General features: G+C 37.4%; 1 protein-coding gene and 1 long non-coding RNA gene across 2 annotated transcripts; one reads left to right on the top strand and one right to left on the bottom strand.

The window, feature by feature from the left end:
* Nucleotides 1-18,241: 18,241 nt before the first annotated feature.
* On the top strand, nt 18,242-77,866 carry LOC149792993 (cytochrome P450 3A8-like). Its single transcript, XM_089966856.1, has 14 exons — nt 18,242-18,373; nt 37,400-38,172; nt 50,131-50,227; nt 63,070-63,122; nt 64,457-64,553; nt 66,008-66,127; nt 67,259-67,350; nt 67,751-67,902; nt 68,891-69,003; nt 69,654-69,908; nt 70,503-70,591; nt 72,641-72,778; nt 73,147-73,309; nt 73,775-77,866. Exons 2-14 carry the CDS (start codon nt 38,102-38,104, stop codon nt 73,850-73,852), a joined length of 1,518 nt encoding a protein of 505 aa, XP_089822982.1. The 5' UTR covers nt 18,242-18,373; nt 37,400-38,101; the 3' UTR covers nt 73,853-77,866.
* On the bottom strand, nt 38,179-53,906 carry LOC149792994 (uncharacterized). Its single transcript, XR_016422689.1, has 3 exons — nt 53,792-53,906; nt 40,396-40,559; nt 38,179-39,209 (listed from the first exon to the last, which is right to left on the bottom strand). It is a non-coding gene; the product is annotated as an uncharacterized LOC149792994 (long non-coding RNA).
* Nucleotides 77,867-144,179: the final 66,313 nt, after the last annotated feature.

A 144,179-nucleotide genomic window follows, 5' to 3' on the forward strand; every position in this document is an offset into this window, starting at 1 on the left:
ATCCATTAATGTATAATATATGACATTAATGTGCAATCTACGCCATTAATGTATAATTTATGCCATTAATTTATAATTTATGCCATTAATGTGTAATCTATCCTGTTATGTATAACATATGCCATTAATGTGTAATCTATCCATTCATGTATAATATATGTCATTAATTTATAATTTATGCCATTAATTTGTAATCTATCCCTTAATGTATAATATGTCATTAATGTGCAATCTACACCATTAATGTATAATCTATGCCATTAATTTATAATTTATGCTATTAATGTGTAATCTATTCATTAATGTATAATATATGCCATTAATATGTAATCTATCCATTAACGCATAATTTATGCCATTAATGTGTAATCTATCCATTAATGTATAATATATGCCATTAATGTGTAATCTATGTCGTTACACTAGTCTAGGAAATAATGTCATTGTATGTCATTAGTGTTGTAATCAATGTCATTCATACATGTCCAGGAAATAATCTTTGTCACTGCTGTACAATCTGTTATTTTACGTTTGTCATGGAAATAATGACAATCATATCAATACTGTGTAATTTGTGCAATTTACATCTGTCATGGAAATAATGCCAATCATGTCAGTACTGTGTAATTTGTGTAATTTACATCTGTCATGGAAATAATGCCAATCAATGTCACTAATGTGTAATCTGTTATCTACGTTTGTCATAGAATTAACGTCAATCCGTCACTACCGTGTAATCTATGTCATTTATATTTGTCATAGAAATAATACCAGTCTTTGTCACTCTTGTGTACTCTGTGTCATTTACATTTGTCGTGGAATTAATGCAAATCTGTCACTATTGTGTAACCTGTGCCATTTACATTTGTCATATAAATAAAGCCAGTCTATGACACTGTTGTGTATTCTGTGTCATTTACATTTGTCATGGAAATAATACCAATCTATCACTACTGTGCAATTTGTATCATTTACATTTGTCATGAAAAAATGCCAACTTGTCACTGATGTATAATGAGTCATTTACATTTGTCATAAGAATAATGATGATCTGTCACTACTGTGTAATCTTTGTCATCCACATTTGTCATGGAAATAATGTCAATGTGTCATTGCTGTGTAATCTGTGTCTTTTACGTAAGTTATGTGAATAATGCAAATCTGTCACTACTGTGTAATTTGTGTCATTTTCATTTGTCGTGGAAATAATGCCAATCAGTTTTTACTGTATAATCTGTGTCATTTCCAAAAGATTTAGTTCTTATTTTAAGAGATCCTATGTATCATAAATAAATATTCAATTCCGCATAGAACATTGATTATTTTGACTCGAATACCGTTTTCCTTTTTTTACACAAGACCGTTGATTTAACGACAACGAACACAACGAAAATGACAATATAACTAAATTGGCCGAATATATTGTTTATACAAGAAAGAAAGAAATGAAATGCAAAAATATATACATATTATGAAACGTTAAATCGTAAAATACATATACATAATGTGTGACGAAAACTAACGGTCTCAGAAAAAATTAAAATGTTTCAGATGAATACATTGTTAGACGTTGAGGAATAAATACATGTATCCACTTTTATCTTCAGTAATTCAAAAATGTCTTCTTTCTACACATATCAAAATATACTATTTGGAATCTAAAATAAAATCTAAATGCATGCTTATCAATAAAATTATTCTCTCTACACCTATATAAATAGAATAATTTGGATCTAAAATAACATATTCAATTTTAGCTTTGCACAGTTACCTATTACTGCAGAAAAAATGCCTGAAATACTTTACTTTGTAAGCAAATTAATGTTAATCATAAGATGTATTTAGTTTGCAAAGAGTAGTAGTAGTGGTAGTAATAGTTGTAGTAACGGTGGTAGTAGTAGTGTTGTTAGTAGTAGTGGTAGTAGTAGTAGTAGCATTAGTAGGAGGACAAGGAATGGAAGTGCAAAAAACAGTAACAGCAGAAGTGGATACAGAGTACACACAGAGAAGGCAACAGTAGTAAACATTAGTCCTGCTGGTGGCATGGTTTAGTAAGTGTACAGTAGCAAACACTAGTCCAGGTGGTGGCAAGGTGTGGTAAGTGTACAGTAGTAAAGATTAGTCATGGTGGTGGCAAGGTGTGGTAAGTGTACAGTAGTAAACATTATTCCTAGTATTGGCAAGGTGTAGTAAGTGTACAGTAGTGAACATTAGTCCACGTGGTGGCAAGCTGTGGTAAGTGTGCAGTAGTAAATATTTGTCCTGATGGTGGCAAGATGTGGTAAGTGTACAGACGTAAACATTAGTCCAGGTGTTGGCAAGGTGTGGAAAGTGTACAGTAGTAAACATTAGTCATGGTGGTGGCAAGGTGTGGTAAGTGTACAGTAGTAAACATTAGTCCTGCTGGTGGCATGGTATAGTAAGTGTACAGTAGCAAACACTAGTCCAGGTGGTGGCAAGGTGTGGTAAGTGTACAGTAGTAAAGATTAGTCATGGTGGTGACAAGGTGTGGTAAGTGTACAGTAGTAAACATTATTCCTAGTATTGGCAAGGTGTAGTAAGTGTACAGTAGTGAACATTAGTCCACGTGGTGGCAAGCTGTGGTAAGTGTGCAGTAGTAAATATTTGTCCTGATGGTGGCAAGATGTGGTAAGTGTACAGACGTAAACATTAGTCCAGGTGTTGGCAAGGTGTGGAAAGTGTACAGTAGTAAACATTAGTCATGGTGGTGGCAAGGTGTGGTAAGTGTACAGTAGTAAACATTACTCCTGGTGGTGTCAATGTGTGGTAAGTGTGCAGTAGTAAACATTAGTCCAGGTGGTGGCAAAGTGTGGCAAGTGTGCAGTGGTAAACATTAGTCATGGTGGTGGCAAAGTGTCGCAAGTGTACAGTAGTAAACATTACTTCTGGTGGTGGCAAGGTGTGGTAAGTGTGCAGTAGTAAACATTAGTCCAAGTGGTGGCAAGGTGTGGTAAGTGTACAGTAGTAAACATTAGTCATGGTGGTGGCATGTGTTGTAACTGCAGTAGTAAACATTAGTCCAAGTGGTGGCAAGGTGTCGTAAGTGTACAGTAGTAAACATTAGTCCAAGTGGTGGCAAGGTGTGGTAAGTGTGCAGTAGTAAACATTAGTCCAGGTGGTGGCAAGGTGTGGTAAGTGTACAGTAGTAAACATTAGTCCAGGTGGTGGCAAGGTGTGGTAAGTGTACAGTAGTAAACATTATTCCAGGTGGTGGCAAGGTGTAGTAAGTGTACAATAGTAAACATTAGTCATGGTGGTGGCAATACGCTGTAACTGCAGTAGTAAACATTAGTCCAGGTGGTGGTAAGGTGTGGTAAGTGTACAGTAGTAAACTCTAGTCCTGATGGTGGCAAGGTGTAGTAAGTGTGCAGTAGTAAACATTAGCCCTGGTGCTGGCAAGATGTTGTAAGTGTACAGAAGTAACCATTAGTCACGGTGGTGGCAATGTGTTGTAACTGCAGTAGTAAACATTAGTCCTGGTGGTGGGAAGGTGTGGTAAGTTCACAGTAGTAAATATTATTCCTGGTGGTGGCAAGGTGTAGTAAGTGTACAGTAGTAAACATTATTCCTAGCAAGGTGTAGTAATCGTACAGTAGTAAACATTAGTCCTGATGGTGGCAAGGTATAGTCAGTGTGCAGTAGTAAACATTATTCCTAGCGGTGGCAAGGTGTAGTAAGTGTGCAGTAGTAAACATTAGTCCTGGAGGTGGCAAGGTGTAGTAAGTGTGCAGTAGTAAACATTAGTCCTGGTGGTGGCAAGGTGTCGTAAGTGTACAGTAGTAAACATTAGTCCTCGTGGTGGCAAGGTGTCGTAAGTGTACAGCAGTAAACATTAGTCCCCGTGGTGGCAAGAAGGTGTCGTAAGCGTACAGAAGTAAACATTAGTCCAGGTGGTGGCAAGGTGTCGTAACTGTACAGTTGTAAACGTTAGTCTTGGTGGTGACAAGGTGTAGTAAGTGTGCAGTAGTAAACATTAGACCTGGTGATGGCAACGTGTCGTAAGTGTACAGTAGTAAATATTAGTCCTGATCGTGGCAAGGTGTCGTAGGTGTACAGTAGTAAACATTAGTCCTGGTGGTGGCAAGGTGTCGTAAGTGTACAGTAGTAAACATTAGTCCTGGTGGTGGTAAGGTTTAGTAAGTGTACAGTAGTAAACATTAGTCCTGGCGGTGGCAAGATGTAGAAAGTGAACAGAAGTAAACATTAGTCACGGTGGTGGCAAGGTGTTGTAACTGCAGTAGTAAACATTAGTCCTGGTGGTGGCAAGGTGTGGTAAGTGTACAGTAGTAAATATTAGTCCTGGTGGTGGCAAGGTGTAGTAAGTGTACAGTAGTAAACATTAGTCCAAGTGGTGGCAATGTTTGGTAAGTGTACAGTAGTAGCCTTTACTCCTGGTGGTGGCAAGGTGTGGTAAGTGTGCAGTAGTAAACATTAGTCCAGGTGGTGGCAAGGTGTGGTAAGTGTACAGTAGTAAACTTTTCTCCAGGTGGTGGCAAGGTGTAGTAAGTGTGCAGTAGTAAATATTAGTCCAGGTGGTGGCAAGGTGTCGTAAGTGTACAGTAGTAAACATTACTCCTGGTGGTGGCAAGGTGTGGTAAGTGTGCAGTAGTAAACATCAGTCATGGTTATGGCAATGTGTTGTAACTGCAGTTGTAAACATTAGTCCAGGTGGTGGCAAGATGTGGTAAGTGTACAGTAGTAAACATTAGTCCTGGTGGTGGCAATCTGCTGTAACTGCAGTAGTAAACATTCGTCCAGGTGGTGGCAAGGTGTGGTAAGTGTACAGTAGTAAACACTAGTCCTGATGGTGGCAAGGTGTAGTAAGTGTGCAGTAGTGAACATTAGTCCTGGTGGTGGCAAGGTATAGTAAGTGTACAGTAGTAAACATTATTCCTAGCAAGGTGTAGTAATTGTACAGTAGTAAACATTAGTCATGATGGTGGCAAGGTGTAGTAAGTGTACAGTAGTAAACATTATTCCCAGCGGTGGCAAGGTGTAGTATGTGTGCAGTAGTAAACATTAGTCCTCTTGGTGGCAAGGTGTCGTAAGTGTACAGTAGTAAACATTAGCCCTGGTGGTGTCAAGGTGTAGTAAGTGTGCAGTAGTAAACATTAGTCCTGGTGGTGGCAAGGTGTAGTAAGTGTACAGTAGTAAACATTATTCCTCGTGGTGGCAAAGTGTCGTAAGTGTACAGTAGTAAACATTAGTCCTGGTGGTGGCAAGAAGGTGTCGTAAGTGTACAGTAGTAAACATTAGTCCAGGTGGTGGCAAGGTGTAGTAAGTGTGCAGTAGTAAACATTAGTCCTGGTGGTGGCAAGGTGTAGTAAGTGTGCAGTAGTAAACATTAGTCCTGGTGGTGGCCGGGTGTATTAAGTGTACAGTGGTAAACATTAGACCTGTAGGTGACCGGATACGTATCTATGCACGCACGCACGCACACATACACTTATACATGTTAATTAAATTTACTACATAAGACTTCAAAATGTGATGTAGAGTGTTAATTAAATTTACTACATAAGACTTCAAAATGTAACAAATATATAATGTTAATTAAATTTACTACATAAGACTTCAAAATGCAATAAATATATAGCGTTAATTAAATTTACTACGTAAGACTTCAAAATGCAATAAATATATAGCGTTAATTAAATTTACTTTATAAGATTTCAAACTGCAAAAAATATATAGTGTTAATTAAATTTACTACATAAGACTTCAAAATGTAATAAATGTATAGTGTTAATTAAATTTACTATATAAGACTTCAAAATGTAATAAATGTATAGTGAATGTAGGCGTCTCCTTTTAAGTACCTAAACTGGTACTTTGTAAAAATAAAAATAAAAGTATTAAAAAATATCATCTAAAACTTGTTCTAGGATTTCGAGACATGCGTATGATTAACCTGACTTATATATGTTGTCTTGAAAATTACCAAGACATATATGTGTTTATATCAGTATGTTTCGGTCAGCCTGTTTTGTCACTAAAATCAAAGTGTGCTTGTGGTTTCCTTTGTAGTTAATTGAGATATATTATATCCATTTTGGGGTGTCCATTGTTATCTAATCACCTGTTTTCATTCGAACCATTTCGCTCTTTTGTAATTCTACACATCTAGAGGAGTATCTTTAGAAAGGAACATTGCGATTCTCTCTCTCTATCTCTCTCTCACACACACACACATACACACACACACACACGCGCACACACACACACAAAGTGATGTATCATCAAACGTTTTCAACTTTTAAACAAATCTCAAAACCAGTTTGCTTCAACCTTGCTTGGCAAAAAACTTCTCATCGATATACCAAAGCTATATTCGGAGGAGCTCCCTTAGCAATGACGTGGCTTCCATACCAACCAGGTGGAAAACAGTATTTGTGGTTTTTTCTTTAGAATACCCGAAGAAATATTTTTACCGCACTTGGCAGAAATGTTTCTTATTACATACTCTGTTAAAACTGAGTTCACAGCAACTCCTTTAACAGTGATTTGTCTTTCGTAGGAAGCAGCTTGAGAATCTGGGGGTATTATTATCATGCTATGCTGATTATACATGCTGCACATGCGCATAATTATCCTCTACTCATAGCTGAACCCAAGCCCACCAGTTCTAACATCCATTGCTTTAAAACCACGACACAAAAAAAAAACGGATAATCTCTGGACTAAAAAACGCACACATACATGCACTTTGGGAACAGGGACAGAACTTGATCGTGAACATGGCCTCTTGTACATAAAAGACACGTTCACTTGCTCACCCCGTAATTAAACGTCTATATACATAGTCACTCCGAATTCTCCGAATTTGATACCTTATTATTACATATTAGAAATACACCCAAAACCAGGTATGGCCATAGGGCAAGACAACCGAGGCAACCGCCTTGGACCTCGCGCTTCAACTCCGCAACGCAATGTTATTTTGCTTGGGGCCCTGCTAATCGCTTGGGACCCGCATATCCAAGGGCCGGGCCTGCCCAAAATAGAGCTGAAAGTTCCATCCCTGCATCGAATAGGAGGATGCATGACAGTACGAAGTTAAACAACACAGAGAAGAATGTTATCACACTGATAAGACTTGTATAATGATTTGTCCACTACTGAGAATTAAACCCGGGTCTTCGAGTTACTGCACATATTGCCTTGCAAGCAGGCAATAATCTCCAGTCACTCTCTACTAAGTGCACTTCGTCGTGATAAGTGAAATCTTTACTACCGAAAATTCATCATACCGGATCACCTCAATATACCGGAATTATTTTGGAATCCCTAATTTTTCCTATTTTCTTATCATCACTCTTCTCCAACCTCAGATTCCGAATTAAGTTTCGATCCCAAATTTCAAATTGTATGCTTAAAGAAAAGCAACTCACAAAACCGAAACTCACTTCAAACTAGGTAATGTATTTCAGCTGTTAAATTCCTGAAACACGCTGAAACAGATTAAGTACGGTCAGCAAGTACTGTAATATAAAATACAGTTACAGCCTGACGTACGCACGTATGTTCAAAGTGCCCCGGGTGGTCGAGTTGTTTAAAGCGCTCGCCTTTACATATCACTGATATCTCACCTCACGCGAGTTTGATTGTTGGGTTCGGTAAACGTGGGTATATCAGAGATTTTGCCAGTAGTTTCTTGTGGGTCGGCGGTTCTTCCTGGGTTCTTCAACTACCAAAAATACTAGCTGCCATGTGTATATATATATATATATATATATATATATATATATATATATATATATATATATATATATATATATATATATATATATATATATATATATATATATATATATATATATATATAACGTTAAGCCCATCACACCAAAAAGAATAAAAGAATAAAAGGTATGTACAAGGTTAACCATGGATGTATCAGTTTGATGAATGGTGTATGTCTATGATCATATATGTGGTTTTTACTATTCCTTTGATAAAATATACATGCGCTAAGCTCATCTCCAGTCACGTACGCCACCAATTCATTGACGTAAGTACATGCTGACCTATGTTGGTTACAGATAATCTTCAGCGTGTCCGTATCTTTGAACTCTGTATTCAGTATATCCCTGGATCAAAATTTGTTGACTATATTTTTTAAGACTTTGTTGTTTTCTTTTTAATTACATTAGCAATATATCCTATGGTATAAGACTAAAATGAGTTGCAAATATTTTTAATAAAACAAATATTTCGTAGTTCACGCATTTAAAACGGTGTAGAAAGTATGTCTGATTTAGAAGAAAAAAAAATGCACCAAATCCGTTTTTTAATCCCTGATTACATTCTTAGTGGCAGACAGCTTACGAGTAACAAAATGTTGAATATAAGTTGTACATTACAGGTCAAGGGCCATTTCAATGTTCAAATTTTGAAGGTCAGTTTTTGCAAACATCTTAAAATTGTCCTTTGACGTCAATACGCATGACTGGCTATCCATTCGATCCAGGATCAAACACAAAATTTGTTCTCTGTGCTACATTTTACTGACGGACTCTAGTCCAACATACCTATCCGACCTCACCCATGTGTACACACCAGCAAGATACTTACGCTCCTCTTCTGATAATCGTATACTCATTATTCCCACCATGAAAACAAAGTCATATGGACAGCGTTCTTTTGCATAACAGGGGCCAGCAGCGTGGAATGAATTGCCCACTCAACTATGACACAAAGACACATTGATCACATTCAAGAGTGCCCTCAAAACTCACTTATTTCGACTGCAAGAACAATCTTAAAGACCTAATAATGTTTCCTACCTTAAATATTCTCAGCATGTTTTTTTATGTTTTCTAATTTCATGGTGTTTGTGTTTGTAATCATATCATTATATATGTTTTTTTATCTTATAGGTGTTGTCTAATGTTGTAAAGCGCTTAGAGCTTCTAAAGATTAGGCGCTATAAAAAGTCCTCATTATTATTATCATTATTATTTGCCTATAAAACGTATACAATTTGTAAGGACTTCATTCCATTGTTCTAATGATTCACATTTTAAAGAATGTCAGTTACTATAGAAGTCTATAAGTGGGAACTCGTTTATGGTCATATACTTCAAATTTCCCTGCAGCAGTTAGATATATTGATTAGAATTTAATCTCAGACTAAACATATCCAGTCTCGAGCCTGGAAGTCACGCCCAAGGTAGACCCGCTAGCGTTACTGCTGCTTACTATTCATCGATAACGGCCGTGTACGTCATAGTCATGGTGCCATCCGAAAAGGGGAGCACGGTACAAGGCGACTGACATCATCTGTGTAATTTATGGTATGTTATTTAATCTTTGTTTTTTACTTTAATAATTTATTTAATCAAGAAACTGCAAAGGAGCCAGGAAGATATGTTTTATCGTGATAAGACTTTCTAGGGCGGAAACACTAAATTTGAAGATACCAGTCTGCCGCTAAAAGTACAAACGACCTTGACTTAATACAAACATTCTTTTTATATATATATATATATATATATATATATATATATATATATATATATATATATATATATATATATATATATATATATATATATAAATCTAAATTTACCTGTCTTACACCAGAATGTGTACACAGTAACATGTTCTGAGTAGCACATATTTCCGATTATGCAAATCGTATCCTATAGGCAAACCACGCGCTTTATATATCAAAACTTATTTCAAAAACATAATGTTGCCTTTTTCAAAAGAAGAAAAAGGAAGTATTATAAAATGATATTTATACGAAACCACCAATCTTGAAGTGACTGAGGAGAGCAAATACCGGTGCGAACACACGCGTCAACCAAACACGTGCGGCATATAAATTCCAGAACTAAACTATGGTCGATGATCGAACTAAGCCAGGATCCGTTCTTGAGTTTCGTACTTTGCATAAGGTTTGATACTTAAATAAATGAATTACTGAGATTTTCCTCTTCGGTTATCCTTGTTTAGCTTAGGTTTTGTTAAAATAAACTTTTAATTCCAATTTATTATGCGGTAAGATTCGTGGGTTAGAGAATATGCACCTTGACCTTTAAAGACTACTATCTCCTCTTGGTTGTTTGCTTCCTGGTCTCCTGAGGTGCAATGAGAGAATAAAATAGCCGACATTTTAATACATTTTCTCATTCATGTATTATCGTTTCAGAACACTGTTCTTGCTGTAATGCCGTCATATGTATAACAACAATTCATGAAATAATAAATTCGGTAGGTTGAAAGAGATTATACATTACAGTGCACGAGCACCTCAACGTTTTAAAAAGGGGCTGATGGAAACAGACTAGAATGATCACAACTGATTCGGAGAAATACTACAGGGAAGAACATCTATCCTATGACTATATGAAAAGAATTGTGTCACATTCTATTTCTTTGTATTTTGGGTTCTATTTGAAATTTATAATATAAATATTTCTATACATGTTTTCTTGTTTAGTGATAAAATTCGTTCTAAATGATACATATGGCGAATGAATCGCTGCTGCTGAAAGCCCAGCTCATACGGTCTGGCCACGTCATGCCAATGGAGGACACCAGAATACCGAGACAGCTCTTCTATGGTGAACTAAAGCAGGGAAAGCGGAAACGAGGTTGCCCAAGGAAAAGGTACAAAGACAACTTTAAGTGCAACCTGAAATGGTACGGAATCCAACCCAGTGATCTGGAAACCTCAGCCATGGACCGGTTTACCTGGAGCACGCTCATCGCAAAGGCTATCGATGTAGCGGAGGATGACCGCCACCAACGCCTCACAACCTCGAGAGAAAAACGACATATCGCAGCATCCCAGATCATCTCGTCGGCAGATTTCCCATCCCCAACCTGTAACATTCTGTGTACTTCAGCGTTGGGCTCTGGAGCTATATGCGTCGGCACCGTGAGCTGCACAACTAGCGTCATCATCGGATACGATGGACAACCGAAGAAGAAGAAGAAGAAGAAGAAGAAGAATGTTACGAGTCTATTCTCTTAAAATAAGTAACAGAAAAGAGTGAAAAGCTACAAGATTTGTAAAATTCACAAATAATTTATTTCCCAAGAATACAAAGTGAAAATTAAAAAAAAAACAACTTGCGGTATTGCGAATTAAATCACAAAATAATCCAATAATTACAGAAGCAATCCTGAATAAAATTCAGAACAAGTCCAGAATAAATCCAAAAGCTGACGGTGATGAAGTGCCTGTGGGAGCTTGTAGAATGTTGAAGTGCCCACAGTCTTTTGTTGAATCATAGTAATATAATTCCAGGTTTGAATTCACTATAAATTCCAGTTAATGTCTCTACCCAAGAATTGTATCAAAGAACCTTTGTATTTCCAGAGAAAATATTCAATTGATTTCAATAATTTGAAGAAATAAAATTTTCCAGCCCAAAAGTGAAAAACTGGACACAACATACACTACAACTTAAAAGTGCTAGGTCTTAAAGCACGACTGAAAAATCCTCTCAGTTACAAGATTATATAGGTCTCTACTTCACCTCATGTCACAATTAGCATTTTCTAAAAAAAAAACAAAAAAAAAAAAAAAAAAACAAAACATGACCTAATGGAAAACACCTTCTAGCATGATCCTAATGTTTACAAAATAAAAACCATAACGTGGATTATGTACAATACACTAAGGAAATTATAAAACCTAGACCTAGACCCAAATAAACATATTTACATCTATTAATACTAATACTATTTTAATCCCATACACATAGAGAATAATTTAGTTATGTATTAGTTGTTCACACACAGTAAAATGTATTTTAAAAAAATGCCAATTATGGTCAAGAAGACATTAATTCAATTTTGGACAAAGTCAAGTCCAACATACAATATTACAGTAATGAAATTTTTAAAACAAATATTTAATAAAACTAACTAACAAACAATGTAAATTAAACATAAAGAAGAAGAAGATATGACGACAGAATACATTATGGTGATGTATTTTAAATAGCGAAATAGAACGGAGCACAACTTTATTAACAACTCGGTTATAACAATAAATATTCTAGTTTACATCGTCGCATACCACAGGCGATATCTTTTATCATTTGAGACTACTTATGCAGAGTGTTTATCGTTTCGTATGAATATAAATTAACCTGCCAAAACGAATCAGAGCCAGCACAAGTAAATGTTATCTCCATAGTAATCCCAAAACGCTGTTTTAATGAGCCAGTCCAAGTTTCGCTTCCAAGCTCAATCACTTATCGATCGATAAAAGAAGTAGTCTCATTAATGCGTATAATATCCCTTTGTGTTGTTAATAACCATAGTTTGTTTCTGCGTACTCATAAATAAGAGAAAATCCCAGCAAAGGCAGTCAAGAGTAATAAAGGAGCGTTGCGTTGCATGACCAGTGACTTGCGACGATGACGACTGAATGGAGCGTAGCGATTTATGGTCAGTGACTTACTACGATGACCACCTAATGGAGCGTAGCGATTTATCATCCGGGAGTGCGACTATGATGCCTTTGGTAGAAATGCAAAGTATAAGTATTATTGTTGGTGGTGTAATGGATAGAGAGGTAGAAAGGGAATTCTTCTGATCACCATTTTCGAGATACACGTCATAAAGGAAAAAAAAAACATCGTAGGCATAACTATTGTATGTACAGGAATCAGAATGATTTATATATCAATTATATAACTTTATTTAATCAATTCAGAATGTTAACAGTTGTGTTATTTTCATTTCACAAAATTTATATGGATTTTCATTTAAGATATTCTTACAAAGGTATTGTTTTCTTCCTCCAACATGCTAAATATGTTCAGTTCAGCCCATGTTTATTTTGAATCCTGCAAATCTGCAGATACTACGATAATTACTCAACATAAAATAAATCGGAAAATAGAGTCAACTATACCTAAACTAGACAATAATTGCAGTGATACGAAATATTGTGTCTAGTATGCACGGTGTAGTATCTTACATTTAGGACTGATCCCAAGTGTTAGTCTAATATGCACGGTGTAGTGTCTTACATTTAGGACCGATCCCAAGTGTTGGTCTAATATGCACGATGTAGTGTCTTACATTTAGGACCGATCCCAAGTGTTGGTCTAATATGCACGATGTAGTGTCTTACATTTAGGACCGATCCCAAGTGTTGGTCTAATATGCACGATGTAGTGTCTTACATTTAGGACCGATCCCAAGTGTTGGTCTAATATGCACGATGTAGTGTCTTACATTTAGGACTGATCCCATGTGTTGGTCTAATATGCACGGTGTAGTGTCTTACATTTAGGACTGATCCCAAGTGTTGGTCTAATATGCACGGTGTAGTGTCTTACATTTAGGACCGATCCCAAGTGTTGGTCTAATATGCACGATGTAGTGTCTTACATTTAGGACCGATCCCAAGTGTTGGTCTAATATGCACGATGTAGTGTCTTACATTTAGGACTGATCCCATGTGTTGGTCTAATATGCACGGTGTAGTGTCTTACATTTAGGACCGATCCCAAGTGAATCGCAAATCCAATACAATATCGCTCAAAATGAACCTATTCTCTTTTCATTACACCACTTGGAAACTGCGGTAATAAATGAAGAAATCCCCAAGAAACTCACATTATCCGATGTCTCCATGAGTTTCTAATATAAAACGTGGTATTATTTACTCTTTAAAAGAATCGCAGGTGCCAAATTTACACATAAAACTAACAACTTCATAAAATCATACCGTTGTTATTAAACTGCAGTATAAACATATTTCGCATAAGACTTAAATTGACTAGTTTTTATAACAGTGCCGATTTTGTGACACATTTTTTATCGCCACAATTAAATGCCGTATTTGGTGGTATATGTCACACCAACATGTGGACGATGTAGACTCGGATTTGCTGCACGATACTTTGAAAGATCAGGTTCTATGGTGTTCCTACTATTTATGAATTTAGGTCAAACTTTGAACCTGATCTATAGTATAACTTCGTGCATTTTCGTAATTGTATGTGCGATATACCATTAGGTCAGTTCAGACCATGGTGTGCCCATGGGCAAGGATTTTAGTTCCTGGGCTCGACATAGCTTTCATGTGCTGATGTGCCGTTAAATACCAAACCAAATGTCCGAGTCAATACAGCCTATATTTATAAATATCTGTATTAATAAGGCAAGAATTAGTGCTGTCGTTAAGTAGTTAAGGAGCCAGAAGCATTGAGACTGTAGCCATAATCACCACCACCACTACCATCATTTTTTACTGTGTTTGCCCGTCAGTAAAATGAATCAAACTGCAAAGAGCTTCAGTCATCAGGGGCCTATTTCGCTGGCAGATCATGTTTAATGTTCCTCATATAATTTGTAATTGCAAGCTAGCATAATATGAGCTAGTGTTCTGCGCATTATGCGAAAGGAGATATAGGTCATCGCTTTTGGTAGTTAAGTGCATGTCATAAACGGTTACATACCGTAAATAAGTCAAACTCATTGCCAATTATTTGGGCACCGTTATGTATCCCATTAGAGTTTACAAACACAACACACACACATACACATACACACACACACACACACAATTTAGATTTAAAAAATGTTTGATCTGCTTCATGCATATTTGCCTTTCAAAGCATGTCAGCACTTTGAAGATTGTACCTCGCCATTGCAAGTAAAGATCCTTGCCCAATGAAGATTGTACCTCGTCATGGCAAGCAAAGATCCTTGCCCAAGGAAGATTGTACATCGCCAATGCAAGTAAAGATCCTTGTCCAAGGAAGATTGTACCTCGCCATGGTAAGTAAAGATCCTTGCCCAAGGAAGACAGTACCTCGCCATGGCAAGTAAAAATCCTTGCCCAAGGAAGATTGCACCTCGCCAAGGCAAGTAAAGATCCTTGCCCAAGGAAGATTGTACCTCGCCATGGCAAGTAAAGAACCTTGCCCAAGGAAGATTGTACCTCGCCAAGGCAAGTAAAGTTCCTTGCCCAAGGAAGAATGTACCTCGCCATGGCAAGTAAAGTTCTTTGCCCAATGAAGATTGTACCTTGCCATGGCAAGTAAAGTGCTTTGCTCAACGAAGATTGTACCTCGCCATGGCAAGTAAAGTGCTTTGCTCAACGAAAACTGTACGTGGCCATGGCAAGTAAAGTGCCTTGCCCAAGGATGATTGTAAATCACCAAGGCAAGTAAAGTGCCTTGCCCAAGGATGATTGTAAATCACCAAGGCAAGTAAAGTGCTTTGCCCAAGGAGGATTGTAAATCACCAAGGCAAGTAAAGTGCTTTGCCCAAAGAGGATTGTAAATCACCAAGGCAAGTAAATTGCTTTACCCAAGGAGAATTGTAAATCACCAAGGCAAGTAACGTGCTTTGCCCAAGAAAGATTGTACCTCGACAAGGCAAGTAAAGTGCTTTGCCCAAGGACAGACGGCAGTAGCCAGTGCATGCAAACGAAACCCCAAATTTATAAACAAATGCTATTTTTACACCATGAAACACGTCGTTTAAACAAATGAAGGTTTAAACTGCAGTAAAAGCAAGCCATGTTTAGGCGTGATGTTAGTTCATCCCCACCATAAACTGCATGACAGCTATCCTTGTTTGACATATGCATGTGATAAAAATGTGTATTTCCCAAAACAAACGCCGCGTATTACCAAAGAATAAATTTCGTGTTCGGTTGATTTAATGAATTAAAACCTCTTCTTGTACATTTTGTTTCTGCCAAATGCGGCTGTCCTGTCTAGCGCTACCAGTCCAATTACCCTATATGCAATGGCTGAATCAATGGTTGTATTTATTCACGCCATGTTAGTATAGTCCTGCGCAAATAAGACATAGCCAATGCTAATATGACACTCGTACAGGTTAACATGACACAGACCTATAGGTTAGCATGACTTATACGATACGTGATTACGACAACGTCATACGTTAATATGACATAGTCCTATGACATGTCAAAGTCAGGCGTTAAAATGACACATTCATACGCTAATTTGAAGTAGTCCTACACTAGTTTAACATATACTTAATCGCTAATAGGATAGTATTAATGCACAATAGTAATACAACGTGTCATTGTCAAACTGTATATTTCTTGCAAAGCTCAAGTTTTATACCGACCGTTTGGCCGTTAAACCATGTAATTTGGCCATATGACTTCAAACGACCAGCCAGAAAAGAAACTATACATTGTTTTTAACTCTTTCTGCTAGCATTACTTAACTTATAATAAGGTATTTGCGCATATATATATATATATATATATATATATATATATATATATATATATATATATATATATATATATATATATATATATATATACTGTGCTCATTGGAAACCATGTGGCCAAAATACGTAATGCAAGGAGTAGATGAGTAACGATCTAGCCCTCTGCGAAATTAGTTTCCGAATCAAAACATGAAGTGCCTTATTCACAAATCTTATTTCAGTTATCAACCACTATATATAAGCATTATTACTTATATTAATATATAACATACCTGCCAAAATGGCCGCCAATCCCATCTTAAAATAAATGATGTCACCTTTTCACCGCCTTTATACAGAATCATACTGGGCCTTTTATCTATCATGTCTGGTTATGGTTAGAATGTGTACTAACTGCATACACCTACGTACGTATTAGTATTAAAAAAAATCTAATTATTCCATCCATTGATCCACACATGCATACATACATACATACATACATACATACATACATACATACATACATACATACATACATACATGGTCATCCGGTACATGTAATTGTTATGATTATGGTAATACATATCAAATGCGTTCATAATCTCTCTCTCTCTCTCTCTCTCTCTCTCTCTCTCTCTCTCTCTCTCTCTCTCAGCCTGTAAAGATAAGAAACTGCAGAATCATTTACCGTCAAAACAAGGCCGCTGCTGACTATTACGGTGGGGAATGTTTCACTGTGGACCACTCCGGTGGCCTAGTGGTTAGAGCGTCCGCCTCGGATGCGGGAGGTCGTGGGTTCGAACCCCGGCAGAGTCAAACAAAAGACATAAAAATGGTACTAACAGTTGCCTCGCTAGGCGCTCCGCATTAAGAAAATAGTGTTATGACTGGTCGGCCTGGTGTCCGGATAATGTGACTGGGTGAAACATAATGCTAGACATCACTATAAACTGCCACAGTGCAGACATCGGAACGATATGACTGAAAATTGTCAAAGTTACGTTAAACACACACACACACACACACTGCGAACGCAGGTGCCAAGGCAGGTTTATTACCTTATAACCTTAATCTGGCCTAAATTATCCTTTGGCCACTCATGAACTTAATTCGGCCCTAAATTAGTCTTAGGCCACTTATAACCTTAATCAGGTCTTATATTCGACTAAGTAAATGAATGTTGTTGTGGGTTTAAATCTTTTTTTTCCCCCAGCATATGAGAGGCTATACATGACAGCTAGTAGAAATGGTGGAGGTAGAACCCGGGAAGAACCACCTTCCCACAGGAACCTACTGGCAAGTATTCTGGCATACCCACACTGTACGAGCGTTTTAGACCACCCCGCCATCTGGTGCCCACAATGAATGAATGAATGAAGGAAGGAAGGAAGGAAGGAAGGAAGGAAGGAAGGAAGGAATGAATGAATGAAACAGGACAAAGTTAATAAATGAAACAGGGCAGTGAATGAATGAAACAGGACTGTGAATGAATAGAGCGACCAACATTTAGTAACTGGACTAAAGAGATTAATTAAAGAATAATTAAGTCAGTGAATAATTTAGTGAACGTAGAAACGAATGCGCACATGAGTAAATAATTTAAAGGGCGTACGAAAGACTGAACTTATAAAATAAAGGAAGGAAGTAGCAAGAAAAGAAGAAGTCGCTGAAGGAATTTATTATTTTCACTCTTTCTTTTTAAAAAATACTGAATAGAAGTCAAAGTTCATATGAAAATACATGATACATTTAAGAACAAAACTTTAAACTACTTCGATGTTATCAAAAGACATTTATCTTTTTTTTTAAATTAGGGCAGAAAAACAAAAATATATAATGCATTCGCCATGCTGATATATGGAGCCCGATTTCTTTGCTTGAGCACGTGCCAGCGGTCTTGGAAAGAATACCGATCAATAAATTGCTCCTTGTAAATTTGTTTATTTATTTCCATGGTAACTTCTAAAATGAGAAGGGGTGTAACCGCTGAATAATTTTCTGACGCTTTGTTCTGTTTCGCTTAGTGTTTTATTATTAATTTTCAGACACGACAGCTAGCAAATTCCTCGAAAGCAATCACTGGGCGAGAAATTACCCTCTCATTGTGTACGTACAATCCTACCTGGCCATGACTGGATAATTCTCAAAGTACGCGCGACCTTTGATTCCCATACAGGTATTGATATATTAAGGTGTTAAAGCATACCTCATTCTTAGAAGAATGGCTGCACTTTAACAATGAGTATAAAGAATGTGGTACATACAATCAATCATATTTGCTCTGTCAGTGTATCGCTTATTTCCACCGTTCACTGTCTTGTTCTTACCGATAGATCTACACAAAAACGCAACTGCAAAATGTGCAGGTATAGTCTGCATATTTTAGTATGATTCTGTATATATTCTGATACAGTCAATAGTTGTGATGCAAGAATGCAGAATGCAGAATCTCATTAGTCATCTGCGAGAAAATCATTTTGCAATACCCTCTCTGTATGAGATATTACTAACGCTGCTGGATGTTATTTCATAGTATTGTTTGTATATGTTTTTCAGTCCCTTTTGTTTCTTTTGGATGTTTGTTTGCTACTATTAGCATGTTGTTTTATACTCTTTTCTGCACTCCTGTGTATCAAGTAATTAAGTTTAATAAAAAATGAAGTCTTCCTTTCTAGTTAATACTCCCACCTTCTGATGCCACATATGAGTGAATTAAGGACGTAAATATGCATCTGTACATGCGTCATATTTTCATTAACGATACAATTGTGCATCTATTAAGAATAATTGCATCGAATTTATTGTTATTGTTTTCATCGCAATATACTGCATTTTCATCCGCCTTAGAATGGCGAAATTGTTGTATTGTCTTGTGAAAGAAAGTTATTGGCTTCACAACCAATTATAAAAGTGACGGACAGTGTGGTCCATTCATGATAGTTTTCTAATTTAAACGACCTATCTGGCTGAACAAGAATTTTAGTTTGTAAAATCTGTGTATGTGTGGGCACGCGCGTGCCCGCGCGCGCGCACGTGTGTGTGTGTGTGTGTGTGTGTGTGTGTGTGTGTGTGTGTGAGAGAGAGAGAGAGAGAGAGAGAGAGAGAGAGAGATTTTGGCAAATATTTACATTTTAGGGTTTGCTGGATTTCTAATAGAATTATCTCGTCTGAATAAAGTGAACTCCCAAAACTCCAGAGCTAAATTTGACACTTGATCTTTTCGAAAACATAGTGAATTTAACCCATTCCTCGTATATACAAAACGACTCTTGGACGCTGCTTGGGATCAAGTACAAAATATTCGACGATTTCGAAATGTGTCTTCAAACCATGGTTTGGTGATACTTGCAAAAGCGCAGTCAGGGAAAGAAAATAAGGACCTTAAAATATTTAGCATCAGTCCAACAGCCGAAAATCGGAATAATTACCGTATATACCAAGCAAAAGCTCATCGTACCATTGGAGAGAGCATGACGAAAACACGGAGATCCTATATCTTAATGTGAATTATATCTCCTTTATTTAAATCAGTATATACGATAGAACGAAAAATCATGGATAATCCCAATATATCTGTGTGAAGATGAATCTTTCTTCAAATTTTCCATTCAAGAAATAATTTTGAAAACATACCGCGTAACAAACACCTCAGATAAAAGGTTCGCTTGAATCTCAACTCTGCTAATACTAAGAATAATAATAAGAATGATGATAAACCTTTCGAACTATAAGATTCTCTTGAATGTGTGTGCGTGTGTGTGTGTGTGTATGTGTGTGTGTGTGTGTCTTTAACGTAGCTTTAAAAAAATTCAGACATGTCGCTACGATGTCTGCATTGTGGCAGTTTATAGTGATGTCTAGCACTGGGGCATCATGCCACAGACATGTAGCATGATGTCCCACCCAGTCACTGACACCAGGCCGACCAGACCTAACACTAACCTCTTAATGCTGAGCGCCATGCGAGGCAGCCGTTAGTGCCATTTTTTGTAAGTCTTTGCTATGATTCGGCCGGGGATCGAACCCACGACCTCTCGCCTTTTGAATGGACCCACGATTTTCATCGGGATTCTCTTGAACACATCATTATGGATTCATGCACAGATGACCATCTTGTCAGGCTTGAAGAATTTATTAGAAAAGATTTCATACAGAAGTAACTTATAACATCCCTCCTTCTACCACTCGGCGTTGAAAGAGGTATAAAATGAATGACTTACTCAACTTAAAATTTCAATCTTAATGTTACATCTATTTAAAGATAGAAATCTGAAGTTAAGAGGGTACCGCCCTTTCTGAAAGATACCCTCAACATGCTGGTGTACCTCTGGGCAGCATCTTATCAGGCCCTCTTTTCAACATGAAAAGTAAAATCAAGAAATATGAGTATTATTGAGTATAGGCACTGCTGAATATGAGTACTATTGAGTACAGGCACTACTGAGCATGAGTAATATTGAGTATATGCACTGCTGAGGTTGAGTACTATTGAGTGTAGATATTGCTGAGTATGAGTATTATTGAGTATAGGCACTGCTGAGTATGAGTAGTATTGAGTATAGGCACTGCCGAGTATGAGTAATATTGAGCATAGGCACTGCTGAGATTTGAGTACTATTGAGTATAGGCAATGTTGAATATGAGTACTATTGAGTATAGGCACTGCTGAGTATGAATATTATTGAGCATATGCACTGCTGAGCATGAGTATTATTGAGTGTCACCTTCAAAATACCTTCATTGGGGTCCAGAAATTGACAGAAAAACGGTTTTATTTTTTTTTTTGATATCTAAACTTGTTCCTATGCAGTTCCGCCGATTGCATAGATTTCATAATGACCTCCATTCCTTGTCTTGACAGGTCTCTTATGACACATGGGGAGGAGACCAATTTCTATGGATCTATTTTTTTTACTGTAAATAACCTTTCTTATATATATATATATATATATATATATATATATATATATATATATATATATATATATATATATATATATATATATATATATATATATATATATATATATATATATATATATATATAAATGACCACTCCGATTATGGTTAGGGCGTCCGCTTCGGATGCGGGGGGTCGCGGGTTCGATTCCCGGCCGAGTCATACCAAAGACTTATAAAAATGGTACTAACAGCTGCCATGATGCCCCAGTGCTAGACAGCTAGACAGCACTATAAATTGTCACACTGCAGACATCGTAGTGATATGACCGAAAACTCGTTAAAGCTACGTTAAAAATCCAAATCATACACACACACACACACACACACACACACACATGTCGCCCGGGATGTGTGAGATAACATCCAACGGGCGCTGATTGGCTAGACTTGAGGTAGGGCTGAAAGTAAAATGTCCAAGAATAGTATGGAAGTTGAGGGGACTGTTCAGTCTAGTGTTTGTAATGGACATGTTACTGGTGCCATTGCTTTCAATATTTTCTCCAATCTTGCCAGAGGTGTCTGGACTTGTTGAATTGTTCCCAACTGAGTTATTCACATTACTGATTTTGTGTAATAGATTGTTCGTTTTCCTAACTGCGTATCTGTTGGTATTCATTTTGACTTGGGATCTAGTAACTCTAGACATTTTGAGGGAGTAATTTTGAGTTATATGGGGGTCAGAATTATCTATGTGTATACTACTATTTCTGCTTAACAAAATAAATGTAAATATTGTAATTAATTTGAATTTTTAGGTAGAATGAGAAATGAGAAAATAGGAAAAATAGAGAGATTAGAGAGTTTTAAACAGCACAAATTGCTATATACCCGAAAATTTAATGCCAATAATTAATTACCTTAGGATCCCTGACTTAATTTTGTTGATAAAAGATGGTGTGAACGTATTATTTGGTTCTGTTAGAGGGGCAGCAAGATGTCATCTACTGGTCGAAACGGCGGGGCGGGCAGTTGGGCCTCTTCTGCAGGTAGAAACAGCTTGGCGGGCAGCTACGCCTCGTCTGCATGTCGAAATTGCTGCGTGGTCTGCAAATCCTCTAGATATTGTTGCTGTTGTTGTAGTAGAAGGTTGCGGTAATGTTTGGTGGTTGTGGTCATGCAGCATCAAAGCAAAAAATAAAATTGTATTTTTAGGATCTGCCACTTTTTAAGAGCGGCAAAATCCAGGTGTGTACTGTTTGGTGTCCAGCTGTCGAATGGGTAGCCAGACTGACGAGTGTTCCCTTTATATATGTCAAGCACGGACGTGAAGGAAAACATCCCCTGTCACCAAAACTTTCATTGCCCATATCATTACCCAAAGAAACATGGAACGTGCGGACTTAAAAGAAACACTCACTCACTTTTTTTACTTAAAAAACGCTAACTATTAACAAAATCTCACTATTTGACAAGCTACGGAAACGAAGTGCTTATAGACACATTTCTAACAAAGTCAATAAAACGAAGTGCTTATAGACACACTTCTATTTTTTTAACTTACTAACATACCATTGAATTAGTATCTCTTTTCTAGATTATTGGGGTAGGCCTGAAAAGGGCTGTTTTTTGGGATAGGGAGTTATAGCAATCTTTTATTGTCTAAGATTGCGTCCCTGTCTGGTGACAGGCTTTCCCACAGGATACGGTCTGCTTCTTCGAAAAGAGAAGGAGAACTCTTTCATGTCTACACGACAGTCGACAAAACCTCTGTCTGGTTCCTGCTGCTGCTGTTCTCTCTGCTCTCTCAGCTTCTGAAGTCTGTACATCTCCTTCCATTCTTGCTTTTCTTTCTTGATTTCCTATCTGAAGAGTTCTTCTATCAGGTCTTCGGTCACTTTCAACATTCTAACATTCTCTATCTCTGCAGGCTTCGGTATCAGACTTTGCCTGACACGATGTAAATTCAAGTAAGCTTCCTTCAGCTTGTCTAGTCTTAAGCACATCTTCATAGGAGGACGAGTCAACAATAGATGGTCAGACTGATTGGTCGTTCGGTCGGTTCAATTAAAGTAGTTTTCGCCCATACGGGCATGTACGACTGGTTAAGGCCCAATTTGGGGCTCGTTAATTTTTTCGACGGGAAAGGAATGGTGCCACTTCCCCCAACGCATTAATGCACTCATATAGTGCTGTTTGATAAGACGACAGATCGTGGGACATTATGTCCCTTTCGACCTGTATGAGTGGCTGTCTCGAGTTGGATTGGATCCAACACACACTCAAGGTAAATAAATGTATGTGTGTCTGTATTACAGCAGGATAATCTCGCATGATTGGGCACTGATCTTATGACGTCACCCCCTTTCCGTGCCTACACGCTCATCGGGGCACCTGATTTATAGACGAGTTCTGAATCGGCCCACACACTCGTATTTTAATGTCCGGGCAGGCAGGGAGATGAACCCGGAAGGAGGGACCAAACGTCGCCGGAACGTACCTGAAACGACATGGCCTACTTTATGTCAAATTCTTCTCAGTTTTATAATTATTGGGATTCCCTATAACCAATTCTGTGTTAGCCAAAATTGTAAGTAGAATACAAGTTTCCTATCGCCTAACTAATCGACTTAACTAGTACACATTGTACATAATATAGTACCTTACTCTTACATATATAATTTGTCTAAGCGACAAAGAAAACGTTTCGTCCATATTAGGTATTGTTTTCAATTTTGAACAGTGAATAAAGGATCAGACCAGTATTTTGGTTTAATCGAACTGGGATTCCAAGCCAAAATTCCTGAAATAATGACGCATTTTGATACCCTTTAAAAGGGATGATTTTGTGTAGGCAGTTTGAACATTCCTCGGCGGTCTTTCGCTTTTCTGCATTCTGCCCCGCTTCGTGTTTCTTCGCTGGTCTGTGCAGGGAACGCCTCGTATCCGTGTAATTCTGACAAATAGTCATCACCTTCCACCAGACTGAAAAGGGGATGTTGTTGCCACGCCTGATGATAGAACTGAGTGAGAATTCTGACTCCAAACGGCCATTGCTGAGTCTTGGCTTCCTGGGTTTGAGAGTTCTCCAGGCCAAATATCTGACAGCATTGATGAAATTACCTGCCTTCTTTGTGCACTGCAGCGTTTCTCCTAGTCCCATGACTAAGGGCCGTTGTCTCATTGGGTCAAATTCCTCTTCCTCTTCTATCATCTCCGGATCTTTTTGTTCCTCCTTTTCGCCTTCTATCTCCTCATTCGTTTGTTCTTCGATATCTTCTTCATTAGAAGAAGACGAGATTTCCAAGTCTGATTAAACCATTGATTCAGCTGTTATCGCGGCTCTTCGGTGGTGTTCTCTAATGGTATCCATATTAATGTCCGTTAGAACCTCACGGTTGATATTCTGCCTTTTTGGTGGTGTTTTGCTTTTTGAAGGTTGGGATACTGTACTCGCAAATGTCTCTAATGGTTGATGTTGTTGTAGTTGTGGTGGTGGTAGTAATGATGGTGGTGGTTTGTCAGGAATGTGGTCCGACTTTTCCTGGGCAGTCAAGACCTTTAGCCTGGCAACTAAATTATATTCTACTTCTTTAATTGGGGAGTTTGTTCAATGTGACTCGGTCGGCTGCTGAGGTCTATTTTCTTGTTGAGTCGTTAATGGCAGGCTGCTCACTGACTGGGTCTGCATATGTTGTTCCCACAGTCGTTGCTGCTTTTTCCACCTCTTCGACTTCTGGGCCTATTCCTTACTTCAACTTGTTTATCCCATATTAAGAGGAATGTTGTCTGCTTTCCTGTCCTCTTAAGCTCCAACCGGAGGCTACTAAGATACCAAGGCCTCTTAGTGCGCTCAACGCTTGGGCGGGAATTATCTCCGTCGCTAGCTCCATTGCTGTTTGCATTACTTGCTTGCTGCTCTGTTCTCCGCTGACTAAGGTCAGACTGATGATGATGATAAAAATTTAGGTCACCTATGCAACTAGTGCTTTCGCGACCGGTTAAGTCTTGAAGGTCAGGATTCTTAATTGGTCGGGGATGTGGGTATGGTGCCAACACAGACCCGTTTTTATGTGCAAATGTCGCACTCCTTAAGTTTGGACATTTCTAGGCGAGGCAAAGAGGAAAGGCACCCTGGGGACGCAAAAAGTCCTAACTGCCCGGTGGCTTCGAACAGGGATAAGTACGACCTCACGTAATTCATCTTGACACTAAAGTCAGGTTCGAAGGGTCTGGTACACAAGGTCTTGCCATAGCGACTGACTTCCATCTTGGACATGACGTAGTGCTGAAACTCAAAAGGATTTTGATTGTGGGATCCGTTGAAGGCTGCACTGCTAACGACACCAACAATTAATCGCTTGGGTAACTGTGACTGGAGCAAATGATCTTCGATCTTGGATCGGAGTCCAGTGGCAATGGTGAAGGTTTTCGATTCCATGCGTCGTATTGGATACTTGGTGGTCGTTCTGCTCAAAATGTGACTGATTTCGTTTTCCACTTTAGGTAATAATTCCACGCGTCGCAGGTAGAGTCTGGCTTCCTCGATGTAGGTTTTGCAATTGGCAGTACCAGCCATCATATGAAAAGTGGTACTGCTGAGATTCAGTCTCATGCGAACATCCACACCGTTCAGCAAATACTTCTCTTGTAACGACATGTCCAAATGTAAGCGGTCCATCAGTTCTAAGCTTCGGCTTTCAGCACTTTTCTTTTGACATGCTTCAAATCCTTTATTGGTGCAATCGTTATCTTCTACCTCACTGTACTTGCCCGCTGTGTCAGATTTCCATACCACGAGTGCATCCAGATGAGTAGCCTTGGCTTCTTTTCGTACGTCAAGACATTTTCCAGATACGCTCGAAAAGGGTAAGTATCTATGCTGCTGCTGACCAGTTTGTTATTCAAGTACAAATGCACTTCGCTGAACAAGGAATGCATGAAATTGTTGACGGGGGAAACTTCCTCATCGGCATCTAGTTCGCTACCATCCTAATCGTTCACTTTGATTTTCAAATACAAGTAACTACTGCTCATATCGATGTAAACTTTGGGCTGTCCTCTGATTTCAAACTCGATGGGAGCTGATACCATCAAAGAAGAGATGGGATGAAATTCAACCCATTGGGATTCTTGCACCGTCATTATGGTGGGTGGCATGGCAAACAGATCCGTTCCGACTTGGAACAGGCGCAAGACTCTCTGTGCAGCATTTTCTTTCTGTTTATATGATTTTTTTAATAATCAAAAACGTCTAAGTCTCTAGCAGTTCTTCTTTAGTCTTTCTCGCTTTATGAGTGTGAAGTCCTCTGGAAGTCCTCTGCAAGGGTGTCTTCGTCGTCTCTTTCTGCCTTGTCCTTGCTGTGGCGTAAAGGAAGCAGAAATACCTGACTCATCAGCGTCCAGGGCATTTATAGGAGTTTCTCGCCGATCAAAAATGTTTTTGCCCGTTTGAAGCAAGACATGTTTGCCTTCTCTCATGATAGCTTCGTTAGGGTTTTGTTTGTCGATAATGACATTTTGGAGAAATTCTTTACCGTGCGTCAATGCGGCATCTTTTAAGGCGTGCAATCCTCTTGTCACCATCAGTTTCAATACCGGGGCCACCGAACGAAAGACCGAGTTCGACATATCTCCAAAACCATGTTCTGTCGAGCGACTCCTCTACACTGGATACATGACTCGTTAGAGAATCGTTTCCGAAAATGGAGTTTCACCGTGACTTTTCCTATGGAGAATAGAATATTTTGTCCCAGAAATCCTTTTATAGTAATGTTGACAGTGTCGAAATACGACTTACTGACGGGTAAATAGTGAGGATGTACAATTTCGCGGTGAACGTGATATGTCAGTCTATTTTATTTTATGTCAAATCATCTCCTAGAGCGAACTTAATGGACGTAGTGAGTATTTTCTGACCACTGCTATTCAGGGTAACATTCATAAATCTCAATAAAATCTTCTAATGTAAACGGTTTAAAGCGGAATAATCGGATGAACGCAGATTTGATCCAGAGAAATCTGACGCGTTTGTTGACTTTTTCACTTTCCTCTTGTGAAATTCTCGACACAAAAGTTCTACAGTCACCAATTGAGATTTTGCGCTCTCAAGTCCCTGCCAAACTTCCTTGTAGTTCTTCTCTTGCAATTTGTTTGATAATCCTTGAATATTATTCTTTAAATGGGGTTTAAATATTTGTCTAGGTGTTGTCCAACGTTTGGCTCCTAGCCAAGCTGGTTTCTTAAACGACATGGTATGCCACTTCAATGACTCTGTCCCACTAAAGTTAGCTAGTGACAATCCGGAGACCATCGAGCATGTTCCAGATAAGCCGAATCTTTCTGCTCCACTGGTGAAGTGACACACCGCAACTGAAGTACTTGATTTTATCCCCTTCGCCCAAGTAGAAACATCCGGCCCTAGCTAATTCTTCGGGGGTAGGTTCTCCCAGATATTTAGGCTATTTTCCATGCAAGGTTTGGAATCGACTTTCAAAGTTGGAGCAATCAGGCAAACGCACAAGTAACGAACATTCGTCTTTCACAGGTTCATTTCGATGAGGGCAGTGTGAAATCCGCAGGAGTTTACTTGATCGACATCCGTAGGGTGGTAGCTGCATGGTGCCACGTGTAGAATGACATGCACCATGAAAACCAGTAAAAAGGCCACGATAACGAATGGCATCGCTTTCGCATCCGTCAGGTTTGACACGCACATCATCACTTTCCATGGTAAGTATTGTAGTAGAAGTTATAGCAAAGTTCCCATGATGTGGTGCTGAATCGCTGAGATCACAGCGTACGGCATCGCTCTCATCGCAAGGCATAGCATCGCACTCCACTTGAGAATCACTGAACGTGAATGATGTTTGTTTAAAATGATTCATCTTTCTGGCTTGGTCTTGGTAGTTACAATGGACTATCAGTCTTGGACGTTGTCCCTTTTTATATGCTGACCAATATCGACGTGACCGTACGGTAAAGTGATGTGGTTAGGAAGCCGAACTCTCTTCTGGTACACGATTTGATAGACTTTTTTCAGAGGCCGACTGACGATTTGGTGAGTGGGTAAACGTACAATCTTGTGCGGTTCGTAGGTGGTCATTTTAAAATGTCAATCCACTCCAGACTGCAAGGTTTCTTCCAATACCCCAAAGTTCGCCACTCGACTGGTGCGATAATTGAGAGTCAATCCTTTCACTTCACATTCAGTGTGCACTTTTCCTTGTTTGTCCCGGTCTTCGTAGTCGTAATTTTAGGACCTCCACTAGCAAAACACAGAATCTTGTCTTCGAGGTGTTCGTCTGTCCAGGCTCCTAAATGGTCTCCTTCGATGTCAGTGTTACGTTGACCCAGGCGATCGACGTAGATGCAACTGTCCGTGTCAAAGTACAGGACGCAATCTCCTAACAGTTCTAAAGCTTCGTACAATTGGTAGCGAGCATGGGCTTCACGTAAGCCGCAATGGTGACATTTCCAAATTCGCTAGCTTCTACAAAGTCCAGTTCTTCTTCGTAATTGACCAGGATCAAATCCTCACGAACGATATCCATGTGTTTCGTGTATTTGGTTTTGTCGTGAATCATCTGAAAGTATTGGGAAGGTTCTGTCAAATACTCTGTCTTGGGTAAACACGGTCGTTGTACCATTTTGCCCCACAAACAATTTAACATCACTTTGGCAAACGATCGCCTTCCTTCGTTTTTCTCTGCGTGGTCTAAAGTGATGCCTTCCTGATTCCAGTATTTCTTTTTAAATTTGATTCAGTCTTCGGGAGTCTGACACCAGGAAGGATAGCCACTGACTTCTTGTTTCATTTTCAAAAATTCATCCATGTAGTCCACGAAAATACCTTTCTGAGTCTCGTCGCCCTTGTGATACTGTTCTGTCTTGAGAAAGTGGTAAATTTCGTACACTTCTGACAAGGTTGGTCATGGTTGCATGTGTCGGCACAAGTACGGCACAAGGGAAACATCGGTTTTCCTTGGCAATGGTGAGGTAAAACGGGATGGTTCAAGTCAGTGGGAGGCAAGACTTTGCACTTGATCAATCCTTCGTATTGTCGAATGTTGTTCAAGTAGATGTGTTCCGTCAGCAATTGATAGTGCCCTGCGAGAAAAGGACAATATCTGCACACATATGGATACAGCGAACACACGTCAGGTATTTGATTTCTTCTCCTCTCTCCTCGTCGACTTGGTACAGCAAACAGGTGGCATTTGTCCGTCCTCCGTACAAGAGGGTCCACCAACTTATAACTTTCCACGATGCGTTTAAACTCGGGATCGGTTTTCAAACGGTGATCGTACTCGTGTTCCCACATTTCCACCACTTGGTATCTTTGCTGTTTTAATTTCAAGCGTCACTGACAAGTGGCCTGGTACAAGGCTTCCATGGTTCGTTGTAGAAACTGATTTTTATTGTCACGTTGAGGGTAGCAGAGGGGACATCCGTGAAATAAGCAACCGTTAAACTCGTACACGATCTTGGGGTTTTCTAAGTCCCAACCATCCATCGAATACCCTCCAACGGACTTTTCGCCTCTCCGATACGGACATGTTGGATTCATTTGTCTTCCTTGTCGCACAAGAAATGTAGCCAGCGTAGGGCTTTCACCAAGTATTGACGTTTGACACAGTTCGTCGTTTGAGGGATGATGACAGCAAGTGTGTTTTCGGGCATGAATTGTTGGCGGTATACGAAGGAATTCGCTTTGGCAATGGTGCAGGCTTCTTTCAAAAGATCTATCCCTCCGTGTTCCATGAACAGTTCTCGAAATTTGCCACAGCAACGCCGTAAAATATCCACGTCGGAACGATAATACTTGAACATTTCCTCCTGAAAGTCGAATGAGTCCGAGGCGTGAGCCTGGTAGTAAGCGTAGAAAGCTTCTCGTTGTTCGGTACGCATGTTGTCGGGGTCGTAATCGTGAGACTCGGGCAAATGTTGAGTGGCTTCGGTATTGAAAAAGTGTGGCAAGTAGCCTTTGGTCATTTCTGTCATTCCAAACGTTTTACGCATTCGACTCAAAGGCATAGCCAAGGAGCTCATCGAATCTTTACCCTGTACTTGTCCCACTTGCATGAAAATGATTTTGGCTCCGTTCAAAGTCACATGAGGATGTTTGGAACTTTGCTCTGTATAGTATCTCAAAAGAAACTGTCCATCGTATCCCGAGAAATTGCGTAACAATCTCCGTAACATTCGATGTCCTCTTGGCTCCATGTCTTGCCGATGGGGTCTAAGATCCATTGGGCGAAATCGGTTAGTGTGTTAGGTCCCCGAAAGATTTGTTCAAGTCCTCCAGAAATCTTGCTGCAGTAAGGCAATGAGGGCAATGACTAAAGATAAGCTCATGGATACACTTCTCGCACGCTCGATGAGCCACGCAGAAATTAGGAATGTGAATGCCGGTCTCTTGCATGCATTCAAAATCGAAAAAGATGAAATTGCCTTTCTTATGGTCATCTTCCTCTTGGTGTTTGGTATTTCTGAATGAACCATCCGCGTTCCAAGTCCCCGATTTGACGACAAATGTGACATAGTTTCTTTCCTCGACATACATGTAACTTGGCACTATTGGTACCTATGCCTTGTCCAAAAGTAGGACCCAATCTCTGGAGCTGACAAGCACTTTCCGCCTGTGGACCTTGCGTCTTCAGATGTTGTTGGTAACAGGTAAGGCTGACAAAAGTGCGCTGACAAGCAGGGCAATGCACTAGTTCTTGTCCTTTGTCCAGACAGGATTGAGAAGTCAAACATCCCTCACATTTCGATCCACAATGTTTGTGCTGCTCTTGAATGTTATAGGCATAGTCACATTTCTCTCAGTAATAACCGCATCCCAGGAATGAAGCGATACTGGTAATGGCATCGAAATGTTCATCGTGATCATAGACGTGAATGTATTCTCCATCCTTAAAATCTTTGCCTCGAAACAACAGAGGTCCTCGCACATCTGGATGATGCACTTTTAAGGTATAGCGTGGAGCCTAGACGTCTTGCAATTTTTGCATTTCAAAATGCCACATGGTGTGTCTTTGCATAGCCCCGCTTGCTGTAATATTAGTTCTGCATCATTTCGTTGTTTGGCTTGGTTTGATTTTCGAATATTCGTCCAAGTATTTATCCATTCTGCCGTTTCGTTCTTGTCGGCATACGTTCGTCCCACCACGATGGTGTGGGCTAAACGCATCTGGTCTTGAGAGTTGTTAATTTGAACGAGGATCTTTTTGGTGCTGAGAAGGTCGTCCACCAGTAACACTTATCTGCGTTGTCCGGTCCGTTTGGGAAGAGACACGTGGGTCATGAACAGTGTCGCTTTTCCATCGGTGATGTGAAACTTGTCGTTGGATTGTTGCACGTGTTGTTGATGACTTTGGAAGGTGTCAATTCTGCTGGGCTGCTACTCGATCCAAACGGGGGACTTCAAACTGTTGTGATGAATGGAAAGCCTCAAGCGATCGTCTTCTTTGGCTTCACACTGTCGTTTCAGTGTGGTTAACAAAGAATCCCACACCTCTGTGATGAACCCCTCTGCTTTCTCCAATGGTATGTGGACTTGAAATCTATTAAACTTCACCGTGTACGTGTAAACAGTAGTTCTAAATTTTCTAGAGAAGCACTTTTTCGTGTCTCGAATGTGGTAGTAGTTTTGAGGGGTTAATGGTGGTGGACTTTGGCTGGGTGTAGAGTCTCTGGGTATGGATTCTGGCTCACTCATGTCGTCTTCAAAATCGCTGGCATGAATCTGAGCGAAGACTTCAGCTACTGTGCGACACGTTAATTCACGTTTCTGCCTCTTACCTTCTTCTCCATTCTCCACGAAATGATGCGATCGCTTCATCTTTACTGCAAAAAGTCAAATGACTACATTTCAATCGCTATGGATCCCTTTATACTCACATCAGACCAGTGTATATATAAAGGGTCAGTGTCTTCCCTTCCAGTATTCATTTCACTCTCAAACCGATCAGAAACATGGAAGAGCCCGCACAGATCGAATGTCTGATCAGAGGTTTGAGAGGTGTCATACGGAAATTTTCTTCAGATAAGCTGACGGACTATTCCCCCTCCTTTCGAGATAAATATCAAGGAGTCTATGAACTTTTTAAAGTGTTATGTTGTGTATTGGATTGTAAAATTTGTACCAGAATAGACAAGATAGAAAACGTAAGTGTCTCTTGGTTTTGATTTTTTAGAATAAGGACCTACACTCATGTACTCATTCAAACAGTCACACACGTACATCATGGAGCAAACAAGGGGTGTTGAGTTGTAATTGATTTTGGCAAAATGAATGATATCTCTTTTCGAGAGAAGTGGATGACCTTGAAAAGGACCGTTGGTTGTTTGATTGTTTAAAGAAACAAACTCAGGAACGGGACGTAATCAGCTTTAACTGCCTTAAGCCTTTGCCAAGGCCAAGACCTACTTCTGGAATGGTGCCTGTCAATGATTTGGTAGAAATCACTAGGGGTGGTATCTCAGGTGTAGCAACAGGGTTGGGTTTTTTAGCTCGGGAAGGTCTTTTTCTCTTAGGTCGTAATAAAGAAGTCTGATACATTTGTTTCGGACTCCTTAACTCTGCCAAAATATCTAAAAGTACCGTCACCGTTTGACTTTCACTGTTCTCCTTCTCGCCCAGACCTTGTTTCTTCTCTGTTTCTTCTTCCTATCATTTCCTTCTTGCTTCTTCTTCTTCTCACTGTTACTGTTGTAGAAGAAAGGTTTGTTCTGCTTCTTTCTGCTCTTGTAAAAATTTCTCCAGTTCTTCTTTATGTCTCTGTTTAAAATCCTCGACGTGTGGTAGAAAAGGAGAAGGTGGCGAAGGTGCTGCTACCGGAACAAATTCTTGCGAAGTAGTGAGAAAATCGACTAAATCCCAATTAAAATCGATCTCTTCTGGAAGTAGCAGTGTGTTGACTTTGGTAGACGGTGCTATGCCATCGCTTCTCGTCTCCACGGCCGGTGCACCCCAATTCATCGACTTCTTGGGTTCCGTCGTGTTTGAAAACTCGCATGGATTCACTGCGCAGAGACGCTAACACATATAGAGAATATCAGCTATATTCGGATTGGAAGACATACTTCACACTGTGACTGAATTTTGTAACACGTGTTTTGATTGGTGAAGAAACTCAATCCGTTTCGATCCGCTCTTCCACTGTAAATAACCGCAGTTCACTGCATTCCCTTTACCTATTCTCGTCACAAGATGTGGACTAACGATGAATCATCTACCCTCGTATCGTCGATGCTGTTCCGTACGAACTTACCCATGTATGTCAAATCATCATGGCCAATCATCAAGATCACCGATACGAGCGTTTGGAAAAGAAGGATCTACGTGGAGAGACAAGGCTGTTTGAAGAGAGTTCTCATCTACGGTCAAGAAGTCAGAAGAAGTTTGAGGAAGAGAAGAAGACCTATGCGATGCCATCTATGTTAACGGAATGAAGTTAATACAAAAGCAAATGCCCTTTTCAGGGCCACTCATATTCCTCGAAATGATTTGCTTTCTTGCCTAAAAATATTCTAGTTAGTTGTATAGTTGTTTGTGTTTGAATGTTGTATGGGTTATATTGATCTATGTCCCGCCAAGCGTTCTAGGTTTTCCCCCCCCCGCTCTTTGGTCCGATTGAGGTCAGCTCCTTGCAACAATGTTACCAATCTTCAGTACCGTGACGTCACCTCACCTGTTCCATTCCTATTGTCCCTATATTAATGATAAGACCCATCGTCCCCAAAAGGTCCCACGACCTTTTTGACTGGATTTTCCATTATCCCTATAAATCTTGCCCCCAAAAGGTCCCACGACCTTTTTGACTGGATTTTCCATTGTCCCCAAATCGTCCCTTATTACTAATTAAGTTAATCTGAAAAATAAAGCCAACGAATAATGCATATCTTTGTAAATTCGAAATCATTAACCCAATTAATGAAATCCTTTCTTAAAAATAATGATAATTCCCATACGAATTGTGTTATTCGTCACATGTTAGTGGAATCTGAGGTACTATTTTGTATATTTTTGAAGGGTCTATATTTAGTTACTTACCAGTATGAAAACTCAACAGTAGTTTTCCATTACTCCGCGTTTTGTAGTATTTATCACAGTAGACGAAAGTCACCCGAGTTGAGTTCTGTAAGTGAAATAGTTTGCTTTTTCTTAATTGAATTGTTGCCGGTACAGCACCCAGTTTGGGCACACCCAGATGCGTCATGCTAGACATGTTGTTACGCCATGTTAAGTTGAAACAGACGTATTGTGTCCTCCGTGTGCTGAACAACACCCGAAAATTTATTACAATAAGTGGAATAAACAGTTCTATCATCCCACGTCATACATTTAGATATGGCGTCACACGCAGAGTATATAAAAGAGCTAGTAATGTTGTATATATCTCTTTCATCCTTGAAAAAAGAAAGGTAGGCAGAAAATGTAGTTTTCTGTTGGTTGTTTGGTTAGTTCTATGTAAATTGATTGATTGGTTAATTAATTAGTTAATTAGATATATAGTCCGCTACAAAATATATACATATCAACGGTGAGCTCAACAATAATTATCATATTACTGAATGGGGAGAAAGGAAAATACGTTTCTCTCCATCCAGAGTTTACTGTGTAAGAGAAACACTCAATAAATTAAAACTAGTATGCGCTAAATGTCATCAATGTGTATGCGGTGCACACATTTTGTATAAGTTTTTTACCAGTCGGTATCATCAACAATTTATTGCCATTGTTTGGTAGAGATTAATAGAATACTTCACCCGCAACATGACATGTTCCACTCAGTGGCGGGGCGATAGGGTTCGAGGCGACTGGGAGAAATGTTCTTGAGTGGCTTCAGAAAACAGCTTTTCTCAGTTGCCACTCTCCCACATCTATCCCATGCATGTTTTGTGAAGAATTGTCCTGTTAGACTATGACGAAGGTGAAATGCGACAAAAATTTCATCTGCACAAAAAAGTTCATAACAGCGACGTCTTTACCTGACGCGGGGGTGGGGATTGACCCCATTCAAATCCCTACCCCTTAGCTCTGCCGCTGGTTCCACTAGGGCTACGCCCTTGTATAACATGACATGATTCTGGTGAACACATCCGCTCATCTCCCGCTAACAAGAACAATAAATATAAAATATCGCCCGTTTGAGACATAACGTTAAGGACATGTTTATTGAAGGCAAAATGCATAAAACGTCATCGAAAACATGTTAGAGTCAAAAACTTGTCAATTATTTAAAAAGAAATTTAGAAACTGCTCGATCAGAATGGACAAGCGGGACCATTTCTTTTCCCCAATTGTTTTCATACACGTGTTCGTATTTAAATAACAGTTATATGGATTTCATGTGACTCCATCAACTGTCCTTTACATACCGGTGACCTTTAAATGTTGTGTTTGTTTACGCATGTTCTACGGTATGCGAATGTTTTCATTGTATATGGGCTGTCTCGGGTCAGAAGAGGAAGTAAAGATATAGGAGTCTATATGAACTGTCCCCATGTGACCGAGGTAAGTAAGTCACTCTCTCCAGATAAAGTGTGCTGAAGTGGGTAATAAACTTAACATTATATTTTTCCAGGTAATCCCACGTTTTGAACAAGCTATCTTGGTGATTTTCAGTGTGAAGAATTGAAAAGAATGAAAGATGATAATGATGCACCTTCTTTTCTGTTATTAAAGTAAATTAGATATGTAAATTGTGGTTATCTCTTATCTGTGTCTCTATAATAGTGCAAATCTTGACCTCTCCTGTTTGTTACTCGAACTAGATTTAATAATAGAGCATCTAGTATTATCCTAATTTATTTCTTGACGGTAGAGCGTTTACTTTGGTTCGAGAAAGGTACCTGCACTATAGTACGGTATAATATTTCTTTGCAAATATTTAACCTACTTAACGGAGACGACGAGTGGTAGCACAACTTCTAAAGTGCATCCGCCTCCCCTAGAGCCTTTCTTGCGTCAGAGACCTTCTTTCACTACTGAGACAACCCATTTAATCATGAATACGAACTAAAATTGATTTTTCATCGAGTCTATGGTACTGCCCCTTAGAATTTGTACGTCCTGTATGTTGATTGGCACATATATCACAGAAGCGAGACGGCAATTAAAATATCTACCATACATACATCTTGGGCGTGTGCAAGTCGTATTTATGTCTTCAAATCAATCTGTCCGCTGTTCATAAACATTACACTACAACATATAGACGAAACTCTATGAGTTAAGTAAAGGACCCTCTACCGCTTTTTGCAGTAGAAGATTTACGACGAATCCTTATCTTCTACGAGACGAAGTGGAGGATTTGAGAGACAAATTTACATCTACTAAGAATCAGGCGAGAAATTTATTCATAGTCATCATAAGACTGAGAACTAGCACTAAATCAATCAGACTGCGTCAAAGCTCTGACGATACGAATCATACATATCTCATATCAGAAAACAATGAAAAAAGCATATTGCATATCGAGATGAAATAAAGTTTAACTGGAAGATACCGATGGAAAAAAGCTAAAATATTTGAGAGGATTTTTGTCTACCGCATGAAGCAGACGACGGTTTAATATTGCCTAACTGAGAAACTCATGTTCGGAGACAGAAGGTATTGAAAATATATCATCATCAGTGAGATGAAGTACAGAAATTTTTATAAATATATCATGAAAAAGGCATTCAATCGTTTAGCTTGACTCGCTAACAGACGACGAAAAAAAATTAATTGCGTAAGATTCAGTTGCACATTTTGCACAGTTAGAGATTAAAACTAAACAGAACGACGACAATTAGAGATTAAAACTTCACAGAACGACGACAAAATGAATGTGTGATGAAGAGGAACAGATTTTTTCGTAATATATTCACCTAAATTACAACTAATTTCAATTCTAACCTTTTTTTATCTAAAGCTGATGCTGAGCGTTCTTGTTTCATCTGAAGAAGAAAAAACACCTCTTAAATAGAATTTTTAAAGTAGACGAATCGCGTGGTCAGGCGATTATACAGAAACGAACAATGAAATAATTGCTTAAGAACAGACTTGTTAACTAACGTGTTTTCATCGATGCATTCAACCGTCTTATGTTATTGTAACAAGATCATTTGGTGGAGTGCTAAAACTGGCACACGCACTGGCATATAAGTTGTCCTATCTTTTACGCATAGAAAGTCATAACTTTACAGCACATAGCAGAGTGACAGCGTAGTATAGGTGATAACTGCATGACGGTGGACACTAATTTTAAAGCCTTATAACTATAACAGTAGTGCGAATTTCTAATTGCAGCCAATTGTGTAGCCGAGATGTATTAACTGGCAGACAAAAATACGTGGACGCCCACCCAAGAAGCAGCTTATAAATTTATGGAGGCAGATACTTTATGCAAATCACGATATTTCGATAGGGCTGGACTTTCAGACCGGTTAACTTGCTTAGCTAATCAGAAGAGAGCTACGTCACCGAACAGACCATTGACATTGATTTAAAAGAAAAGGCGCTTGGAAAATTTTACACAGAAGAGAATTATCTACGGAATTCAACTGTTTCATGAATCTTCAAAAATATATATTTCACAAACTCTGACATTATTTCACGTTTTCTAAATAGTCTGATAATTATTTGTGTCATATTCGCAGTTTTCGGCAGCTTAGGTCTGATACATCTGAAGGAACATTCAATATTCGAGCCGTCTACTGTAGTCACACAACGAATTTGTTTGCCGAATGGACTTGTCCCCGTCTTGCAGTACGTGTAGGATAAAGTTTGTACGCACTTAACTTTTACAGTATCGATCAGTTGTCTTGTGTGGAGAAGAAGAAAAAAAAAACTTATTTGTTATAGATTGCCTAAGAGAACTCTGGCCAACAAATAGTTACTCGTTATCTCTTACGCGATTCATGTTCACCTAGAGAAGTCGTACTCGATTTACTCTGCTCAACTGAATATCAACAAATCCACGTGGAGAACTTGACTCATCTGTGGAACGCGATGGAGACAGTTCTGGTGGTAACGACCACGCTGATCGTGGTAGCCCTTACGCTTTTCATCTCCATGTACAGGTAAGTTGATTTTAGTCATTTTTCTGCTATACTTTTACACCTCTCTGCACTTTGCTGTACGTGTGAACGACCCACATATACATATATTGACATCACCTGTCGAATTAAATATGAAAAAGTAATTTTGACCAATGAGGCAGAGTTGATCTAAAAGCCTTGCATTTTCAAGCCGTGTTAAATGAGATGCTATTAGATGGTGAAAAGAAGTCTGTTTTCATCCTTTTTGATGCGCTTTGCACGGCTGTTCGTTTAAATTAATGTATGGTGCATGGACTCCAATTTGAACTACGGATATTCATTTGCATATTTTTTTTCTTCATATTAGTTTAAAAGGCAAAACTTTTTTTCATTCGCATCGAGTACAATATTAAATAACAGGTACTTAAGTCTTGGAACTGTAAATCGCCTTGATGAGACTATTTTTCCAAATATTTCTTTAAGCATTTCTCAACATTAGAGCTATATGAAGTAGAGATAAATACATTATTATACCCGCTGTGAAGTCCTTTGGGTTTTCTTTTTATACCGTTTTATTGCATAAGGTACTCCACAATTTTTGCGTTAAGAATACGGTAGAAACGCCATTCTCCGTACTATGGAACTTAATTTTGGCGGCTGCAACTAAATGTTTGTTATTCAACCGCATCCTTCGAAAAGATGTATGTGATGGCGTCGACTTCCCGTCCGAATTTGCTTTTGCTTCAAGATAAAATCTACAAATGCCATGAAAAGAAAAATATTTAGATAGTATTTGCCCAAAGTGTATGACCCAGGCTTCTCATTGTCTTCAGCGAAAATTTTTAGTTAAGGTGAAGATGGAAGTGATTAATGCTACACAGTGGTTAAAGTGCTGGATTCGCAACATGAAGTGTACGGGTTCGAAACCGGCCATCGAATTAGACTGTCGGATTAGCAGTAGTCAGCAACTGTTTTATCCCTGGCAAGGCACATTCTTTCGATTGCCACAGCACAAAATAACCTTCGTGCTTTTCTGTTCCGAAGAATCAAACCAAACTTCTAGTCAAAACACGTTTAGCCTAGAACAAAAGAAAGGTGTCGGTTGCATCATTTCCAGTGAAAAACTATGAACTCACTTTCAACATTTACGCTCCTGTTAAATTTCTATATTGTTAATAATCACTCTTTGGGAGAGAAAAAAAAATTGGCGGGGGAGGGGTATACAATTCGGGTAATTTCTGAAACCTGACGAAACACATCTGAGAAACGAATCGCCCGACATTTTTATTCGTGCATATAATTGAAGTACGTGTACTGACTTCTAACTTATAAATAGTTTCTCATAGTAATTATTAACGTACACAATCAATGCACACCCTTTTTCTAAAACAGCCTCTCTCTCATTCATATATATATATATATATATATATATATATATATATATATATATATATATATATATATATATACGGGCGTAAGACAGAAAGAAGATAAAACAAATTAGATATGTATAATATATGTTGATAGTTACATGTTTTCTTCCCATCTCTCATTTTTTTTCCGTTTTCTCGCTGTCATTTTTAACATTTAAAACATTATATTGTTTTGTGTTTCTTTATGAAACTCGTGAGGAGAAAAAATTATTATTGTCAATTTGTTTCTCCCAGACAATGTTTCATCTCAGCTTGTTAAATGCATTAATTGCAGCGGCAAAACGTCCATTAATATGTAACTTATTTGTTTGTTTGTTTTTTGCTTTTGTTGTTGTTGTTGTTTTTTAGGTGGGGACTGCGCTACCAAATGCCAAATCATTGAGTTTGAATCATCTGTCTTTTTCGTGTTGTTTATTTTCTTAAATTTCGCTAGACGACAATATCCATGAAATTATATTGCTGCGTAACATATTTTTAGATACACGGGCAAATGAATGGCAGATCTGCAAAAATTAACCGCATTCCCTTTCACATTGAGAAACTGCAGAATGTATTTGCCGGGTTAAAAAAAATCGGTCGACAGCACAAATGCACGCATGCTACGTGACAGTTTTGTACTTTTGTTGTCATTACAGTTGCCCTGTTTGAACCCATCCCAGTTGTTTTTTGTATTAAGAAAATGTGGCAGTCTCGGCAGACCCACAGTTTGACTTTTATCAGAAATGGGATAGACCTGGCCTTAAATAGTGATTAAAAATACTCTTGCTAAGAACTACTTTATCGCGACCATTCGTGAAAGTAATATACTTGAACGACACCCACATGTACGTACCGAATAATTTGAGAATATTTTGTCATCCGTCGGATCTATTTGTTCTTGATCGGTTCTGCTTGTGACCTGAATATTGTCTACTCCTATTAATAGTGGACAGTCACGTTTAGCTCATGCTTCAGGAACACGAGGAGATGATAACAAATGTGTCGGATCCCGCATACCTGGAAAAGGAATTGGAACGGATCAAGGTTGCAGTTACATAAGCAGTATGAATCGATTATTCTTTTTTTTTTTAATTAACACCGACCCTGTAAGGAAAAAGGAAGAGGTTTAACCAACATAAAAAGGTATTAGCATATTATTTTAATAATGTACAAGTTAAGCTAATGTGTGACACTCTCTGGAGAGGCCCCAGCTGGCCGAGTGATCTAAAACGCTCGCCTTTACTGATCACTGACATCTCATCTCTGTCCGCATGGTTTGCGTTTCGGGCTGTGGGTGTGTGAGAAAGCTATTAGTAGCTTCCCGTACGTCAGTGTTCTTCCCGGGGTTTCCTGCCTTCGTCCTCCACCAGTTAAACTGGTCGCTATGTATAACCTATCCTGCGCTGAGAAATGGCGTTACAATCCAAACAACAACGACTCTCTACCATCAGGTCTCTGGCTAATTGTATGATATAATGTTTATAGAAGCATTCGTATGGAGGACGATAAAGATCAGTAAACAATCCTTGCGATACCCAACCAAAAACAATGTCGAACCTGCTATTTGTCCAGGGTCGAATGTACGAAATTTGTATTTGTCGCTCGGAAGTCTCTTCCATCCATCACAGTTTACTCGTGAAGGTTGACTTGAGAGCATCAAAAGGGGCTTCATAATCGATAATCGATTTTGATGTAGACTGAACATTGATTTTTGAAATAAATTTGATATATATTCTAGCACGTCTAATCTTGTTTTTTTTGTGACACACATCGATTATGCTAAGAATATCGATAGACACACAAGCACATAAAGCGAGTCAAAGAGGGACAAAGAACAAGTACAAGCTCTCCGTCAAAACATGTAGGGAACGGTGATTTCTTTCCATTTCTCATATATCTCAAAAACATAGCATTGGGAAAATAGTTTCACATGTACATAATGATTTCACAATCATAATTACAAAATTTATCAAGTGATTATTGATGAAAAGAAAGTCATCGCATTCAGCTGTGCTTGTATTAAACTGACGTATCCCATTTAGCAGTAAACTGAACTTAGCTAGCACATTCAGGTGTATTTGTATTTAACTCGCTCATCGTATTCAGCTGTACTTGTGCTTAACTCGGTCATCGTATTCAGCTGTACTTGTACTGAACTCGCTCATCCTATTCAGCTGTACTTATACTTAACTCGGTCACCGTATTCAGCTGTATTTGTACTGAATTAGCTCATCCTGTTCAGCTCTACTTGTACTTATCTCGGTCATCGTATTCAGCTGTACATGTACATAACTCCCTGATCGTAATCAGCTGTATTGTATTGATCTTATCCAAAGTAAATAATAAATTGTTTTTCGTAAGATTTAATTTTCCAATTTCTCGACCTTTCTTAAGTTATACCAGAGCACCAGCACATGCATTATTTGCAGAGTTAAACAGTTGTCGGTTCAATTTCAAGATCAAAATATATTTTAATTCAAAGTTTATTATGCTAAAATAATGTTTTTAACTTTTCTTTGACCGAAAAGACCTATACATTCTGCTTTTTTTTCTTTCTCATTTGTATCTCCTATATTTTGGGATATCAGTTCATAACTTTGACGTGTATAATATTTTAAGACCACTCAAACTGATTTCATCCTATTATATCAAAACGAGCAACAAATTCCAGAAATTATGGATAGTTACGTTTTAACAATTGTGAACACGCATCTTTTACTGTCGCACAAATTTTAGTTTGAACGAAAATTATCTAGTCATATGTTACATATTATGAATTATTTTGCACTCCTCTATAATTTCCCATAGGTTTATTATCGCCAATGTTGCAAAGGGGATTGGATGGTGGCTTTTGTTAGAACGAGACTCTACGGTCAAGCAATTATGTACTTGATCCTGTACTGCGTTATGATCTGCTATGTGACGGCACTGCGTGTGGGTAGGATTGTTTGTATTCCATATGCAACCATTGGCTCATTCCTCATTCACGTTGGCATTGGTGGTGATACTGTTATTAATTTTGGATATTCTGGGTACGGGGGTCCAATCCTTATTTTCAATACTTGGGTAATGATTCTTAGATATTTACAGCATCTCTGAAAGGCATTTGATCAGCATTAATAAAACGATGTCGACTTTGACTATTGCTTTCTTTGCCAGATCTTTTTTCAACGCTCCATAGACACGCATCCGAATATTTCTTAGATCTTAACTTCTGCGCTAAATTATTTGTTATTTTCAAGAGTTGATGTTTCCTTGTTTCTTGTGAATTCTTGGTCTTTAGATTACATGAATTTTCCAACTAATGGCTTCGCTTGCACATTCTACTTTTTTTTCTTTTCTTTTTTTTCTTTTATACCCAATGCATCATCTGAACGCTACAAACTAAAGAAATGTGTTTATTTAAATGTTTATTTTGTTTGTTTTTGTTTCATTCTTCAAAATCAAACATAGGTCGCAGTCACACGAGTGGGAAGAAGAACGAGACTTAGGGCAAAATGGAAATTATTGTGACCCTCCCTAAATACAGACGTGTCTATGTTACGATCTAATGGTACAAATCGAGTCAAGCATCTCAGAGATTTCGCGACAGTTGATAAAAAAAATCACCGTATATCATAAACCAAATATTTTGTATTTTGCGTGGATCCAACTGTAAACAGCGTAGGCCTGACATTTGTGCCTGTAGATCATGATCCGCGCTGTAGGGGGGTGGGGGTGGGTAAAAGAATTAAAGCTGTTCATGCAGTGTTTTGGAATTTCAAGCTTTACAGCTTTATGAATCCTATGACATATAAAGTTTAATTCTTATAATTACAAATAGTTTTTTTTTTAAAGAAAATAATTAACAAATCTCAAGAAACAAATAATAGAATTATATTTTACCCATTGCTTACAAACATTACCAAAGACAAGAAAGGCGCATGAATACATTGTTTGCATTCACATGATTAGCTTTTAACCAGTCTAAATGCTTCTTGCAAAGCTCGGTAAAAATGCAATTACTTTTACATATGATCTCAAGTTAACTATGTAAACCCTGATCAGTCGGCACATTGTTTGATGTCATATAAAGATCTATGTTGTTAATGAGTATGAATTTTGCGCGGGTAAATGGGTAATATATGTAGGGTAGAGTAAGCAGACACAACCATTTGTTAGTCTAGTCGTACATTTCATTTGTTCACTAATAAATTTAAAATGGTCATAAACAAATATTTAAAATACTTGCTTTTTGTCGCTACGATTCCTCTTGCAGCCATCTTATGCAATACGTGTCTGCGCGACTAATAAGCAAGACGAGCTGCTGGTAATCTAAATTTAACTTTATTTCATACAACCAATGCATTCCGATGATAAAAAGAGACATTCATTTGGATCATGTGAGATTTAACGTGAATTTTCTGTATGGACCGTGGCGCAGACCGACCATTTAATTTTCGGCTTTAGTTCTTGGATTTTCTTTCGAAACAGGATTTTTTTTTTTTTTTCCCTTGAAAATGGCTCCTTTTACTACATGTCAGAGCAAGAATATTTTTCAGTACAAATGAGGGCAGGAAATTGTTACAAAAAGAATCAAAGCCATCCTCACCCCATCTCGAAATTCGTATGGTCGGTTCCTAATTAGCAGTTAGTAATGACGAGACTAAATTTGTCTCTCAAAAACCATGCATGAAACACCGGCTTTTAGTAGAGTGTGTGTGTGTGTGTGTGTGTGATTTAGATTTTTAAAGTAGCATCAGCAGTCTAGGTCATATCGCTGCGATGTCTGCAATGCGGCAGTTTATAGTTATGTCAAGCACTGGGGCATCATGTCCCAGCTGTGACACCCAGAAGACTCCGGGAAGAACTAATGACCCACACAGCTCACCGTTGGTTGAGTCGAGAGGTGTGATGTGCGACCTACATGTAAAGAGGCACGCGCCTTCTACCACTCGGCCAATGGATCCGCGTCAGAAGGAAATGTTTACAGTACATAGTAAAATTAGATAGATATCATGCCGCATTGACAAATTTCCTTCCTTGAAAGGAATATTTAACTACTTAACAAATGTCTGCCTGCGTGGGTTCGAGTCCAAGGCTCGGCTAGCGTGGGTACGTGGGAAAGCCTGCCAGTAGCTTCTCGTGGGTCGGTGGTTCTTCCCTGGGTTTTCCAGGGTTCTTCCTCCACCAGTTATACTGGCCGCCATGTATAGCCTCTCTTGTGCTGAAAAATGGCGTTAAACCCTAGAACTTAATAAATGGTTGCGATGTTTTACATTCTTTCATGTAAGTTCACATCCTTCATTTTTAAAAAGAAAACAACAGGTTGCACTTATTGTTTGCTTTTTAAAGGAATCAATACAAGTTTTGTTGTTATTGTACAATTATCTGCGATATTAGAACTGGCTACATTTTTTACAAACATAATTTAACGATTAGCAATCTATACACTGTACCTATTGATCAATTACTGCTCTTTCTTACATAGCGATCTCCAATTGATTGCTGTGGGTAATTTGAGTTAATTGTACAACATGTACTGGTTGGTCCAATGCTTTAGCCAATTATAGTTAATTGTATTGATTTTAAAGGTTGGACCATGGCTTTTCCTTATATATATATATATATATATATATATATATATATATATATATATATATATATATAGCTTTGGTTAATGCGTTAAACATGGGTTTACCTGATTTTGTGTGAATTAAATAATATTTCTTTCTTACCATGTAATTTCATTTTGTACTTGACACCAATAAGGTACATAGCCAGATAAGTCTTCCTTACAGGACACAAATTAATGACAAGCAAGTTTCATTTCGTGAATCGTTGTAAATGACCCAGTCTTTATCTTGCTGTATACACATTTCGCTCTCTTGCAGTCTCTGCATGTCATATGTATATATATATATATATATATATATATATATATATATATATATATATATATATATATATATATATATATATATATATATATAATTTGAAATTTTGCGGTTCTAAAGTGTAATAACATTAAAGTAGTTTATCATGAAATATTATCCCATTAAATACATTCTGGAATTAATATAAATGCCCTTGAATGTATCCATAAGCCCGTATATGTTTCTGTCATGCTTGACTAATGTACAGTCTTTACTAGTCCTTTGAAAGGATAGCTTCTATTGCAGCCACATGACTGAATAATGATAAGTATATTTTGACCTAATGATGTATATTTTCTTTCTGACACGTGTGATATTCGTAACTTTCATTTTGTTAGGGGTCTGCTTACGAACACGAAACGATAAGCGGGGTTAAAGGTGAGGTGGGTTTATCTACCATGTGCATTCAGTTGTGCAGTGTTTGCCTACCTTTTACTTAACGACATCAAAGCATTATTACAAAATTGCATTTTCGTTTCGTTATCCATAGCTGCACATGATTAGCCAAAATCAAAATTTACGACGTAAGACGCGATAAATCTTTATATAACCAAACCATCAAGTAAACTCTTTAAAACTGCAGTCTAACTATTTTAGGACGAATATTGTAAATTATAATATATTTGCACATGAAAGCACTTGATAAACCAAACATGTGTTTGTAGGTCATGTGTGAGGCCGAAAGAACGCCACGATACAGCCAAATAGCTGTCATTTTAGAGGGGTTCCGAATAGTTTTAAAATATAGCATCTTGCACCTTCAGTGAATATTGTAAAGTCATGTAATTATTGGAAGTTATATGATCCGTGATAAATAAACAATTGCTTCAATAAGAAACAAGAAGTGAAGGTGGAGGGGAACAAAGCTATAGTCAAATGAAATATATTTATATGATACACAATGGATTCTTTTTAAATAAATACATTTTAAAAAAAAAAAACTCTTACGGACACCATTGAAAAAGACGCTGTGAACTCTGAAGAGGCTTTTTAAACTGGAAAACAAGTTAGTAGCCTTTTTAACGGCGAGATGAGCATACTGGAAACCTTGGTCAGTAAAACGAACGGCCGTGCAATAAAACTTGGATAACATATTTTGCGACACCTCGTGCTACTTGCACGATCGGTTTCAGTGTAAGGCAGTCAAAATAAACGTTGAATAACATGTCTAAGTTTTATTTCCAAGTTTTATCAAATTTGAACAAGGAGAAGATTAGATAGCCAAGAGTTAAAATTTCATGCACCCAGATTCACTTCAGAGACAAAATATAAAAATTCTGAATGTAAAACGAAACGGAGAGAGAATTCAAAGTACGCAGAAAAATAGAGCTTTTACGAAAAGGGATTTTCTTCACCAGGTTTTACGTGAAGAATTGCTTCGTAAACTCTAAGTCAATCCGTTTCTCAATTCCGAGAGAGAGAGAGAAGAAAGGAAGGAAGTTCAAGTCATTTGATGTAAGTGTCACTCGATGATGATGACGTGACTACATTCTTGGGGAATTGAAGGTACTCGGGATCGAGCTGCAAAGACAAAGCCTGTTTGAGTTTCTGGCCAGCAAAACTGGTGTCGGCCCGTGGCTGGGGCTTTTTATACCCGTTTCTTAAGACAACGCCAAATATGGCGTGTTCCTAGCTCTTGCGAAGGCCAGAATCTCAAAGTGAGGCTTCGTAGTCTCTTGCAGATTATTGTCTAGGTCTATGTACATTATTACGTAGGTACTTCTGCAAGATCAGCACATTTGCCCTCTAGAAAAATCTATGGAATCTGTCTAGCTCGTCTATTTACGTAACCTAATGAATGTACTTTCTTCTGAGTCTGAGATACAAGCAATGTGCGTATAAGACGGTTCGTACTTGATCATAATAGCGTAATCATTGTTGAATAGTAGTATATAATTGTAACACAAATAAATGGATTCAATCTCTATATATTTTAGCAGAAAATTGCTTCCAATATAATTTATCAATTTACTTCTAATACAATTTAATCAAAACTTACTCTTAATACAATTTAGAGGCATTTTCAATCTTGTTACTTGTACTAAAAAATTCTATCCTAATAGAGCTTATTTGATTTCATACTGAAGATATTTACAGATAGTGGATTTTAATAAAGATTTAAATAAGTAGTGAAAAGAATGATAACCTGTGGAAATTAGTTCACACACATACACACACGCGCGCGCACACACACACACACACACACACGCACACACACTATTTCGTTACCGGATCCAATAGATGCCTTTAATCTCTCGTGCTTTCATCATTTGTTTACAACTAAGAACTCGGTCAAAACGTACTGGTTCGCTATGTGACAGACTCAAGAACCCACTCGTCTATTATTTTTGCACAACTTTGTATTGTTATATATCTTGTACTAATTTGCCCTTGGGATTGTAATATGTAGGAGTCCATAATGTTTTATAGATTTTGTGTAAAAGTGTTTTGTATACGAAAGTTGTTTTTTTTTAACGAAGAACTTGTATAGCTCAAAATGTTGGGAAACCGTTATGAATTTGCGCCATTATGTGTGTGTGTGTGTGTGTGTGTGTGTGTGTGTGTGTGTGTGTGTGTGTGTGTGTGTGATTTGTTGTTTTCTTTCAAATTATTTTGACTTGGTGATGTTGACTGCGAGAAATTTTTTTTTAATATCTTGATATTTATTTACCTGATCAGGAGGAACAGGAAATTTGTGTTCACGTTATTCCGTTTACTGTCCTACACGACAGTTTGATCTGATACTACTTCACTGTCGCAGTGACCACAGGTCATCTTCATCTATCAGTGTTTTTGTATCTGTTCTTTTGTGAAGTAACGAATGACGATGAAAAATTATAATACATGCATACATCCAGACAGACTGGCGCGATTTAAATTAGATTTGTGTGTAGTTATTTTGCTTTTTCTTGATTGGTGATATTTGTTCAGCATTAAAATAGTGAAGTTGACATTCTGTAATATTTTGTTCTAATTTTTATATTTTTTCTCTCATCTTACCATGTTGAAAGGTGTTGGATGAACTTTCAAGAAGATTCATATGTACTTGTTTACAGGTTGATTGCTTTTTATATAAATCAGTTTTCCTTAACGATATAAGATTGCACTCTGTGAAGGGTTGATTAACAGTTCTATGACGTGGTTTGGTTGCAGTTTTATAGTTGGTTAACCTGATGATATCAGAACTATGATTATATGAACGAGTTCGAATGGGAGTCGTCGCCCTGTTAAAATGTCCAGATGGCACGTTCTCTCCCACTGTACATGCCACCACATTCAACTGCCGATAATAACGTGTATTATGTATAATACAGTTTTTTATTATTATCTCGTTATCTTTCTGCAGAACAGTCATCATAAATATTTCCTGATTTTTTTCTATTCTTGTAATCATTATTAAATTATATTTTGTTACAAGCATATTCATATGGGCTACTTAATGTATTGTAAAATATATTGTACATTTTATAGACCACTTAATGCATTATACTATACTGAATGCATTCTATTGGCTCCATAGCGCATTGCAAATCAATTAGCGTATTATATTGACTACTTAATTTATTTCGAAATATTGAGTACATTATATTGGCCCCATAGTGCATTACAAACCAATTAGCATATTATATTGACCACTTAATTTATTCGAATATTGAGTACATTATATTGGTCCCATAGTGCATTGCAAACCAATTAGCATATTATATTGACCACTTAATTTATTTCAAAATATTGAGTACATTATATTGGCCCCATAGTGCATTGCAAACCAATCAGCGTATTATATTGACCACTTAATTTATTTCGAAATATTGATTACATTATAAATTATATTATAAAATATTGAGGACATACTATTGGACAATTAATGCATTCTATTGGTCATCTAGTGTATTTCAAACTATTGAGTGAACTCTGTTGGCCACATATTGTTGGGGGGTCCACAGATTTTGTGAACTTCTCAGCGAGTGGTTGGTGTACAATGAAGGTGTTTACAACTGCACAGTGAAGAGAATGTTGGTATACCTCCATGCTATTTTCAAGTACTGTGACTGAAATTTCTTTGGATATAGTATTGTGGAAATTGTACATGAACTCGGCATAAAACTAACTAAAATGACTGCTCCCTTATGCTACAAAATCAGCCGGAATTGGTCTAAAAGTACAGTCTTTAGCAGTTATTAAATAGGGAACAGGAATTTTGTCATGGTAGACAATGTCATCTTCTGAAAGAGCAATGAATAACGTATCATATGTATAAAATATAAACAGAAGTTATCGGTTCTTTTTGTAATAATTTACCTCTGAAACCCAGGAAGTGAAAATGACCAAGCGGTGCTTGCAGTTTGTTTCAAGCTGCACATAGGAACTAAGGCCAATCCGTATACTCTATAACCCATATTACACACATCAATCATACACAAAAATAAAGGGAATTAAACGTTCTTTAAACAATACCCAAGATATACAAGATCTTTGTTTAAATAACCAGTATAACCAGCCAGGAAAACCGGGGAAATTCTTTTGCTGTGGCATATACTACAAAATACAAATAGCATCTATACAAGTTAGCGATTAAACAAAAGAAGAAGAAAGGGATTTAAAAAAAGAAGTGGTGGTAATTTCCAGTACACGTGAGCAATAAATTGACCGGTTTATGTCTCTTGTTTCAGATACCTCTCCGACCTGTATTCTATGTTCTCCAGATTGAATATCAAAGGACCAAAGCCAACGTGGGTTTTTGGCAACATACTTGAATTTAATGGCAAGGTAGGACGCCTATTTTCGTTTCATTTATTTCTGTCAACGAAATGTTTTAGTATTATCATTTTTTTCACTCAATAAAGATTATATCCATATCAAAAGATTTAAATGTCTAGTTAGGGGTTTAAATGATAGATCCATTTTTAAAATGGGTATGTGACAGTTTGAGAGAAGAGGATTCTGGTACTTGCAGAAGATTTAAAAACAAATACCACGTTTCTGTTCTAAATGTCTGCCAATAAGAACCAAAACGTGAATTTGCTAACGGTCACTCGCACGTTTATTTGACCAATATAAATCTCATTAAAAAAATATGCCAACTTTATAAATTCTGGCGTTGTCTGCTTTGGATTAAGGATCACGCCTGTTGTAGCATCTTCTTGCATAAAGCCTGTAGAGAAGCAATCAATGAATCTGAAACGACATTGGATCCATGAGTAGTCGAGTGGTCGAAGGAACTGGACGGCCTAATGGTCGAAGGCGCTCGCCTTTACAGATCACTGACATCTCAACTCGGTCCGCGCGACTTCGAGTCTCGGCTCTGCCAGCGTTGATATGTGAGAAAGCTTGCCAGTAGCTTCCTGTTGGTCGGTGCTTTCCCTCTGGGTTTTCCTGCATTCTTTCTCCACCAAATATACTGACCACCATTTATAGTCTATCATGTGAAGACACATGGCGTTAATCCTGACACAGCCAACCATCTGCAACGACTGTGTTCGTCATGTCACAAGTACATATACTTTACTATTGAAAGAATAAATATGCTTACAATAATAATAATAATAATAATAATAATAATAATAATAAAATAAATTAATAAATTCTCATGGCCTAAATTTACTCTAAATAACAGACAAACTGATCAACAGATCCAATGGGTGATGTCATTTGGATGGAATATTAACATGTATCCTACATAGCTATGCTTGTTGAACGTTAGACTCGTAATCCAGAGTCGCGTGTTTGGTAGCATTGGCGTGTGCATGGGAAAGACGCTTGGCTCCATTTCCTCAACAATATATATCGAATAATGTGTAAACGGTACCGTTAAAATCACCACAACCAACAACAAAATCTTTTGACGATATATGCTCTAGGTACAGTCTGTCGACGTAATGGTGTTCCTGATAAAACGTACTCTTTAAGAGACGAAGGTCTTCTAGTGTAAAAACGTCAAATATCTCTACTTCACTAAGATTTTAGATTTTAATAGATGCTTTGGGCTGGAAAAGAAACGAAAGTTTATTCACTCAAATTTAGTCACCATAATAATGCAACATTACTTGATATCCATGAGTGCCACTGTACAAAACATTTTAAGACATTTTTTTCTTATATATATGTATGTAATGTGTTCACGGTCAATAAACCGATTTAATATATATATATATATATATATATATATATATATATATATATATATATATATATATATATATATATATATATATATATATATATATATATCTGTGTGTGTGTGTGTGTCAGTCACAAGGATCTTTTCCAGTTGAGTTAACGTATAAGTGAATAGAATAGAGCAATATTCATTTCACTCGAGGGCGGATTCGTAATTCCAGTGCACATAAGCTGAAATGTAATGTTGTGTTCACGTTCAATAAACCGATGAAATGAATCAATGCAAAGCTTTGCAGACGAATAACATTTTAATTATAAGTTCTTTTGAAATCAGGTACATGCCATACATCAAAATATTACCCTAAAAATGCTGAAGTTGAACTCATTGCACTATCTGTGAACTTAAAATTTGTACTTACTACATAACTTTCATTAGATATTCAGGCTTGGTTTAAGCCGTTTCGCCTAATTTAGGGACCTCTGAACCTTTGTGGCTTAAAGCCTGCATACTTTCATAATTGCATTTTGTAATTCACAAGTTGGTTTCCTTCTTTACGCTCGTATAGTTCATGAAACTTGATACTTCAGTCTGAGATCAGTCGTCACAACCATCCAATCAAAAACGAATTTATAGAAGTAACATCAGAAGTAACATCATATGTGATTGGTCCAAAAACAATATTCAGAAGTAACATCATTTGTGAATGCTCCAAATAATATCTCTATCACGAATTTATAAATACAACTATTGTAAAACCGCCAGTCATTCATATCATGTGTCTTGCGACAGATTTTAACAGTTTGTCTATTTATTGCCCTATTCTATCTGACATTCAAGGCTATGCGGGGTAGGGAGGAGGAGCTGTCTTAAAGTGAAGATGGATGTTTAGGCTGGCCATGAGTATCATGAATTGCACATTCAATGGGCGTGAGTTCTTGAAACTTCTGCCATCTTTTTTTCCTGGCAGACGTCCTACTTTTCCAAAATCAAATGTGCGCATGACGCTCTATCTCGAAATAGGACGTACAGTAATAGGCACATAGCAAACAAACATTCCAAGACAAGACCAATTCTGTCTGAAATCCCGAAGAAACAAACTTTCGACCTTTACACATTCCATCAAGACATACTCGGGACGTATAATAGGCGGGGGATATTTGTTTTGCTTTTACCACATAATATATTTTTATTTTAAAAAAACTGATGGACATAGTTAATATTTATTGAACAAATCAGAGCATAAATCTGTCGATGGGGATAGTCATTTTTCTTTTACAAGAAATTTCATTGTCATAATTAGTAGTTCTACAAAATTCAGAGCACGAATATTTATTTGTTCAAGCTTTTTTGACAACCTGGATTCTTTGCTGAAAAAAATCAATTCACCAGAATTAACTTGTCGGTCCCTAATACATACACCAATTTAAAACAGAATGTCCATACACGTTAAATCAAATTGCAAATCTATTATTGTAAAACACTAAGACAATTATTCGTCCAAGTTTTAGCATGATGTTAGCGGATTTATTTACATTCCAATGAATAGCTGAACATGATATATACACATATATGATTTTACTACTGATTAAGATAGACTCCTATTTTAGCGTAAATATTTAAAAGTACAGTCGATATATTTACAGTATCAGGTGCCTCTTTTGACCTTATGTGATACGGTCTGTAGATCAGACGTTCTTAAAATTGCCTGGGCTATTATTCTACAACCAACAGGTCATTACTCTTTCTCTCGGCTTAAATATTCGTATCGCTCGTCAGTTCCAGCTTCTATAAAAATACATTGATTACGAAGGTGTCAGCTAGACTGAAATCGATCGCTATGTACTTTTAAAAGTGGCCGATAATTGCGAAAACATTAAAGCCGGAGACCTGGTTTTATCCAGCTATTTACATCATAGTTGACACCTTGTAGCCCTTTAATAGCATGTCTTCCCTTGTGTTATATTGTTACAGGTTAGAACCCCCATCCCGTGATTCATGGACGGATACTCCAAATGTTCTTTGTAACGAAGCGCTGTGGACTGGGTGGGACATGGTGCTACATAACGCAATGCTAGGCATCACTATAAACTGCCACACTGCAGACATTGTAGCGATATGACTGAAACATTGTTAAAGCTTCGTTAAAAATCCCAAATCACACACACACACACACACTCACAGACATCATGGGGTGTGACATTAAAATTTCTTACCTGGTCCGCTCTCTGGAAGAAATTACCAGTATACAGCTAGTGACTTACCAGCCGTCTAAGCAACCCCCAAATTACCCAACAAGCAACTTTTTTTCTTTAACTGGGAGAGTACTCCGGCCGAAATGGCGCTTGTACTGAAATCTATTTTGTGCTAAAAATAAACCACGATGTCGATGCGCCCGGCTGCCGCCATATTGTTTTCAGACAAAGTACCGAGAGGAGCTTAATAAAACGTAGTAATTCACGACATAAATGCAAAAATAAAGTTGTTTTTATTTGCACTTCCCTCACTATGTAATGTTTTGTTATAATCAACTACAGTATATGCGTGTGTACAGTAATAGTTTTGTACATTTTATTTAGTACCGCTCCAGTGGCCTAGTGCTTAGAGCGTCTGCCTCGGATGCGAGAGATCATGGGTTTGATGCCCGGTCGAGTCATACCAAAGACTTACAAAAATGGTACTAACAGCTTCTTCGCTTGGCGCTCAGCATTACGAGGTTAGTGTTAGGACTGGTCGGCCTGGTGTCAGGATATGGTGACTGGGAGGGGACATCACGCTACATGTCTGCGACATGATGCCCCAGTGCTAGACATCACTAAAAACTGCCACACAAGTTGCTACGTTAAAAATCCAAAACACACACACACACACATATTTTATTTCTTTGTCATCCTTTTGTATTGTTTACAAATCTACGTTGAGTAAAACTCTTGTATATACACATTACAGGACTATATATAATGTGTGTATGTGTGTGTGTGTATGTGTGTGTCCCAAACAAAAATGTAGAAACCAGTTGTATTTTTTTATATCTTTTTGTCATTAGGGACAGCAGTTTTTATATTGCTGTTTCCATTAATACATGCATACAATTATACTTCCCGACAAAATGCATTTGTATATATCTTTCAGTTAAGGAAATGTATTATCGACGTAGTATAAATATAATCAACCAGTGCTGCTCTTTTCAACACCATAACTCTAATGAACATAACGCATTCTTATATGTTCTAAACTGTCATTCAAAAGTATGATTTGTTTGTTGACATTGAAATAAACATATACATTTTCTCTCCTTTTTTATTAACTTTGTTACGATTAACACATCAGAATCAGAAAAGGGTAATAAAATCACCAATGCGTAATACACACACACACACACACACACACACACACACACACAAACAACAACACTGATACATTTATATTAAATTTATGGAATATATATGCAACATTTCTAGATTAAACATGCAGAACACCACATCAACTTAGCAGATTTTATGCGCTAAAATTTCCAATAGCATAATAGCCAATTTCCTACAGACATCCCTCTCAATATAATGTTAAAACATGAATCACATATAAGAATAATTCATCGATAATGGGAAGGGGGGGGGGGGTTTGCAGTTCCCTTGGAATTTTCATCTCAAAATATTCAGGGTATATATATCGGTGATGAAATGCAAGCAATTTGTGTATTATACTGTTCTAGAAAGATTCATCAAATTTGATTATATGATTTATACATTCGTCAGGCTTAAGCACCACTGTAACTAAATATTGGAATGCACATCTGTATTCAGATGAACAAATTTAGCGCCTGGTACATGATTTTCAGTAAGAATAATAACACAGAAACGATCACTGAACGCCATTTCGCTGGTTCGCATTGTCCGAATGGCTATTTTTAGAAATTGATATCACTGCGTGTGACGTTTCACAGAGGTAAAAAGTACAAGCGGCAATAAGTTTTGCCCGGGGGTGGGGTGGTCAACAGAAATATCTTGCTCCCCACTGTACATAGAATATTGTATCACCCAACCAAAGAAATACTTATCCATCCACCACCACTATTACTCTCCCCAAAGATGTATTTCCATCCACCACCACGATCATTCCCCCCCCCCCCAACAAAAAATGTGTATTCATCTACCACCACTGTCACCCACCGAAACCAATGTATATCCATCCACCACCACTATCACCCACCAAAAAAAATGTACATCCATCCACCACCACTAGCACCCACCAAAAACAATGTATATCATAACCCAATATTCAGAATATACACTAGTTCGTTGTTTGTTTGTTTCTTGTATATTATTGTGCTCGTCGATCGTAATTTAACGCTGTCTTTTCGTTACTGTTGTGTTTGAGAATATTTCTCTCAATGAACGTCATTTAAATGAGGTCAAACCCAATAGACTTGATGCAGATTTAACACAATTTATGTCATTTAAATGAGGTCAAACCCAATAGACTTGATGCAGATTTAACACAATTTACGTCATTTACAAGGTTAATGCAACTTATAGAAAGATCATTTTATAGCCCACATGGACTCTAGATTTTATAGAAGTGTCCGTAATAAATACCCTTATATCAATAAACTTTATTGAGCAGCCATATTGTTTTCAGATGGAGGTGCTGGCCTGGTATTTTCTTTATAGCCAGGAAAAATATTTTTCTTTCAGCTCAATAATTTTTTTAATGATTATTATAATTGATATAAGAAGTTATTTATTTTCAGAACAGAGCGTGCTTTAAAAATATATCTTGCCTTGCTTAGAAGAAAAAATCCAGCCGCCCTAGCCTAACCTCCGCCAAAAGAAGAACGAATAAAAATGGTCGGTCCCTTAAAGGAAACGCATTGTTGTCGAGCATTTCGGGCGCAGGAAAATTCTTCCCAGCCATTTATACCTATTTTGCTATAAATCGCAAGCCTTATCTATGAAAATTAAATGGTCGGTCCCTAAAAGCCTATTATGAGTGACCAGTATTCTATATAAATAAATAAAAAAATAAATAAATAAATAAATAAATAAAACGTACTTAAATTACTACAAACTGTACTAAATAGTCCCCATATCCCTGTTGACCTTAACCGTTATGCTGTGAAACAGAAGGACACAATTTGTTCAATTGTATGCCTCGGAACCTTTGAAGGGGTAGTAAACGTTAACAAATTTAAAAATAAGAAACTTTTTGACAAATAAATTATTAGTGTTTAGATGTCTAAATGTGTGATAATCTGTCATTTGAATGTAATGCGATTTAGACATTTCCATAGCTTATAATGTAAGACTCATTTCCCTTCTTCGAGGAGACTTGGCTTTACAATTTTCACGTCTTTGCAAATGTTAAGAGCAACCTTTTGACCATCTCGAATGGATCGATTCCAATCAGCATACATTTAACTCGAGTTAATCTGAAACTTGAATACATTGGTTTCTATACTTGGAATGTGCCTCTACAGATAAGACACATTTCATACCACCTGGGGGTTGCTTCTTGCGTCAGCACCGTGTGAAAGAACTTACAGAAGAGCTGTTCTTAGCAACTGTACTTCTGTACCAAACACTAGGAGGTGGGGGGGGAGGGACCAATTAATAACATTGGTTGCAAACTGCTCAGTATGGCGTAATTATGTTTGTTCTCTCAATCTGTTCTCGATAAATCATTCACATTGTAAAACAACTGGAACTGAAGTTCAGACATACATACATACATACATACATACATACATACGCGTCACTAAGGGGATACGGACTGCACCAGGTGACACCATCAGAGGGGGTGACACCAAAATGACATTAGTAAGGTTTTTGTATGGTCTGTTACGAAAGGAGGTCCCTGGGGGTGATGCCATGAGTTACCACACTGGGTGACACCAACCCTAGTGACGCCACTGCATATATATATATATATATATATATATATATATATATATATATATATATATATATATATATATATATATATATATATATATATCGATCTTTCATTTGTGCCTTCGATCAGTAGTTAGTTTTTCGTCAGACAATAAATGTAAAATATATTAAAAACTCCGATTATTTTATTTCATCACACTAACCTTTTGATGACCGAACTTTGACCGCATGGATATCACCTTTAGTTCTCTTTGTATTGACGATTTCGCGTTCAGTATCAGACGGCACGTATTTCACAGCGTATCATTGCTAGCGGTCATTTTGGAATGCCTCTAGCTAGTTCTTAACAGCGAGGGGCATGTTTGACGGTCAATAATTTTTCATGACTTGGAGGAAATGGGTGAAACTTTGTAGTTGCTCCAACGAAAGTACACATGCACACTGCCCAGGGGATATTGTGACCGGTTATCAGAAGTGACTGGGACGTAGTTTGCACTTTTCACCTAAGTATCAACGACCGCAATGTTGATCGTATTGTTGCCTCTTTCGACGACGATCGGAGTCCAAAGGCATCTAAACATCACAATATACAATTACATTTTGTTATTTTTTCAGATGACATGATGCTGTAGATTTTGTCTCACACAAAAACGTCCTTAAAGTTAATAGTAACTTTCGGTGGGGGTGAGGGTGTGTGTGACCTCATATATTATTTTCGGTGGGGAGTGAGGGGGTGTGTGACCTGGCATATTATTTTTAACCACAATATTTTCTTTTACATATCACAGCAAGATTATTTTTTAAAAACTATATGGGGACGGGAAATTCCCGGGGGAGCCAGGAAATTAAATTGTCGATCCTGAGATATTTTTTAAAATCATGGTACTGATAGCAGTTTTTTGTGGGAGATGGGGTCTGTCTAAAGTTGTTATGAATGACAATACATCGCACAGACTGATACCGGTGTCCTCCAATTCAGGACACGCATAGACAATTGTGCTTGACATCGAAAAAATCTTCACTACCACGAAATAAATGTTGATTGTTCATCGAATGCTTTAGTAGGAAAACATTGAATGAATTAGGAAAGCAAGTTCTTTGTATTGAATTTTGATATGCATTTTGAAACATTAATCATGCAATTACGTACAAAAGATCAAAATTAGGAGCAGATGAGTCCAGTTATCAAGTTGAAATGGGTGGTCCCTTATCGTTAGGTACTAGCTTGCGCAAAAAAGGGACAGAGTATTCACATTGTCTCTTAATTAACAATATTTTTGAAAGAAAAGTAAAAACATAACCTCCCCATTTTGTTAAGTTGTATTATGGTTCTTCTTTATTGAATTTTAAATATGCATTACCATGCATTGGTCAGTTAGGACCCACAGTTTATGAACCGCTCAAGTGGCCTAAGCGGTTAGAGCGTCAGCCTCGGATGCGGAAGGTTGCTGGTTCGAACCCCGGCCGAGTCGTACCAAAGACTTATAAAACATAGCAGCTACCTCGCTTGGTGCTCAGCATTAAGAGGTTAGTGTTAGGACTGGTCGGCCTGGTGTCAGGACTGGTCGGCTTGGTGTCAGGATGATGTGACTGGGTGGAACATGATGCAACATGTCTGTGGCATGATGCTAGACATCTCTATAAACTGCCACATTGTAGATTTGACTGTAAAATTGTTAAAGCTACGTTAGAACTCCAAATCACACACACACACACACACACACACAGAGTTTATGTTTTCCAAAAACTCCTCAGTCAGTGAAAAGCTTATACATGTATGTGATACTTATTTGCAAATACGCTTTTAAATTGTATGATTTTGTATTCTGTATATACCGATATCTGTAAGAAATGTTTGCATCTGTTGTCCATTAAGAACAACTGAAATAAACAGAAGTCATTGTCACCGCTTTAACACAACACTGTAGTTATATTTTTATATCCACACTAATCACACCCTATATATAAAGTTGATGATGTTACACGTGTGTTATTAAAACAAGAATTCAAATAAATATCGTTTCATCTTTTCATAATTTTGACTATTTCTTCGCATGTTTTGATGTGGACCGTACGATAAATATTCGAAAGTGCCAAAAGCACAGTTATTTTAATACAATTAAATGTACATTCACAAAGCAGTATTCGAATTACAATTAAATATGGTGATCCCTACACCTAGGGGGTTTGCTGTAATTTGTCATGAGACAAAACGGAGGCGAGCAAAAAGAAAACTTTCCACCTTAGCACCAACTTGTTTTCCAGTCTGCAATCAATTTAAGATGGTCCTAAAGTAAATATTTCTTCACAATTTCAGGAATTCTTGTGTAAGTCCTTTTCTTTTATTGTCTTTCAGTCATTAAAAGACACCTGTGCCTTACTTAACAACACTCGCCTAATTGTATCCTATCGATATAGCACAAAGATCACGAGAAGTGGTTCCATTTTATTCCGATCGCAATGTCAAGGGCAAGGCCTAGAATTGCTACTACAATACGTTATATAAATACATATCTAACTGACACAAGTATTTGTCTTGAGACTATCTAGATTGCAAGCAACACAATGGACCTGTCTAATTTACTGATACAGGTATCATCAGATATGGACCCCACGCTTGGGAATGATTTGCCTGTTACTCTTGCCCCTAACACCGCCAAACACGGCATGAGAATAAATCGGTGAGAGAATCTCTAAAGGACTCACGGTACTAATTCTGTTCCCGTAGTAAACCTATGCAAACACCATGATATTAAAAATGCAATAGCTTAAAACTTTTGAGTGCTCATGATCAAACCTATATTTATCAGTATAGATGAAACCTGTATGTCAGCTTCTGTGTAGAGGAAAGGATATGAGCCGCGGCATTTTCTGAACCTGCGTGTGTCTGAAACATGTGCTTTCAATTCCGCACCAAAGAGTCAGGTGCTAATTTTAGTAATGAGTGTTCCAAACGCAAGACTTTTTTCACTTACAACTAGGATAAGCTCTCAAAAGATTCTGTTTCATACAACATAACTTAAATTATTAACCAATCCTGGTCAGCCAAACTCCTATGTAGTCTATTTTATGTTCACCCATTTCCAGGCTGGTTCCCATTTTTCCATACCATTAGTACCGTGTGTCCTAAACAAACAGGTTCCTCAGAGAGCATGTAAACACAATTACAAGCTCCGGAAAACAAATGGATTTTCTAATAATGGTGGAGACCATGAACGAGCCCCCACCCCACCCCACCTCTCTCTCTCTCTCTCTCTCTCTCTCTCTCTCAAAATAAGCTTCAAAGATAGCTTTTAAAATGTAAACGTCTAAACTATTACTTAAAACTCTATTATCTAAAACTTTACTATAACCAAAAGCTGTACTATTCCCTAAAACTGTAATATTACCTAAATCTGTACTGTTATCTAAAATTGTACTATACCCTAAATCTGTACTATTATATATTACTTTATTATTCCCTGAAACTGCTGTCGCAACTGTATTGCGTAGGCAGAAAAAAACATGGTTGCTTACACTGATCGTGGATCGTGTATGCTACATTAACACTAATAAATCACAAAAATACACTTTTCGTTAAAGAGAACATACAGCAAATGTAATAAATAATTCAACTGTGCACGTAAGTTTTGAATTAACGATAAATAACCCGTCAGATGACTAAGTTTTTCATTTACCTAATTGTGAATAAACATGAATTTTCAGTGTATCCTTTCTTATTTTGTTATCTAAGTCAGTGGAGGAAATATAGCATATCAGTTGTATCGACTTTAAAATTCTTCTGAAGGTATAATATCTTGCATATGTTGGATATTTTAGGTCCGAACGTATCAAATGCCAAAATAATACAGAAATTTGCGTTTAATCTTTGAGTTTCGTATGTTAAATATTACAAAAACATAACCCCCAGCAGTTTGGCGGAAAGAACTTGTGTACGTATACGTGTCATCTGCAGATATATGTACTTTTAAAATCAGGTATGATATTGCAATTTGGAAACCATTATGACTATATATTGCGTGCATGAATTTAAAAATAAGCGCCCCTAACAAAATATCAAAAGACTTAATGATTTAATGATACCTTGAATACAGAGATACGAATCTTATCTGTCGTGTAAAGAATGTAAATGGTTTTAAACTACGTTACTAAAACCGCTCGTGCATGGCGTCATTTACGATACTGTTGACAGGCTGGATTCCCCACGAAGACGAACGATGATTTTACAATTTTGATCTGAAATGCAAATTATGTTCCTTGTTGGAAAAAGATTGATCGCATTGGCACACACACACACACACACACACACACACACACACAGATAAAAGCCGACAACCTTTTGTTTATACAGGAATATCGCATTGGCATGCACTGCTTCTTCACACACACACACACACACACACACACACACACACAGAGAAAAGCCGACAACCTTTTTGTTTATATAGGAATATTATGTATTACTTGAACTGATTTTGCCCTTTAACCTTTTATCACGAGAAACAGTTCGGACATGCAATTAACAGATTAATATTTAAATATCAGCAAATATGAAGGCGATAACTATTCTTATCTTAATGAAGATAACTCTTAAAGATAAACCTGTTACCATCTTTTCATCTCCATTTTGTTCTTCTAGTCTAATGATAGCGTTACGGCTTTGCTCTCTTGTAGTGTACTTAAAATTATAGCATTAGCTCTGATCGCTTGTAGTTTACTTAAAATGATAACATTAGCTCTGATCGCTTGTAGTGTACTTAAAATGATAACATTAGCTCTGATCGCTTGTAGTGTACTTAATATGATAGCATCAAGGCTGTGGTCGCTTCTAGTGTACTTAAATGATAGCGTTAAGACTGTTGTCGCCTGTAGTGTACTTGTAATCAATGACAGAGCACTTCAGCGTCAGGGAAAGTAGGGCCTCCAGGGGAAGGGACTGGAGGCTGGGGTTTTCTTTCACCTCAAGATATTTAATGTTTCTTTCCCGTCTGTATGGTTTATATCTTTTAATCAAGTTTAATGGGTATTATTAGTTCTCGTTTTCTACAAATCAGAGACAGAATATATTTTGAAATTATTTTATGGTCGGTCCTTTATATTAATAAAGTTGTCGAACGAAAGCGATTATATTAGTTTAAATTATTCTAGAGATGTATAGGATTATTAGACACTCACTTTTTTGAACTCGTCAGTAGCAAGTAGTTGATTTCTCTATTTTAGCAGTTACCTCATAAACTTTAGTTAATGCGGTATATAATATCCCTTGGTGTATAGGTACGTTTGTCCCACATTCCCATGCTCCAAGTCACGTAACTATAAGAGGACATTTGAAAAATTATGATATACAACTGTGCGTCCCATAATACCGAAACAAAAGCATGATATCGGTTTGACGTATTTTAATGTAATGACTAATGTAACAAACTATTCGGTTCAAGATAATGTGTGATTGTGGGTGTTAGGTGGGGAAGATGTCAAATAAATATGGCCTCTTATACACACATACATGCATGCATACACACACCCACATACATACATACATACATACATACATATGGATAGGACTAGACGCACATTGATATATTACTGTTTTCTATTTTCAGGATCCATTGCACGTGTTTACTGACTGGAAGAATACATATGGCAAGGTCTTCGGGTAACTATTTTTGAAACGTTTCAAAACTTTTTTTAAAAAAGTCACGTTTCTTTTCTCTCCCACTATCTTTTATATTTTTTTTTACATTAACACTCACGCAAATCTCAAGGCTATGTATTCTTTAATATACATCCAGTTTTGTTTTCAGGCAAGGTGCAGCGATTATCAGCCACACGTAAAGTAGGGGTGTGGAAATGCTCTCAGTTGACGTCGTATATGACGCAAGGGTATGGAAATGCTGTCACAGGAGGTCGCATATGATGCGAGAGTATGGGAATGTTATCAGAGCAGGTCGCATATGATGCGAGGGTATGAGAGTTCTCTCAGATGAGGTCGCATCTATTGCAAGAACATCCACTGTATGCTCTGTATTAGCTGATATTTCAGAATTATATTGAATAGCTGTAATTATACTGAATAGCTGTAATTGTACTGAATAGCTGTAATTGTACTGAATAGCTGTAATTATGCTGAATAGCTGTAATTGTACTGAATAGCTGTAATTATACTGAATAGCTGTAATTATACTGAATAGCTGTAATTTACAACCTATATATTTCGAGATATGCAAATTAATTTCACATAGAAATATCGAGAGACAGACAGATACACAGACATTTAGACTCATACACAGAAAGACAAATAGGTAGATAGACCATTGTGTCACATGTTATTTTCTTTAAAATGAATAGCCATCCGAAATAGAACTTTAATTGCAATAAGAAACCAAATGTAAAGGTTATGCTCTGATACAACAATTTAACACTATTTTAACAGTATTTTATCGGGAAGTTTGAAACAAAGATCTGTTTATACTTACATTATTATGCAATGCAGATCACCTTCTTTCATTTTAAATATCCTCGCCACCCAATCCCCAGATAGTCTGACCCCCTCTGGACTGTAACCCAGGGTTCGTAACCCAAAATTTGTTACATATAGTATGTCTTTCTCATGCTAAATACATTACAGAGTTTGGTCCAAAGGTTTTTTAAAAATGTCACTGTAACTGTATTTTCTGACACCATTCCCCCACCCCCATGGCAAGGGCTCAAAATATCATACCCTTCTCGTAGCTGGTAATGATACGGGTAATGTTTGCACCAGATTTGGCGGACTTTCATCAAGCGATTTATGAACTATGGTTGCAAACAGACGGACGGACAGACATAGGGTATCAAATTATCCCCTCGCTAAAACATGGGTTCAACACATAAAGTTGATGTGAAAAATGTTTCCTCTCCCTTCAGAATACTTTTACATTTTAAGAGTAGTACGTAACCAAAATTAAAATTTGTTCGAGATTGAAACATAATCTGTCAATTTTTCTTCAGATGGTTTGAGGGCTTCAAACCCTGTCTCAATATCAACGACCCAGAAATGGCAAAAGAAATCCTCATCCGAAAATTCGACTGCTTTTCCATCAGATCGGTACGATGACTTTGCTTACTACATATATCTTCATCCCATCCCATAGATCGATTGATCTTAAGCAACTACATCAGTTACTTACTTTGATACGACTCTTTTAAATGGATCTTCCGAAATTATATTTATCTGTCAAATGAAATAAGCCTTTAATGTATGATAGACGCTCAATTTTTTTTTTTTATTTTAATTTTCAAAAGTTGTTTTTGTGACATGCATTTGATATGAGACGAAGATTGTCACGTTTCAAGTTCTTGTCGGTGGTGGAAAGAAAAACCACGTTTCTAGGTCATCCATTTATGATATCAAAGATTGAAAACAAGTATTCTCTTATGGACTTCAAAAATTAAATATTTCACACATTTATACTGCCTTGATTGTTTTATTTCTGCAATTACTGCGATGATGTTGGAAAAATTTCGTCCACCTAAATTGCTTGGCTAATATGTTTTTTGAATGCCGATCTTCTAGGATGTCCAGATAAGTAATTTAGGGCATGAAACCAAAGACAATGGATAGAGGGTGGGGGTTGGATATCCAGATAAGTATTTAGTGCATGAAACCACAGACAATGGATAGAGGGGTTGATTGATGTCCAGATAAGTAATTAGTGCATGAAACCACAGACAATGGATAGAGGGTCGGGGATGGATGTCCAGATAATTAATTAGTGCTTGAAACCACAGACAATGGATAGAGGGGTGGATGGATGTCCAGATAAGTAATTAGTGCCTGAAACCACAGACAATGGATAGAGGGGTAGATTGATGTCCAGATAAGTAATTAGTGCATGAAACCAAAGACAATGGATAGAGGGTGGGGGATGGATGTCCAGATAATTAATTAGTGCATGAAACCACAGGCAATGGATATAGGGGTGGATGGATGTCCAGATACGTAATTAGTGCATAAAACCACAAACAATGGATATAGGGCTGGATTGATGTCCAGATAATTAATTAGTGCATGAAACTACAGACAATGGATAGAGGGTGGGGGATGGATGTCCAGATAATTAATTAGTGCATGAAGGCACAGGCAATGGATAGAGGGGTGGATGGATGTCCAAATAAGCAATTAGTGCATGAAACCACAGACAACTGATAGAGGGTGGGGGATGGATGTCCAGATAATTAATTAGTGCATGAAACCACAGGCAATGGATATAGGGGTGGATGGATGTCCAGATAAGTAATTAGTGCATGAAACCACAGACAGTGGATAGAGGGTGGGGTATGGATGTCCAGATAAGTAATCAGTGCATGAAACCACAGGCAATGGATATAGGGTGGGGGATAGATGTCCAGATAGTAATTAGTGCATGAAACCACAGGCAATGAATAGATAGAGGGTGAAGGATAGGTAATTAATGCATGAAACCACAGTCCATGGATAGAGTGTGTGTGTGTGTGTTTCCAAGGGCACATAGCAATAATCTATATTTTTAATCATTATAGTCTTATCGGCCCTTCAATTATTACCCGGAAGATTTGGATCTAATAAATACATATGGTGAACAGTGGAGGAAACAGAGGGCCGCCTTCAACAAATCATTTACTCCGAGAGCATTGAACGAGGTGGGTAAGAGGCAACTAATGGCAGGGCCGACAAGGGGGTGGGGGGAGGCAACCGTGGATGTATCCCCAGGGACCAGGCACATAAGGGGGCCCAGGAGGAACAACACTTTTTAATTTTATAAAAGAACTTTTTTTGTCTGAACAAAAACTAGGAGAGGCCCCGGTGTTTCTTTCCCCAGGGTCCGTGATCGCCCTCTACGGCCCTGACTAATGGAGACGGGAACTGCGGTGGATAAGTGGTTAGCGTACCGGACTCATGACCGAAAGAGTGCGGGTTTGATTCCTATCATTTGGTCAGCTCGGAACAGCTATCATGGAACGCTCTTGGGCAAAAAAAAATTACTGCAGTTTTCCTTGGCACCAAAGAGATTAATTGTGTGGATATGCCGTGAAACACCAAACCATACAGACTGTATCAAATAAATGAATAAATATGTATGTTTGTGTGTGTATGTATGTATGTATGTATGTTGTTGTAGGGTTTAACGCCATTTTTCAGCACACGATAGGCTAAACATGGCGGCCAGTATTAATGGTGGAGGAAGAACCCGGGAAAACCTCCCCAAAGAACCACCGACCAACGAGAAGCTACTGGCAAGTTTTTCTCATATACCCACATTGGCCGAATCTGAGACTCGAACCCACGCAGACAGAGGTGAGATGGCAGTGATCCGTAACGGAGAGCGCTTTAGACCACTAGGCCACTCGGGGCCCCTGTATGTATGTATGTATGTATGTATGTATGTATAATTATATATAAATAGTACAACAGTTCTCGCAGAATAATATATGTATGCATAATTATATATAATTAGTACAGCAGTTCTCGCAGAATCATATATGTACATCTCTCTCTCTCTCTCTCTCTTGTGGAGTCTGCAATGACCAGTAATTTTAAGCAAAAAGAATCATCTTTAACACTCGAACAAAATCGTGTCTTTCTTTCATCAAATGTTGTATTTCTCTTGTCAGTCTCATAAATTTGTCCCAGTAAGTAAGGTGACAATAAATTATGTGCATGAAGGCTAATAAATGGAGAAAAAATAGATAAGAAGTGGGTACATGTTGGAAATTTTGACCAGTATTATTCAAACTTGTTTCTAGTTTTGATGTCAAATTTTTATTTGTTAGATGCTGGAAAGGGTGTACAGGACCTCATGCGACTGTATCAATGCAGTGATGAAAAATATTGAAGTGAATTCTCACGAGGTGAACCTGACAGAGTATGTATCTCTCAGTCATACACATCTCTCTCTCTCTCTCTCTCTCTCTCTCTCTCTCTGTAATTTTATTTCCAACAGAAAATGAGTCATATGCCCTTGCTTTATTCTTTTTCGTGTATTTGCATTGTCGTCTTTGACGTTCTTGGCTCTTCTCCTTTCTAAACTTCTGGCTTAATAAAGATGTATATGAAATGCAAAACTATGAACGAAGTGTTTATGAATCTGAAATACTGTACATATTGTTTTCATATATTCCATTGTTGAAAAGTCTCCTTAAAACATGGATATTTTATTGACATTTTACAACTACAGTGTTACATTATTGTAGACAACATGTTAGAGTACAAGATAAATGTTTATGTAAGCATATTTTCTTAACAGTAATACCTTATTCTGTTAGGTACGCAGAAGTGTTTCATATGGAAACTATATGCCGAGCTTTGCTAGAAATGGACGATAAAGTTTTACTACAAGACAGGGATCTGATTTTAGAGGCCGCCCGAGAATCAAACCGGTCAGCTTCCGCAGAAAACAAGTTAGCTGGCCTGGCAAGTAAGTAACAATTTGTATACTCATTTACCATTTTCCTATATTCTGTACTATATATTCATTAATAAAATAAAGCCGAATGCAAACAGAATAGACCTAGATATGCCATCGCATAGTGCGTTGGCAGATCTGGATCCATGTTGTTTGTTTAACATTGTATATAGAAGGAACAGTATCGACCCTAACCTGTTGGCACTTTATGCGACGGAAAATTTGGCCCAGTACCATCAATAAAGTATAATTGTATACGCATTCTTGTCATGTTAAATTGTATACACATTATTATTATATGCTCATTTTTTCCCCCGTTAACTTTACATTGTCAGAATCGTGCAGTATTACCCGATATTGAATCCACGCGACAATACACATATAGCATTCACGTGCATATTATCACGATTAATCGTACACGCATTTTTAACTGCACACGCATATCATTATCTGACAAAAGGTGCGGTACGTTCATCTTAAGATCTCAGTACGGTTCAATGTTGTCCTTATATGTATCGTATTTGTCTTATATGCTAATTTTAGATCTCACTTAGGTGCCAAAGTTAACGGTCTTAAATATTTTAAAGAATGCCCTCTTTAAACATCAAATACAATTGTTGTTAGAATGACGTTTTAAATTTGTGCAATACATTTAGTTTAAAACACTATCAGAATATATATATATATATATATATATATATATATATATATATATATATATATATATATATATATATATATATATATATATATATATATATATATATATATATATATATATTCTGATATATAAAGTCAGAAAAGTTAACCGTCACTAATAATTCCCATCATGAAATATACGTTTTTCTTGCAGATTTCAAGGTAACTTTAGGTTTACTTTAAAAAAGTTAATTTATGTTAAGTATGTCGATATTGATTTATGTCCATCGAACTAATAGAATAGAATAAGGTTAGTATATTTTCTTGGATATTCTAAATTGTAAACCAAATATATTTACAGAGACGTACCCAGGATTGACACCACTTTTACAACATTTTGACACCAAAAACAAAGAATCCCATCAACGTCTTGTGAAAGTGTTTGAACAGTTGTTAGAAGAAAAGATTCCATTAGTAAGTTTGACAGAAGCACAGACTCACACTAGCAGAGAGAGAGAGAGAGAGAGATCCGTTGAAGTTTGCCATTGGAATAGACATTTTGCTACGGTGAATCTTTCGTTAGATTTGTGGTGATCGGTGATAGTGGTGGAGATGGGGGATTCCTGTGATTCTTCTGGAATGCAGAATTTCCTTTTATAATATCATACCATTATTGGTTAGTCAAACAGAAAAAAGAAAAAATATCACCCAAAAAAGACCATCAGAAAACAAAACCTTACAAATGAAAGCAAGAACTTTTTCTCATTACAAAGCAACCCACATTTATTGAAATGGTGACACGTTCATATTTTAGTACTAGAGAAGAAATTAATTAAAATCCAATACCACCGTTTTTGCCAATCAGATATATAGCAAGCAATATATACTGTTCTAATTTTGGTAATGGAATCAAGATCGATGCCTGTTGGTCACCCATCCAACATGGTTGGTCACCACTCAGTCCACACGTGATAGAACCGAATACTCTCCAAAAAGATCAAATTTCTCCATCTCGAGTAAAGTGCATTGGTGACACCTTTAATTTTAAAAGAATATATGCTTACAATTAGTTGAACATCGAACAACGTGCAAATAAGCAAAGGTTTTGATTTTTAATACTGCAGGTGGAGGTAAACAAGCTGAAGACGTCAGTTATTTTTCATCTTTTAACAACGACCGTGTTGGAGGTTGACTCAAGTAATAATATGGAGAAGCGCCCCCTAACTCGAGATGAAAGCTTGGCACACTTATATTCAACGACTGTAGAGGCTTTCGCAACAGGAAAGGCCTTAATTGAATTTCTTATGTATGAATTAGCCATGCATACAGATATCCAGGAAAATGTCAGGAGGGAAATATACGAAACACTCGGTGATAAGGTGAGTACTGTCCCTTTGTATCAAATGCTCATTGACTTAAATTCAAATCGTTTCAGTGACTTACTGTATAGACTCTTTCTCTGAGAAGGCTTTTACTTGTAGTCTTATTTAAAAACCTGACTGGCAATAGAAGTTCTTCAAACAAATATACTTTTTCCACATTTAACACAAATTTTATTGTTCAAATTGTTATATTTGTATGTTTTCATTTTCGTATTAAATAAAGTTAATCTCAGAATTTCAAATAATTAAAGCAGGTTTGATTTTCTCCACGTTCATCATCAGAAGTATTATTCTTTTCCTTTAGTGTCCTTAATACTGTTTTCAAAATTCCACTTCAGCGTCCTTTGTACTATTTTCAAAGTTCAACTTCAGACTTTGGTAGAGATCATATAGTTGGGCAGTAGGGGTGGAAGAGGGTGTAATTATTTGTGTCATAATTATCACTCTCTATCTCTCTCTCTCTCTCTCGTATGCACACATAAACACCAAAATAAATCATTGACATATACAAATAAAAATCACGTGTAAAATTGCCATAAATAACATACTTGTAAGATTTTATGGATCATGTAATCATATTTTTGTTTACAGGAAAACCCAACTTATGAAGACCTTCAGTCTCTAAAATATCTTGATATGGTGATAAACGAAACGTTGAGGATTCATCCGATTGCACCTGGGTAAGTATTCAAATTACCTATCTTCTCAACCCCAACCCCACTTACCTACCTACCTGCGTACATAGATGCATATGCATACAGACATGCATATGTATATCTGTGTAGCACCTACAATATGAAGACTCCACAGTTTCTTTTAATTGTTTTGTTTTCCTTAGAAACTCCCTTTTTTAGGAAAAAATCCAAAAATTATTCCAATTGGGTATATATATGTATTGCAATAAATGGTCTCTTCATGCAAGTCATAAGTTTGAAAGTCTCAAACATACACACACACACACATACACACACATGCATGTGCAAACACACATGGCAACACACACACACACACATGCACAAATACATATACGCATGCTTATGAAGAGAGACAGAAAATACCATAACAATGTAATATAGATCACCAAAATTCAAACTAAAATCCAAAACTGATAGAAATTTAACTTTTGTTAGCACAAACTATCTTAATTTACTGAAACCATATCCTACGTTTTCATGACACATTCATATTTGACATCGTAGAAAGATGGTCATATAAATCTAATTCTTGTTTTAATACTAGCACACGTCTTTTAAAATGTAAATGAATCATTGTTCTATTCTATTTATGACAGAAATATATATATTTCAAAATATTGTAACTTCGAATTTTTGTTGCTGTCAGTATGTCACCACACAGTAGGATTTCTCATGTCGGTATACTGCAAGAGATACTATTGTCATGTTATGGTATTGTAACATGTCAGTATACTGCAAGAGATACTATTGTCATGTTATGGTATTTTCATGTTATGGTATTGCGGCATGTCATTATACTGCAAGAGATAGTATTGTCATGTTATAGTATTGCAACATGTTGGTATGCTGCAAGAGAAACTATTGATATATTATGGTATTCCAACATGTCGGTATGCTGCAAGAGATACTATTATCATATTATGGTATTGCAACATGTCAGTATACTGCAAGAGATACTGTTGTCATGTTATGGTATTACCTGCATGTCAGTATACTGCAAGAGATAGTATTGTCATGTTATGGTATTGCAATATATTGGTATGCTGCAAGAGAAACTATTGACATATAATGGTATTGCAACATGTCGGTATGCTGCAAGAGATACTGTTGTCATGTTATGGTATTACCTGCATGTTGGTATACTGCAAGAGATAGTATTGTTGTGTTATGGCATTGCAACATGTCAGTATGCTGCAAGAGAGACTGTTGCCATATTATGGTAATGCAGCATGTCGGTATGCTGCAAGAGATAATATTATCATATTATGGTATTGCAGCATGTCTGTATACTGCAAGAGATAATGTTGTCATGTTTAGGTATTGCAACATGTCAGTATGCTGCAAGAGATACTATTGTCATGTTATGGTATTGCAACATGTCAGTATACTGCAAGAGATACTATTGTCATGTTATGGTATTGTAACATGTCAGTATACTGCAAGAGATACTAGTGTTATGTTATGGTATTGCAACATGTCAGTATACTGCAAGAGATACTAGTGTCATGTTATGGTATTGCAACATGTCAGTATACTGCAAGAGATAGTATTGTCATGTTATGGTATTGCAACATGTCGGTATGCTGCAAGAGAAACTATTGATATATTATGGTATTGCAACATGTCGGTATGCTGCAAGAGATACTATTATCATATTATGGTATTGCAACATGTCAGTATACTGCAAGAGATACTGTTGTCATGTTATGGTATTACCTGCATGTCAGTATACTGCAAGAGATAGTATTGTCATGTTATGGTATTGCAACATGTCAGTATACTGCAAGAGATACTATTGCCACGTTATAGAATTGCACAGAATGGAACAATTTATGTTACCTTTAGAGCCCACCAAATTAAACCTTATTTAGCAATTCGGTAACAAAGCAGAAGAGTCAAACAATGAACACCATCCATATGTAAACTTGGCTTATTTGACAGTCGTGCTTATAACTAGACTTGTTCATGCAACAGATTTCATCGATAAACAAGAGTAGACTGTATTTCAATTCTTTGTGATTTTCAATATTTCAGTGTGCAAAGAACGTGTTCAGAGGACTGTGAGATTGATGGAATACAATTCAAAAAGGGCTTCATTGTGCGAATTATGACCTGTACAATTTACAGTGATCCAGAAATCTACCCAGAGCCAGAAAAGTTCATCCCTGAGAGGTTGATAACATTTATTTAGACCATTTATGAGAAGGAAAGAGAAGTAATTTTGTTGATAAAGAGAGGGAGGGGTAGGGTAGGGGTGATGAATTTGTCACACTCCATAAAGGAATTTGATAATAAAATCATTCTATATATTCAATACGTTTTTTAAATCATAGAAAAGAAGCATTGAAATCTGTACTTTGTTAGTGGAGGGAGAGAGAGAGAGTTGTTACAATACAGTTATTATAACTTTTTAACTGAAGGTCATCTTGGAATTGGTGTAGAAGGTTAAATTACTGATTTTTGTGTGTAACTTATAAGAATTGACCACCAAAGCTTAATGCATTTCATTTATTACAAAGCAATATATTTTTTTATTTCAGGTTTTCAGCAGAGGGAAGAAGCAATAGACATCCATTTGCATTCTTACCTTTCGGCCACGGGCCACGAATTTGTCCTGGTTATAAATTCACTATCGCAGAAATTAAAATCTTCGTCATGAAACTTCTCAGACAATTCAAAGTGGATATTTCCAGCAAAACGGAGGTAAATAAATTGCATCTTTCACTGACAAATAAAGAAATACATTTAACCATTGAAAATTTTTCTCTGGAATAGGTTATGTGTGTATTGGCATTGGGCATAAGATTGTTTGTTAATATATTTATTTATTTGATAAATAAGATGAGAGCAGCTGGGAAATATTTTAATATTACAAAAACAAAAGGTTGTTTTGAATATCCCAACAATGACTACTTGTCGAAATTGTTGATAAACTCACTACAGTTGTCTCTGTGGACAGTTATCAATCAATTGTATAATGCTTCTCTTCTCTGGCCTCTCTTGGCCAACAACCTGTCCAGTTGCAAAAGGTCATCAGTTTTGAAGCCTGATTTGAAATTGTTTGCTTTAACGTGTGGCAGTAAAATGTTTGTTTTAAAATTTCAGGGACATTCATGATATCCTGTATGAGGTTATTGTGCATTTATAAGTTTTATTTGTGTCTTGCAGATTCCATTGAAGACAGCATTAAGGCCAGGGCTTTGTCCGAAGAATGGAGTCCATGTAAAACTCACCAACCTTCACTGATAGCATTTGAAGACACAAAAACTTTGATATCCATGTCCAGAAGTATCTTATCAATAGCGAGACTTCCTCCCGTGTAATTGCCACTCATCCTGTGACCTTTACAAAATGAATGAACAGCATGAGAAAAATGTTGCAGTTAGATTGTGAGAAAATGGGACAACTGATCATGGTTTAAAATATTGGATGCCACTGCTTTTGTAAGTCCAAAAGAATTCATACTCTTGATGCAGATCAAAAGCTATACATGTCTCAATTGTTTATGACACTGATGAATAACAACAGTCCAACCCAACGCTTGATGCAAAAGGATTGGAGTTTTTTTTTTTTTTTAAGAATTGATTATGAATATTAAAGAGAATAACCAGGAATCATAATTTTTTACAAAGAGAGAACTGTTTGTATAGGATTTTGGTGGAATATGTCATGAAGGCCTTTCTGACAGTTGAACATTTGTACATTTGTGCTGATGTCTCCATTTCTTGAATGCCATACTAAAAAGGTTTGACAAAGGATCTAATCAGACTGTATCAGATCAAAACGATATTTGCCTTGCTTCATAGCGACTTTCTGGATTGCTTTCATGGGTCGCACTGAAGTGTTGGAGGACTTTTCATATTTGACTTCCACTTTATTTTGCTGATAATTGGCTTAGTGCTAGATGACAACATTCTGGTTTATAATTGGGTCACTGTAGCTTGTTAATGTAACTACAGCATGAGATTTTCATGAATTGTCTGATGAAAATTTACGTTTTGTAAAGGTATTATGAACATTTTTCCTAAGTACATGTGTTCTTCGCAGCAGACTTGAGAATTTGTATTCTTCAATTGGATAGTTTAAATGTTTTTATAAAATTAAACAGTGGTATTTATTCAAATTCAGAAAATGAATTATATCAATGAATGATACTTTTTCATAAAACATTGCACTAGAGCTGTTTTACCATTCTGAGTTTGTACATGTTTAGTTTATCCTGGTTGATGGGTGGAAGGATGGATGGATAAATTAATTGTCGTGATTACAATTCGCGTGCAATCAAGCATGTAATGTGCTTGGATGGATGACAAAATATGATGTATATGGGAACTTCCCCAGTCACTAATATTAATTAACACAGTTTTCCATGTCACTATGTAAATTCCACTTAATTAATATATAAAAAAGCCCGTACACAACATACTCTGTGAGGAGAATCTCAGATACAACAGGCACCAGAAAGTGTTGAAATAATTGTATACATTTCTTCTTTCCAATACAACACACATATTTTAATACTATGGTTGCAGGTGCTTGTCATTAAATTGGCTTCATTCTTCATATATTCCGTCCTTTGTAGTGTTAGCAATAAAACTGTGTGATAAGCAGCTTTTTGTCACATGTCATTTGTAGTTGTACTGCACATATCTTGTGGATACTTGTAATATAGGTACTTTGTGGATACTTATAATATGGGTACTTTGTGGATACATGCAATATGGGTACTTTGTGGATACTTGTAGTTTAGGTACTTTGTGGATATATTGTAATGTAGGTACTTTGTGGATACTTGTAATATCAGTACTTTGTTGATACTTGTACTAAAGGCACTTTGTGGATACTTGCAATATGGGTACTTTGTGGATACTTGTAATGCATGTACTTTGTGGATACTTGTAATACAAGCATTTTGTGGATATGCATAATCCATGTACTTAATTACATTTTGTGGATACTTTCAATCCAGCTATCTGCAACCCAGATATTTTGTGGATACATGTATTCCATGTAATTTATGGATACTTTTAACCCAAATATTTTGTGGATACTTGTAACTTGTATGCCATTATGCTGCCGATACATATGGTTTACATCTCCTTTGAAAAGTTCATTGATAAAACGTACACTTGGTATGCATTACTTCTTTTTGTTTTCAATAACTATGAGAAAATGAAATAGAAGTAAAAGAACCTTTGAAACTGTTATTTTGATAAAATATTCCTTTTCACTCGCAAAACTCGTTTCATTTGTATTTGCACAGTTTTTATTTTACAAATAATAAGAACATATCTGTTGCAAAAACATTTAAAAAATCTTATTACATTAAATGGATCATTTTTACAACACCATTCTTTTACTGACTCATCGTCACAATTAATTTTGCATTTGTGAAGTGTGTGATACAAGTATGGTGAAATGATTTCTACAGAAAATACTTGGAATTTGTAAAGACAGACTTCATTTCTGAATTATTTTGTATGAAAACATGCCTTTCTTTGTAGCAGTAGTACCATTTTGTGTACAATAAGATTGATTTTACATACTGCTGTTGTATAATCCTTGTGCATAAAGCATGGTCAGCTGCTAAGCAGTGCCAACTCAGATCTGCCTAGCATCGACATGTCATCCCACAATATTTCTGCATTTTTCTTGTAATCCGCTGGTTGGTCCTGATCCTGTGTTGTTCGCATATGGATGCTTCCTCTATACCAACAGTGTGGTATATGTGGAAATTCTGCCCATGGGCTTTCACTTATGCTCCAATATTATATTAACCATAATTTGTTATCAACACTCGTTGAAAAGGCTTCCGTATTTTGTACGTCCTCTGTTCAAAATTTTACTTAATCCTTTTTTGTTATGTGTTTGTGATTTATGTATGCCATGCAAGTCATGCCAGTGTATCTTCTGTTAAGTACAAAAAGCTAATGGCTTAGTGATATATATCGAGTGCTCAGTTTTCTTAGTTGTTCATACTCCAAATACTGTGTTACATCATTATGCCAAGTTTTGGAAACAATTTTTTTATAGTATAAAATAACTATTGATATCATACATAGTGACTATGATATAGACTCGTTCCTTTGGAACAAAGAAATGTGCTAATCAGTCATTTCAAAACTACCTGGCTGCATACGAACTAGGCTGTACGTTTAAACACGTTCAACTATGGTTCTATTTGGACCTACTGTAGTAAAGGTAGTTTAGTAATAAGCTAACAATGACTGAGAATGAATGTTCTCTATTGTAGAATAGTAAATATTAATTTATATGTATAAATCGACAAGCAGCTTGTAATTTCATTTATTCTTGTTATTCTAGTCTTACATAGAGCTCATTTTTCCATCCAAGATGGTCTTGTGCAGTAAGTATTTTTCTCTTCTTGCCGTAATTACCTTGATCGTATCTTCTTTTGCCTCAGGTTCCTGTTAAACCTTGTCCTCGCCTATTTAAAGACTTTGAATTAAACCACTGCATGAAGCCCAAAAACTATTTTTTTAAAAGTTGCCGAATTGGTCTTGTAGATGGTTTTCTAGACTTAATATGGACTTTGTATCTCTTTGGAAAAAAGGTTATTTTTGTCGGAACTTCTGTCCACCATCGGAATTGGCCTGGTTGAGTCTTGGTTTCTTTGAAGTGGGTGGGGTGGATTTTTTATTCATTGTTTCTTTCACGCTATTTCCCTCTAATATGATATTTCAAATGAAGAGAAAGTCCTGTTTGCTTTCAGTGCAACTGAAGCCATTAAACAATAGAATCATACAGGTTCAGCTTTTAATTATGTAATATACCATATATACTCTCTTATACGTCGAGTTATACTGAAAACAACAATGGATCCTGATCAGCCATAGAATAATGTGCATGCATATCAAGGTCTGTATGCAGTTTGCAGTTTGGCTCATCTTATGAACGAGTTTATACGATAATACATCGAGAGATGTTGATAATTTTTGCCTCAGTTAAATATATTGTTCTTTCACTATTGCTTCAGCTGATAAATTTGACCCTATGCTATTCACTGTATGTAAATAAATGTGCGTTACTTTCACAATAGGTGAGTAACTTTGAGTAAATATGGTATCAGCAGAAATCTTGTTACCGTCCTTCAAAACATGAACCATGTATAGTTGCAGTTGTTTTCATCTTGTATTCATAATTACCTAATCTCTGTATATTCTGTTGTGTACCGATCATTTTGTCTTTACTATGATGCCATTTTCATTGAAACGTTATAAAGAAATGTCTGAAACAAAATTGTGTTCATGTTTTCATTTCTATTGCTATACCTCATTTGATAATCTTTATGGTTCCATATTTTCAAAATGGCGTTACTTGTGTGAACTTAATTTATATTATACATCTTTGTTGGAGAGAAATTATTGTACGAAAGGATTTCAGTGGGTAATATTCTTGTCATCATGCTCAATTTATTTACGGGACAACTCTCAGACAGAAAGAGAGAGGGAGAGAAAGGCGTGTTTTTGGCCTCTTTTTTGTGTGTAATGTCATTTCCAGCAATGTAGGTGTTACATCTCTTGTATGTGCGAAGAGGTACTGGGTTCAAAATGGAAAAAGGAAGTCAGAACCAAAAGTCTGCAACATAGTGGAAATTATGTATAGTTTTTCCTACGCTGAAAGACATTTGATTTGTCTTTAATAGGTTATAGATTATAACACCTTGCTTCAAGTTTCATTTTCTTGGAGATCAGAGAACTGTTCCTATTTCCAAAGAACCACAAAGGGCTTTCCATTTTGCATTCTGCTTCCAGAATAAATTTCCTGGTCAAACACTGCCTACAGTGCAAAACGTAAACTCTGACTATATTAATTTCTCTCATTATGCCTGTGATGCAAGTATAAGGAAATAGTTTTTCTTACGTATGTACTGTATTGCTACCTTTCTTTATTGGAGTATACAAGAAACACAGTAAAATATTTTTGTACAAGTTGGGAATCGGGGTACATAAGAACACTAGTAATCTCTTCTAAAGATATACAATCTGGCTTACAATAATACAATTCTAACAATCATTGTCTTTATTAAAGGTATAGTTTTGAATTACACGTTACAAACATTCTGACAATTGTCAGCTTTATTTAAATTATACAAATATAAATTACAATCCTAAAATTGCACTTAATTCCTCAAAATTTCATGGTGACAATTACACAAAAAATTGTCTCCATGGCAGTGATGGACATAAATGGAGAACATTCATCTCTGGGATCATGATAATAAGAATATTTCTTTAATTCCTTGTCAGTACAAACTTGGAATAGTTATTCTTTCACAATGAAACCTGAAATATTGATGGATTTAAGAGGGAGTACTTATTCGGCATAACAATTTATTCACTATATACTACTTTTAAATCTGCTTTAACTTAGCATTAGAAATATGTTGGGGAACTATGATAAAAAAAGTAAATAAAAATTCCCATGACTGTCACTCCAGATTTACGTTTCTAGCTGCACAGAGGGTGAACAGATCTTTTGCTAGAATGTTACTTTTAGAAAAAATTGAGCTTTCCTTCGATAACAAAAAAATAAGGCCAATGACGCCAACCAAAATCTCTAACTTACCGAGAGTTTCTCTAATTGGGTTAGTTTTTTTGCTACTTCATCTTTGTCGTTCATGTTTTTTAAAAAGTAAGCACGGTTTCGTTTACACGCCGGACATTTTATTATCAAAGACAAGAAAACAAAAGATAATATTGGTTTGTCAAATTACGCGACTAAGGATGAACTCGCCGATATTATGAACTTCTCTGGAGTTGACCAAGATGAAGTTGTTATTTTTCAGGATAAATACGGTGTTTTAAAAACCAGTAACATTAAATGGAATAATATATTTCGTAGAGTTCTCGGCACTACTACGGATAGTATTCTAATATTTACAAATGACGGAAAAATTCGAGATTCAAATATATCAATCGCAACTATTAGAAATGAAATTACAAAAAGTGTTGTTAATTGTTTGCAATCCACCGGTGATATAATGACAGGTGAACTCAGCATGAATGGAAATAAAATAGTTGCTTTAAGAGATCCAACATCTGATGATGATGCCGCAACAAAACAAACTGTAGACAATAACTATAATACAGTAGATACTAAATTAACCACGCTGAGAGCTGAGTATGACGTTCATGTAAATACTTTTTCTAATCTTCGGTAAATCTTAGAAAAATCAATGAAATCGCAGAGGAATTCTTTTGAAATCCGTTGAGTGTTGACATGAAACTCGTTGATATTAACACAAAACTCGGCGATATTAAAACAGCTATGTCAGACATTGACACGAATAATAAACGATTAGGTGTTATCGGAGATCCTAAATCATTTTCAGAGTTAATCATGATAGTGCAGAGTAATATCGATGATTTTAGAACAAAAATAGAAGATGTTATAAGTGGAATTCCTGATATCGTTAAAAAAATTAATCTGATTAAAATTCGCCACAAGCAGATTATCCACGTGGTATATACAGTAGCGTCTGACCAAGGATTATGGTCACCACTCAATAAAACCATTAAACATCACGCTGAGGTTACCGGTATATACAGGGTCTCAGTACTTGGTGTTGTAACATCTATATCTACCACAATTTCATGGCGTTATCCACTGACTCCTTCAGGTAGATCTCCTGGATATATGTTAGTGATGATAGATTAAAACGAGGAGGAAACATTTACTGTGGAACCCGAAGAAAAAAGCTCCGCTTGATTTATTATTGGTGTCTTGAATTAGTAGCTAAATTCCCACCTAATTAAAATAAAATGATCATTCCGATCAGCGTTCAACGTTTTGGATATAATCAAGCACGCGAATGACAAATAAAAATAAAAATATCGTTGATGAATATACAGTGAAAGTATTTTTAAAAAATATCGCAGACGTGTAGTTGTCGTTGACATAATTGCTTAATTAGCATCTCCTGTTATTGCTGGAACTGGTGTATTATTATCAACAATAACACCATCACTAGTGATGACCATCCTGAAAACTATTTTATTGCAACTGATGGTAAAACAATTAAAATATTTGAAAGAACAATATATGATATAGATAGAGAAAAACCTTCTAATTTTGTAAAAACTTTTAATGATATAATTAATCTTGAACATACACGCGTACTTAACAATCTACAGAATTTATTTTGAAACAATACAACATTTGAATCAAGTTGCATCAGATATTGAATACGCAGACTATCTTATTGTTGAAGACGGTTTTTTATGAAGTTTTTCTCGAGGGATATATTCGTAATGTTATCCGCCTAAACCAATACACAGTAGATTAAGAAATGTATTTGCTGATCGTTATAAAATAATCGAAGAAGAAATACCAAAAAAATTGTAATACCAGGATTTGAAACTGACAAACAAAGAAAATCATTTAGCGATCTTATCTATGAAAACTTTCCCAAAGTACTTGCATCATGGAGAAAAATAAATCCTCCAGCACGTATTCTCAGACATAATAATGATCCATACGGTGGCGGCACCCATATTTTATAAGGAATTGTAAATATAAATTCAACAATCGCAGTCAATCTTATATGTGATGTAAGTGATGGAAGTTATCAAATAGATCTTGAAAAATCTAATCAAGCTCAACAAGGCTATATTTTATATACATTTACACCGCAAATACCTCCTGGATATTTAATCGTGAAAGAACCTATTAATCCTGTTTATCTACGTTGCCATAATCCATTACTGTCAAGAATAAATTCTAGACTCACTGACAAATTCGGACATTTAATCGACTTGAGAAATGAAATTTCAAGCATAAATCTGTATGTCAGATCTTAAACGTTTCATGGGTATATTCAAATTATCGAAAAACAATTTGTACAATAACAATTTCATAAACAAATATATTTGTCACAGAATTATTTTTATTTCTCAGGTAGAGTAAAAGTCATAGGATAATTAACCATGACATTGCCGTAACTTTCATTTTCATCAGTGACGTTGTTATTAATACTTTCATTTTCAAAATCCTCTAAACTATTTTCATTTGCGTCACTACCTCGAAATCTTCTTTACTATTTTCATTTTCACGATCTGACATAAACTTTGTAAACTGCCCAACGCGCATTTTAATAGTTTTATTTGTTTCGTATTCATGAGCTAATTCTGATCTAATTTTTTCGATCACGCTTGAAAGAGATACGAATTTTTTAACTACCCTATCTTTTACAGTAACCAAAGATTGGAACATAGCTTGTTGGATGAGTTTTATGAATCTGTACTCTGCTAGTAGTATATATATACATATATATATATATATATATATATATATATATATATATATATATATATATATATATATATATATATATATATATATATATATATATATATATATATATATCTTCAAATTTACGTGTTTCAAAATCACAAATAATTTTTTTATTAATCAAGCTGAATTTTTATGCCGTCTTTTTTAAATTTTTAATTGCAGAAATAATATCATTACTATTTTCGTAATTCCTTATATATATATATATATATATATATATATATATATATATATATATATATATATATATATATATATATATATATATATATATATATATATATATATATATATATGTGTGTGTGTGTGTGTGTGTGTGTGTGTGTGTGTGTGTAAATATAATGATTCAAACAAGGAACAAATGCAAATGGCTTATGATAGGCTCTACAGCTCCTTTTTACAGAGCTTGTGTAAACGAATTCTGCGGTATAATTTACAAAGTGTACGAAGAGGGAGTTTAGGACCTAAACCGTGTTTGAAATATGGTGTTGGAATTAGAGGAAAAACGCAGTTTTATGTGCAATGTGGAGGTAAAAATACAGAACTGAAAAGATATTACGATAAAAAAATAACGACAATAATCATAAAGTTATAAGACATGTGAAAGATTATCTGGCTAGATTTTCGAAATATTAATTTAGACAAATAATGGAACAGTAAGAATTTGTGAGACATCCTATCATTAAGAATTACGAATTAAGGCACTGTCGACTAAAAAAACAGTCGCTTATTTCATTAATACTTGGTATCTTATATTCAGTACCCAGGAAAAATAAAAGTTATTTTTGTCATAAATTTATTTACGAGTGTTTCAACGGAATAATTGCAGACGGTTTGTGATCGATCACGTTGATCGAGAAAAACTCAATAACTCTTTTGACAATTTACGAGCCATTACTGAGAGCCAAAATTGTAGGTCTGGTAATACTGGTAGCTGTAAAACAATTACAAAAAGGGCGGTTAAATCTACAAATACAGTGACTGTCGAAGAATTGATATTTCAATCAACGATCGCAGCTAGAAAATATTTTGATATTTGCATACGCTTGGTTCAGTGGGTCGCAGATAATATTACCAGACCTGCTTTTTCGAAAAAATATAAACAAAATATTACATTTCATTTTTTTTGCAAGGGAGATAACTCTTTCGCTCTCTGGTAGGGTAATTAAGTAGTGTTGTTACTAATATTTTATTACTATTTATTGAATTAAATTTTTTGTGTGTCATTACACTCATAGTTATAATAATTATTGTTATAACAGTTAATTTATCAATCTTTGGTTTCTATCGTAAGTGGCAAAAGTTAGATTTTCATATAAGTATACATAATTATCGAAGTTTCGCCAAAGTGTGTAGGTATTTTTATGTAAAGTAAAATATCATGATAAACGGTTATCATTTTGAGACTTCTATTGTTGAAGGGCGATAACTATCAAGCTAAATCCCTCTGCGTTAGAGTAGTTCAGTAGTTACCCTGCTTGTTACTACGTAATAATTATACGACTAATTAATATTTTAATTTTTGTGTATCATTTTAATAATACACCAGTTCCAGCAACTAATTTTATATAATAATTTAACCATTTATATGATAATTAACACAACATAATTCAAGAAAATATTTCACTTACTTTTATTCACTTCCAATGTATTTCCAGACTGACAGAAACACGAGTCTGGCCGTCTTTTATAGTCAAATTGGCCCATGCAAGTGTTCTAGAAAATACGTTGGAAATTCTGTCATTTTTAGAGTACCTGCGTGATTGAATGTTCTAGAAGATCACGTGACTGAATTATTCTGGAAACTACGTCATCTGAGTGGGTTTATTCGACTGTAAAAGGCTGCTAGACTCATTGTGTTTCTGTCAGTCTGGAAATACATCGGAAGTGAATAAAGGTAAATGAAATATTTATTTAGTTGTTGTTGTTGCGGGGTTTAATGCCATTTTCAGCACACGATAGGCTACGCATGGCGGACAGTATTATTGGTGGAGGAAGAACCCGGGAAAACCCCGGGAAGAACCACCTACCCACTGGCAAGTTTTCTCTCATACCCACATTGGCCGAATGCTAGACTCGAACCCACGCAGACAGATGTGAGATGGCAGGGATCCGTAACGGAGAGCGCTTTATACCACTCGGCCCCCAAATTTGCTTATTTAGTAATTTAGAGGTTGTGTTTGCGCTATATTACACAATTGTATCATACCATCTTGGTTGAGAAATATATATATATATATATATATATATATATATATATATATATATATATATATATATATATATATATATATATATATATATATATATATATATATATATATATATATATATATATAATGAATAAATTCAAGCAATGATCTTCAGACTTCTATCAAGAAAATAAGGTATGAAATTTTTTGAACACACGACTCGTAACATTTGAGGTAAATAAATTATCTTCAGACTTCTTTAAAAAAAATAACGTATGAAATTCTTTGAACGCATGAGTCATATAACATTTGAGGTAAATATATTCAGACATCTATAAAAAAATAATGTATGAAATTATTTTGAACACATTATCTTTAGACTCATATCTAAGAGAAATCGTAGGAAATCAGAATCGTCTCTTCACCCTCTTACATAATAGTCTCTCAAGACATCTAATTACACGTCCCTTGGACAATCGTTAACAAGAACACGTCCTTCCATAGGTGCCATGACCTTTGCGACGCGCAAAACTGAGACTGACTAATTTTGCGACATAGAATATTTATAGAACACAAAATTTCGCCTGGGAAGCACACTCCTTTTTTAGCTCAGCCAATCAAGATTTTTTTATCTAACCGCCTGAAAGCGTCCCCTCGGATGCGTTTGGACGCGGGTCAGAGCCCCGGCTGAGTCATACCAAAGACTTATACTTGTATCTGCAACAAAAGCCTATTTATTGGGTATTTAGAACGTAATTGATGTATTATTATGGTTAAGCATAACAGAATACATATTATAAGCCGCTTGATGTGCGCATTGTTCAAAGAGCGCAGGAAAGAGTTCGAACCCTAGAGCTCAAACTCTTACCCTGGGCTTTCTCGAATGTTTGAAACAAGCAAACTATATTGTCCGAATCAAATGTTAATTTGCCCATTACTGCTATGTCTGAGAAAGACATATAAAAAAAGCACTGACTGGTCATTGAGTGAAAAGATTTGATATCATCTGTGAATGGAATAATATCAAGGCATTGATATAATATGTATGAAAATCCAAGGTGAATGGATTAATATCAAGGCATTGATAGAACAGGTATGTAATCTACGGTGAAATTTATTTCTAAGAAATCATTAATAGAATAGGTAAGCAATCCACGGTGAATGGATTTCTATGAAATGGTTAATGGAGTAGTTTTTGTAATCCACGGTGAATGGATTTCCATGAAGTCATTAATTGAATAGGTTTGTAATCCACGGTGAATGGATTTCTATGAAGTCATCAATGGAAAAGGTATGTAATCCACGGTGAATGGATTTCCATGAAGTCACTAATTGAATATGTATGTAATCTACGGTGGATGGGTTTCTATGAAGTCATTAACAGAATAGGTATGTAATCTACGATGAATGGATTTCTCTGAAGTCATTAAATGACTAGGTATGTAATCCACGGTGAATGGATTTCTATGAAGTAATTGATAGAATAGGTATGTAATCCATGGCGTATGGATTAATATGAATGAAGTCATCGAAATAATAGGTCAGTGATCCACGGTGAATGGATGGATTAATATGAAGTTATTTATATAATAGGTATGCGATCCATGGTGAATGGATTAATATGAATTCATTGAGAGGATGGGTATTTAATCCATGGTGTTTGGATTAATATGAAAATCCAAATGCAATAAAATACCAAAATAGAAAGCATTTCAGGCGATGTTTACAATTCCCGATATTTGGAGCATGATTTTTCAATTTCACAAAAATATTAACATAGTCGAACCTAAGCACTACAGTTGTATACTTGTGCTTCATTTCTGAACAAGCGCAGCAAATATGTTTGGGAAAATATTTTTATATCCATTATAAAACTTCCCTCACTGATGGCTAACTCGAGATCAGATCTCTCTTCCATAGTTAAAACATTAATTTTTCTGCGGAAATTAGTATGGATTTTCAAGATATTTACAAGTTACTATAAATAGGCACCGAAAGACTCCAAGGAGAGAAGACCTATTGAATATCGAAACATGCTGCAGACATCATCAGTCAATGAACTATTACGTCACAAAAATTTTAATAAATTGTTATTTAATTAAATTGCAGTTGGTTGTGGATCATCAGGTAAGGAAGTCTGAATAGGTAGTGTTTGGGTGGGATCATCAGCTAAGGAAGTCTGAATAGGAAGTGTTTGGGTGGGATCATCAGCTAAGGAAGTCTGAATAGGTAGTGTTTTGGTGGGATCATCAGCTAAGGAAGTCTGAATAGGTAGTGTTTAGGTGGGATCATTAGGTAAGGAAGTGTGTATAGATAGTGTTTGGGTGGGATCGTCACGTAAGGAAGTCTAACTGGTAGTGTTTAGGTGGGATCATCAGGCGAGGACGTCTGAATAGGTAGTGTTTGGGTGGGATCATCACGTAAGGGCACTGGTAGTGTTTGGGTGGGATCATCGCGTAAGGAATCTGACCTGGTAGTTTTTGGGTGGTGTGACCAAAGTGAGTAGTTAACACATATAGTTTACACTATATACCATAAAGAGAATCTTACATGAGTGTTCATTTAATAGAGACTTCATGAAACGATTTTAATAATAGTATAGTATCTACACGATCTGGTGTATATCACGTTGAAAACCAGATATCATTATGTCCGAATGCGTATTTAACCTTATAATTGAGTTCAGTGTTAAATCGTTCTTGCATAATGGGGCATATATACGGATACCTAGTTCTGCTTGTTCAATGTAAAAAGTAAAAGATGCGCTTGTGTTTTATAAATTTTGGGGAAGCATCGAATACGCGTTGGAGAAATTAAAAAGGAAGAAGTAAACAAAAGCCGCATACAGTTCAATAATTTGTGTACACAATTAGCAGAAAAGTTAATGACATGCAAAAAGGGATGCTCAAAAATCACGTTTCGATAATCAGGCTTTATCGTGAGCGTCCTATATATAAACGAAGAAAACGCCACCAGTAACCGACCGGATGCGTAGCTAACCACCCGCCATACCCTATATCCAAAACCAATGGTGTAACCATGTTAGAGGGTCAGTCACATTTGTATCCTCCAAACTTCAGAACCACTTTCAAACAGCAACGGAGACCACAATATTTACTAGCTGTGATCCGTTTTAAAATGCATTTCATTACGATTTTATTGGTGATTCAACACATATTCTTTTAACCGAAATCCATAATAATATATTCTTTCTATCATTTTTCTTGAGCTCTTCGCTGAAATGAAAGTCTGAGCAAGGGACAGAGAGAAAACACCACATTGACTATTGACAAGTGGGAATCATAAGAACGAAAATGTTTTTAAAATAGACCTCTCGTTTATTCTAATGGTTGAAGGTTTTCCGGGTTCGCCTGTACGGTTAGATAAAATCTTTTCAAAATTGAGATCTACTTAAAAGGAAGAAGATCATCTGAGAGGCATCGATAAAGGTTTCGTGGTTTCGTAACCTTCGGAATTCCAGGTCAACTTATTTTTAATAATCTATCAGATAAGGCGCTGCATTTCGTGTTAGGGAGAGTTATGTTTAGAATATTTATGTTCCGAATGACACTCTTCACTTTCATAGATGTAAAAGTTGTATTTGGACTAGTGAATCGAAAGGTCAACAGAACATGACCTCGAGCGGGTGTTCTTCAGATTACCTCTATTTAGAGATATCAATTTTAATCAGATTGCGGAATTTAACATTTAATGTGGAGAAAGTTCTCCAATTTTCAAAGTACATTCATTTCTTATCCACGATATTATCAACAGGACAGATACTCGTGTTTCACTCAGCTATCAGAGACAGACACAGACTGTCACTCAACTATTAAAAAGAATAAAAACGTATGGCGCATCTATCAAAAAGACTGATACAGTCGTATAGCTTCAACTTTCAAAAAGACAAATAAAGACGTATTACTGATCTATCAAAAGATAGATACAGACGTATAACTCAGTAATCAAAAAGACAGATACAGACGTATCGCTCAACTTTCAAAAATAAAATTATAAACGTATCCTTGATCTATCAAAATGACAGACACAAACGTATCACTCAACTATCAAAAAGACTCAGAATTAAGAACGTGTACTATATTATGACAAATGCAATGACGGACTACCAAAAACATTCTAAATTTCCTTATTGAAAAACTTGTAAATGTTCTCAAACTGCTGTTTCAATATTGCACCTATTGATAATTAAATAATTTCTTCTTTAAAAAACAAAACAAAAAAAAAACATTAAATTGAGGCTGGGTGCGAAGTTGAAATTTATTTTCACAGAGTACTAAAACACCAACTATAGTCATCTCCGTATTTAAAATTTCACATAGAATAGCAGCTGTGAATCAAAGCTATAGCAAAATTTGACATAAATCTTAAATCATTTATATGTTTGAAAAGATTGAAGAATGCTGAAAATTGTTGAAAATAAAAGCACCTGTTGTAAACGACCAGATAACACAAAAAAAGCAGTCTAAGCAATCTGTCTTTTCGCCATGGCTTGACTTTGTAAAGCAAGGCAGATAACTGCATTTAATATCATGAAATTCACGTTGCTTATAGTCATATCAATCAACTGTGCAAACGCACAATAACACTCATCGCGTATCAATAGAAAGGACTTCGGTAAGCGCACAATAACACTCATCCCGTATCAATAGAAAGGACTTCAGTAAACGCACAATAACACTCATCGCGTATCAATAGAAAGGACTCCGGTAAACGCACAATAACACTCATCCCGTATCAATAGAAAGGACTCCAGTAAACACATAATATGACTCATCACATATAAATAGACAGGACTCTGGTTGAGGCACAAGAGCAATCTGTCACCTTTGCTCTTCCCAGTTCGTAAGTCGTTTATAAACCAAGGTATTATTACAAGCCATATTTGACGTCTGAATATAGCCGCAGGCTAGAGTTACTCTGTTTTGCAAGGTGACCAGAGAGAAGATCCAGCATCACAGGCTTTAGATCGAGCGACTACCCAATATGTCTTACAAAAATCAGAGGAACCGCGAGGGGGAAACAGGACGTGTTCTAAATCTGTAGACAGCGAGAAGCACATTGTCCGCTTACTTTGATTGGATCAAATCAAAGAGATATCCAATCGACATTGAGAAGGAATGTGTGATAACAATTTTGATCCGATTTATAACTTCTAGCAAGCAAGCGCAAATTTAGTATCGTCTAGGAAGATTGATGAGCAATATATGATTACTCCGAGAGAGTCACTCGTAATTTGGTGGTAAAACTTAGAGAGGAGATTCTAAGGAAACACATAGCTTCGTAAAGGTCAAAGTTATTTGCTAGAATTTTGCAGAATATTACGGTATTGTAATTCTAATTATGTGTAGTATGTATACTTAATTACTTGGATCGTTTAGTACGTAGAATTACCTTTATAGTGTTCATTTACAGGCGTATTTCAGTATTATGTAAATTGTTAGGTAGATTGTTAGTTTGAGGTCAGAATTAATTTTGGTTACTTAGTAGTAAATTAGTATATTTATTCATGTGATATGTTAGAATTTACACCTGCTTGAATTGTGAATTTGGAAAATGGCTGAAGTGTGTAAGATTAATTAACATGGATGTATGGATATATCAGAGCATGGATATTTGAACATTTGCGTACTTTGTATGAGTTGTAAGGTAAAGAAATGCGTCTGATTGTTGTGATATTGTTTAGTATAATGGGATTAGGAATATGGACTGATGTGACACAATTTATTGATGTATGTGTGAGAAGTAATTGTTACCGTGCTTTTATTACGACGTTGTTTTACCATACAAGAACGTATGAGTATTTCGATGTGAATGAATGCGTGACCGAAGAAATTTAATAGCCGTTATCGGATGATAGGCTGGGTGTAGTGTGAGATGAGAGGGCTAAGGAAAATATTGTACCGTCCTTGTGTTTTCACAGGAAGCTTTTTGGGGGACAGAACTTCCGGTTCAGTTAAGTCCCGATTCTCTAAGAGGGGAGACGGAAGTGCGAATAGCAGAACAGTCGGATTCGACAAGTCTAGTCGGGAGAGAGTCGAGGAGGAATGTGGAGAAGGAGGAGGAGTATTGAGGAGACTGTGGAGGAGAAGGAATTTGGAGACAGTCGGGAAGATGAAGAGAAAGAATTGGAGCAATAGAAGAAAAGATGACAGACGAGTAGAATACAAGGACAGGTGGAAAGCTATCTCACACTACTAATCAAATGATGAAAAAGGCTATCACAGGGTCGAGCGAGAAAGGAGAGTACTTGTGAAATTTTAATCATTTGATTATTGAATTGTCATTAAACTGTTATTAGTTGAATTTCACTTTTTGTATATTCAGTCATTTAACCGTCGGCATTGCTGACTGGGGGCTCGGAACTTTACATAGATACTGTTCACTAATGTAACTTCCAACCAAAATTGAGCCTGGATGGGACTTCTATAATAATTTAAATGAAATAGTGATAGCACCCCACCCCACGCCTACCACAGTGACGGCATAACAACCCCGACACGCCACAAACATAAAGGACTCCGGTTGACGCACAATAACACACATCATGTATCAGCTGAGAGGTCTGCAGTTGTGGAATAATAACATTCATCACGTATCAGTAGAAAGGGGGGCCCCGAGTGGCCGAGTGGTCTAGAGCGCTCTCCGTTACGGATCACTGCCATCTCACCTCTGTCTGCGTGGGTTCTAGTCTCGGATTCGGCCAATGCGGGTATGTGAGAAAGCATGCCAGTAGCTTCTCGTGGGTCGGTGGTTCTTTCTGGGGTTTTCCCGGGTTCTTCCTCCACCATTAATACTGGCCGCCATGTATAGCCTATCGTGTGCTGAAAAATGCCGTTTAACCCCACAACAACAACAACAGAAAGGACTCCGGTTGACCCACAATAACACACATCATTTATCAATTGAGAGGTCTCCGGTTGACGCACAATAATACCTATAACCTGTCAATAAAGACGACTCTAGCAGCAGAGGGGATGTACAGACCGAAACTTTTTGCACAATAAACCCCTCCAGGAAACTATTCCTCGATAGAGGGCTTATTTCGACGAAATAAACCCTTCTATTCAGAATACAGGACAAAAAAAAATGTCCCCCGAAAACTCGAAGAGTTTCCAGGGACAAACTCGTTGAGTTTGCACTGACAACTTGGGTTACTTCAATAAATCTGAAACAGTTTCCGTGGCGGGGTCGTTATTGAAAAATCCATGGGTCGGGTCCATCCCCTCTGCTGCTCTGGGAAATGAGTTTCCAAGAAAACATTTTTATGTTAGCGGAATTAAATCATTGACAAATAAATAATGGCAAATATCGGAGAAGCACTTACTACTAGATTAGCTCGAGAACGTCTCGAAGCAATTCAGAAATTTCTTCCTGTCCGTGATAGTGTCAGACAAAAATTACAACTAAGACAGCAAGCACGGGAAGGCTTTGCAGAATCCGCGGAGGAATTATTTAAACCCGTGACCAAAGCTACTGAAAAATCCGCAGCTGTTACCAAAGAGGCTTTAATAGAGCAAAGGAAAATTTTACAGGATATTTCAGCTGGACTTAAACCCCCGCCTCCACCTGATGAAGTTGTTGTGTCAGTACCTACTGGTAAGCGAGCAACAGAGAGAATTACTGACCCCGCCGAAAGATTTACGCCGGATTATATTAAACTTCTTAAAAGTGTACCAGAAGAGAAATTACCTGAGACAATACTGTTAGGATTGATTCAAAGAGATGTGTCTTTAAAACCAAAACACGGTTCTATGACAGATGATAATTTTATCAAATATTCGTATCGTATACGCGAAAATAAAAAACAAATCAACAGAGATGATACAAAGTATGATAGACTTGTAAATGCTATACGTAAACTTGAAATTCCACCATCGCAACCTCAAGAAGAAAAATCACCGTTGCAACACACACAACGACAACAATATCCTTCACGGCGAAGAGCAATAGATCCTGACCTAACTCCGTTAGGTGAATACGAGGCTGCATCTGAAGGAAGTCCACGCGGCCAAAAATCCAAACAAACTAGGTCGCCGATAATTGACCTAACAACGTCTCCTGAAAGTTTGCCGCAAGACATTTTATCCCCAAGAATTGTGCCACCAACGACGACAGGAAAGGGTTTAGGATCCGGTTTTATTGCTTGCCCTGATAATATCGTCAATGACGTATCACGGTTGGAAGTTCTCATCGGAGGAAGACGTGCCGGAAACAACTCTCCGGAAATTATAAATGAAGCCGCAGATATCTGTCAGAGACTATTTCAGCGTGGCATTATGGATATCGGCATTTACCGGGGGCTCATTGATGAACTCGCGGATGGTTACTACAGCGACTAGCAAATTTAGTTAGAGAAACAATAATTAAATAAAATGATCGTGCACAATTCTCAACCTAGACACGCTAGCGTGTTACCAGTCCGCGTAGTGAACTCGCGATTACCAGTCTACAGAGCAACCTACGGAGATGGTCTCGGTGATACAGTTACTGGTTTGTTTTCAAGAATAGCCCCTAAGGTGTTACCGATTGCAAAACAATTGTCGATGAAAGCTATTGATGTTGTCAAGGATAAAGCCCTTGGATCTGTTGGTGATCTCGCCGGGAAGGCATTCGCGTCAATCAAGGATAGACTGTTACGGTTAACTCGTAGATCAAAAAAACCGCCACCGGTGAAACTGGCCAGTACTGAACTTATGCCCGCGGACGTCAGTAAAGTAATAAATCAGGCTGCCAATCAAAAACTTGCAGAGCTTGTAACCCAAACACCCGAACAAATAAATACAAGCCTGATATCAGGAAGCGGATTTCGTTTTAGAAGACAATAATTTTATATAAAATGTTTAAACCTATATCTGATCCAGCGTTCGACATGGATGCACCAACACTAAAAGATGAGTCCGTGCGCGATTATCAGTATTATTCTTATGAGGCAACAGTACCTAATCAACGCGGACGAATTGAATTACGAGTCCAGGATACAAGTAGATATTTCCTGCCCGCTGAAGCATTTCTTGAAGTCACGGGTGAACTTGTAACAGATGTTGCCGCTAATACAGCATACGGAGCTAATGTTCGAGTTGGTTTTGTTAACAACGGTATCATGGCGCTGTTCAAAAGTGCTTCATACAGCATTGACGGAAGAGAAATTGAAATAATTCAGGATAATGTTGACGTTGCTACAACAATCCTGGGATTAGCGAGATACTCAGATGATTACACTAGATCAGCTGGTCCGACTATGATGTTCGCTAAGGATAATTCTGATCATCCTGAACACAGATCTGCTATTCAAGTACAAACAGCACGAGGCACTGCTTTAGACCCACAACCGGCTGGATTTGCGGCCAGGCCAGGTGCTGATTTTTCAATATTAAGGCCTAGTCCAGAGTACAATTTAGGTTTTGCTACGCGTAAATTAATGTTATCAGGTGAACGTAGGAGATTTTCATGCGCAATTCCACTGTCTCACATCTTTGGATTTTGCAGACATGTCAGAAAGGTTATTTTTGGAGCCAATCATACAGTTGTACTTAACCGAAAAAGTGATGACGTTGACGCCATCTGGCGAGAAGACGGTGTTGCTGGCGGTAAAGTAATATTATTCAAGCTTGCTTTGTGGATGCCAGTGATGTCCCCATCGATCACTGAAGAGCAACGATTACTCTCTTTCATGGACACAGGCGGTAAATCACTGATATCGTGGTTAACAACATCAACAGATTCCATTCAAGGTGCCGGTCTCGGGCAGTTTACGTGGCACATAGCATCACAACAGGGAATATCAGCGCCGCGACATATTTTTGTTGCACTCCAGCAAAATGCGAGGTTGACTTCCCAACTACAGAGTCATATGATATTTGACAAACTTAATGTCTCTGAGGTTTCGCTGCGAATAAACGGGCATCAGGAACCATCCGAGGATATACTGATAGATTATACAAACAATCAGGTCGCGCGTGCGTATCATCGTTTGATGACATTTATGGGACGTGATCAAAATATTGATACCGGGTTGCAGATATCACAACTGGATTTTACAACGCTGTATCCGATTTATTACTTTTCGCTGGAACATTTGGATCTAACAAAACAATCTGTCGTTGATATACACTTCAAAGCTCGTGTAGGTGAGTTTCCCCTCGGCCCGCCTGCTGGTTTTAGAGCTGTCGCGGTTATACTCTCCGATAAAGCAATGCTGCTTGAAGGTGTTGGCGGACGAATGAGAGTTATTGACGCTCCCGTAGAAAACATGTGATGTTTTCCAAAAACATGCAACAATTAGATTAGTTTCTGAAATATAATGTCATACAGTCACGTTAACGTCACCTTGACTTCCGGTCAGACAAAGAAATTGCAATCGAAGAACGCAAGCACGTGCGGGACATCAATAACACTAAAACGAGATCAACTTGTTGGTGGTCCAGACAAGCTGTCGTTGACTAATACTCAGATTAAACATTTTAATAAGGCACTAACAGCAAAAACCGGTGTCCGACTTAATTTCTCTGCTGCAGCTATCAAGGACATGACTAAAACCGGTGGAATATTTCCTCTTCTCGCAGCAATACCGGCGTTGATTGCCGCGGCAGCACCAGCCGTAGCAAAGGCAGCAGCACTTGGTGCAGTTGGAACCGCAGCTGGAATGGCACTAAAGAAAGCAACCGGACACGGGTACAAAAAAAAGGGGAGATCCGCGAGCGGATCAGGGCTAAGACTACCGGGAACTTCCGCATCCTGGTATCCAAAAAATCTCTAGCACGGAACCACTCTGTGTCCCCGATGAGTAATTTTGATTTACTCGATGCTGTTAAAAAATTGCGCATAAAACATTTCAGAGGAGTATTTATGCGAGATCAATTACCGCAACAACCGAATAATCCAGAAACTGGCATTATCAATCTCGACAACAAAGACGGTCCTGGAACTCACTGGGTTGCTTACGCGATCGATCCACGCGGAATTATTTATTTCGATTCGTACGGTTTAGCACCGCCAACTGAGTTTCTCAGGTATGTCCGCGGAGTGCCTCGCACTCTCAACAGCAGATTTTTTAATGTTCCAGTGTGGCAGTCGACGTTACCAACACAAACATTAGTTGATCCGCCCATTTGTGGGAACGAGGTTTTAAATGTTCTTGATGCAATCTCAAGAAATCCAGCAACTCCTCCTCATAAAGTAGTGTATGAATATACCGCATCGAGAAATGCTAGCATTTGAAAAACAGCAATAAGAATAATGGTGGATATTTACGGAAGACCTTTCACACGAAGAGGTAAACCAAGCACAGATGTTGATCTCTCAAAATATGCGACCCGAGATGAAGTCGATAATCTTTTGAATCTAGCCGGAGTTGACCCAGATGAAGTTGCTGTTTTTCAGGACAAGCAAGGAAAACTAAAAACTAGCAACATCAAGTGGAATGATTTAATCCGTAATGTTCGTACAGCTGTCCCTGGTAACTTTCCCGTTTTTACTGACCGTGGTAGCATCAGGGATTCAAGTATATCGAACAAAATCATCAAAGACATCAACGATGAAATTAAAAATTGTGTGAAAAAAACCGGTGACACAATGACAGGAGAACTCAGCATGAGCGGCAACAAAATAACCATTCTAAAAAATCCGGAAGGTCTCGAAGATGCCGCAAATAAACAATACGTCGACACGCAGTACCAACTCGTTGCTGGCCTAATCATCGACAGAGTAATAAAATCCGGCTACGTAATGACCGGCGAACTCAGCATGAGCGGCAACAAAATAACCGCGTTAGGGAAACCCAGCGCGGACCCGGAACAGGGTGAACTTGAATGGGATACAATTACGCTACCCACTGGGAGTTATCAGATCGAAGAAATCAACAATGAGATACAACGCCAAATAAAACGAATCACCGGCAAGGAAGCCAAAATATCTGTGACCGCGCACGAACCAACGCTGTCTGCGGTCATTGAAATCTCAACACCGGGATACGCCGTGGATATTTATAGCAGCTCAATCCGAACAGTATTAGGATGGCCACAAAAACGACCCGAGGTCGAACCGGGTCCACCAAAACCTAAAAAATCGGATTTTATGACCGATAAGGAAGAACTACACGACCTCGTGTACGGCAATTATTTATTATTTTCAGATCAATTACAATCAGGAGAAGCCTGGTTTACAAAATCAGATAGACACCCCTTGGAAATAATAGAGGCAGCTTTCAAAGGCGGGAAATACCATCTTTACCTTCCAGAAGATATAGAAACTCGTTATTTTATTCCGATCAAACAAGCACATAAACAACAGCTAGAACTGTTGCGAGTATATTTTCAAGATTATATTTCTGATTTAACAAGTTCGCGCAATAAAATTATCACAGCCATAGAAAAACTAAACAAACTCGCATCCGCGATGGAAATTATAAATCAAAAAATAATTCAGAATCTACTGGATTACAAAGATGATTATGGAAACCAAAAAAGATCGGAGTTTGCAACCCGATTTGGTATTCCGGTGAAGGATATTCCAGATTTTAAACTTCCTGGATATAACGCGCACACGCTGAGAAAATCGGTCTCTGATCTTGTCGCGGAATCTTTCGAAGATATTTCTGCCACGTACGCGCGAACACTACCACAACCTGTTATTCTCAAGCACGACAACAGTACAGCATCCGATGGCAGACACATCTCACCGGGGATCGTAAATATCACAGATGTTATCGCGGTCAATCTTGTATGTGACGTCATCGACGGTAGCTACAGCGCATCAGATAATACTACGGCCCAACAGGGGTTTATCCTGTATACGTTCACACCAAAAGACCCCCCTGGTTTTCTGATTGTGCAAGAACCAATCAATCCGGTCTATCTGCGGTGTCATACCGTGTGGTTGTCAACGATAAATTTCAAACTCACCGACCAGAGGGGAAATTTGTTGGACCTGCGTGGCGAGACTGTCTCCGTGAACTTACTGGTGAAATCCTAAAATGCTCTCCCCGGTGGTTATCAAAACCGGCATAAGTTATCGTTGGAAACTCAAAGAGTTTCTCCTCGAAGAGTTTCTCGTGCTAGCGCGCATTTAAAAAAAAACGGTTGTATATAATGTATCAATGTGAATACATTCACGCACGAGTTCATATTCATGATAAGCAAATTCTTTACGAGGCAATAAAAACCGCATTCGGACAGACATTCCCAGAACAGTATTTCCCCGTTAAAATAATCGTTGACGTGTATGGTGACGAAGACTTCTTGTTAACTCCGTCACAATTGACGCAGTTACAGCAAAATCATATGATCATAGTTTGGTGTCAACGAGAACAGATTATGAACTATTCTCATTGTTGTATTGATGCTGAAGCGCTTAAGCAAATCCTGAAAATCTGAAAACGCCCCTCCAAGGCAAAAAAAAATAATACACTTTTTTTTTACCCGGAATTCATTCCCGAATGTGCTTTACATTTCCACGCTGGTGTGGTTCAGGTTCTACTTTCACCTGGTGTGAGTCACACGCGGTGGTATTTATACTTCTTCGGCGTCACAAATACTAGTATTTGTGTCGGAAATGCCTGGCATTTCCGCGTCTAGATTCTTTATATACCCTTTTAACAGTCTCACCCTGGTGTTAATTAATTTTCGAGTCTCATACTCTTGTGACAATCCAAGACGAATCTTCTCAACTGCATGGCACAGTGGAATAAATTCAGATACCTGATTTTCAGTTATCCCGGCAAGTGATCTGTAAACACGATCCTGTACATTTTTAATGAACCTATATCTGGCAGGGAGATTGTTCTTCCCCAACCGTGATAGCTCATTCAGGGATTCAAAATCTGACATAATTGTTTCAGTGTCTAGTAAAATATTAAAACCTCGCTGTTGTAATTCTTTAATTTCAACAAGTATGGTATTTATGTTTTCGTGATTCATATTATTATATATTTTCATATTTTTAAATGCATGAAAAATGCTTTACTGAGCGATGCTAGCATCGCCAAAACAAAAACACACATAGATAGATAAGCGGTTATCACTTACCCGGTACTCTTCACCGGGTTACTGTTCTTTGTTAGGATTTTTTTTTGTGATTGCATTTACAGGTCTTATATTGAGTTATCGTTGTTTGTGTCAATGATATAACAGAATGAAATCTTCTGTTTGAGCTTCTTGGAAAATGCTGTTTTGTAGATCCCATCTGCGACATGCTGTACAGCAGGTGGACAAATACCGAAATACCTACCGGCGGCGTTTATTGACTGGATTACAATTTCTTCACCTGTAATTGCGTTTATAGATTTAATAGCTCTTCTTGCAACTGTTTTACAACGCCCTGTGTTACCCAGTAGGCAGTTCTTGCTCTGAGTGACCACGCGAAGATTGTTTATAGAGTTATCAAGTATGTTACCGTTAATGTGATCAATGACAAAACCCTTAGGGATCACTCCAAAGAAACATTCGTAAATAAAACGATGACATAAATACCTCTTTCCGCACGTGGCAGTAAATCTTGAATAACCACCATTATCAACTCCACCAACTGGTCGTCTTCGCGTGCAGTGTCTCACTATGCCATCTCGGTTTGCCTCATAATTTGGAATAGTTGGATGTGGGACGAATTCTTGATTCATTATACTATAAGCAAATCATTTGTCTAATTTGTCTGAAAACTTATTTATGTAATCACGCTCCGAGAGAGTGTTATCACAGTCTGGATATTTTTTATCATAATACCGTTTTAGTTCTCGATAGCGTTTTCCACCACACGCTGAACATAATTGCGTTTTTCCTCGTACTCCAATGCCGCATCTGATACACGGTATCGGTCCTAGACTTCCCCCGCGGACCTGTTGAGCATGTTGTCCACAGTATTCGTGTCTGCATGGTTTGCTACACGGCGCTGATGAATTTAGTTTAATCCACTTGCATCGGTTCATTATATATAATATTTTTGTCTATTTAAATACTTGTCTTAATTATAATATGGAGGAATTTGAAAGACTATCCAGAATAAAACCCGTATCAGGTTCTCGATTCGATCTTGACCGGTTAACCGCTGATCCACGACGAAGAGAGTTAGCAACGGTAATTGGTGTTATCAAGAACGCCAAAGAAGAGTTTCGTCGTGATGGTGCCGCACACACGTGGTCTTCGTATAAAATTATCCCCGACGCGGGCATTTCTCGTGGCCGTATCATTGATGCTACCATGAACGATACAATCGCGCGTAACATAATTGGGTATCTCGACGATAGAAGATATTTCATACAGATAAAATTTATTGTTGGAGTCGACGACGGAAAGTGGATTATCAGAGACAAACTAGACCCTGTTCTTGATGCCAAGGGGGTTCGTGGAAAAACCGTTCTGTTAAGTAAAGACTCAAACCCGGGAGTACTTGTTGGGATTGATATACCATATTATGCCAGAGCGTATCCTGTGACCGCAGTCATTTATGGAATTTATCCGATGAAGAAACCAAGCGTTGATAAACTCAAACCGATGAAGGTGTCGCCGTTGACAGAGTCAAAGATGAATTGTGTAGCTGAGCGAGTAATGGAACATTTTAAAAATGCAATGCGAGGAAACGGCCTAACACCGCTAAGACAAACTAAAATAACAGCGTGGGCGACACGAGTAGCGGATAAAGGAGCGTCAATAAATGATGTTGCTGAGCTAGAGCGATTACTAAAATTTCCTATAACGGTTTCATCGTTAACCGGTGAGGTATTGTATAAGTCAAAATACAATTCCCGTGGAACACCAATAACTATTATCGATCATAACAGTCACGCCTGGACTGACTCGGTTAGGATCTTCCCGCGAGACCGTGTTGTGAAGTATTATCCGGAATTGCCGAGCAAGGGAACCGCTAGCGGGGAGAGTGCGAGGCACTCCACGGGTATGTTTGATTTTATTTATCAGATAAGTAAAACCGATCCGGTGTCTGTGTGGTTATTCAGAAGTAGTGAAGATGGAGAATATGATCAGTTTGTGAGACCCGACGGGGAAATATATAGAACAACGGCGTTACAGCAGGAAATGAAAAAACTCGCAGAAAAATATCATGCGGGCAACACTGATACATTACTGACACACTGTTTTACTGTCCCGGGTGTTGCCGCACATGTAGCCCGGGAACGAAATTCATGGAGACCAACTCCGAAAAGTTTTCTTGCGGATATCCAACAGAGCTGTGTTGAATACGGACACGGCGGTTTGTGGAATACTCGATATGATCACCGCGGTATGATATCCGTGGACATGACGGCGTGTTATCCAGGAAGTTTCCTTGGGCGTGGAGAATGCAGCGAATATTTTAAACGGTTTGGCCACGTTACAAACTCGATGACAAGAGTTGCTGTAAACGGACCATTGCCTGATTTTGACTTGACCGGATTTGCTTGTGTGTCGTCGTTTAAATTCGCTAAGGATTTACATCCTGTGTGTTATGTTTGGTTTGGCAGACATTTCGTTGAGAAGCGATGGGCACCGATAGTGTTATTGCGATACATGCTTGACAGTCGAATACTGTTGTCGCTGACGGTCAGCGAAGCGATTATATGTTATTGTCGTCAAACCGAAGTTTGGTTGCCAACTCCAACGCCGGTTACGTTAGAAGAAGTCATCGAAGATTGGTCACGAGAACATCCGGAAACTTCTATCGACGCTATCATCAAGAAAGCTCCTGAAGTACTTAAAAACAAACTCAGAAATGACGAAAGCACAGCAAAAGATCTAGGACGAAGAATAATAGGGAAATTCACTCAAGGTGGAGCGTATGATCATAAACAACATCACAGTCGATTAATCATGGACAAGACTGAATTGGATCTTGTTGTCGCTGATGCAGCCACGAACAACATGTTCTGTAACCGCGAAGATGTGTTTCTGTCAAACGGGGAAAAACTAGGGACTGTTTTTAGTTATATCGACGGAGAATCATCTCAGTACACACATTTGAGATCTTCGATGCTAGCTTATGTATCCATAAATTTGTTGTCGATGATTAATAGATTCCCTGTTGTCGCAGTGAGAGTTGCAACGGATTCATTTTATATTGATAAAAAACACTCAGCACTGTTGGATAATGTTATATCGGATGATCCATCGTGGGGCTCGTGGAGAATAAAGAATGAAATGTTACAAGGATATTGTGAATCAGCTGACGTTGAAATCGTGGATGAGTATCGCAGCGCAGAAATGTCTTCGACGGTTTCGTTGTCTCCGCCGGTGCACGATCCTGTTACAAGACACAAAACAGTTTATCTGAACGGCCCTGGTGGTTCTGGTAAAACAACTCGGGCGATTGAATTATTTCGCGGTTCTGACTTGGTCGTGCTGACTCCCACACACAGACTTGCCAGGGAGATGAGACAACGGGATGTTAACGCGTGCACGTATCACAGTTTTTTCAAATACAGCGGCGGCACGTGGACACCTGAACGAATGGGTAAGAAATATATTCCCGAGAAAATAATCTGGGATGAGATAGACACTGTGCCGTTAGATATATTAAAACAGTTTCTGGATTGGTTGCTAAAGAAAAATACCGCAGTGGTGATGTGCGGCGATCATGGTCAACCACCGCCATTTACAGGTGAATCTCCACACGAGTGGCTGAAAACTTTTGTAGATTATTATGAGGAAATAACTAACGATCACAGAGCACTCGATGAAACGCTGAAAGAGTTTAAGACACTGATCAGGCTACAAACCAATAAAGTCCAGTGTGAGATAATGCGTGAAATAATTCCAGAGACTTCGCTGAGCGACTTTTGGAAAATGTGGAAACCAAGTGATCTCATAGTGGCAAGTAGAAAGATAGTCAGGGACACACTTCAGCAGCGGTTATTTCAGTTACATCAGAAGAAATTTCCCATGTTGCCAGTGCCGTTGTGTTATAGACCAGCTGATACGCGATTGCAGAATATTGATGTTGATATTCCAGGAAAATCGGAAAAACAAAATTTAGTATTAAATGATATTGTTATCGTTGATGTTGATGCTGTCGAACAGGCACTGAAAATGAGCAAATCCCCGTGGACGCTAGGATACGCTATGACCATCCACAGTTCGCAGGGACTAACTATTTCAGATACAACAGTTTGGATTGTTGATGATCGCATCGAGTGGTCAAATTTAGTTTATTTAGCCGTGTCAAGAGTAAGAAGGATAGCTCAGTTACAAAGAATTGTATTAGATGATGTTATCAACGACAGCATCAACAGATCAATCGCTGATGATACAATAAGAAAGAAATTAGCCGGTTACAAACAGAGCGACAAAAAAAATGGTAGAGAGTTTGATCCCAAACAAAGTTTGGATGTTGAATTTGTAATACAATTACAACAACAGCAGAATAATCACTGTGCGAGTTGTAATTGTTTATTGCTGTGGCAGTATTCGAAAAACGACCCAAGACAATTTACCGTAGATAGAATAGATAGTAGCCTTGGTCATACACGTGAAAATGTGATGTTGACCTGTCTTGAGTGTAACCGACGCAGGGGGGTTGCTGCAGTTATTTAAATGATTGAATCACTTCAGTGCGGATCACTTTAGTGCAAATCACTTTAGTGCGAATCACTTTAGTGCGGATCACTTTAGTGCGGATCACTTTAGTGCGGATCACTTTAGTGATCGGGGTGGTAATTGTGTATCCGTGGGAATCACCTGAAGTTGCTCGCGTGTGAATCCACGCTGAGGAGCAGTTGAATCTAATCTGTAGATTGCGTTTCTCCCAGTTGATCTTGTTATGCTGGATATCTTATGTGTAGTAACACTCCATGTGGGATCGGTTGCTCTTTTTTTTCCTCCTTCTAGTTCGCCTGGTTCGTATAAATACCTAACGGTGACATTACCCAGCACTGGCTGCGTTGAAACATGTCCGCGTTCACTGACGCGGGGTATATATTTTTTTGTGATTGCATTTACAGGTCTCATGTTTGTTGTTCTGGTAATTTCATTATTCAGCGCGGCTATCACGTTTGGCAGTCTTGCAACCCATTCACGAGATCTCGTATCGTAAATGAATTCCCTCGCGTACTGGTATCCGAATAATCTCTCAGCGAGTGTTCTATTAAATCGCTCAACAATTGCCTGATCCCGATGAATTTCAGTATGCCCTCGTCGTATAACAACGTTATGCTGCTTTGTCAGTGATGATACCGCGCCCTGAAATTCTTTACCAGGATCAACTTGTAATAATCGGGGCCAGCTTAGAGGTCCTCGCTGATAAATTCGTTTAAACGCAGAGGCAACTTCAGCGGCTGTTTTAGTCGCTAACGGTTCTGCTTCTTTGTATCTACTAGCAACATCAACTACTGTTAGCGCGTATTTGTATGTTTTTCTACGGACAGTATCATGAGGCAGGAATAGTATGTCAGCCTGATGAACTTCATTGGGCACACTAACATCAAAATGTGCAAAGTTGATTTGTCGAGGTGGTGGTAAGTAGATTTGCCATATTGCTTGTTTTGACAGCCATTTTTTGGCAACCTCGCGTGTTACTGATGCCGCGTTGGCGAGTTTATTAATTGCTGAGTTACCTCTCCAGTATCCGATTGGGGAATAATAAATCGCTTGCATTGGAAATGCTTCCATTGTTATTAATTATCCAGCGCCTAATGCTAATTTAGATTTCATCGCTGATCTTACTAACCAATTAGCGAGTGACTCCTTAAATGATTTATTTTTTATGGCGCTTAGTGCATGAATTAATTTCACATCCGCGATATGCCTGTCTTGTAGATCTTTACTTCGATAAGCAACATCATGTATGTGACACGCTGCGTCGATAGCGTTTATCGGATACTCTCCCGGTTTTGGTTTAGATTGTTCATCAAGTCTGATATCTAGTCGTGTCCCTGGACCGCAGTAATTGTATCCTGGGAGATGCTTTTCTCCGGGATACTTTGCCCAGGGAGTTCCGGGGAGCTTTCCAAGTTTGGCTGCAATGTCACCTCCGCTAAATTCTCGCTTTTTTTTTGAAATCTAAATTTTTTTGTGCCACATCGCGCACACTTACCAGAAAGTGCTTGTCTGTTATTTTTTGTTGTAATGGTTGTTATGTCGTTTGTAGGGGTTCGTGCCCGGCACTTCACACAATATAGATCCATAATTATTATTCCTTATATACAAATGGAAATTACAGATTTTTCTGCGACGCGAAGAAAGGAGCCAGTTAAGCATAATTCAGTGCTACCAAACTCTATCAGAATGATCATCATAGGACCGTCAGGATCGGGTAAAACGCAACTGCTGTTGAACATGATAATGAAGTGGATGAAGTGGGATAAGCTGTATTTGGTAGCACCATCTGTAGATGATCAGCGATGCTATGATGTTATAAAAGATTTTAATAAGACTGCAAAAGAGATTAGTGAAGACGGCGAAGATGTTGTTGAAATTATAACTGACATCGAAGAAGCCCCATCCGTTGAGGATCTTGACGGGGATAAAAATAATTTAGTAGTGTATGATGATGTGATGCTGGACAAGCAAAAAAATCCTGCAAGAATATTTTCCCGGGGTCGTCACAAAAACACTGATGTTATTTATGTTACGCAGCGTTACACACAAATTCCAAAAGTAATTCGGGACAATTGTAATCTTCTTGCTGTGTTTAATGGAGTTGATGTTCATACGCTGAGAAATATTCATCAAACCTGGTGTAGCGGCGATATGGATATTAATAAGTTTAAGAATTTCTTTAGTCGCGCTCAAAGAAACCCGCATGGATTTGTGACAATAAATTTACACGACCCGCGGACACGATACCGTATCGGACTTGATACATTGTATGGTTAACATAAAAATGTTTTCTTGGAAACTCATTTCCCAGAGCAGCAGAGGGGATGGACCCGACCCATGGATTTTTCAATAACGACCCCGCCACGGAAACTGTTTCAGATTTATTGAAGTAACCCAAGTTGTCAGTGCAAACTCAACGAGTTTGTCCCTGGAAACTCTTCGAGTTTTCGGGGGACATTTTTTTTTGTCCTGTATTCTGAATAGAAGGGTTTATTTCGTCGAAATAAGCCCTCTATCGAGGAATAGTTTCCTGGAGGGGTTTATTGTGCAAAAAGTTTCGGTCTGTACATCCCCTCTGCTGCTACTCTGGTTGACGCAAGCAAGAAAAAATAGTATGGCTCGATCAATCCGGTGCCTGAAAGACATCATCAACCACGCATCTTTTTGAACAAAATCATCACCGTTTATACTTTCAATGCATCACTGCAAGTCTTAGAAACAATTACCACAAAATCAGCCTTAACCGAATGAATATAGGAACTCAATTAAAGAAAGTTATGAAGATTGGCAGACAGAGTCAATACAGTATATTTAAGAACTTTATATTTTTATCTTTACATTTAATTTTGTATCCATTATATAGAATTTTGTATCCATTATATAGAATTTTCACATTTTTCTTTTATATCGTATCTTTAATACTTCGTATCGTAGTTAGTTGGAAGGGTTTACGTACCTAAATGTTTTGGTACAATTCTTTATATTAACATCTTTAGAAATTTACTTATAAACTGTACTCTGTAGTCATTGATGTGCTGACGTATCGTTAAATGTTAATACAACCAAACACACACCGCAAGTATGAATAAAAACGACATATATACATTTAACATTGCGTAGATACACATATTTTGTACATGCAATGTTTCAGAACTAAAATTTTACGTTTGACATAGTAACTGGCTTTAAACAAAAGAAATAAAAGACACAATAAACATTGCATGCAAGGCAACATGTATTGGAGACACCTCCAGTTGCAAATGTTGCAAATGAAACTGAGATAATTTGGTGTACAAGATAGATAGACGGAATACAAAATATCAGCGATGAAAGGATTGTATAAACGAAACTAGATTATTGTTGTATTACAACAGGGAAATGTAAATATCAGAGATGGAAACCAACAAATAATTGCATGTGAATGTGAAACTACGTTACATATGAAAAGCTAACACGTTTTGAATGATAAATGGCCTTCAGAATAAAATATAATGTAGAGCCTTATCGAGATAAACCAAGTTAACATAGTACATTCACTTGGTTTGATAACATTTGTCTACAATGAAACTAAATTTGGCGCTTTGAAAGGATGCCGATCGCATTCTGACATAAGGTTTTGACAGAGTTAACTAAGCGGACGGCAAGATCTAGCTGTCGAATTTCTCAGAATATCCCTATTGCTATGTGTTTAAGTGTTGGATAGCTATAGCAAGGAAGCAGAGTATAATAAGAGTTAAGGAAAACTTCGGCAATTAGAAGGTATTCGAATTTGAATTGTCACCGAAGGTATTCGAATTTGAATTGTCACCGAAGGTATTCGAATTGGAATTGTCACCGAAGGTATTCGAATTCGAATTGCCACCAAATGTTTCTTAGGTCTCATTCTGCACGTAGATTGTTCGATATCGTCTTCTAATTGGAGAGAATTGTAACTTTTTTTTGGGGGGGGGGCTGACAAATATAAAGGTCTTTGTAGAGAATACTGACATCCGACTCCGATAGTTCTACTGAGGATAAGGAGACTACATACTTATCGTGACATTTTTGGAAGCTCAAGTTCCGCGGACATTTTTGTTCTATTTCTTCTGGTCATGATTAGGTGAATCGGGAGAAAATATGTTTTGCTGCTTTACGTGATCCCTAGAGAATTGCTTTATCTGTGTGCTGAGAGGTTGTGGATATTTTTGTTTATTTAGTGTGCTTATATGTTTTCAAAGTGTTCTGATCGAAATTGTTTTGGTTTGCATTTGTGCATGTTCTTTTCTTCAGAATTTGTGTACGCCACCACGTGGGCATTCAATTCTCTGACTAAACGAGTATATCTGAATTTCAGGAGATGAATGAGTTTGTTGGATGAAGCTTCTGAAATTGCATTATTTCGCTGTAAACCTGCGCCCGTGATGGAATAAAGATTCCCCCCCCCCGTATCCTGTCCAGTTTTGTCTTCATATTAACTCTCCGAGTGGATTGTTACTTCACTTTCCTTAATTGGTATTTTCTCGGGTTCCATGAATGTACTACCCTTCTTTTAAGGAACATCGGAGATTACAATGTTGCTTTTGGTAGTGTTGATTGATAACATAATATTCAGAAGCTGCTTGTAGAACCATGTAGATAAAACTTCCTGATGGATCCTTCGTGACATACCAGTCAAAAACATTATCTACATCAAGGGTGGTTAGGATTAGTATCTTATTTGTGCCTATTGCCTCGTAAACGGTTTCATATACCAACTGTAGTTACGGAAGGTGTTTGTGTAAATCTCCATTTGGGCTTTATTTTTAGAAGTCAGCTTACTGTCTAGATGGGGTTGAAGCAATATGTTTAATAGCTTGCTAAGGGCAACTTTTACATCGATCCCCGAATAGATACTAGGTAGAAAATGGTCGTTTACCTTTATAAGTACTGACGCGATGATCTCTACTTCTAACGCTTGGACTCGCACTTAGGACGACGACGTTCAGAAGACTATTGATATACCTACGTATGTACTGGACGCAGTGTTTAAAATGTTCTTTTTATAGCTTGCCCCACTTCGAGGTATTCCATGTGGATAGAGGTACCAGTTGTGTGAGAATCCCATTTATAGACACTGATGTTCGTTTGGATATCAGTTCCATGTGGGACTCATCCTATTGCTCGTTAGTATATGAGGTTGCTAGACTCTCAAAATGCATCTGCTTCCCTTTAATATTTCCTTGGGATGTGCTACAGTGTTATCATCTTTGTGCATTAGCATTATCTGTACACAACGGGGATTTTCTGAGTTGTTGACCAGTCTGCGAAAGAGTTATTCATCGAATGCATCTGCTTCCATAACTTGTATGTGTATAGCTGGTCTCAGATCTGTAAATAACGGAACTCCTCTGTCATTTTGCGTTTTGAAGTTCTGCGGTTAATATTCAGAGTGTGGTCTTTGTCATTCGACCTGCTTTGGTTTATAATGCATTTACAATATAACGGAACGTGGTGGAAAGATAAGAAAACATGTACATTATAACGGAACGTGGTGGAAATATAAGAAAACATGTATTATAACGGAACGTGGAGGAAAGATAAGAAAACATGTATTATAACGGAACGTGGAGGAAAGATAAGAAAACATGCAGATAATAACGGAAAGTGCTGGAATATGTATATATGTATGAACCTATAAGGTTCCACAGTCAAGTTAGCGCAATAGTGGTCACGCTGCGCTGATAGAAGGTAAACTTAAGAAATGTACATTCAAAGAATTATAAATATAACTTTGGATTATCAACCCTTTCAAAATGCCCCTCAAACAAAATTCTAGAAAGATAAATAAACCCTTCCAGCGACACGTCAGCACAATAGTGGCCATGTCACGCTGATGAAACATACGTAAAGGTAAGACTCTAAAAGTGCTAAAAAAATAATTGCATAACAAAAATACATTAGAAGATAAATCCTCCAACTAAATCAAAATACAAAATACTACAAAATGAAACATAAAACACCTCCCTCCTGATCAAGTATCAAAAAGAGAAAGCAAGTAGTACTTGAATGCTACTTAATCATAACAACTGATGTAGTTATTTATTTATTAGTAAGTAACAAACGCTAATACTGCAGCTGTGTTTCATTATGTAACAAAATTTAAAATACTTTGTTCGATGAGAAATTACAAAACTTAGTACTACAAAACGTTGTACTTCTTTTTAAAACGAAAAGAATCATCTTCTTCCTTTAATTATCTCATTGCATGAGTAGTACAGTAAATAAGTACCCGTATTCGATATAAAAAGCTTTGTAGAATGAAGATTTGCCAGTTTTTTCCCCAAAATTTTTTAAAACATTTTATATAATCCTACAGTTTTCATTTAAACAATATGAATGACATTTTATTTCAAAGTATATATTGAACGTAACGTGTAAACGCTGTTAGGCAGTTACATCGTAACTGTCAGTTTGATTTCCTGTGTTTGAGGAACACTTTTATCAGGTGCAGATCCATTTGCTATAAGGTAGTTGGTTTGTAAGTGGCTAAAAGAAACAAGAAAGATCGGATTAAATCTTCGTCAATATATATTGCTGATGCTGGACCGATTGCAAACTTGAATAGATTTCCCGTATGCACTATGTCAACAACAGTAAGGACATATCCTGTTCATGAGTTGTAAATTGTCTTAATAATGGTTTCTTGTTTCTTTCCTTCGCTCGACATCTCGTTATTTATCTACGTTATCAGTATGTAATCGACTTTGTGGCTACAGTATTAAACGTTATTTGCTAAAAGTCTGATCGATATCAGGTAGTGGTTTGTAAACTAACTAAAAATGGAATTATAGCTTGAAAAATTATTCCATGCTCAATGGAGGACAAATTGCTCTTTAATAGCATGATGCAGACAAGCGTAAAATCAAATTACGTACTTATGGTAACACTAGTTAAATATGGTTTTGACTACAGTCAACATCTTATTAGTTATCTAGCGAAAACGTTGGGTACTGAGCCAAGAGAATAACTATTCTGATTGGCTAGATTAATTATGATGTTTGGTTGTAAGACTTTATGCTGTTCAACTTTGGTTACAACATTCGTTCTTAACGGTGCAGCCTGACGTTCCTACAGAATAATTTTGTTGCATTATTGGTGCAGGATTCGTTGCTGGTTTATATCTGCGAGAGGCTAGAGCATTTATGGTATTACGTTGTAAGATACTGACATGATATTGTATTGTTCTTGTACATTTTGATTGTTCATCATTTATTGTTCCGACCTTCGAAGCACGGGTTGTTGCCTCACCTGCTCTGACGAACTTCGTCCAACTTTACTCATGTATGTTGAAGACAATGTGAAATACTTTTAACAAGAAACCCAAGTCACCCGCAACATCATCTATCAAATATATTGTGTTGTTTAAGTTTGTTGCATTTCTCTTACAATGTAAGCATTTGTTCCTTTGTTTTAAAATTTCTGATTTTGCTTTTTTCCAGATTGTCTTCGTAGTTCAACCCTGCGTGCATATTTGAACTCTTTATGAAGTTCTTTTCAGTTTATTGATTTTTGTCTTGTTCACTTTTCATTAATTTGACAAAGAAATTTGTATCTGTGAACAAGAAAACAAGTAATATGAAAACAAGGTTAGTGGTAAAATGACGTATCTGTACTGACAAAGAATTTGAAATGTACTCTGGAAATCACAAGTGATGAGTACAAGAAGAGAACGGATTTTGCCGAGTTTAGCAGTCATTATAACAAACTTTGTCAAAATTATATCAAACCTTCGAAAAGATGGTCATAGTAAGTCAAGGAGCTCAAAAACGAAAGCTCTTATAATTCCCCCCCCCCCAAAAAAAATAAATAAATAGAGTACATGAGAAAATGGAGAATTTAAAAGAACGACTACACGAGAAAATATAAAAGAAAAATACTACAATGACCAAAATTTCAGAATATCACAATTGCTTGCTATTAGATTTTAACAAAGGTTGAGGTAAAACATAAATTTGTATGACATTAAAGATATTCGATATGACATAAAATTGTCTTTTATTGTGCAAATACACTAATATTCTGTTTCTCATATGCTCATGTTGATTTCTCCATATCACCTGTTCATCTTCTCCACAGTAGTACCAGAAAGCCTCAGTTCTGTTACACACCTTTTGCAAATCTGATATTTCTTTTACGATTTTCCACTTTCGCTATCACTTTTTCTCTTTTGCATTTGTAACATCTTGCAACTACCGTTATAATTTCTGAAGGTATAACATGGAACATCATATCTAATGATGATGGACACATTCTTCCCAAATCAACTGATTAGTTAATTTGGTGTTAATTCTCTGTGATTAAAGGTTTAATGGATGCCTTGAAATTGAACATTGTAGATAGTTTGTTCTTGAAAAAGACATTTAATTGATAATATGTGTGAATCGCTGCTATACATTGTTTGAATGAAATTGGATAAGGTCTAAATGATCTAATGCATCAGCAGTCATTTGACTTTAATTACCCATTAAAGCATCTTGTAGACCAACTTGTAATCCTTTACACAGAACATGTTGCTTAGATACGATGAGAACATCCCCTATTAGGTTTTGTAAAGCGCGGGCCCATTATCTGGTTTAATTTTGATTGAAATATTTCGACATTCAAACCTTCAAAGTTATGTTAATCTTCCCAAGTACGGACGCTTTTTTGTCTGAGGAAGTTGCGTATTATTTAGCGTTCTCCTTGTAATTTTCTTCTTGTATAATCCTATCTCACCAAGAAACTATACATTTTGCTCTGTGAAGAGTTCCTATAAATCGTCTATCATATCATCTTACTGTTTGTTTTGGGGGTTGGGGGTGGTTGTAATTTTTTATTTTTTTGTTCTTTTGTGTTTCGATTTTGCTTTTTCTTTTCGTTTACATTCTTAAGACAGTCTTAAGACAATTGTATTTTGATAAGACCTCTATCGATATGAAAACTTGTATCCATCGTTGTATGTATCATATGCTTTCATGTCATAAAATGTCTGTCATCTACTGGTCATCCACCTGACTTACATAGACCTTTTGTATGGAAAACATTTAAAGCTTGCTTAGTGTGCAGATAGATTGTTCCATTACAAATTATTACGATAAGGATCAAATTTGTAGCTTACTTTGTTCCCACAATTTTATTTATGTTTAGTAGGCAACTGTACATTCAGAATTGTTTTTGACATAATTATTCATTTAGCTTGATACCTGACGTGACAAATTTTTATACATACGTAATGAAATATAACCTCTAGAAAATGATCAATACATCAACGTGTTCTTCATTTCTTGAATTTCACACTGGCCTAACATATTTGTCTTTGATTATTGCACAGGTAGTAATCGTTATAACAAACTCATTTACATATTTAATGATGCCCTCTAGTTTCATTGGATATATAGCTAAGCAATATGTGTATTCATTTAAATTGTTCTTGGTTAGCCTTTAAGACTCCTTATTGGTATATTAAGAATGGACTACTTTGCGTGGAAAACATGACCAACAAGAACAAACAAACAAAAAACATCTTTATAAGAGATATTGGGGTGTTATACTAGCATACTTGTGCACATCAGTTCGAGCGAACATCCATTTGGTGGATACTTATAGGTTACTGCTTTTGTATGGGAAAATATGAACGAGTTTTTTCGGATGGATACTGCACGACCTGTGTGAGTAGAGTATCCATCCGAGAAAACGAGTTCATATTTTCCCATGCAAATTAAGTATCCATTTTATTATATACTTGTTTTCTTATTCTACCTAAGGCTTAATTATAGAAAATGCACTACAAGATACAAAGTAATTGAATTTATGCTGTACTCCAAAATAAATACACAATGGTAGATTCAGCAATACACCTTAACAACATTAATGAGCATATAGTACTGCCTAGCGACCTTCGAACTTAGACACGCGCTCGATATCAGTTTCAAAAGGATTTGACGTTCTGATCTACTTAAAATTGACATTTAGAGTCATATTGTGAATGAATGCCCATTGCAACAGCTTTTCTAGCTGGTCTGGAATGAATGAATTTTGTGTTGGTTTATTTTCTTAGTTTTTTTTGTGTGGCGATTCTACTCTATTCTGCCGATTATGGACTGGATTTAGCTGTGTCAATTCCACATGAAGCAAATATGATTTGAGCAGGGAAGGTCGTGTCGTGACTCATCTGCATGTATGTTTCTGTTTTGACATTGAATATTTGGAATAATAATCTGGGAAAAATATGAACTCTCTTAATTATAATTATAAACAGGACGATGTGGAATATCACGTTCATTTCATTTGGAGTGCAATAAGGAGAATGTTACTTCACTTGGAATGTAGTTGAAATTACAGTACAATTTCGAAATGTGTAATCAAGCTTTAGAACACATGTCATAGCTCATGTAATTCGAATTTGCAAAATTAAGAAAGTACATTTTGAGGAAATTCAAGATGCAAAGATGTAAGTATAATTTTTGCCATTCTTATTACCAGCTAAAAAGACATGTTTGTGCCTGGTCATTTGAATGCTCTTTGTAGGGACCCAAGCTATGGTATGACCTGTATGGCGTCTATCGCTAGTATTGTATCAAAAAAGTTAATGCGGAAAATTGCACTTCAGCTGCAGCGTGACAAACCATTCAGCCAGCGTTAATAAGAATTTTTCGTCGTCTTGGCTTATTGGCTCTGAGGCCATTACTTTTCTACCAATACCTTCAGTTACATTTTTTCCTCGAATTTATTACTTCCACTCATAAAATGGTACGTCTCAGATACATAGCTCTCAGTATGCTTTTCTATGCTATTTTATATATCCCGGAGAGCATTGGTCATAGTCTGAACCATTACATTAACGAAATGTTGCAAACATTTCTCCTAAATAACTGTTTAAATAATCAGAATGGTATTTTCAATAATGCGTCTCTCACGTTTGTTGTTGACATTGCGGATATAATTCATTTGATTGTTTGAAAGTTTCACTGTGACTCAGTAAAATCATCTACATTGTTCACGGTATCATCTCTACTTTCAAATAGACGAAACAGCTGCTTTAGTTCATCCACAAACAAATCTAATAAATAAAAAATATAAAGTCTACTACATAAGTGTACATGGCTTGTTTACAAAGAGTTTCCTAATACACTATACTATTTTTCGGCACACGTATCGCGCACGTGCGTGCAATATCAAGGAGTTCAGTATCGTAAAATACTGCACGATTCTGACAATGTAAAGTTAATGGAGAACACAAAGTGTATGTAGCAATGTAATTTTCTATTCGAACTGAGTGATGAGCTTATCGAACAGAGCATGTATGTATCTCGAGTTTGTTCATGATACCTCTAAAATTTGCGAAGTTAAACATTCGATCTTTTTGTATATCCTGTATCTCATATATTTCAGTTGCAGTAGCCTCACCGTGAAAGTGAATTGTATTAATACAGAGTTAATATTTTTCATTGTACGGTTAATTATTTTCTTTGCATGTAGTTCCGCTTATGAAAATCAAACTAAATTCCCTGACCGTTACTTCCATTGAATGTGTATGTGTTATGAATACTAATGATTGGCGACTTTGATAAAATCTCGGTTGTGTTTCCTTTTCTCATGCATGTGTTGTAATCTGACTTGTATTTGCTTGAATTCTTATTTATGTCTTTTTCTCGTTAGTACTGTATACACGTTTTACTGTGGATATCATTACTGAGAGCTATAAGGCAATTGTTTTCATGGCCAGTCGCCATTAGGCGACCGGAATAAACTTTCAACAATTCTAATAAGCCGATAGCGTCCCCTAAGAAAAGGGCCTTCATTTGTTTTAATCTGACACAGCCTGTCTTTGTTCATCCTTTATTTTTATTTTTCTCATTCATGTATACACTGACGTCAGCAGAGTATCACATATAATAAACATCTTGGACACCTCTCATGTGACGCAATAAACAGTTGTCTAGGTTAAATAAGATTAAAATTGTAATAAATCGAGGATTCATATTTCGTGCTATATTTTGTTGGAAATAAAAATTTAAGACATTGATAAGTTTGCCCTCTCAAATGAAACCTCGCACGTTGACGTTATCGTTATTTGAAGACCCTGTGAATGCGTGCAGACAAGGGAAAAAGGTATATTCCTGTAAATTGTCTGTGCAAAAGATTTTAATGTGACATTTTGTTTTCGCTTCAAAATATTAGTAACTGAATATCTTACAAAGTCGTTTCTATATAATTTTATTTCACTACAAACATGAAGTTTTCGCATGAAAAACAATTGGAAAATTAAAATATACAAAACGTAAATTACTCGCTTCAAGGTTACGAAGATAAGCATATATAATAAAAAGTTATGTAAGTTGCATCGATGTATTACTTATATGGTAACAAATACAAAAGAACACTGTAAGAAAAAAAGCAAAGAACTAAAATATACCATAAAGTGAAAGAAAAAGAAAAAGTAGGCACATTTTGTAAAGGTGTGAGAAAAATTGCTTCAGTTTAGTACAATAATTAGGTGTAGTACTAACTATAGATAAAGAATATTTGGTATAATAGTCAAAAGATATGATTATAAATCGCTAAGAAACATACATTTTTTGGCTAAAATGAGATGGCTTTTCCGTATCTTAAGGAAACGTAATCATACGATTCTTTAACTTAAGTAGTAACTTGCATAGTTTTGCACTAAGAAGTATATAATTTGTTGTATGCAGTTTCTTCTTTCGGTCGCCAAAACTTTCATTTTATACAATTAATTTCAATCGAAAATTTTGCTTGTGTTCCAAAGAGAACCCACCTCAACCCCCGACAACAATCGTGAATATGTCTATCTATCTATCTATCTGTCTGTCTGTATATATATATATATATATATATATATATATATATATATATATATATATATATATATATATATATATAGTTATATATAGTTATATTTTTAAATTTCTGACATCGTCCTTAAAAAGAAACATTTCTTTAATTTCAAAATTGGCAAGATTGAGTTATATTTTTTAATGAGATATATTTGTTGATTATATATATATATATATATATATATATATATATATATATATATATATATATATATATATATATATATATATATATATATATATATATATATGATCATCAAATATATCTCTTATTTAAAACATTTATAAATATCTTGCCAATTTTGAAATTAAAGAAATGTGTCTTTTTAAGGACGATGTTAGAAATATAACTTATATGGATTTTGTTCTACATCTAATACATTTAATCCTTCTTTATTTTAGTCCTGAACTGAAGTAACCCTGTTCATTTTATGAGATTTGTCATTCTAAAGTACTCTGTATAAATCGTAGGTTTTTTCGGGGGGGGGGGGCGGGGTATTTTCTTGTGATATGAGTGATACGTTGCGACCCTTTTCCCCTCCTTGTCCTCAAATTCTTAAGCTTGCTTTTAAATGGTTTCGTCTCCAATGTCGCATTTTCTAGAACTCCTGTTGTCTTTTGAAACGTTGGTACTTTGCTCTGCCCATCTTTCTATCAATTTATTTTAGGCTCTTTGGAGCGAAATATTTTCTCGAACTATTCTCTTGAGTTTGCATACTCGTAAAATCCACTGACTTATATAAGTAAAAAAATATTTTTTTATTAGGACGAAACTGTTTACATAACTATTTTTCTGAATCACAAAATCGCCTGATTCATTAAGGTAAATGTTTCAATATTGGAATAAAATAAATATTTGAACATAAAACGCTTTTAGTCATTTTTGAAAATGTCTCCATTTACATAGCAAACAATCAATCAATATTGATGCAAAAGAAATCAGTAGAAAACAAACATTAATTTGTCATATCTTTTAAAAGAAAAGAAATAATTAAGCTTTGAAGAACAGTAAGAAGAACCCTTAACATCATCTGACTCATTACAATAAGCATTACACTTTTCATCTGCGACATACATTTTTCATCTATCAGTTTATAGAGTATTTTTTAATTTACATGAAACTGCATCGAGTAAATTTACATTTTTGTTCTGCATTCAGATTCAATTTTTTTTTTATTAGGTATCCTACCATTTCTTTCTCATTCTGTTTTTTTTGTGAACAGTTTATCTAACATCGAATTGTTACTTCCTTTAGAAAATACGTTTACAAACTTAAACTCGTTGCACTTCCTGTGCTAATTTGTAAAACTTCACTGCATCATGATGGTGATATGAAGCGGTATTCTAGGTCATCATGAGTGATATATTTATTTCGAATTTCTTTAAATATTTATTTCTAGTCCTCTATTTTAGTTATTTCTTTAGTCATGAAGCAGCAGGGAGGGCGAATCCTACAAAGGTCTAGAGACCACCAAATGATAAAATAAGCCTTAAAAAAAGCTAATCCTACAACAGCAACGAGACAAAAAAACGCGACCCCCCCCCCCTCAACTTGTTGTCGCCGCCCGGGCTGCTCTCTTCGAGTTTTTCACGTTAACCATACAATGTATCAAGTCCGATACGGTATCGTGTCCGCGGGTCGTGTAAATTTATTGTCACAAATCCGTGCTGGTTTCTTTGAGCGCGACTAAAGAAATTCTTAAACTTATTAATATCCATATCGCCGCTACACCAAGTTTGATGAATATTTCTCAGCGTGTGAACATCAACTCCATTAAACACCGCAAGAAGATTACAGTTATCCCTGATTACTTTTGGTATTTGTGTGTAACGTTGAGTAACATAAATGACATCGGTGTTTTTATGACGACCTCGTGAAAATATTCTTGCAGGATTTTTTTGCTTGTCCAGCATCACATCATCATACACTACTAGGTTATTTATTCCCCCGTCGAGGTCTTCAACGCTGGGAGCTTCTTCAATATCAGTTATAAATTCAACAACATCCTCGCCGTCTTCACTCAGCGCTTTTGCACTCTCATTAAAATCTTTTATAACATCATAACAACGTTGATCATCCACAGACGGAGCTATCAAGTATAGTTTGTCCCATTTCATCCACTTCATTATCATGTTCAGCAACAGCTGTGTTTTACCTGATCCTGACGGTCCTATAATGATCATTCTGATAGAATTTGGTAGCACGGAATTATGCTTGACTGGTTCTTTCCTTCGCGTCGCAGAAAAATCAGTGATCTCCATTTGTATATAAGGAATAATAATTATGGATCTATATTGTGTGAAGTGTAAGGCACGAACCCCTACAAACGACATAACAACCATTACAACAAAAAATAACAGACAAGCACTTTCTGGTAAGTGTGCGCAATGTGGCACAAAAAAATTTAGATTTCAAAAAAAAAGCTTGACAAAGTCAGCGGAGGTGACATTGCAGCCACCCTCGGACGACTTCCAGGTACCCCTTGGGGTAAATATCCCGGAGAAAAACATCTCCCAGGATACAATTACTGTGGTCCAGGGACCCGACTAGATATTAGACTTGATGAACAATCTAAACCAAAACCGGGAGAGTATCCGATAAACGCTATTGACGCAGCGTGTCACATGCATGATATTGCTTATCGAAGTAAAGATCTGCAAGACAGGCATATCGCGGATGTGAAATTAATTCATGCACTAAGCGCCATAAAAAATAAATCATTTAAGGAGTCACTCGCTAATTGGTTAGTAAGATCAGCGATGAAATCTAAATTAGCATTAGGCGCTGGATAATTAATAACAATGGAAGAGATTTATTATTCCCCAATCGGATACTGGAGAGGTAACTCAGCAATTAATAAACTCGCCAACGCGGCATCAGTAACACGCGAGGTTGCCAAAAATTGGCTATCAAAACAAGCAATATGGCAAATCTACTTACCACCACCTCGACAAATCAATTTTGCACATTTTGATGTTAGTACCCCCAATGAAGTTCATCAGGCTGACATACTATTCCTGCCTCATGATACTGTCCGTAGAAAAATATACAAATACGCGCTAACAGTAGTTGATGTTGCTAGTAGATACAAAGAAGCAGAACCGTTAGCGACTAAAACAGCGTCCGAAGTCGCCTCTGCGTTTAAACGAATTTATCAACGAGGACCTCTAAACTGGCCACGATTATTACAAGTTGATCCTGGCAAGGAATTTCAGGGCGGGGTGTCATCACTGACAAAGCAGCATAACGTTACCATACGACGAGGACATACTGAAATTCATCGGGATCAGGCAATTGTTGAGCGATTTAATAGAACACTCGCTGAGAGATTATTCGGATACCAGTACGCGAGGGAATTCATTTACGATATGAGATCTCGTGAATGGGTTGCAAGACTGCCAAACGTGATAGCCGCACTGAATAATGAAATTACCAGAACAACAAACATGAGACCTGTAAATGCAATCACAAAAAAATATATACCCCCGATCACTAAAGTGATTCACGGACATGTTTCAACGCAGCCAACGACGCTAGCGTCCCCGTTGCTGGGTAATGTCACCGTTAGGTATTTATACGAACCCGGCGAACTCGAAGGAGGAAAAAAAAGGGCAACTGATCCTATATGGAGCGTTACAACACATAAGATATCTAGCATAACCAGATCAACTGGGAGAAACGCAATCTACAGATTAGATTCGACTGCTCCTCAGCGTGGGTTCACACGCGAGCAACTTCAGGTGATTCCCACGGATACACAATTACCACCTCGATCACTTAAATAACTGCAGCAACACCTCTGCGTCGATTACACTCAAGACAGGTCAACATCACATTTTCACGTGTATGACCACGACTGCTATCTATTCTATCTACGGTAAATTGTCTTGGGTCGTTTTTCGAATACTGCCACAGCAATAAACAATTACAACTCGCACAGTGATTATTCTGACGCTCACGTAACGACAACACAGCGTTGATATCCAGGTTAAACTCTCTATTATTTTTCTTGTCACTTTGTCGGTAACTGTCTAATTTTTTTCTTATTTGATCTTTTTGCGTTAACTCAACAACGGCTGACTTCGTTGACGTATCTAATACAATTCTTCGTAACTGAGCCATCTTTCTTACTCTGGACACGGCTAAATAAACTAAATTTGACCATTCGATGCGGTCATCAACGATCCAAACAGTTGTATCAGAAATAGTTAATCCTTGTGCTGAATGAATCGTCATAGCATATCCTAGTGTCCACGGTGATTTATTTATTGCTAATGCATCTTCGACCGCATCGACGTTAACTGTTACTATATCATTCAATACTAAATTTTGTTTCTCTGGTTTTCCGGGAATATCAACATCAGTATTCTGCAATCGTGTATCATCTGGTCTATAACATAACGGCACTTCCAACGTTGGAAATTTCTGCCGTTGTAACTGAAATAGTCGCCGCTGAAGTGTATCTCTGACTGATTTTCTACTTGCAACAATTAAATCATCTGGTTTCCACGCCGTTAAAAAGTTATCAAATGAAGTCTCTGGAATTATTTCACGCATTATTTCACATTGGACTTTATTGGTTTGTAGCCTAATTAGTTTTTTAAACTCCTTTAATGTGTCATCAAGCGCTCTGATGTCATCACGCATTTCCTCGTAATAATCAACAAACCCTCGTAACCACTCGTGGGGAGATTCGCCGACAAATGGTGGTGGTTGACCATGATCGCCGCACATCACAACTGCGGTATTTTTCGTTAACAACCACGTCAGGAACCGTTGTAATGTATCCAGCGGCACAGTGTCTATTTCATCCCAGATGATTTTCTCCGGGATATACTTCGTTCCCATTCGCGTAGAAGTCCATGTACCGCCGCTGTATTTGAAAAAGCCGTGATAAGTGCAGGCCTTTACTCCCCGTTGTATCATTTCTCTGGCAAGTCTGTGTGTTGGTGTTAGCACGACCAAATCAGAACCGCGGAATAGTTCGATTGCACGAGTTGTCTTACCACATCCTCCAGGTCCGTTCAAATAAACTGTTCTGTGTCTAGCAATTGGATCGTGCACAGAAGGTCCCGATGAAGGTGTCCATGACATCCCTGTTGATTTCCGATATTCATCTTTAATTTCAACATCAGCTGATGCGCAGTACGAGTGTAATTCTTCTTTTTTTACTCGCCATGTTCCCCATTGACCATTAGATGTTGGCAAATTTAACACAGTCAAATCGTCTTCGTGAATATAAAACGAATCTGTCGCAACTCTTGCCACGAAGGGAACTCTATTCACCATCGACAGTAAATTTATAGAAACATAAGCCAGCATAGAGGATCTCAAATGAGTATACTGAGCTGAATCACCGTCTATATAACTAACAACTGTTCCTAATCGTTTTCCGTCCGGGATTATTATGTCCTCGCGGGAGCAGAATGTATCTTTCGCAGTAGTATCAGCGATAATGAAATTTAATTCTTCCTCATCCATAATTAATCGACTGTGATGTCGTTTATGATCATATGCTCCGCCTTGAGTAAATTTACCTATCAATCTTCGGCCGAGATCTTTACAGTTGCGCTCTTCCTCGGACGTGTCCGCAGTTGGTAACCAAACTGAGGTTTGTTTTGAGTAACAAATAATCCCCGTACTGACAGTAATAGATTTTAATATTCCTTTATCAACCATAAACCGCAACAACGGAAACGGCACCCACTTCCTTTCGTGGAAATGTCTGCCAAACCAAGCATAATTAATAGGATGTAACCGTGTTGCAAATTCGAACGATTCCACGCGAGCAAATCCAGTCAGGTCAAAATCAGGTAAAGGTCCGTTAATAGCTACTCTTGTCATTAAATTTGTGGGATGTCCAAACCGCGCAAAGTATTCAGCGCATTCACCACGGCCAAGAAAACTTCCTGGATAGCACGCAATCATATCCACCGATACCATATTATCACTAACAAATACACTATTCCATAAACCGCCGTGTCCGTATTCGATGCAACTCTGCTGAACATTCTCGAGAAAACTCTTCATGGTTGGTTTCCAATTATTTTTTTGTCGTGCTATATGTGCGGCAACACTTGGAACAGTAAAACAATTAGTTAGTAATTGATCAACTTGCTCAGTTGAATATTTTTCTGTGAGCGCTTTCATTTCATTCTGTAACTGTGCAGTTCTATATATTTCTCCGTTCGGGGTCACGAACTGGTCATAATCACCAACTTCAGAACTTCTAAACAACCATACCGATACCGGATCGGTTTTACTCATTTGATAAATACAATCAAACATACCCGCGGAATAATACCTTATAACACGATCGCGTGGAAATATTTTAACTGATTCCGTCCAGGCGTGGCTGTTATGATCAATAATTGTTATTGAAGCTCCACTACGGTTGTATTTCGATTTATACAATTCCTCGCCTGTTAGCGATAATACCGTTATAGGAAATCTTAATAATTTTTCTAGCGCGGCAACATCCTTAATTGACGCCCCTACATCTTTGACTCGATTAGCCCATGTTGTTATTTTATTTTTTCTGATCTCAGTTAGACCATTTCCACGTGCTGCGTTTTTAAAATGTTCCATTACTCGCTCAGCTACACAATTTAACACCACTGATGTTTTCATTGGCGTGAGTTTATCTACACTTGGTTTCTTTATCGGATATATTCCGTAAACGACTGCAGTTACTGGATACGATCTGGCGTAATACGGTATATCAACCCCCGTCAACATTCCTGGTCTAGAATTATTGCTCAACAAAATAGTTTTCCTTTTAATGTCAAGGATAGGATCATTTTTATCACGGATAATCCACGTGTCATCGTCGTTTTCGTTGACCACTTTGATAATAAATTTTATCTGTATGAAATATCTTCTATCGTCGAGATACCCAATTATGTTACGCGCGATTGTATCGTTCATGGTAGCATCAATGATAACGCTCGCGTCGGGGATAATTTTATATGTCGACCACGTGTGTGCGGCACCATCACGACGAAACTCTTCCTTGGCATTCTTGATAACACCAAGCAGTTCCTTTAACTCTCTTCGTCGTACATCGCCGGTTAACCGGTCAAGATCGAATCGAGAACCTGATACGGGTTTTATTCTGGATAGTCTTTCAAAACTCATTATTATAATTACGACAAGTATTTAAATAGACAAATATATTATATAATGAACCATTGTTGCTGGCTTCGACTTAATTCATCAACTCCGTGTAACAAACCCTGCAGGGGCGAATACTGCGGACAACACGCCCAACAAGTAAGAAATGGAAGTTTAGGACCAATACCGTGTATCCGATGCCACGTTGGAGTTAAAGGAAAAACACAATTATGTGCACGTTGCGGTGGGAAACGATACCGCGAGCTTAAACGATATTATACTAAAAAAAATAATATTTCCGCGGTTGATTTTTATGAGCGTGATTACATAAATAAGTTTTTAGACAAATTATGAATTAGACAAATGATTTGCTTATAGTATAATGAATCAAGAATTCGTCCCCGAACAAGAATTTGTTCCCGAACAAGAATTTGTTGCACATCCAACTATTAAAAATTATGAGGCAAACCGAGATGGCACGGTGCGACACTGCACGCGAAGACAACCAGTTGGTTTTACAACTAATGTTGGTTATCGTCAATTTACTGTATACAAAAAGGGCTATTCATGTCATCGTTTTGTCTATGAATGTTTCCATGGAGTGATCCCGACCGGGTTTGTCATTGATCACATTAACGGTAACACCCTTGATAACTCCGTAGACAATCTTCGCATGGTCACCCAGAGCAAGAACTGCCTACTGGGTAAAACAGGGCGTTGTAAAACAGTTGCAAGAAGAGCTATCAAATCCACAAACACAATTACAGGTGAAGAAATTGTATTCGTGTCAATGTGCGCCGCTGGTAGGTATTTCGATATTTGTCGATCTGCTGTACGGTATGTCGCAGCTGGGATCCACAAAACAGCATTGTCCAAAAAATTAAATCAAAAAATCACATTTTGTTATATCCCTCTTATCATTGACGATAACTCGGATATGCAAAAACTACATTGAAAATCTCTGATTTCAAAAATCTCTGATTTCAAAAATCTCTGATTTCAAAAATCTCTGATTTCACACGTGTAAAATGTTTACATTTTTCCATATTAGATAAAAAAAATGGTATAATAATATGAATTACGAAAACATAAGAATCGTAATTGATGAAATTCAAAAATTGAAACAGCGGGGTTTTAATATTTTAACAGACCCGGCCACAGTTATGTTGGATTTTGAATCCTTGAATGAGCTATCAACGAAGAAGAATACTCTTCCTTCCCGATACAGGTTTATTAAAATGCTGCAAAATTGCATTTATAGATCACTTGCCGAGATCACCAATGAACAAATATCCGAATTTATTCCACTGACGCGTGCAGTTGAAAGTATTCGTCGCACACTATCACACGAGTATGAGACTCGAAAATTAATTAATTCCCGAGTGAGATTGTTAAAAAATCAAATAAAGAATTCCGACGCGGCAATCTCAGAAATCAGAGATTTCCACGATTGCTCTGAAATGCAAGCATTTCCAGAAATGCAAGGACTTCTGGATACATTAAGCATTTCTGGAAATGCTTGCATTTCTGAGAAGTCAGAGACTTCTCTGGAAGTCTAACGTAAAAACGCTAGCGTTTTCAGAAACACCATTGTGAGTTCACAAGGGTAAAAAAAAAGTATTATTTTTTTTTTGTCTTTGAAATTCTACCTTGGAAACTCTTGAGTTTCTCGTGGAAACGCTAGCGTTTTTGGAAACATGCAAGCATTTCTCAAGAAGTCCTTAGATTTCTCAGAACTCTTTGAGTTCCAGGATTTGCTTGAGTGTTTCTGCGGAAATACACGAATGAGAATAGTTCATGATGTGTTCTTGGTCACAAAAAACTGTGATCGTGTGATACTTCTGTAACTGTTCCTGTTGCGGCCGTGTCAACAAGAAGTCTTCGTTGCCGTGGTCGTCAACGACTATTTCGACATCCGAATACTGTTCCGGAAAATTAAATGCGGTCCTGATTGCCGCGTTGAGAATTTGTTTGTCATGTATGCGAACTCGGACATGGATATACTCGCGCATTATACACAACTGCAATTTTTTTAAATGAGAAGTCTTAAGACGAAAATCCATTAGGATTTCACCAGCAGGTTTATACTAACAGTCTCGCCACGCAGATCCAACAGATTCCCGCGTTGGTCGACGAGTTTGAAATTTATCGTTGACAACCACGGATTGGCACACCGCAGATAGACCACATTGATTGGTTCTTGCACAATCAGAAAACCAGGGGGGTCTCTTGGTGTAAACGTATACAGGATAAACCCCTGTTGGGCCGTCGTTGTGTCTGCGCTGTAGCTACCGTCAATGACGTCACATACAAGATTGACCGCGACCACATCTGTGATATTTACGATCCCCGGAGATACGTGTCTGCCATCGGATGCTGTACTGTTGTCGTATTTTAAAATAACAGGTTGTGGTTTTGTTCGCGTGTACGTGGCAGAAATATCTCTGTAGGATTCATCGATGAGAACTTGGACTGATTTTCTCAGTGTGCTCACGTTATATCCAGGAAGTTTAAAATCTGGAATATCCTTCACGGGAATACCAAATCGGGATGCAAAATTCGATCTTTTTTGGGTTCCATAATCGCCCTTGAGATCCAGTAGATGCTGAATTACTTTTTGATTCATAAATTCCATCGTGGATACGAGTTTGTTTAGTTTTTCTATGGTGGTGATAATGTTCGTGCGTGGTTTTGTTATATCAGAGATATAATCTTGAAAATATACTCGCAACAGGTCTAGCTGTTGTTTATGTGCTTGTTTGATCGGATTAAAAAAATGAGCTTCTATATCTTCTGGCCGGTAATCCCGGCCTCCATACCCCTCAAAAAAAGCTGCCCCTATTATATCCAAGGGAACTTGATCTGATGTTGAAAACCGGGCTTGGCCTGATCGTAATTGATCTGCAAATAATAAATGATCCCCGACGAGGTCGTGTAGTTCTTCCTTCGTGGTCTCGAAATCCGACTTCGATGGTGGCGGTGGACCCGGTTCGACCTCGGGTCGTTCTCGTGGCCATCCTAATACTGTTCGGATTGAGCTGCTATAAATATCCACGGCGTATCCCGGTGTTGAGATTTCAATGACCGCAGACAGCGTTGGTTCATGAGCTGTTATAGATATTTTGGCTTCCTTGCCGGTGATTCGTTTTATTTGGCGTTGTATCTCATTATTGATTTCTTCGATCTGATAACTCCCAGTGGGTAGCGTAATTGTATCCCAGTCGAATTCGTCAGAGTCGGCTTTGCTTTTCCACGAAAACACAAACGAATTATTTGGCTGCTGACCGGAAAATGATTCCGCTCTGACATTAGGCCAGCTGTGATACGCACTGAGCTTCGACAACGCGATTTCGTTTACGGGTATTGGAGTTCGAAAATTAATACCGAATTGGGGTTCCGTCGAGGACACTGAGATCATCGTTGTTTTTACCGGTGTTGTGTTTGTGACTATTTGTTGAAGCAATTCCTGTGGCGTTGCCATCGTTATTATTTACTGAACTTTTCAAATAGTCATTGTACGCGTGTGACATCGCCGTAAATTCAGAATCTGATATCGTTCCGTCGTCGAGACTTGATGATATCAGCGATGACAGTTTCTGATATGCGGTCACGGCGGTAGTTAATTTGGTTGTGTAATCGTGCAGTTTTGTATTCGCGCATGATGATATTTTTTTTGCTATTATTCCAAAGACGCCGGCGGTGGTTGTTGTCACAGAAACACAAATTGTTGCAGCGACTACTGCAGTCACGGGAGTTATCGCTGATAGTATTAATCCCGCGGATGCAACAGCGGTAGATACCGAATAAACCATAACATCCAATACTACAACGCGGCGTCGGTACTTCCTTACTTTACGATTAAGCTCGTCGATGACGGTTTTTAATTCTGATTGCCACTCATAGACCTGATTGTATCTATATTCATCCCCGCGCGGCGTTGAAACGCTTTGCGTTTGCGTTGACATTATTTAAATCGCATGCGATTCAATTATGCAGTGACCAATTGAGGCGTTGCAGCGACGAATTCCAAACAAAACCAGTAAGATGTTGCTGTTAAAGTATCGTCGGCGGCTTCAAGCATAAATGTTTCCTCGGCGTTGCTGTTTAGTATTACGGTTACAACCCCGGAATACTTATCGGGGGAATGTCTCCAAGGATATGTTGTGAAGATTTCAAATTTAGCGGCTGAAAACACAGACAACCTGTACACGCCAGTGGCCGTTGCTTTATATTTGATAGTGTTGTTTTGTTGTGACCATGTTGCGAATCCCGATAATACCGTGAATACGATGTTGGTGATATGCCCGGGAGTAACTCCAGTGGGAACTTTAAACAAACTGGTTTTGTTAACGATCTCAGGAATACCCGATACTATATTCTGCTGTGTTTGTTTAATCGTGTTAATGTTATTTTCTATTATCTGAACTTGATCTGAAAAACTTTTTTCCGTTCTGACTACACCTAACCGGGTATTAATCTTATTGATATCGTTGGCGTTATTAGTAAGATTTGGTATGATTTCAGAAAGTTTCGTGTCGACGACTGGAGGATCCCCAAAGAACTTATCCACGGCCTCATCAGTTTTTGAGAAGTTTCTTCGAAGTCTTGTAAACGCGCCCACGTGAACATCATACTCTGCACGCAGCGTATTTAGTTTACCGTTGACGATGTCCACGTATTGTTTGTTTGACGCATCCTGGTCGGATTCGGGATTCGCTAACGCGGTTATTTTGTTGCCGCTCATGCTAAGTTCTCCGGTCATTACGTCGCCGGATTTTGTTACTTTGTCGCTGACTAGGTCAACAATGAGTTTGTACTGCGCGTCGACGTATTGTTTGTTTGCTGCATCGTCGTTCGAGGCTGGATCTCTGAGTACGGTTATTTTGTTTCCATTCATGCTGAGTTCGCCTGTCATCGTGTCACCGGCTTTTTTCACACATTTATCAACGCCGCTATCAATACTGTCTTTGATGCTTGCGATTGATATGTTCGAGTCCTTGATGCTACCACGGTCAGTAAAAACGGGAAAGTTACCAGGGATAGCTGTACGAACATTACGGATTAAATCATTCCACTTGATGTTGCTAGTTTTTAGTTTTCCTTGCTTGTCCTGAAAAACAGCAACTTCATCTGGGTCAACTCCAGCTATATTCAAAAGATTATCGACTTCATCTCGGGTCGCATATTTTGAGAGATCAACATCTGTGCCAGGTTTGACTTTTCTTGTGAAAGGTCTTCCGTAAATATCCACCATTATTCTTATTGCTGTTTTTCAAATGCGTGAGAAGTCCTCGGGAATGCGAAGCATTCTCATCGGAGATTTCCAGGGACTTCCAGAAATGCTAAGCATTGGAAACGCTAGCGTTTCTCGATGCGGTATACTCGTGAACGACCTTATGAGGTGGTTTTCCAGATTTTGTTATTGCATCAAGAACGTTCAATACTTCGCGACCACAAATGGGCGGATCAATTAATGTTTGTGTTGGTAGCGTCGACTGCCACACTGGAATTGAAAATCTGCTGTTGAGAGTGCGAGGCACTCCGCGGACATACCTGAAAAACTCAGTTGGCGGTGCTAAACCGTACGAATCGAAATAGATAATTCCACGTGGATCGATCGCGTAAGCAACCCAGTGAGTTCCCGGACCATCTTTGTTGTCGAGATTGATAATGCCAGTTTCTGGATTATTCGGCCGCGTCGGTAATTGATCTCGCATAAATACTCCTCTGAAATGTTTTATGCGCAATTTTTTAACAGCATCGAGTAAATCAAAATTGGACGCTGGAAGCTTCAACGGCGTTAGAATTTTTTTGGATACCATGATGGTGGAGTTCCTGGTAGTCTTAGACCGCGTCCCTTTTTTTTCTTGTATCCTTTTCCCGTTGCCTTTTTTAGTGCCATTCCAGCTAACGGTCCAAGTGCACCGAGTGCTATCGCCTGTGCTGCCGCTGGTGATGGAGTTCCCGATAATCTTAGACCGACGCGCCCCCCCCTATATCCGTTTCCGGTTGCCTTCTTTAGTGCCATTCCAGCTGCGGTTCCAACTGCACCTAACGCTGCAGCTTTTGCCGCTGCGCCAAGTAATCCTGGAATTGCAGCAGCTAGTATTGGGATGAGGGGAAATATTCCACCGGTTTTAGTCATGTCCTTGATAGCTGCAGCAGAGAAATCAAGTCGGACACCGGTTTTTGCTGTTAGTGCCTTATTAAAATGTTTAAGCTGAGTATTAGTCAACGACAATTTGTTTGGACCACCAGTAATCTGATCTCGTTTTAGTGTTATTGATGTCCCGCACGTGCTTGCGTTCTTTGATTGCAATTTCTTCGTTTGACCGGAAGTCAAGGTGACATTAACATGACTGTATGACATTATATCCTAAGTTTGATTTTAATTGCGTTACATATTCTCGATTGGAGCGTCGATGACCCTCATTCGTCCGCCAACACCTTCAAGCAGCATTGCTTTATCGGAGAGTATGACAGCAATCGCTCTGTAACCACCAGCAGGAACACCTACACGAGCTCGGAAATGTAGGTCGACAACAGATTGTTTAACCAGATCAAGATGTTCCAGCGAAAAGTAATAAATCGGATATAAACTCATAAAGTCTCGCTGTGATATTTGCAGGCCAGTGTCTACATTAAGGTCGCGCCCCATAAATGACATCAGACGATGATACGCGCGTGCGACACGATGATGTTCGAAATCTATTAATATATCCTCAGATGGCTCCTGATGCCCATTTATTCTCAACGAAACTTCAGAAACTCCAAGTGTATCAAATACCATTGGATTTCTTTCCTGGCTATCTGTTCTAGCACGGTATTGAAATGCAATGAAAATATGTCGTGGTGCTGATACTCCTTGTTGCGATGATATATGCCATGTAAACAACCCGCCGTGATCACCTTGAATAACGTCTGTGGTTGTTGTTTTCCAGGATAGCAGTGATTTACCGCCCGTGTCCATAAAAGACAACAGTCGTTGTTCTTCTGTGATTGACGGAGACAACACTGGCATCCACAACCACAGTTTAGTTAGTATTATTTGACCAGCGGCAACAGCAGCATCTCGCCAGATAGCGTCATTATCATCAGGTTTTCGCACAAGTACAACTGTGTGTTTGGCACCGAATATGACCTTGTGGACATCTCTGCAGAATCCAAAGATGTGAGACAATGGAATCACACCTGAGAACTCTTCATCTCCACTTAACATCGATCTACGTGTTGCAAAACCCAAATTAAAATTTTCGTTCATCGATGCAACTTCGGTACCACCAGCATTCATTGTTACATTCCTGTTCTCGGGGCTGTCGGTTATATCCTTTGCAAACATCATTGATGGTCCGGCTGATCTGGTGTAATCATCCGAGTATCTCGCCAACCCGAGAATTGTTGTGGCAACATCGACGTTATCATGAATTGTTTCAATTTCTTTTCCATCTATCATATAAATAGCGGATTTAAATAACGCCATGATCCCGTTGTTAACAAATCCAACTCGGTCGCCGATTCCGTAGCCGGTGTTATCATTCTTTAAAAGCCTACCTTCAACTTCGATGAAGGCCTCAGCGGGCAAGAAGTATCTACTTGTATCCTGGACCTGTAGTTCAATTCTTCCGCGTTGGTTAGGATCACGTGCTTCATAAGAATAATATTGAAAATCACGTACAGAATCATCTTTAAGTACTGGTTTGGACATATCAAACGCGTCATTGGATTTTTGTGCAAACATTATTATTATTTGTGATGGTCTAATTAAAATGTTATCGTCACCGGAAACCACTACCAGCTATCAAATTAGCAGTTACACTATCTTGCAACGCTTTGGAGGTAATTCCCGCTGTTGCGATCTCAGCTAATTTTTGATTTACGGCCTTATTTACTACGCTACTAACATTTGCCGGCATAGCTTCAGTGGATGGTAGTTTTACTGGCGCGGACTTCTTGACTGGGGGTTTTTTTTGTATCAGCTGTGCTAGTCGATCCTTGATTGATTGAAATGCTTTTCCGACAAGACTACCAACAGTGCCAATGGCTTTATCCTTGACAACATCAGCGGCTTTCATCGCGAATTGTTTTGCTAACGGTCCAGCTTTCGGAGCGATTCTTGTGACTAAATCCCTAACAACATCACCGACTCCATCTCCGTAAACAACCTCGTATACTGGTAATCGTGAGTTTACTACTCTGACACTTCTTGGTCTGCGAAAAGAATCGTGTAGTATCATTTTATTTAATTATTGTTTATCTAACTGAATTTGCTAGCAAATTTAATTATTAGTCGCTGTGGTAACCGTCTGCGAGTTCATCAATGAGCCCCCGGTAGATGCCGATATCCATGATGCCACGCTGAAATAGTCTCTGACAGATATCTGCGGCTTCATTTATAATTTCCGGAGAGTTGTTTCCGGCACGTCTTCCTCCGATGAGAACTTCCAACCGTGATACGTCATTGACGATATTGTTAGGACAGATATTATAACCGCGACCGGTGTATCCTTTTCCCATTTTCCTTAGTTTTTCTTTTGTTTTAGCAATTTCAATAGTTACAAAATTTTTACTTTTTCTTTTGCTTAATAAAGTAGCTTTAACACCCTTACCCTCCATTCTTTCTAAATTTTGTATTTCCTCGTTTAAAATTTTTAATTCATCATTTAATTCGATTAGTTGCTCTTCTAGTATTTCCCTTTCTGACGCATCGGGTTGCGGAGAAGGAGAAGGAGATTTATAATCATCTTCTTCCTCTTCTTCTTCCAGAGGTGGCGGCGCTGGTTTTTTAGGTTTTCGTTCAGGTTTCTGGCGCTGTAACGGTGGAGGAAGAGGATAAGGATCTTGCTCTGGTACATATTTTGGCGGCGGAGACCGTGGTTGAGCTGCAAGATTCTTTACTTTTTTTATAAATTCATCATATTTCTTACCACCAATCTTTTTTCTATCATAGTATATAAGAAACATATTTTTAACAAAATCGTTGGAGCTCATAGAAAGATATTTTTTGTCCAAAATAATATCTTTCTGACTCCATCCTTGTATTACCATTTCGGCTAATTTATCTTCTGGTATTTCCCTGATCGCCTTAGTAAATCCTGGGGCGAATTTTTCGGCGGCGGGAATAATTGTCCTGGGTTTAATCTTTTTAGCAACAACAGCTGGACCTGCAACAGCGGGACCTACACCACCAGGTGGAAGTTTATCCGAGATAGTTTCCAAAGTTCTTCCATGTTGTTGTAATACTTCAAGCAATCCCGGTTTTCCCTTATCAGGATCAGCAGGATCAGGTTTTCCTACGATTGCAGTTTTAACAGTTTCAGTAGCTGTTGTAACAGGTTTAAACAATTCCTCGGCGGATTCTGTAAAAATCTCTTTTTCCTGCTGTCGTAATTGTAATTTTTGCCTAACACTGTCACGGACGGGAATAAATTTCTTGATTGCTTCTAGTCGTTGTCGAGCTAGTCTAGTTGTAAGTGCTTCTCCAATATTTGCCATTATTTATTTGTTTACGATTTAATTTCGCCACGGATTTGTGACAATAAATTTACACGACCCGCGGACACGATACCGTATCGGACTTGATACATTGTATGGTTAACGTGAAAAACTCGAAGAGAGCAGCCCGGGCGGCGACAACAAGTTGAGGGGGGGGGGGTCGCGTTTTTTTGTCTCGTTGCTGTTGTAGGATTAGCTTTTTTTAAGGCTTATTTTATCATTTGGTGGTCTCTAGACCTTTGTAGGATTCGCCCTCCCTGCTGCTCATGATTGGTACATAACAGTTAGTTATTGCCATTTTCATACAATTGGCGACAAAAACAATTAGTCAAATTAGTATGTCATTTTCTGTAATTGCATAGGACATATGATAAATGATTGTTTGTTATATTTATCACGTTCTATTTTAAAAGCAGAAAATATTCAAACAGTGTCGATATTACCCAATACATCGAGAAATGTGTGGAATTTGACAGCGCGTGTTAAATGTTGTTGTTGTTGTTGTTGTTGTTGTGGGGTTTAACGTCATTTTTCAGCACACGATAGGCTATATATGGCGGCCAGTATTAATGGTGGCGGAAGAACAAAAAAAAAACCCCGGGAAGAACCACCGACCCACGAGAAGCTACTGGCAAGCTTTTTCACATACCCACATTGGCCGAATCCTAGACTAGAACCCACGCTGACAGAGGTGAGATGGCAGTGATCCGTAACGGAGAGCGCTTTAGACCACTCGGCCACTCGGGGCCCCGCGTGTTAAATGCAAACGTATCAACGAGTTCGAAGAATTCTGTGCATGAAGAACCGTAAAGGCTCTCATCCTGATAGGACCAAGTGAAGAGAAGAAGCCAAAATGAAAAACAACAGTTTGAGATAAATAAAAAATCTTGTTAAAGAAGGTCTAGTCAAAGCGGATAAGAACATTTTATCTAAAGAAGCGTACAATATGATTCAAAAATTTTTAAACTTTTGAACGAGGAATTAATCAACTCAGAAGATGAATTAGAATGATTACTTATAATGGATACAGTACATTATAGCGAGTGGAAGGATTACTTATCACGAACACAACAAACTATAGCGAGTGGAAGAATTACAACGGATACAGAACACCATAGCGAGTGGAAGGACTACTTATAACGGATACAGCACACCATAGCGAGTGGAAGGATTACTTATAACGGATACAGGACACCATAGCGAGTGGAAGGATTACTTATAACGGATACAGCACACCATAGCGAGTGGAAGGATTACTTATAACGGATACAGTACACCAGAGCGAGTGGAATGATTACTAGGGATTCAGTATACCATAGGTAGTAGAAAGATTACTATGGATACAAAACATCAAAGCGAGTGGAAGGATTACTACGGAGTTAAGATTGGACTGTGTCGTAGTTGTTAGCTATAGCAGATTAAATATTGCTTTAGAAATGCCTTGCATACGCAGTTGTTAACTAGAGCACAGTCTGTATTTTGCAGTAAATACATAATGGAATAGAAATGACCTGTTCTAGAGAAATCGCTACTTTTTGAGTTACTGTATTTTATTATTGCCAAACCTAGCAGTGAGAAAGATATTCATAAACTTCAATTGAAACAAGAAAATGTTAGCCGTATACTGAAAGCGGGGCCGGAACACCATAATAGAAAGACTGTCCAAAAGCCATATGATCAAAGATGAATTTTGACGTCATATAATTTATAATTATATAGAAATTTTAGCATCACTGACTTTCTCAGCTACGAAGATTGTATATTTAATGCAAGTAATAATATCATACAGGTTCGATAATTTTTAATTCGTACACTACGGAGATTCCAACCCAGGTCCCCGGGTAAACGGCACCCATCGCCTTGCCAGCACGCACCAGTCCATATTCCATCACGACTAAGCGCACTAAAACGTGATACTGTTGAGTCGGTGTTATATGTTTATGTGTTGTATGTACACCTGCGTAGCAGACACACTATATTCCTTGATTTCCTTCAAAGGAGTCTGGAATGATTGTGTAGACAGATGAGAATTAATTACTAGGTCGCCATACGAGTGTATCTGTCGTGTGTTACTACAGAAAATGCAATACTGAACCTCGGGTCTTTGAAATAACCAATAACTTTATCAGAATATGAATCATTTTGTATTTCAAAGTTTTAAATGAAATTTGGGTTAGAAGCTATTTTCTACAACTTGTATTTAGGGAAGAAAAAAAATTTTGTCTTCTATTTTTGTTAGGACATAAACAACAGTATCATTGTTTCCAGCGGGTATTGTTGCATTATCTTGACTTTAAATTAGTGACGATCGAGGCTTACAGTACACAGAATTACATAAACAACAGTATCATTGTTTCCAGCGGGTATTGTTGCATTATCTTGACTTTTAATTTGTGACGATCGAGGCTTACAGTACACTGAATTACATAAACAACAGTATCATTGTTTCCAGCAGGTATTGTTGCATTATCTTGACTTTTAATTTGTGACGATCGAGGCTTACAGTACACAGAATTACATAAACAACAGTATCATTGTTTCCAGCGGGTATTGTTGCATTATCTTGACTTTTAATTTGTGACGATCGAGGCTTACAGTACACAGAATTACATAAACAACAGTATCATTGTTTCCAGCGGGTATTGTTGCATTACCTTGACTTTTAATTTGTGACGATGGAGGCTTACAGTACACAGAATTACATAAACAACAGTATCATTGTTTCCAGCGGGTATTGTTGCATTATCTTGACTTTTAATTTGTGACGATCGAGGCTTACAGTACACAGAATTACATAAACAACAGTATCATTGTTTCCAGCGGGTATTGTTGCATTATCTTGACTTTTAATTTGTGACGATGGAGGCTTACAGTACACAGAATTACATAAACAACAGTATCATTGTTTCCAGCGGGTATTGTTGCATTACCTTGACTTTTAATTTGTGACGATGGAGGCTTACAGTACACAGAATTACATAAACAACAGTATCATTGTTTCCAGCGGGTATTGTTGCATTATCTTGACTTTTAATTTGTGACGATCGAGGCTTACAGTACACAGAATTACATAAACAACAGTATCATTGTTTCCAGCGGGTATCGTTGCATTATCTTGACTTTTAATTTGTGACGATCGAGGCTTACAGTACACAGAATTACATAAACAACAGTATCATTGGTTCCAGCGGGTATTGTTGCATTATCTTGACTTTTAATTTGTGACGATCCAGGCTTACAGTACACAGAATTACATAAACAACAGTATCATTGTTTCCAGCGGGTATTGTTGCATTATCTTGACTTTTAATTTGTGACGATCGAGGCTTACAGTACACAGAATTACATAAACAACAGTATCGTTGTTTCCAGCGGGTATTGTTGCATTATCTTGACTTTTAATTTGTGACGATCGAGGCTTACAGTACACAGAATTACATAAACAACAGTATCATTGTTTCCAGCGGGTATTGTTGCATTATCTTGACTTTAAATTAGTGACGATCGAGGCTTACAGTACACAGAATTACATAAACAACAGTATCATTGTTTCCAGCGGGTACTGTTGCATTATCTTGACTTTTAATTTGTGACGATCGAGGCTTACAGTACACAGAATTACATAAACAACAGTATCATTGTTTCCAGCGGGTATTGTTGCATTATCTTGACTTTTAATTTGTGACGATCGAGGCTTACAGTACAAAGAATTACATAAACAACAGTATCATTGTTTCCAGCGGGTATTGTTGCATTATCTTGACTTTTAATTTGTGACGATCGAGGCTTACAGTACACAGAATTACTGGTCCCTGTGAATTGCTATATTGGCTTAACCTCCAGGTGGCCACAACTGTGGCTTAGCGTACACGATGAATTTTGCGGTTGATATTGTGTGCAAATTATGGTAACTTGATGATCCAATACTCTTAGCAATTCCCATTAAGTGTCCAGTTTATACTATTAATAGCTATTTTGACCTGAATCCACGTTATCAAGTAAGATTGTATTAAACTTTTACGTCACTACGTTCTCTAATTTACTGATATTAAGAGACAACACGTTTCGAATATCAACATTTGGTTGACATATGAGACTATATGTGATATTATCTTTTTAACTCCGCGCATTTCATGGTGTTGATAATATCGCGTTCAAATGCTTTCATTTTGTTCGGTGCTAGCTGAATTGGAACGCTTGTTCTGCAATGCTAAATATGGTTTTGTTTTATTGTCTGTCTGCACCTGATAGTTGCTTCTGCTAACACCTTGATAAAATGGAGCATGTTTATATAATTTCCTTATAAGACTATTAAATAACAAATTCATAGATGGTTTTTAAAAACTAACAATTAAAAAAGAAAAAAAACAACAAGCAAGCATTCATTTACAGAGGAGCCTCGCTAATCCGGACACCTTTGTTCACAGTGAATATGCCCGGATTAACGAGTTTTCCGGATAATTTAATCACGCACATTTTTATTTTACGATGACATCATACTTTATACATGTACATGTATATGCTGGTTGTAAATGTACTGTATATTCAATACTGGTTGAAATAAATTAATGAATACATCTATTGACTTGTGTTTATTTCGCATTATTATAACATACGCTTGTTCTTCTTTGTGCTGGCAAATCTTATTTATGCTGGCTGGTATCTCTACTCGTCTACGCCTGCTTGATGGTGTCGCCATAATATACATGTATGTAAAATGTACTACAAATACAAACTGATATCTCGCAGTTAAATACGTTATGATAAACGAAATAAAATGCAGTCATTTTTAAAGGTCGTATTTTATAGCAGTTATAATAGTCCGAGTTTCCCCTGACCCTTGCACCCCATTTTTGATTTTTGGACATTTATGTTGGGGTGTAGGGTCAGAGTCCATTCCCTATCGACAAGTTGGAATGGAATTCGCCGACACCACTTACTAGCCGGTGTAGTGTTAAATTTTGACCCTCGTTGAATTCCGACCCTCCGGGTCTGCTTTTAACGTTGAAAGTTGACCCAGGGTCAGTTCTTAACGTTGAATTTTGATTTTCACAGTCGTTGAAAACTGATCGCAGCGTTGAATTTTGATCAGATTTCCGGGTCATTTTTTAACCGATATTGTTTTAAGTTATGCATACATGGGTTTATGAATCGTCAATAAGGAAATGCTTAGTATGTATAAAATCAACAAAAGCAATGTAATGCAGTACATGTAGTAATGAAATTATGAATATAGTTATCTTCCATATTTGAAATGGATATGATGTAATTTTGTTTGTACTTCGCCTGCTGCGTTCCATCAAACAATCAATTACCCTCTTTGAGCCTTAACCAAACAAAATCAACCATGGGAATGGAGTGAAAAACGATAAAGCGTTTGAAAAACTCAAACAGAATTTAATAAAATAACGAATAATAGCGTAATTCGATCCTAATAAAGAAACGCAATTACTTGTACATGCAATTCCTGTCGGTCTAGGCACATTATTAACTAATAATGGAAAGATTATTGCCTACGCCTGTAGAGCACTTTCAGATGTAGACCAACATTTAAAGAAAGACATCAGAGTAGTATAGTGGGACGATAGGACGATAATGGGAATTAGCATTACAAACCACCCTGGGACTATATGGCAACAAGATTTATAGCGACAATGGGAATTAGCATTACAAACCAACCTGGGACGATATGGCGACAAGAATTATAGCGACAATGGGAATCACCATTACAAGGTCCCGTGGGACGATATAGCGACAAGTACCAGTACAACCTGGGCCTGTACAGCGTCAAGGGAAAATTAACATAGGAATATATCATGGGCCTGCCTAGCGTTAAGGGGAAATAAACATGGGAATATATCGTGGATTATAAACACTGATACCACATTTAAAAAATAATTTTTTTGGGGAGGGGGAGTTTTAGGCATGAAAGTCATTTGGTTCTTCTGCTTTTTCTTCTTCTACTTTCTCCATTTCTTTATCCATCTCCTAAATTTTTCCAATATTCCTTTATTTTGTGTTCCGACTCAGGAATCCAGTCTGGATGACCTATCGCTCTACATTTCTCCTGGACATTCATCCAGTTTTTGTTCGTTCTCTCAAATGCTTCTTTTTTCTTTCTGTTCTCTTGTTCTTTCCTATCTTTTGCCCATGTGTCTTAAACGTTCTTGACTTCTTCTTCCAAGACCCTTTTCATAATTTCTTCTGCTTTATGGACTTGGTCCCGTCCCCTTTTGACAAAAGCCCACTCTGTCAAATTGAAGATATCATCCAAAAAACACCTGACTTTGATAACAATTTCAAGAGACTGCTTCAGTGTTCCGACTCTTACATATTCAGGAGAGATGAAACCTCTCAACTTCTTTACCTCTTCTTCTATCATCCCTTCAATGTTCTCCCTGGCTATTTTCAGATTGTCTGCAAAGTCCAAGCTGCCTGGGAACTTCCATTCTCTTTCAAGTCTTTCCACTACATACTCCGGATCTATCATCCAATACCAACTCTCCTTCAACTGGTTAAACAAGTCAGATACTGCTACCATCTTCTTTTCGCTTGTTCCGTAGAATGGCGCGAATGACGGGCCCTTTTTATATTTATATCTAAAGCACGGACGTGAAGGAAAACATCCCCTACTTTTGTCTTCTCATATTATCTATCATTCACACAAACGTAATGGGACAAAAAACTAACCACATTATATACTATCCACACACGCAGAGATGCCAAATCAAACCCCAAAATCTACCATCCACACACGCCAAGAAGCAGAAACAAACCCACCATTTACTATCCACACACGCAGAGATGCCAAATCAAACCCCAAAATTTACCATCCACACACGGGAGAAGCTAACAGCATAACCACAATCTACTATACACACACGCTGAGAAGCAGAAACATAACTATAATATACTGTCCACACACGCTGAGAAGCCAAATCAAACCCAAAATTTACCATTCACACACGTCAAGAAGCAGAAACAAACACACCATTTACTATCCACACACGCAGAGATGCCAAATCAAGCCATACAATCTACCATCCACACACGCCAAGAAGCAGAAACAAACCCACCATTTACAACCCACACACGCAGAGATGCCAAATCAAACCCCAAAATTTACCATCCACACACGGGAGAAGCTAAAACCATAACCACAGTCTACTATCCACACACCGAGAAGCAGAAACATAACCATAATATACTATCCATACACGTGAAGGTTTAAAAAACCATACTGTCTACTATCTACACAAACGTACTTCAGCGCTTACAAAACCCAATAATCTATCATCCACACAAACGTACGTGAGCGCTTACACACACACACACACACACACACACACACCAGGAATAGAGGGAGTGTTTATATAAACACTTCTCCACATTCTCACATTGGCAAATTGAATAGTGTTTCTTTTCTAGAGTTTTTGGTTAGCCCTGAAAAGGGCTGTTTTTGGAACTCCACATACACCTGTTAGTGATGGTCCAATAGACTATATATTTGGTTTTCGCTCCATATCACCCTTACATCTTGAGGGATTTTGAACAAATAACACATGATACTAGTTTAAATGTAGCAAAAACTTAAGAGATTTTGCTTGCTTTTTGGAAACTTGACTGCTCCCAACTATTCAATTTTATTCGTCAGAATTTAAAAGATTAATGGAATGTTCGCTACCCAAGCACAATATAATTTAATTCCAAGTGAAGGAAGCCATTTTTGGAAATCTTTTAATACAGGTAAATCGTGCTAAATTAGCGATATTTTACGGCCGCGGGTTTTACGTTTTTCTTGTAATAAAATGAAGAAATGTATTTTTAAAATTTAAATATACATATTGTTTACATTTGGTCTAAACGTAAACATTGTCGATTGATCTCTGCTTCTCTGTATTGTCGGCCGATAGTTATATGATAACCGTTATAAACATTGGTGTATTTATAGGGAGATAAGTTATACCCAAGTATATTGATAACAGTTGAAATGACTCGCATTAAAATGCATGCCATTGTAAGCTTTTTAAAATCTTGTCTATCAAGAAAGAGTCATTGGTTCTATTCCCAATCGATATGATTATATATATATATATATATATATATATATATATATATATATATATATATATATATATATATATATAAATGCATAATACATGCCGATGCATATCTGAGATTTTTATTTCATGTAATATCATGACAAAACAGTTAGCATTATCGATTTTAAGAGTACCGGTGTGCAATTTTAAGATCGTATCAAAATGTCTTAAATGCACGTATATATAAACCGCAAGCGAAGTCGCGGTCACTTCAGAAATATACACGGCATATTAGGTCTAACAAGAGTTACATCGCCACGCCTTTTATGTCGTATCGCTTGAATATTATTTTGTAATTTAAAATGCAGAATGTTTATAAAAATAAAATAAGATGCATTTCACAAAAATAATTTCAAAAATACATTATAAACTAGAAACGTTAGAACAAATTGCATATCAATACTTCAAAATTCGATTTGAAATAAATTAATAAAAGAGTGCCCTCACTGGGATTCGAACCTTATACACATACTAAACATATATATATATATATATATATATATATATATATATATATATATATATGGTTTTCTTAAATAATACGCTGAATCGCCTAGGCAATTGATCCATCACAAACTTTAACCTGAACGTTAATTCTTATATATATATATATATATATATATATATATATATATATATATATATATATATATATATATATATATATATATATATATATATCCCCTGCATTTTTATTTAATAAAATCCTAATTTTACCCGATATACCTACAGTAACAAATAGACAAAGTCGTTCATTAGCATGAATCTTTAAACCGACTGTAGATGGTTTATTCGTTATTCACGGGTTCTTATTTACTGTTATAATTATCCTCAGGGACGTATCTAGTATATGATTGATGATTCGGCATGTTGAACGGCGAAGCCTCGAACTGCTAGAGGAGTGGGGTGTGTGTGGGTACGGGGCAACATTGTTACAATCTAGAGGCTCTGAGATAGCATTTCATGCATCTTGTTGAGACTTTCTGAACCTTGGTACTGTCTTAATACTGTAAAAATAAAAAGAAAACATCATTTTCTTATGAACAGACTCAATAAAATCGAGTTTGCTACTATCTTGTTCGTGTTTTTGCTTCTAATGAATCCTCTTTTCTGTATGTATTGTATTATATAAATATAGATTTCATATCGGTTTCGTGAGTGAAACTTAAACCATTGAAAAAAATCGTCGAAATTCTGTGTAGGCAGCTACGCTCCTGATCATCGCTAATATACTGTTCAGTTGTTTACCTGCCCTTTTGAACCTTGCGACTTTACCGAAGTGAAACATAGTCATTCATTTATCAGTTTGTCCAATTTGTCCAAAGCAAAGTTCAGCTATTTTGAAAATGTTCCGCATTTTGGGACATTTAAAAAAAAAGTATAACGGAGAGAATTACGATAGTGACAGATTAACAACATTCTATTGCACACAATTGTTTCCTTAAAAGAAAAAAGAAAACAATTAAGAAAGACACAGCTCAGTGAGTAATAAGGTGATTTCATTTTAGAAGTGGTTCAAAAATCAACGTTGAGTTTTGATAACAGAACATTTTACCCTAAGGTCATAATTTTACCTGAACGGGTCATTATTTAAAAGGACATTAAAAAAGGGGTCAGTTTTTAACGTGAAATTTTGATGAGCACGTTGAAAAATTACCGACCGGGTCAGAATTCAACGAGGGTCAAAATGTGATACTACATCTGGGTCGTTATTTAACGGGACATTTAAAAAAGGGTCAGATTTTAACGTGAAATTTTGATCACGGTCGTTGAAAAATGACCCGGCGGGTCAGAATTCAACGAGGGTCAAAAGTTAACACTACACCGGCCCAGCATACTTGAACGACCTTTCATCGAGATATACCTGCATGAAATCGATAGGAATATGATTTATTTTCTCAGAAATTGCGATCGTAGCATCCGTTTTGTCTTTAATCCGCTGACAGACGAGACGAAAATACATTTTTCTGAAATTTGACCTGGAGCTGGCCATTTGCATTCCACGTCACGTGACTACACAACTATCACAACCTACATCTTAATGACAACAGGGGGGTCATACAGTCACGTGACATCAAGATTAAACCATATATAGTGTTGCTGTAAGAAAACAAATCGAACCTATAAATGAAAGTCACGTAATTTTTTTATAAAAATGAAAAACAAAAAAAATTCTCAAAATATTTATTGTGAAAACAACGACCAAAAATCTGTAAATGTTGCCGCAATTTGAAGAAAACCAGATTCACTATGCAGAGATCACGGGTCAATGTGGTAGTCACGTGATACCAACAAAACCATCGCTGACACGTGTTCGGTACTTTAAAATGGTTTTCTCCGCCCTGCAACGATACCGACAGGTTTCTGGTCGTTGTTCTTAGAATAAATATGTTGAGAATTAAGTGTGCATTATATTTATTTACAAACATTAAGTGACATATATAATATGTCCAAATTCTATGTACAACAACTTTCGAAATTTTTATTGTTTTTTTCGAAATCACGTGACTATATGACCTCTGATGTCACTGACATGTAGGCTGCGAGATTTGTATAGTCATGTGACTCGGAATGCAAATGATCAGATCCAGGTCAAATTTCGTTTCGTCTGTCAGCGGATTAAAGACATAACGAATGCTATGCTTACGACTTTTGAGAAAATAAATTATATTCCAAATGATTTCATGTAGATATATCATAATGAAAGGTCGTTAAAGTTTGCTGGGTCGGCTAGTAAGCGGCTACCTCATGCCAGAGAATTCCAACTTTCCATAGGCAATGGACTCTGACCCTACACCCCAACATAAATGTCCAAATATCAAAAATGGGGTGGTAATGGTCAGAGGTAACTCTGACTACTGGCATACCTTCTAACTGAGATGATAATTGACGTCCCGATGTAATTCTGAAATGAAGCCCCATACTTAAATCAATCAACTGTATTTGTACAGCCATCAATAAACTGTGATTGTTACAATTGGTAAACATCAAAGAGGCTTAATGACACACTTAATTTATTAACCATATGTTATGTCAAAAAGCGTGCACGATTTGATCCCAGGGTGTTTATTTATTAACACCCTCGTCGGCGACTAGCTAAACTCGACATTGTTTATACAAACGTTGGTTACAATATGGTCACGCTACTTAGTTCCCCCCCCACACACACACACACACACACATGATCATGTGATCAATTATTAATTTTATCATACCACTAGAATTTGAACAATGGGAGATTGGTACATTGACACACCTCCGAATTTGGTAGGTGAATCTGTTTTCCGACTGACTGTATTTTCATGTACGAGTTTTCGAATTTTCTTATTTTTGGACAGATTATTTCCGGATAATCGAGACAAGTTTTATAGCAATTTTACTCTTTGGCCCCGGATTTTGATTTCCGGATCCGGAATGCGGATTTCTTAATTAACGGAGCAAATGAACGTTTAGGAATTCCGTTCCCGTTGAATTATGTTAGCGAGGTTTCCGGATAAACGGAGTCCGGATTAACGAGGCTCCTCTGTATATGCATACATCCACTTCGGATCTACTTTTCGTACTCCGATTTCCACCCCACCCCCACCCCGTCTTCTTGGTCAGCATCACCTAGGCAATGTTTTGGGATGATGAGTAACTATGTGAATACGTATCAATGAATTTGTAATGTCCTCAGACCATGACGTCACCATCATCATTATCAGCAATACGATTAAAAATGTTAAGAAGTTTCATGACTGACTTTTTAAATTAAAAATTCCTTAAAATTCAATTTTACAACCTCCATGCCAGGTCTTTGCTAAGATTATGAAGGGCAAGTATAAAAACAATCCCAATAGGAAAGCAAATTTGCTTGTTCGACACCAAAATGATTACACTCCAATGCATGAGTTGTTCTGCTGTGTCATGCAACAAGCATAGAACCATTCATTATTTTACAGCTTCTGACACTCGTTCTTGAGAAGGA

The sequence above is a fragment of the Sinohyriopsis cumingii genome, chromosome 8 (genome assembly GCF_028554795.1).
Source record: "Sinohyriopsis cumingii isolate HCF-2022 chromosome 8, ASM2855479v2, whole genome shotgun sequence".
NCBI lineage: Eukaryota > Metazoa > Mollusca > Bivalvia > Unionida > Unionidae > Sinohyriopsis > Sinohyriopsis cumingii.

Excerpts from the sequence above, each read along its gene's own strand:
- LOC149792993 (XM_089966856.1), top strand. The coding sequence starts at position 38,102 with ATGGAGACAGTTCTGGTGGTAACGACCACGCTGATCGTGGTAGCCCTT. Across the intron at positions 67,351-67,750 it reads CACGAGGTGAACCTGACAGA|GTACGCAGAAGTGTTTCATA; the intron begins GTATGTATCTCT and ends TTATTCTGTTAG. Across the intron at positions 69,909-70,502 it reads ACGAAACACTCGGTGATAAG|GAAAACCCAACTTATGAAGA; the intron begins GTGAGTACTGTC and ends TTTTGTTTACAG.